This window comes from Halichoeres trimaculatus, unplaced genomic scaffold (genome assembly GCF_033239565.1).
Source record: "Halichoeres trimaculatus isolate MK-OKI-2021-1 unplaced genomic scaffold, fHalTri1.1 fHalTri1_scaffold_19, whole genome shotgun sequence".
Taxonomy (NCBI): Eukaryota; Metazoa; Chordata; class Actinopteri; order Labriformes; family Labridae; genus Halichoeres; species Halichoeres trimaculatus.
In genome coordinates, this window is record NW_027437197.1 from 14,439,999 (window position 1) to 14,579,035 (window position 139,037).

Consider the following 139,037-nt stretch of genomic DNA (forward strand, 5'->3'; position numbering starts at 1 on the left):
TTCCCAGTATGAGTGACTGGTTTATTCATACTGCTCTCAAAAGAGATTAATCTTTTGATTAGTGGAGACCCCCTGCGTGTATCTCGTATTTCTGTGTCTCTCTGCTGGAGTTTATTTCCATCATAATGAAGCTCCAGCTGTTTATTATTCTCCCTTTAATCCTGTTTTATGTGTTCTTTATTCTGAATTTGGCTGCCAAATTTAGAGGAAATCCCTCTCCTCCCTGCAGGAGGTCTTCCTGAAGCATCACAGGAGGAGAAAAGTTTCTCTTGTGCAGCTGCAGGAACTCCACATTCTTGTTTTATGCACTCAAGTTTTCATCTAGTTTTATCGCTGCAGTCTTTCTGCATCATTTTATCGTTTAATCTTCTCCAGCTGTACTTGTCCTCTCTGTCTTTGATGTTGACCTCACTGAACTGGATGAAGCAACGCATTAGAGAAGATTTTGAAGCCCGGTGGGGCCACACAAAGCCTCAGCCATTGTCTCGACCTGCGAGCGATTCAGCTTCAGTGATTTCAGAGAGCTTTGATCACCGAGGACCGAGACGGATCAGCAAAGGAGACACGACACATCCATATCCATCAGCATCTCCCCTTGCAGTCAGCAGGAAGTTCTCAGAGCTGATTCAGAACTAGAGCAGATTCTGCTGTTTGCAAAAGGTGACAAGAAAGTTTGGATGCACGCCAAACTTTCTTGCCAAAAACAGGAGATTCACGCAGAACTTTGGTTGTTTAAAACGCACAGGGATACGAAGAGGTAAAAACAAGGAGGGAAGAGAGCTGGAGCAAGACAAAGTCAAAACTACTTTTGTAACAGGCTGTAAACATGTTTATTTCTGCTGGGAAATTGAATGTTTTAATATGGGGTTCTATGGAGATGGACTCACATTAGGAAACAGCATCTAGTGGACACCGGAGGAACTACAGTGGCTTCATTAGAAAACCATGTGGTTTTTACTTCATATTTGTCATATTTTCAGGCATGTTTATGTATTTAGGATTTGTGTTTGTCAGAGCTTTATGCTAAAGTTTTTAAAGACACCTAATGAGGTTTAGAAGTAGTGATAAGCGCACACACGTTCTCAGTTTCTGCTAAAAAAAAAAAAATCACCTTGACAACTCCACAAGATATCCCCATCACAGGAAAGATGATGTATTGTGTCAATTTTACTCTGGAAAAGCATCTCTTTAGAGAGTACCCCCCCAAACACACACACACACACACACACACACAACACACACACACACACACACACACACACACACACACACACACACACACACACACACACACACACACACACACACACACACACACACACACACACACACACACAGCAGACCCAGGTGAGCCGTCATCATATCACCTGTCTGCTCTGTGCTCCTGCAGCTCTGATGGATATAAGCTCAGTCTGACCTGGATCCACATCACACCTCCCTCCTCCACACTCAGGGAGTGCGAGCGTGTCACGGCTCACATCCAGGCATCACAATCGCTTCAGATAATTGGATTATTTCTGTTTGAAGACAGATGAGTTCAAAGAGGAAGGTGGGCGTTCAAAGACGGCCGCCTGAAGGTGTTCAATATAAAAAAAAGCTGCAGAGAACTGAACTGTAAGACGTTAAATTCACAGAGTGAAAGAGTGTGAGCGGTCAGCAGGTCGCACACTTTTATCCCACTTGTTAACATGCTAACACCCCGACTCGAGCACAAATCTCCTTTGGAGACAACGTGCCGGTGAGGAAGAAGAAGAAGAAGAAGCTTCCTGGAACGAGAACAATTCCGTGTGGCTCACTTTGCTTTTTAGCGTTTGCAGCCGACCGACCAATCAGACGCGCTGCTCGCTGCGCAGTCACACAGACATCCATCCAGTCGCCTCTCTACTCGACCGCTTGTTGCCAGGGTTGTTTGTGCCCTGCAGGGTGGAGGTGGAAGTGGAGCAGAAAATGTTAGCGGTGAATAGACGGGGAGTAAATCTGCCACCTGAGAGCAAAAACATCTCACAGAGGCGCAGAGTTTGTTGTTGAGGAGACATGAGAGGGGGCGGGGTCAGAGGGGTTCAACAGGAACCAGCAGGTACATAAAACCACAGAAGAAGAAGTGATGCATGAAAGGGGACACTTTTACTACAGCTGGTTACATGTTTCCTGTGTTGTTTAAGACTAGACTCTAGTTTGAACTAAATCTAAACTTAATCTCCTTCCAAGTTTTAACAAGATCAGTGAAGTGAAATTAAAGCTCAATCTTTAAAGGTTTGAAAAAAGGAAAATATGTTTTATGAATCTTAATTTTTTACTCCATGAAGCTTTGGGGTCCATGGTGACCTTTGACCTTCACATATCTGATCCAGATTCTCTGAAGGGGATCCTGAGCTTCCTGTAAAGCAGCAGGAGAGCTTCCTAATTGGAGATTCCTGCTGGTTTTAATGTGCTGGTCATTTTTCAAACTCAGAGGATTAACCTGGTTTCAGAGCAGAGAGACGATGCTCGATCACAGAAAACACGATGTTTCCAGGAAAAGAAGAGGATTAGGTCTGACCTTTCAGTTTGAGACACTTCAGAGTTTGAGTTCTTAAATTCAACAGACTGAAAAAAAAATCAAAGAAACAAACAAAAAAAAAAAAACAGGAAACTCAAAGTGAAACTAAGACCCTGTCCCACAGCAGCCCTACAGCTCTTCAGTTTCCAGGTGTTCCCTCCCTCAGGTGGCAGCAGCCTTGTTTTTGTCTTTGGCCTTAAACTCATTCATCAGTTTGTGTTGACACATTCCTCTTTAAGCTATACTTACGTTCCCATTCCTGTTACATAAAATGTTATTTTTGCTCTCCAAGACGTGTTTCCACTTGTCCACTTTTGCTTCATCATCATAGAACTCAGGACACACAAACATCCACACATGGCAGGTTTTTATTTTTTTCTTCAACTGCTTCTCAGACTTTGTATTGGTTTTAACAGGATTCTCCGAATGTGTGACTTTCTCACTGAGTGGATTCTTGCTGTAATTCTTATCTTAGAGCAACAAGGCAAAAATAATCAAAGGATTCTTGATCTCAGCTTGGATTTGTTTTCAGACTGGACTCAGTCTTTGCCCAGGGAAGCTCAAGGTCAGAGATGGCTCCCCTCAGAGGAAATGTCAGCTCTCATTTGAGGGTGAGGAGCTGTGTGTGTGTGTGTGTGTGTGTGTGTGTGTGTGTGTGTGTGTGTGTGTGTGTGTGTGTGTGTGTGTGTGCGTGCGTGCGTGCGTGCGTGCGTGCGTGCGTGCGTGCGTGCGTGCGTGCGTGTGTGTGTGTGTGTGTGTGTGTATCCCTTTGGCATGAATAAAACAGGCTGATCTTTAGTTGAACCGTCAGTCTGACACGTTGTCCCTCCTCCCTCTTTGTGAGGTTCCAACATGTTGGGTCGTGTCAGGGAAAAAAAAGAGCACCGAGGACACCGAGGAGAGGACTGGGGTACAACACTGTGTGTGTGTGTTTATGTCAAATATTTGCTCAAATACAGACAATAAGAACATTATCAGCTCTCTTTTTTTAAGCTTTTAAATCCCTATTTTTTTAGCTTTGGGTAAAACTTCTATACTTTTTTGGTAGTGAGATTAACTTGTGGGGATACTTTCTGTTCTACTGTTATCATATATCTTTTGCAGAGAGAAGGAGATGAAGAATAATAACACTTGTATTTTCTACTTACCTAACCAAGAGGTGCAACTTTGGAGCAAAACTAGCACAGATTGAGAATAACTTCCATATTTATCTTTAGATCATCCATTTTCCTCCCATGACTCAAATGACTGCATGAAATATTTGAGCACCAGAGGTTGAATATGAAAACTATAAACTTGGTCTGTTCTTGGCCAGGTGTGTGTGTATAAAACTTGGTTTGTGTCTTGTTTTGGCACCAAAAACAAGTGCATGTGTGTAGCCCCTCTGCAGACCAAAATCAGACAAATTTTCAGCCTCGTCAAGTTTAAAGTAAAAATACAACTGTGTATCATCTGCAAATATGAATACTTAATTAGATCAGCACAGGAGGCTTTACAGTTTAACTGAGTCATTTAAAACTTCCTGAGGCACTGATCCATCATACCTTTGTTAAAATCCTGTGTTTAAAGTTAATCAGTGTTTTAATCCAGGCTGTGAGTGACTGCAGAGAGCCAGCGTTACACACCTGGAGGAATGCATGACACACAGGTGTGTAATTACTGAAGCACTGCTGCTTCCAGATGACAGCACGTGGCAATGACATAGACGACCCAGAAGTCTCTGTAGTGTGGCGCCTGTTTGTCTGTTGTGTTTCTTCACCTTCAGATGATAAAGACAGAAATTCCCCCCATGGTTCAGAAATCAAAGGAGGGAATTTTACATGGTGTTTATTTTTTATTTAATCCACTGTTTGTTTTTATATTTCCTGCTTTTTGTGTCTTTTTGTGTTTCTTAAACATTATCCCTCCTCACACAAACTCGTTGGTTTGCTGTATTTACCTCCTGAGACTAAAGTTTGCGTCTGCTGTGACTCCCCTTTGAAACTGTGGATGTGATGCTGTTGTCAGCAGGCGTCACGCCGGCAGATGGAGGAATGCGCGGCAGATCCAGACACGCCATACTGAACACACAAACACACTGCAGAGGGGTGTATGTGGGCGTGTGTGTATGTACAGTGTGTTTACACTCTGCTGTAGGTGTGCTGAGCCTCTGCCTGACTGAGGTGATTTTATTTAAACACAAAAACATGAATAAAAGCAGCAGCTCAAGCACAGAGCTATACAACACACTCATTTTAGACTCAGATTTAAAACTTTTTTTTTTTTAAAGAAGTCTCTGAATCAATGCAAACTTTTGATTTAAGAAGTACAAAAACAATCTTCAGCTTGTGAATAACTTTGATTTAAAGGTTTACATGAACTTTCTTCAGAGGACAAATTCATCACAGTGTGCAATCTGGGGAATCCAGTCTTCCAGGAGCAACCACAGACAAAATTGTTTAGCTGACTGGCTTCTATGTAAGTCTTTAAATGATTTTACCATCCCTTTCAAATAAGATTAAATAAAACTTCTTCACAAATATTATTCCACTTTTATTTCTCTGTGAACATGTTTCAATCCATCTGCAAACACAAAATCAGAGAGCTGCTGCTCTCTTCAACTTGTCCAGACTTGAGGTAATTGTGTGTGTGTGTGTGTGTGTGTGTGTGTGTGTGTGTGTGTGTGTGTGTGTGTGTGTGTGTGTGTGTGTGTGTGCGCGCGCGCGTGCGCACGCGCATGTATCCTCTCTTACAGAAAACGCTGGTCTCAGTAAAGGAATGAGTACACACACTGAGTGTAGTTTGCACGTGGAGCAGTGTTCTGTGTGGGAAACACAGGCCTCCAGTGGCGAGGGAGAGAACTTCAGCCATTCTGATGAGTGGATGGATGCAGAATTATTTTACCCCTGCTTTAAATTTCATCTCAGCTGCTTTCCCACCCAAAAAGTACATCAACAGCTCCATCTAGAGGCAGTCTGCCGCAGAGCACTACATGCAGACAGTATGAATCAAGCATGCAGAGAATGCAAACTTCTTCAAAGCATCCCTGCTTGTTCTGACCTACGTTAAAACGGGGAGGAGATGCTGTGCATGCTCAAAAGATACATGAAGCTGCAGATTATCTATGATGCAATCTACTCATTCACCAGCAGGTGTCACAGCACGGCTGAGTCTGCACGGAAGGATGGGGCCCATGAAGATGAAGACAAATAAAACACCTCTGTGAGTGGATACTTGGACACATGTTTAGGAAAAATAAAATAATAAATAAAAAATTTCCAATGATCGATTCACTGAAACAGTTCAGAAAAAGGGCTGCAGATATTTTTGACTCTTTAAAACTTGAAATGCATGCCTGAGCAAAGGTGAGGCTTTTGGTGAAGCAGGTTTAAAACTGATGATCAGTTTGTGCAACTATTGTGCAGCAATGCAAATATCAACAAAACAGACAAGCAATCAAATCTAAACATGCAAGATATTTCAATGCACAGGCTAATGTGTGAGAGGTTTGGGTATGCATGTGATGATTAAACTGTCATGGTTCTTTAATCAGAAGAAAACATCTGGAATTATTTCTTAAGTGTATAAAAGTATTGATCTTAGTTTGTAGAAAATGCTGCTGCAAGTGTATAAAGATATGTGAGAAACTTGTTATGCACACTGCACACACACACCTTCAACCACTTCATTCGGCAAAAAAGAGCAATCAGATTCATTCTTAAGTCTGATTTTCAGGTACACGTAAATGACTTCTTTTTTAAGTTCAAAGCTCTATTTTTCTTTCACTTGAAATAAAGATTCATTCCATTTTACACTTGCATGGATTAAGACAATTTCACTCATGATTGCTTTTACTTTTGAGACTTGAACCAAATTGAGTTAAAAAAAAAAATACAACATAATATAATAATATAATAAACTTGTGCATTTCTTTATACAGAGGAAAAATCTATCTTCGAGATTTTAAATCCTGTGAAAACCTCCTGAGCTGGTTCCTCTACAGCATGTTGGTCTCACAGGAGCCTGGCTGCAGGATCTGCAGAGTAACAATGACTTTTAGAGCTTTCCTGAACCATGGGTAAAACAAAGCATAGATCAGAGGGTTAATGCATGAGTTAAAGTAGAACAGGAAGATTACAAATGATGAAAAAGATTCACTGACATAGCTGTCTCCTGCAAGAGCCAAGCCGTAGTACGGGCAGAAACATATCAGAAACACAACGACAAGGATACCCAGAGTCCTTGCTGCTTTCAGCTCTGATTTCCTCATTGGGGGAGGGAGAGAGACCTGGAGTGTGAGTGATGTCACCTGAGAACGAACAGCACGAGCCTGAGAGACAGCAACGGTGAATACCCGCATGTACAGAATGATGATGGCACTGATTGGAGCAAAAAAGGTTAAAACAAGATCAACTGTCCCTGCTATGAAGTCTATGAAGATCACACACTCTCCAAAGCAGGAGTTGTGTCTGCCTGGCTGACTTAAATCATCCTTTAAGAAAACACTGGTGTAAAAAACAGAGCAGAGCCAGCAGAGACAGACACACACTTTAACTCTCCTCTCAGTGATCCTGCTGCTGTAACGCAGAGGGTCACAGATAGCAACGTAACGGTCCACTGAGATCAGAACCATATCCCCCACTGAGGCAGAGGTCAGGATGAAGGACACATAATTATACAGGCAACAAATGTAGTCACCAAAAAACCAGCAGGAGGTATTCACAAGGATCTCAGCCGGCATCAGCAAGAGGCCTACGAGAAAGTCTGAAGCAGCCAGAGAGAGGAGGAGGATGTTGGTGGGAGTGTGGAGCTGCCTGGAGAGAAAGACAAAGTGTCATTAAACAACAACAACAACATGCAATGAATGAATGAGCTGTTCACAGTTTACAGACTTTAAAATAAATCATTGTGAAGAGGATCAGATGTAGAGAAGTGTGTGCCTGAAGTGAGAGACGGAGATGATGACGAGCAGGTTGAGGGCCACAGTGAGCAGAGAGATGGAGGACAGCACGATGTGAAGAAACAGAGCTTCAGGCCAGGACGAGCTGGGCTTCCTGCAGGACAAGTTGAGGAGCTGTGGGAAGCAGAGCTCTGCTCCGTCCTGGGCCTCCATCTTTACAGAGCTGCAGCTTCTCTGGACAGAGCTGAGCCATCGAACAAATTCTCCTCTCTTTTTTATATTTTCAGTTCAACCCCTCCTCTTCTCCTCTGTGATTTCCAACTCTAAAGCTCCTCCTTCCTCGGGTGGTCTCATCATCAACAACAGCATCATCACTTTCTCTGCAGGGCTGCCTCTTTCATTTTGCCACTTTCAAAGTTTTCATCAAGCCCATGATTGCCTGTGTCCAAGAGGGCAGCAGCACAGTGAAGATAAATCGAGCAACTGACCTCTTTCTGTCCTTCATTCAGAGGGGACAGGAAAGTGGTCAGAGCTGGTAAGGTGAGAGTGAGGAATGGGAAAGCAGATCCAAACCCATACTATCGCCCCATAGCTCTGACTTTTTTTGACTGTGGTGGCCAAAAATGAACCACAGACTCCTACTGTTTGCCCAATCACACCTTTCACAATACAAAAAGACACAGTACACTGGAAACCCCAAAACCAGAAAAGCAGCTTCTCACTACCTCTAAATGTGAGATAATGGCTGTTTTCCAAACCGCCTACTACAAACTCTCATAGCCCCTCTGTTCAGAACGGTCTAATTTAGTGGGCGTGATCTTCATATGTAAATGAGTCACCGCTGATACCGCCCTACTCTTCCGCGTCACTGAGAATGGCCCCACGAGCTCCGCGTGCACAATGTTTAGAAAACAGAGAAGCCTGTTTACCGTAACATTACAGGCTAAAACAACAGGCTAACCGCAGCTAAAGTTAGAATCCTGAAGCTAACACAGAGACAGGGGGACACTGAGGAAAAGCTCTTACATCTGCTCCACAGCACACAGCATTTAAAATACCCACATTTCCAGGGTCCGAGGTTTGTTGGTGGATGGTTGGTAATGCGCCTGGATTCAGGACCAGTCTATTCGCTAGCCCTCTGTTGTACTGTCCAAAGTTGGAAAAGCAGTCGGCCTTGAAGTGACTAGCAGTAGTGACTAGTGACTTTACTGAGTGTAGCTGGCACATTTCCTTAATAAATGAACTCTAGCCACTTAGTCTTGTCTTCTTCTGAGATGGGAAGCTTGTGCATGGAACTATGTGGTTGTTTACAGCCAAAAACAGAGCAGTGATGGCTCTTCAACCTTGGCATTCTGACCAATCAGATCAGACCTGCTTCTTATTGGTCAAAAAAGAGAATCGCTGACGTCAGCAAATCCCCAAAATCCAAACAGCTAATTTTGGGTCAGGATTTTACATTCATAAACACCACCAAGTACAGGTTTTGTCATTAAATATCACATTTTGTGGGCTTGGAGGAAAGCCAAAGACCCACAAATTTTACTAAAAGACTTAATAAATTGATTTTTGCACAATATGGGACTCTTAAAAGTACTTTCATTCACATGCAGCTGGCAAATCCACCTAGTAGTGCAGCTCCAGGCATACCAAACCCATGTTTTGTAGTGTCCAGACTGGTGTCTACACAAAACCATGAAAAAATATTCACTTCGGTTGGAGTTGAAAACATTGTTTTTAGTGGCGCAAAGCTGCGGTTTCGTGTGAACGGCAAGCATAAACGTATAGAAAATATATGTGGATATGGCTTCGTGTGGACATGGCCTCAGAAAGAAGTCAAACTGAGTGACCCTGATAACTTCACATTAAAGAGAAGCAAAACGATAAGAGATGAGATCATTTAGCCTCAGACAAAAGCAGAGTCTGTGACAAAGGAAATTCTAGCAGTAAAAAGGAAAATGTCGTCATGATTCTATGGTCCACTTTTTCAATTTTTTGAGCTTGCACAACATGCAGACCTCATGATTGATCATCTTGACCCTGATTAAAACAATATAAAGTAAATTTCATGTGCTGAGTTAATAAAATTTGTTGTTGCACACAATCATATGAGCTGGGGCCTGTGCAAAATTTTCAATACTGTGTGTTTTCACATTTTATTTATTTGTTGTTTTGTTTTTAAATCTTTCATTACATTCTAAAAAGTGTGAATATGCTAAATTAATATTCACAAACCTTTACATAAAAATAACTATGTGCAGTTATATATATTTTAAAATGATTATTAAATCATATTTGAATTATTTATCAACTGAATTTTACTCATTTTAGTTCATATCATAACAGCTGATAATCATAGAGTAGAGTCTGTTTATATTTTATCAGTAAAGTCAACAATGTAGAAAAAATGACAAATGTTACTCAAAAGGAACTCTTTGGTTTTAATCTCTGTACAATTCCCCCAAATGCATTGCACAACATGGACAATGATGTCTGCCACATCTGTCGTTACCTACCATTTGCTCAATGTAAGATGTTTCCATAACAACACTTGGAATAATGCAGTTGCACATTGTTTTGCATATGTGTTACCTAATAACTTTACTGGCGTGATTCAGAGACAAACTTTCTTCTGAGAGGTGAGTAGAAGTTAGATGTACTGCACTTTGTTTCCTAGGTTTCCACACACCTCAGCCCCTCCCAGCTGTTTAGTAAAGCTACAGCTTTCAAGTTTTACCCAGAATGCCTCTGTGAATTGTAGCCTAACAGTTGCCACCATGAGTGAGAAGGGAACACAGTGGGTATGAGACCCTGCAGCACTGCATCACACCTAATCCTGAGTAGTTCTCCTGCAGTCTGAGTAGAGACTGAGTCTGATGAAGGTGAAAAAAAAATCTTGTGACTTGTTAAAAGTATTTAAAAAATGATTCTGAAAGACATATGCATGACCAAAGTTGCATGAAGTGTTGACCTGCAGTTATCTTGTGATTCACTTGCTGACTTTCAGTGAATATTTGCAACAGATGGCTGGTTATTCATAGAAATATTAAGGAAACAAGGTGACAATTCATATTACATAGACTTTAAGCCATGTGGTAACAACTATGAGTTGATACACCTTATTTGATTTATTGAATCCAAATCATTCTTATCCAGATATTTAAAAAGATAGCCTCAATTTCACCCATGAAATTAGTTAATATTAACCTGTATTATCAAAATATTTAATGAATAGAAATCAATTTCAGCTAGTAAATTTGTACAGTAAATTAATCCACCAAATTTATTGGTAACTCAAACTCAGTTTCATTAGATCAATAGTTTTTTAATCAAAGTCAAAGCAAATAAATTCTGTTTAAGTATATAAAATGTTCCTTTATTGCCTTAATTTTTTAAGGGAGACTTCGGTCAATGTTTTTCTAAGAGTATGCATCTTTTTTGCACTGATAAAGCAATGCATTCACAATTTCATTGTACAAACTTCACTGACAACAAAAATGAATTTTATTCTATCAAATAATGAAGCAAAAACATACATCCTCATCACTAATATTTAATCCCTTTTGTTTTGCACATCAACATGCTTTTCCAGTTTGCTCTCCCTGTCTGATTCCTCCTTTCCTTTCACACAAAGCCACATTTGTAGAGTTCATGGAGGAAAGTGGTGAAAAACAAAGCTCAACTTTCTGCACATGTAAATAAAGAAGAACATGATTCTGTTGAAGTTATATAAAATGTGCACATTTTGTCATTTTATTGAATCCAAAGCTCAAACACTTCTCAGCTTCATCTCAGGATTTTTGCATTAGAGGAGCCTGGCTGCAGGATCTGCAGAGTAACAATGAGTCTGAGTGCTTTTCTAAACCAGGGGTAAAACAGGGTGTAGATCAGTGGGTTCAGACAGGAGTTAAAAAAGAACAAAAATATCACAAAAGACACAAACCAAGTACGAAGGAGGCTGTGCCCTGAAAGAACCAGACTGAAAAATGGACAGAAACATATTAGATACACAACCACGAGGACACCCAAAGTTATGGCTGCTTTTAGCTCAGATTTCTTTGCTGTGACACTGACTGAAAGCTTGACTCTAATGGCTGTAACCCGAGAGCGCTGAGCACGAGCCTGAGTCACAGCCGCAGCAAACACTTGCACATACAGAACAATGATGGCACTGATTGGAGCAATAAAAGTCACAACAAGGTCAACAGTTCCTTCAATAAAGTTCAACACTACCACACACTCTCCGTAGCAGGAGCTGTGGATGCCTGGATGCCTGAAGTTGTTGTTTAAAATGAAAGTGTTGTAACAAACAGAGCAGAGCCAGCAGAGACAGACACACACTTTAACTCTCCTCTCAGTGATCCTGCTGCTGTAACGTAGAGGGTCACAGACAGCAACGTAACGGTCCACTGAGATCAGAACCATGTCTCCTATAGAAGCAGATGTTATGATGAAAGGTATGAAATTACAAAGAAAACAAATGTAGTCTCCAAAAAACCAGCAGGATGTCTTTCTAAAGATCTCCACTGGCATCTGGAGGAGGCCCACAAGGAAGTCTGAGACAGCCAGGGAGAGGAGGAGGATGTTGGTGGGAGTGTGGAGCTGCCTGGAGAGGAAGACAAAGTGTTAGACAGGCAAGAAGTCATGATGGCAAAACAGACTACACAACAACACAGATAGAGCACAAACTTCAGTTTCCACTTTACAGATACTGCACTGTAAAATCTTCAGCATCTGTTCACACTTTAAAAAAATAAGTCAGAAGTTAGTCTGTGCCTGAAATGAGAGATTGCGATGATAACAAGCAGGTTTAGAGCCACAGTGAGCAGAGCAATAGAAGACATCACAACACGAATGGTCATCACTTCTAAGCTGGAGGATGAAGGCTTTCTGCATGAGAGGTTAGAGAGCTGTGGGAAGCAGAGCTCCTCTTTTTCCTCCATCCTATGCAGACAGCTGCAGCTTTCTCAACATCACATCATTTATACACCTCCTCTCTAATGTGGGAATAATTACCCTCCCATGTTCTCTCGAGGTCATTGAACTCTGGTTTACCTATTCCATTGTTCTACATCAGGGGTGGGGAAACTTTTTGATCTGTGGGCTACAATGGGTTCTAACATTTGCATAGGGGCCGGACCAGGAGCAGATGGATGGAGTGCTTTGCTAACTATCAGCGTATCATTTGTTCATTCCATGTCCGTTTAAGAATCCGAAATAAGAAAACGGATAACGACCTGTTATTCAATTTTTCGTTTTCAAATCAAAAATCAGAAAACAAGGGTTTATTTTTCGCTGTTTTGTTTTTGTTTTAAAATTAAAATTAGAATATGAGAGAATGGAATTATAATGGGATTTTTAATCTGTGTATGGTTCATTCTTTCGTCATTCTGTCTAAAAACAAAATTAAAAAAAAAAAAAAAAAAAAAAAAAAAAAAACGGACTTGTTTTTTTTGTTTGTTTGTTTTAAAACCAAAACGGAAAAAGGGAATTGCAGAAAAACAGAAAAACGCAGTTTGTCTGTCCTGGTTTTAAAAATGAAAAAATAAAAAATAATAAAAGATTGTGTCAAAATTGTTTGTGTTATATTTTGATATTAATTGTGAACATCTCTGTATAAAAATCAGACAAATAACTCACATTGAAGGTTTATACAGACATGTTCCTGAGCTTTTTTTTTTTATATATAAGTAACAGATCGCTGACGATCCACTCCATCTTATCCACGCGCATATGCGCACTCCCATGTGTTTCAATGAGTTTTGTTTTGTCCACTTTCCTTTTCTTAGGTCCGTTCATCTTTACAGAATGGTTGATGGGTCAGAGGGTAAAGTGCAAACTTGGAGTAATAGGCCTACACTTCACCTCAACAAAGCCAATGTATCTACAGTGCGCCATCTAGTGGGAAAAAATCAGAATTGCAGGGAAAATAAAACATAAACAAGGTTTATTTATCAAATTTTTTCAAGTTCGTCAGGCCGGATTAAAATGTTTAACAGGCCGCATGTGGCCCCTGGGCCATAGTTTGCCCATGCCTGTTCTAAGCACTCAAACATCTACCTCACTTTCTGAACCCCAGCCTATCACACTGTCACATTGGCCACCCAAGCCATCCTGTTCTCAGGCACGATTGCCCCCCCAGCAGCGCCATTCCCCCACTGGAGAGTGTGGTCCCAGGTCACCCACACCATTGTTTAAACAGAGTGTCGACAGGTGCGGTTGCAGAGATCATACATCATGGATTATATGTCATGTCCGCACGCTTGTGCTTATGCATGAAGTGTGCCGTGCTAAAGCACATCTCTGCTAAGCGTGCCAGAGCAGAGAAGTGCCCACAGGTGAGCACCTGGTGGCCAGGCTTTTACCCACGGGACTAGCTTAAATGGATGACAAGGGTCCATCATTTTGTGGACCCACCATCTGCAACAGGAGTCATAAGGCTTGTTTTCATCAAGCAGCCCGGTACAGTTTGGTACTGGTTGGATCAGTAAAGCCTGATGCTGTTTATGTTTCCACAGCCAACCATGTTCCTTCTTGGTAAATGGCATGTAAGCCTCAAAGCATGTGAGTGGAATGGAGCTTTGAGATTTTCTCCTCCTCGCTACCAGAGGTGCCCTCCTCTGTGGCTCCCTGCTTAAAGTCCCATCATGCCACTTGGCCCATTACTGCTTAGCCTTCAATGAGATTGCAAGCCCATTCCACATTCACTCCAAAAATATGTGCATGCATATTTTACTTATCTTTAATTGAAGCCTTCAACCCTAAAAAGGTGGGAGGTAATAAAATATTTGTACTTAGATAGATTTTGGCCAAGATTTGGGCAAGTATCACGCTCCTGTTGTGAGCAGAAACAAGCAAAAATTGGGCAGGATGGCGCCCTGCTCTGCTTCCCCATTCACTGAAAAAAAATCCTGCTTTGCACTCCTTTCAAAGTGCGGCTGCTCCATTCCCTGCTCTGGTAAGCCTGATGCTGAAATCCGCATAAGCTAATAGCATGACGCCATTGAATCGTGACATGGTGTACCCTGCTAATAAACCCAACAAAGAAGAAAAATGAGACAAAGGGCAGGGTGACCCTGATAAGTTCAAACTCAAGCAAAGCATAACCATAAACAATATGACCATGTATAGTCTGTTTATGTACAATTCAACATCAGACTGAGGCAGAGTCTGTGACTCAGAAAATTCTAGCAGAAAAAAACAAAAACCTGATTCTTGAGTTCACTGGTAGTGCTTGGCCACATGAAAGTACAGGTGTAAAGTGAGATCAAAAACCTGACTTTTCTTGCCTTCTTTGATGCAAATTTGTTGTGCAACTGTGTGATTAATGCTGATGATGGCAAGTCCAGGAAGATGCTCCTGTTTCATAGTGGACCTCAAGTACGTTTTAATATGCTTTAGCGCAGAAAAACTCCTCTCTGCTTCAGCTACTGTCGCTCACTCACACACAACCTCAGCAGTTGCAAATTGATCCCCTGGCGGCCCAACCCCCCTCCCTCTTGCCGTTTCTCTCTGACAGTGTCAGTGTCAGTGTCAGTGACACACACACACACACACACACACACACACACACACACACACACACACACACACACACACACACACACACACACACACACACACACACACACACACACATCCAAGAAACCTATGTACCTGACTCTACTAAGGGATGCATACCTCACAGACACAGAGAGATGCCAAACTGATTGACACTAATAATTTCAAAAATTTAAGCAACTCCAAGCAATTTTATCTTTTACCAAATTCATCAGACTAAGACAGAGTCTGTGACTGAGCAACTTCTAGCAGAAAAATAATCATAATCCTGATTCTGTAGTCCACTGAAAGTGAACACAACATGTACGCTTCACAATTTATCATTTTGACCCTGATTAAAAAACAATTCCAATTCAGTGCACTTGGTTGCAATGATAAGTGTTATTAGAAATAGGTGTCAGATTGTGTTGGTTCTCATTTTCCATTTCCAGAAAAAAAATCATAATCCTGTTTTTTCAGTCCACTGACAGTGAGCACTTCAAATCCATGACATGTACGCTTCATAATTGATCATTACTACCCTGATTAAAGTATCATTATGCAAATCTAATTCACTGGGTTGCAATGATAAAGAGTTATTGGAGATAGATGTGAGATTATGTTAGTTCTCATTTTGCAGGTCAGTTTCTTGATCTAAAGTCTTTTATCCCAAAATGCACCCTACAATGTGTGACATGAAGGGTGCAATTTAATGAAACGAGGCCTAAGCAATAACTTCAATGCTGGGTTCGGTTAAATGATTTTTATTCAGCAAACAATGAAGCATCTTAGAAACATAAATCTTCATTTACCAAAAATTAAACTAATTTTGCACAACAATGCTTCTTCCATCCCCCGTTTTCTCTCTTTTCTGTTTGACCCTCGTTTTCTTTCACACATATTTAGTGAAAAGCCACATTTGTAGAGTTCACATTGGAAAGTTGTGAAAACATAAAGCTCAACTTTCTGCAAGTATCCAAAAAGAGTTTGAGTTATGTGAAATGTACCCATATTTCTTTTATTGATAGTGAATCTAAAGCTCAAACACTTCTCAGTCTTATCACAGGATTTTTGCATTACAGGAGCTTGGCTGCAGGATCTGCAGAGTCACAATGAGTCTAAGTGCTTTTCTAAACCAGGGGTAAAACAGGGTGTAGATCACTGGGTTCAGACAGGAGTTGAAATAAAGCAGAAAAATTACAAAAGACACAGATGGACTATAAATGAGGCTGTGTCCTGAAATAAGAAGACAATAATATGGACAGAAACATAAGAGAAACACAACCACAAGCACACCCAGAGTTGTGGCTGCTTTCAGCTCAGATTTCTTTGCTGTGACACCAGCAGCAACCCGAGAGCGCATTGCACGAGCCTGAGTCACAGCCGCCGCAAACACTCGCGTGTACAGAAAAACAATTGTAGTGATGGGAGCAATAAAGGTCACAACAAGGTCAACAGTTCCCTCAACAAAGTTCAACACTATCACACACTCTCCATAGCAGGAGTTGTAAATGCCTGGTTGCCTTAAGTTATTCTTTAAACAAAAACCAGTGTACAAAACAGAGCAGAGCCAGCAGAGACAGACACACACATTAACTCTCCTCTCAATAATCCTGCTGCTGTAACGCAGAGGGTCACAGATAGCAACAAAACGGTCCACTGAGATCAGAACCATGTCTCCTATAGAAGCAGATGTCACAGTGAAAGTTATATAATAACCCATCAAACAAATAAAGTCTCCAAAAAACCAGCAGGATGATATTTTAGATATCTCTATTGGCATTATGATGAGGCCCATGAGGAAGTCTGAGACAGCCAGGGAGAGGAGGAGGATGTTGGTGGGAGTGTGGAGCTGCCTGGAGAGGAAGATAAAGTGTCAGACAGGCAAGAAGTCATGATGCAAAAGCAGACCAAGACAACAACACAGATAGAGCACAAACATATAAATATAAAATATTTTTGCATCTGTTCACGCTTTAAAGAAATAAGTCAGAAGTTAGTCCGTGCCTGAAATGAGAGATTGTGATGATAACAAGCAGGTTTAGAGCCACAGTGAGCAGAGCAATGGAGGACATCACAACACGAACAGTCATCATTTCTGAGCTGGAGAATGAAGGCTTTCTGCATGAGAGGTTGGAGAGCTGTGGGAAGCAGAGCTCCTCGTTGTCCTCCATCCTCTGCAGACAGCTGCAGCTTTCTCAACGTCACATCATTTATACACCTCCTGTGTAATGTCTGAATAATTTCCCTCCCCCTTTTTGTCAGGGTCATTAAACTCAGGTGTCCCTCCTCCATTGTTCTTTACCAGTGGTTCCCAACCTTATTTCCGACCCCCTCATTCCCACTGGAGAGGCAGCATTCATGTTACAATCTTTTGCATCACAACATTACACAAATTGACCCTGATGTAAAGCTTGACAGTCATATTAAGGATTTGTCAAATCAAGCTTTTTCCAGCTGGCCAAAATAAAGCCAATCCTTTCAAGGCAGCACTTTGAGACAGTAACTCAGGCCTTTGTCACAACTCAGCTGGATTACTGTAATGCCTTGTATGTAGAGGTTAATGGGTTGTCCATTGCCTGTCTCCAGATGGTTCAGAATGCAGCTGCATGTCTTTTAACTTGCATTTATAAATATGATCACATTTCCCTCATTTTGGCTCACTCAACTGCCTGCTCAAACAGTTTAGGGTAAATATTTAAGATTCTTCTATCTGCTTTTAAATCTCTCCATGGACTTGCCCTGTCCTATCTCTCTGAGCTGCTGCAACTACACCCACCCACCCACTAACTCAGGGCAGATGATCAGCTGTCACTGAGGCCCCGTTGACGCAACAAAGTTTCATTTGAAAACACTAAAACGCAGCCAAAATGCAGTGACAAAAATCTGCATTTACGCAGAAACATGAGGGACTGAAAACGCTGTAGTTAGCATGCCAGGCCTATAGGTAGTGCTATAACTGTCTTATCCAGAAACAGCTTTTGGTAGATCTCCACCGAAGTAGAGTTAAGCCAATCATCTGGTGTATTGGGGAACATTAAGTACAAAAGTGAAGTGGAGCAACGGATGCACATTTTGTTGAAAGACAGTCAGCATATACAGCAGATTGAGCAGCACAAGCACAACACAGTAGTTTGCGACTATCATAACATCGGTACTGTTGTCCTGTTGTCCAAAGCGGAGTGCTACGTCAGTGTTTCCACTGAAAACGCCGGCTTACCGTTTACTCAGCAATGGTGTTGGCAACGTTTCAGAAAAATCCCACTCTAGAGGCCGTTTTCAAAAGTTTGCGTTTTAGGTCAGCTGAAACGCTGTTTCCATGTAAACGCGAGGCCAAAATGCATCAAAACTTTTGCGTTCCACCCTAGAACCGTTGTCATGTGAACAGCCCCAGAGGGTGCCAAAAACCAAGCAGAAGCTCAGAGGGGATCAAGCATTTGCTGTTCTGGCTCCAAAACTTTTGAACCATAAGCTGTAAAAAAAAATGCATGTCATCTTGCTATGCTCAAAGTTAGGTCACCACAAAAACTGCTCCCCCTGTTTGCTGGTTGCAGTATAGGTCAAAAATCTGGCTCTCCAGTCATTCCAGATGGGCTGTGGTCAAACTTAAAAAATAAATAAAAACAAGGTTTTACGATATGTTAAACAATGATTGACAGCTGCTGTTCTTGGGGGGGGGGGGGGGGGGGGTTTCGGGGATTGTAAAATTTATCAGGAGGTACAGTCAAGAAGTGATTAGACTCTTGAAAGAAAAAAAATATATATTTTTTTTTTTGTCACCTGGCTCCACTTAGTTTCTCCCAGAATCCCTCACAGTCTCTACTGCACGGACTCTGGCTGCACAACTGCTGCCAATGGCTGCGCCTGTGACCGGGGAATTTTGGCTATAAAACCGTACAATGATAAATGGCAGAGCCACGCTGTCCACTCCACATACGGTCAGTGTTTAAAACCAGTCACCACAACACGTTAGACGAGCTTCTTCTCCACTTTTTAAATCTCTTCTTAAAGCCATTCTCTTTTCCTGGACTTTTATCACACAGTAGTCATTGATTTTATTTATTTGTTCTAATGTTTAAATTGATTGTTCTTAAGCATGCCTATTAATTATTTTTTTATTTAATTTAAATTTTTTAGTTGTTTTCGCATTTTACTTTTAGTATTCTTTTATCTCATTTTAGCTGCTATGTATCCTTCTGTGTTTTATTTATTTTTCTGTACAGCACTTTGGTAAACAGTGTCTGTTTTGAATGTGCTTCACAAATAAATTTGAACTGGATTGGAAATATATATATATGTTGCCAAAGCTGCTCCAAATCAGGTGCGCGCGCACACACACACACACACACACACACACACACACACACACACACACACACACACACACACACACACACACACACACACACACTTGACTCTACTCAGGGATGCGTACCTCACAGACAGAGAGATGCCAAACTGATTGACCCTGATAAATTCATAATTAAAGCTACACTAAACGATCAGACCTTTGACCATCTACATCAGATTGAGACAGAGACTGTGACTGAGGAACTTTCAGTAGAATAATTATCATAATCCTGATTTTTCAGTCTGCTGACAGTGAACACGTCATGTCCATGACATGTATGCTTCACAATGTATCATTTTGAACGTGATTAAAAAGCCATAATAGAAATCTAATGCACTGAGTTGCAATGATCAAGTGTTATTGGAGTTAGATGTGAGATTATGTTGGTTCTTGTTTTCCAGGTCAGTTTCTTGATTTAAAGTCTTTTATCCAAAAATGCGCCTTATCAGGTGTGACATTAAGGGCACATTTTAATTAAAGGAGGCTGGTGCAATAACTTTAATACTGTGTGTTCCTGTTTTATTATTTACCTTTTCATCTTTTGCAGTGATATAGGGATGCATTTCAATTTCATTGTATAATCTACAACAACAAAAAAGATGAAATCTACTCATAACAGATTTTTACTGGTCTGTTTCATTTAAACTTCTTAGTTTGGCAAAAAAAAAAAAAATTGAACAATCTGATTTTGCATTACAATGTTTGTCCCATCTTCCTTCTTCCCTGTCTGATCCTCCTTTCCTCTCACACATATTTAGTGAAAAGCCACATTTGTAGAGGTTAATGGAGGTGAGTGGTGAAAACATAAAGCTCAGCTTTCTGTATGTGTTAATAAAGAAGATGTACATTATATGAAACATGCACATATTGTCATTTTATTGAATCCAAAGCACAAACACTCCTCAGCTTCATCTCAGGATTTTTGCATTACAAGAGCCTGGCTGCAGGATCTGCAGAGTTACAATGAGTCTGAGTGCTTTTCTAAACCAGGGGTAAAACAGGGTGTAGATCAGTGGGTTCAGACAGGAGTTCGAGACAAACAGAAGGGTCACAAACGACATCGACCAGCTTTGAAGGAGGCTGTGCCCTGAAAGAATCAAACAGTTATAAGGACAGAAACATATTAGAAACACAACTACGAGAACACCTAGAGTTGTTGCTGCTTTCAGCTCAGATTTCTTTGCTGTGACACCAGCAGCAACCCGAGAGCGCATTGCACGAGCCTGAGTCACAGCCGCAGCAAACACTCGCGTGTACAGAACAATGATGGCAGTGATTGGAGCAATAAAGGTCACAACAAGGTCAACAGTTCCTTCAATAAAGTCCAATGCTATCACACACTCTCCATAGCAGGAGTTGTAAATGCCTGGTTGCCTTAAGTTATTCTTTAAACAAAAACCAGTGTACAAAACAGAGCAGAGCCAGCAGAGACAGACACACACTTTAACTCTCCTCTCAGTGATCCTGCTGCTGTAACGCAGAGGGTCACAGATAGCAACATAACGGTCCACTGAGATCAGAACCATGTCTCCTATAGAAGCAGATGTTATAGTGAAAGATAAATAATAGCACATTAAACAAATGTATTCTCCAAAAATCCAGCAGGATGATATTCTAGATATCATTAATGGCATCATGATAAGGCCCATGAGGAAGTCTGAGACAGCCAGGGAGAGGAGGAGGATGTTGGTGGGAGTGTGGAGCTGCCTGGAGAGGAAGACAAAGTGTTAGACAGGCAAGAAGTCATGATGCAAAAACAGACAACAACAAAAACAGAGCACAAACTTTAGTTCACAGCAAGTTCTGCATGTGCAAAATGAGTGATACATGTGTCACAGCTCATATGATCTCCTCTATACTTAAGCATCTGTTCACACTTAAAAGAAATAAGTCAGAGGTTAATCTGTGCCTGAAATGAGAGATTGCGATGATAACAAGCAGGTTTAGAGCCACAGTGAGCAGAGCAATAGAAGACATCAAAACACGAATGGTCATCATTTTTGAGCTGGAGGATGAAGGCTTTCTGCATGAGAGGTTGGAGAGCTGTGGGAAGCAGAGCTCCTCTTTGTCCTCCATCCTCTGCAGACAGCTGCAGCTTTCTCAACGTCACATCATTTATACACCTCCTCTCTAATGTCTAAAAAAATTTCCCGCCTATTTTTTCCTCAGGGTCATTGAACTCAGGTGTCCCTCCTACATTGTTCTTAACAACACACAAACAACTTCCTCACTTCCTGAACCCTAGCCATACTAATGTTTTGTCTTTGCTCATTTTTGTTGTCTCCAACAACAATGTTTGGGTACAAACTCAGATTACTCATGTCCTGATTTCAAGCAATTCCCTTTGCCAAATATCAACTTTTAAGGTCCTGAAAAGTTTAGACTTTAGAGGGTTACTGAAACCTTAACCTGGAGCCAGCCTGCACTGTTAAAAAATGTAATTTTACAAGGAACAGTCTGTTATTTTTAAAAGATATTCCCTGAAATCTGATGACAACAAAATGCTAGAAGATTTACAGATATCTTCAGTAACTTTACACTGTGAAAAAAATTGAATTTTATGTTTATTTAGTCAAGTCTAAGTCTTAAGTTTAAGTTTAAGTTTTTTTTTCGAGGGTATCTGCTCCAGTGGACCAATCAGGTCAGACTTGCTCCTAAATGGTCAAAAAAAGGGCATTGCTGACGGCGGCAAATGCTTAAAATCCAAACAGCTGGTTTTAGGTCAGGATTTTACATTCACAAGCACTACTAAGCACAGGTTTTGTCATTAAATGTCACATTTTGTGGACTGGGAGGAAAGTCAAAGACCCACAAATTTTACAAAAAGACTTAATAAAGTGATTTTTGCATAATATGGGACCTTTAGGATTGTGGGCTCCCCCAATCAGAGGCACTGTTTAGGTCAGTTATTATACAGTCTATGGTATTATGCCAACATGAGCGTATAGCTGCACCCTGTTTGTTCCCTCCTCACTCATGGTTGCAATTTGCTGTTAAAAAAAAAAAAAAAAAGTAAAAGCACTAGTAAAGTTTACAGATAGGTCCCATGAAATTACAGGTAAACACTGTAAAAATGCAGAACTACCTTAGGACGAGGTCACACTGGCCAACCGTGCCTAAGCACGCTTCAGCCCTAAAGCACATTTGGAATGACCAGTGTGACTGCAACCATGCCATGCTTAAGCACTATTCACTTCCGTGCTTTGGCACGCTTCGGAGAGGTGGGCTTCGGCACGGTTTACTTCATGCACGAGCACCAGCATGCAGACAGCGCGTGCGATCCATGACGTATGATCGCCGCAAGCGCATCTCTCAACAATCATTTTAAACAAAGTGAGGATGCTAGAGGGCTGTGTCAGGCTAAAACGACTTACTATAAGTCCAAAAGTCTCTAAAGTTGTAGCAGTGCTCTCTGTGTCTCATTGTGCTGACTTTGATGAGATTGCGCTTCATGTAAACAGTCGCCTCATAGTGACGTAGGCGGGCCGTGTGTGTGTGTGGTACCTGCTAAAGTCTGGTTCACATAGGGGTAGTGTGACAGCCGGCCGTACTTTCCAGATGGGGAACAGCACTGTGGGGGGGGGCAATCGTGCTCAAGCATGGCACGGTTTGGATGGCCAGTGTGACAGGACTACATTGTAATAAACGAAAAGAGCTGTAAAAAGAACAGTAGAAGCACTGGCAGCAAATTTTTCTGATAGATACCGTAAAACTACAGTTACACAGTGTAAAAAACACAGAACTACATTGAATAACTTAAAAAAAAAACAGGACTTTACCGGAAAAAAAAAATAAAAATAAAATTAAAAGCACTGGCAGCAAATTTTCCAGATGGGTACCCTTAAAGGGCAACTCCGTTTTTTTGACACCTGGACCAGGTGGGTCAGCTGACCCAGAGCTGACCCAGAGCTGACCTGGTAGTGTTTGGTGGTTGTCCTTACTGGTTTGAGCCTGAGTACACGGATGGGGAGCTCCATGAAAGAAGGATGCAGAGGGAGAGAGATGAAGAGCCGGCTCGAGAACAACAAACAGGAGCACGTCCACAAAGTTTGTTTACTAGGTCGGCTCTGGGTCAGCTGACCTGCCTGAAGACGGTAGACAAGCTGACTTTATGATAACACTGGCGATGGATGAAAAAATATAGCCGAAATGAGCGATTTTGCAGAGATTATGTCCCGTGCTGAAGCTCCCTTGCCGTGGCCCCCGCTAAGTGCGGCTAAAATCGGTTGGATCTGAATAACTTCTGAAGGACTCCGAACTGCATGATGTTTGTCTGAGTGAGTATATGAGCATGCACACACCTATAAATAAGGTCCAGGTGTCAAAAAACCGGAGTTGCCCTTTAAATTACAATTTAATGCTGTTTCGCAGAACTACGTGAAATAACTGTTAAAATACAGAGATGAATTGTTCTTTGATCAGCGCCAGGTCTAAAAACAAAAAAAACCTCCAAACAGAACACACTCCTCTTCTCCAGGAAACACTTTCCTCTCGTGTGTCACTGGTCACTTTGTCCTCTATCAGTTTGTGTTCTAAATTTGACTATTTTCCTGTTATTTCACAGAAAATTCATTTTTCTTGTGACAAAGCTTGCGACCATGAGTGAGGAGGGCACAGTGTGGATATGAGCCCCTGCTGTACAAGGGGCACATTATTTCTATGCTCCACTGCGCAAACCTGATGTTTTTGCTCCCTGGTGCTGACCATGTATCCAGTGATATTTACAGTGTGTTTTATGTTGATAAACTAGTGTTGCTTTAATCAGCGAAAATTATGACTGAATATCAACGTCAATGAACCTTTATCAAGTGACAGAAACGGGAGGAGACGGGACGTGAATGGTGGTCATGTGACTAAAACTATAATTAAATATATCATGTAATATTGTTGACAAATAAAAATCGGACTAAATGTGGTTTACAAGATGAAAACTCTACTAATATACGTCTTCATTTTCGTTAACCAAAAGGAGATGGGACGTAATGTCATTGCGTTATTAAGTATCTTTTATCTTGTATTATTTCCATTTCTTGGGTCGCAGTTCAGTGGCTGCATCAGGTCGTACTGCTCACACGCAGGCAACGTCACTTCCTCTACCCCCCCCACTCGCACGGCATTATGTGGAAGACGGAGCTAGATAGTAAAGTATAACGACAACTGAAGAAACAAAGTCAAGTCTGACACAACGAAAGGGATTGATGGCCAGCAAGGCGGGGTTCGTTTTGGGGAGAAAAAGAAGAAACGACATTCGGACACACTTTCAGATGAGATTAAAGTACAATTTTCATTGACTAAAACTAGACTAAAATGTCATCAGTTTTCATTGACTAAAACTATACAAAAATAATCATGGATAATTCTGACAACAATAAGACTAAAATGCTCAGACTTTTAGTCAACTGAAACTTGACTTGACTAAAAGGAATATAAATGTGACTAAAACTAATAAAAACTAAAATAATAGTTTGACACAAAGACTAGACTAATACTGAAATTAAAACAGGTCGCCAAAAACAACACTATAATAAACAGGATGTGTTGATGGTCTTAGCTATGTTGGTAAATTTTTAACAGTGTAATGAAGATTACACAGCTGGCCCATGCAGTGTTGCACAGGCAGCCTGTTCCCCCAATGCAATACCTTAATGTACAGTAGGGTCTTGTATCCCCTGTGCTCCTTTCTCATTCACAGTTACAAAACACCATCACAGCAAAAGGTTGTGGCTGTAAAATAACGGTGTTTTTCTGCAGAGCTCTTTGCATTGTCACTACATTGTAGGTGCTTGACTGTAATTATTTAGGAAAAATCTGTTATAAATTTGTATTTTTCTCCAAAATTACATATCAGTACTGTAAATCTGCAGATTTTGATCTTTAGTTTTACATACAGAGATTGTTTTTGTGCATTACAAATTCATTATTGTACATAGGAAAAATAGTATTTTAACAGGAAATTACTATAGATTGATTTGACTGTTTCCTACAATAAAGAATTCAAACCATGAAATTACAGAGATTATTTTGAAAGGGATCTGATTTGAATTTGTTTTGACTGAATTTATGTTATTTTTCTGTATAACAGACATTTATAAACTATGAAATACTGTGTTTAGATTAATTTTGACAGTAAAATCTAGTCCTGCATTTATACAGTTATTTCACTTAGTTTTGTGTTACAGGGTTTGACTGTAATTTTACAGTTCCTTTACATTTTTTTTTTTTTTTTTTTACAGTGTGGGGTTTTGACCCACAGGCAAGCGTCTGGTGGCTGGGCCTTAACCCATGGGACCTGGTTGGGAAAAAACCGGAAAGGGTGACATGGGTGCATCATCCCAAGGACCTTGAGGTCCTGGCTGTTGTTTTTGCTTGCGCACCAAACAGCCGTTCAGGGTACTCGCCCTTTTTGGAGTCCTCAAGGTTGTCACTGGAAATTGCCCAAACTGGAGACTCCATTGTCTTACTTGGGGTCTTCAATGCTCACATGAGCACCGATATCGTGACCCGGAGGTGAGTGATTGGGAGAAACAGCCTGCCTGATCTAACCCCGAGCAGTGTTTAGTTGTTGTACATTTCTGCTTGTCACTGTTTGTCAATAAGGAACACCATGTTAGTTCAGCACCTCTGAGTCTGAGGCCATGAATTTTAGCTGGGAAAGGGTGGACTGACCTCTTGGGGTCTGAAGGATTCTTTGCCCCTGGTGGGGGAGTTTAAGGCCCCGTCTACACGACAATGTTTCATCTGAAAACGATAAAAAACATTGTGAAAAAAAATCTGCGTTTACACGGAAACAGGTTTCTTGGCTCAGCTTTAGAGATGGGGTTTGAATCTGGGACATCAGGGAGTGACTCAGAGTAGCTCCCCCTGCATTAAGAGGAGCCAGGTGAGATGGCTCAGAGATCTTCTGAGGATGCACCCTGGATACCTCCTTGGGGAGGTATTACGAGCATGCCCATCTGGGAGGAGACCCAAGGATAGCCACAAAATGTGCACCGTACTGAGATGAACCAAACCGGTCTGCATGGTGGAAACGCAGCTTATGTGGTGGATGATGGTAGATGGTAGCTGTTGACAGTGAATACGTCATGTCCATGACATGTATGCTTCACAATGTATCATTTTGACCCTTTTTAAAATATCATCATAGAAATATAATGAACTGGGTTGCAATGATAAAGTGTTATTGGCAATAGATGTGAGATTATGTTGGTTCTTGTTTTCCAGGTCAGTTTCTTGATTTAAAGTCCTTTATCCAAGAATGCACCTCACCATGTGTGACTTTAAGGGTGCATTATAATTAAAGGAGGCCGGTGCAATAACTTCAATACTGTGTGTTTCTGTTATCTTTATTGATCTTCTCATCTTTTGCAGTGATAAAGGGATGCATTTCAATTTCATTGTATAAACTACCACACCAAACACAAAGATAAAATCTACTCATAAAATATTTCTATGGATCTTTTTTCTGTCATATGATTTCTATGGATCTGTTTTCTGTCATATGATCACAAACAATGAAGCATCTTGGAAACAAACATCTTCATTTAATAAAAATAAATAATTTGATCATGTATAACAATGCTTTTCCTATTTTCTCTCTTCCATGTCCGACCCTTCATGCCTCCCACACCTTTAGTGAAAAGCCACATTTGTAGAGTTCATGGAGGAGAGTGGTGAAAACATAAAGCTCAGCTTTCTGTATGTGTTCATAAAGAAGAACAGGATTCTGTTTAGTTGCATGCACATTTTGTCATTTTATTAAAACCAAAGCTCAAACAGTCTTCAGCTTCATCTCAGGATTTTTGCATTACAAGAGCCTGGCTTCAGGATCTGCAGCGTCACAATGAGTCTCAGTGCTTTTCTAAACCAGGGGTAAAACAGGGTGTAGATCAGTGGGTTCAGACAGGAGTTGAAGTAAAGCAGAAAAATTACAAAAGACAGAAACGGAGTGCGAAGAAGGCCTTTTCCTGAAAGAAGAAGACCGTAGAAAGGACAGAAACATAATAGAAACACAACCACAAGAACACCCAGAGTTGTGGCTGCTTTCAGCTCAGATTTCTTTGCTGTGACACCAGCTGTAACCTTAGAGCGCATTGCACGAGCCTGAATCACAGCCACAGCAAACACTTGTGTGTACAAAAAAACAATGGCAGTGATGGGAGCAATAAAGGTCACAACAAGGTCAACAGTTCCTTGAATAAAGTTCAACTTTATCACACACTTTCCGTAGCAGGAGTTGTATGTGCCCAAATGTGAGAAATTATTCTTTAAATAGATTCCAGTGTACAAAACAGAGCAGAGCCAGCAGAGACAGACACACACTTTAACTCTCCTCTCAGTGATCCTGCTGCTGTAACGCAGAGGGTCACAGATAGCAACATAACGGTCCACTGAGATCAGAACCATGTCTCCTATAGAAGCAGATGTTATGGTGAAAGTTAAATAATAGCACATTAAACAAACGTATTCTCCAAAAAACCAGCAGGATGATTTCCTTAAGATCTCATTTGGCATTATAAAGATGCCCACAAGGAAGTCAGAGACAGCCAGGGAGAGGAGGAGGATGTTGGTGGGAGTGTGGAGCTGCCTGGAGAGGAAGACAAGGCAAGAAGTCGTGATGCAAAAACAGACAACAACAAAAACAGAGCACAAACTTTAGTTCACAGCAAGTTCTGCATGTGCAAAATGAGTTATACATGTGTCACAGCTCATACGATCTCCTGTAAACTTTAGCATCTGTTCACACATTTCAAGAAAGGTTAGAGGTTTGTCTGTGCCTGAAATGAGAGATTGCGATGATAACAAGCAGGTTTAGAGCCACAGTGAGCAGAGCAATGGAGGACATCACAACACGAACAGTCATCATTTCTGAGCTGGAGGATGAAGGCTTTCTGCATGAGAGGTTGGAGAGCTGTGGGAAGCAGAGCTCCTCTTTGTCCTCCATCCTCTGCAGACAGCTGCAGCTTTCTCAACATCACATCATTTATACACCTCCTCTCTAATGTCTGAAAAATTTCCCTCCTATTTTTTCCTCAGGGTCATTGAACTCAGGTGTCCCTCCTACATTGTTCTAAACAACACACAAACAACTTCCTCACTTCCTGAACCCTAGCCATACTAATGTTTTCCTCGTTGCTATTTGTTGACTATGTCCTGTCTCCAACAACAATTTCTGGGTGCAAATCAGGAGAAATCTGTTTAGATGATTTATTTTCTGATTTTAAGCAATTTCCTTTGCGAAACATCAACTTTAAGGCCCTGAAAGGTTTATTTGGTCTGACACTAATTGTTTAATTTTAAAGGCTTTTGAATCATAAGAAATACTCCAGGAACTCCAAACCATATTTTCCAGCATCAACTGGCACCAGCTCAAAGACCCAAAGTATCAAAGCTGAATAAATGACCGTGTTTACTGAGTGCTCCTAAATTTCATCATATGTTTTTGTATGATGATAATTAAGACCTTCTATGGCTACTTTTTTGTGGGATTTGATTGCCTTAATGACTCTAGGAGCTATATTTTTACAGGCAATTGCCCCTTATATTGTCTCCGGTACTAGGTAAGGGGTCAGACGCAGTGCAGTTGTAGAATCCCTCTAAAGAATAAAAGAGGGGGCCAGTTCACCCTGGCCAGGGTTTGTCGCAAACTTGCCCTGGAGCCCAGCTTTGGGTTGGGACCCACAGGCAAGCATCTGGTGGCTGAACCTTAACCCATAGGGCCTAGTAAAAACTCTTATCTCATCTCAGTTGTGCCCAAGCCTGGTGGAACCTGGAGCAATGTGAGTGCAGGCCAAGAAATGATATGAGAGGGGGAACAATCATACTTTGGCTGGTAACAGTTCAGCTCGCCCTTGAGTTAGAGAGGCCCAAACTGATGGTCCAGTCTACAAATACAGACAAGAGCTCATCATATCCTCTCTTGTTTGTGAAGAGTGACCATGCTAACTGGTGACTCTTAACAGAACATGCCTGTGATTGTCGCATAGGCTGTATGATTAGTAATACATAATATATATGTATGTGGGGTCATCAGTCTATCAGTGTTTAAGATTTTTTTTTTTCATTTACATTACTGCGTGTCCTCTGTTCACTGAGACAGTCTTAAAAAAGGCCCCTTTTTTGTCTGCAGCAGAATTTGGGGGACAGAAAGAGCAAAATGCGGTGCGCAATACAAGCCTGGCTGCAGGTCCTGAAATCTGAAGTCAGGTGAAGAAAAAGAGAGTGGGTGGTTGTTTTTTTAACAGGAGAAGAAGGAGAAGAAGAAGAAGAGTTTATTTTTGTTTCTTTGCACAAAAAATATATTGAGAATCACATGAGTCCTAATCCATCACATTTTGGTCAAGAAAGACCACAAAGAAATGAAGTGAAACCAGGCCAAAAAAATGACTAAAAATAGAGTAAACATTATTATCCAAGCACAATCAGAGAGATTCAGGCCTGCTAAAGTTTTTTTTTCTTTTGGGGTTTTATCTGACATAATTTTGATTTGAAAAATGATGTTTATTTTATGGATTTTTCAAGTTAAATGTATTCCAAAAATGTGAATTTAAATTATAGTCTCTATTTCAAATTTCCCTTTTAAAGGATCTGTTTTTAACTTAACAGAGGAATACTGCTTTTACAAATACATTCTAATCAGGATTAAAACACACAAATTTATATTGTCCTACTTAAAGTAGGCACTGCAAATTTTTATTTTTATTTTTTAAATGCTCTCTCTCTCTCTCTCTCTCTCTCTCTCTCTCTCTCTCTCTCTATATATATATATATATATATATATATATATATATATATATATATATATATATATATATATATAAAGGTATATATATTAGTGCTGGGCAAGTTAATGTGTTATTTTCGCGTTAACCCGTCAATCTATTAACGCCGTTGAATATTTTATCACACATTAGTGCATGTTGCTCTCATGCTTTTATTTTGTAAACGTCTGTTGCTGACCGCGGTGGAACCGGAAGTGAAATTGGCGGAAAAACATGATGAGTAACCGAAACAAGCATGGAGAAGAGGGGCAACGCCACGGAACTTAAAGGCACGCCGCTTAGTGTATCAGTCTGCGCGCACGGCGTGCCAGATATAAACAAACGCAGGTAGTCTGCCAGGATGAAGAGACACGATGAGAACTAGAGCCTTATTTAGCGGTGTTTTTGTGTGAAGTAACGCGCTGAAAATTCTCTAAATAAAGCATGAATGCAGACCGATATCAGAGTTTTTTGGTGGGAGTCCGTTTATTTGTGTTTTTGGTCAAGTAAAATATGGCCCCGTTTGAATGCAGAGGAAACCAGCAGAGGAGCAGGGAGGGGGTGTTTGGTGCGAGCGCCCTGGGCTTCTGCTGCACAAAAACACTGCTGTATGGGTAATTTCTGCCCCAAACCTTGTGATAGGACCCAACCTGTTCCATCCTGGAGTATCACTTCAATGCCCTGACAGTGGCAATAAGCTTTAATTTTGTATTTACATTTTGTAAATTTGATTTGCACTAAATATGTGATTTAACTATTACTGTATAACAAGTACTGATTTAGTGTTTGCATGACAGATGTTATGGCACTTTCACAGTGCGATTAATTATGATTAATCAGGGAAATCATGCGATTAATTACAAGTAAAAGTTTTAATCGTTGCCCAGCCCTAGTTTAAACCAAATTAACTTATAACATACACTGACATGCCATGGTGCAATAATGTTCTTCCACTGCAAAAATACACATGATGGTTTGTGATGAAACTCTTTCACTAATCAAATAATGTGAACAAATACTATTAGGAGTGTATTCTTAGATTGTCAAATACAGCTAAATAAATCAATTAATTAATACACTTGCGCCTTTGACAACATTTTTGTGTTTGTGCTGAATTTTGCACCCCAACACATTGCGCTTCTGTAAAAGCTACAGCAGTAAAGTAGTTTAAATTTAACTTTCAACACCAAAGAGTGTTTCTCGCTGATGCTAACTCTAAGTACAGCTTGAAATTTATTGTTCTTTTTTTTGTTTGTTTGTTTGTTTTTCTTAATAGTTCAAGGCACTAACATCATCTTGCACTGAGCCTGTTTGTAGCATTAAAAAACACCAACATCCATTAACATGTTCAAATCCAGACGGATTGCATACCCTACAGTCATTTTTTCCCCCTGTTGTTGCTTCAGATTTTCTAACTTTAGTGACAGACAAAGGTAACAGCAAATTGAAATCAATTACCTGATAACCTTTAAAATAACTGATGAAACCACAAATAAGACCAAAAGCTTCAATTTATTATGTTCAAAACTACTGCTTAGAGGTCCATCTGATGTTTTTCCATCAAATTATGAGTGTTACAGATCTACCAGTGTATTGGAGTTAAGAGTGACTCTCAACCTAATGTGCCTGTGGCTGTCATATAGCCTGTATCACAAGTAGCACATTATATATGTATGTGAAGTATTTAAAAATCATTTTCCTTTTTATTCAGTTAGAAAAAAAAATTATAGTTACATTACTGCACGTCCTGTTCATTGAGACAGTCCTAAGCCATTTATGTGGGTTCTTAAAATGTGCATGCTGTGATCTTTCAAATCCCAATATGACACAAACATATTCAAGTTCCTATACTGATTGAACCTAATAATTTCACATTGAAGAGAAGCTAAACACTAAGAGCTTTGACCATCTACACCAGACTGAGGCAGAGTATGTGACTGAAGAAGTTCTAACATATACGCTTCACAATTTATCACCTTGATTGAAATATCATAATATAAATCTAATAAACTGAGTTGCAGTGATGAAGTGTTATTGGAGATAGGTGTGAGATTATGTTGGTTCTTGTTTTCCAGGTCAGTTTCTTGATTTAAAGTCCTTTATCCAAAACTGCACCTTACAATGTGTGACTTTAAGGGCGCAATTTAACTAAATGAGGCCTGTGCAATAACTTCAATACTGTGTGTTTCTGTTTTAATATTCATCTTCTTTTCACCTTTTCCACGGACAAGGTATGCATTTCAATTTCATTATATAATTTACACCAAAAACAAAGATAAAATCTCCTCACAAAATTTTCCTATTGGTCTGTTTGTCTGATCCTTGTTTTACAAATAATGAAGCATCTTTAAAACAAACATCCTTAACATACACAATTAAACAATGCTTTTCCATTTCCTCGCTTTCCTGTATGACCCTTCCATCTTTTCACACATATTTGATGAAAAGCCACATTTGCAAAGTTGAGGAACAGGAACAGGATTCTGTCTGAGTTTTATGAAATGTGCACATTTTGTCAATTTAGTGAATCCAAAGCTCAAACACTCCTCAGCTTCATCACAGGATCTTTGCATTACAAGAGCCTGGCTGCAGGATCTGCAGAGTAACAATGAGTTTGATTGCTTTTCTAAACCAGGGGTAAAACAGGGTGTAGATCACTGGGTTCAGACAGGAGTTCGAGAAGAACAGAAGGGTCACAAATGACATCAACCAAGTTTGAAGAAGGCTGTGTCCTGAAAGAATCAAACTGTAATACGGACAGAAACATATTAGAAACACAACTATGAGAACACCCAGAGTTGTGGCTGCTTTCAGCTCAGATTTCTTTGCTGTGACACCAGCAGCAACCCGAGAGCGCATTGCACGAGCCTGAGTCACAGCCGCAGCAAACACTTGTGTGTACAGAAAGACAATGGCAGTGATGGGAGCAATAAAGGTCACAACAAGGTCAACAGTTCCCTCAATAAAGTTCAACACTATCACACACTCTCCATAGCAGGAGTTGTAAATGCCTGGTTGTCTTAAGTTATTCTTTAAACAAAAACCAGTGTACAAAACAGAGCAGAGCCAGCAGAGACAGACACACACTTTAACTCTCCTCTCAGTAATCTTGCTGCTGTAACGCAGAGGGTCACAGATAGCAACAAAACGGTCCACTGAGATCAGAACCATGTCTCCTATAGAAGCAGATGTTATAGTGAAAGATAAATAATGACACATTAAACAAATGTATTCTCCAAAAAACCAGCAGGATGATATTCTAGATATCTCTATTGGCATTATGATGAGACCCATGAGGAAGTCTGAGACAGCCAGGGAGAGGAGGAGGATGTTGGTGGGAGTGTGGAGCTGCCTGGAGAGGAAGACAAAGTGTTAGACAGGCAAGAAGTCATGATGGAAAAACAGACTACACAACAACACAGATAGAGCAAAAACTTCAGTTTACAGCAGATACTGAACTTTAAAATCTTTAGCATCTGTTCACATTTAAAGAAAGGTTAGAGGTTAGTCTGTGCCTGAAATGAGAGATTGCGATGATAACAAGCAGGTTTAGAGCCACAGTGAGCAGAGGGATAGAAGACATCACAACACGAATGGTCATCATTTCTGAGCTGGAGGATGAAGGCTTTCTGCATGAGAGGTTGGAGAGCTGTGGGAAGCAGAGCTCCTCTTTGTCCTCCATCCTCTGCAGACAGCTGCAGCTTCCTCAACATCACATCATTTATACACCTCCTCCTTAATGTTGCAGTAATTTACCCTCCCATCTTTCTGTCAGGGTCATTGAACTCAGGTGTCCCACCTCCAGTGCTCTTTACAACCTAAAAACATCTTTCCAACTTCCCAAACTCCAGCCTATTTTTACTGTTTTCCTCTTTGTGTATATTTTGATGGTTTCCTGTCAAACAACAATTTCCGGGTCCAAATCAGGAGAAATCTGTTCAGATTTTTCATGTGCTGATTTTCATCAATTCTATGGCCACTTTTAAGGTCCTGAAAGTAGGGATGAGTACACTTCACATTTGAAATGATATGGTTCTGATGCCTAGTACTGGGCAATCAGTGTCGGTACGAAACAGTGCCAATTTTTTGGTACTTTTTTGTGTTCATGTGGTTGAAAATATCAATTTGTTTAATATCTTTTTTTTTTTTTCAATTTAACATATTTTTCTTCAATATATAACCTTGTAATGCTTTGTTCATGTTCAGCAGTGAAAACCACCTACTCTTCAACTCCCTCACAGTCACAAGGATGTATTTAGGTACCTAAAAGTGATACTTTTTGATTTTATGTGAATTAGTACCCGGTACTTTTGACAGAATTCTGTTGGGACCTATAAAAACACATAATTCTGTACCCATTCCTACCCGAAAAGTTCATTTGCTCTGACACTGAATATTATAGTTAAGGAGCTCCTGATCTACAGGAACTCAGAACATTTTGAGACACGTAAACTCATTTTCCTGCTCACAAGACCAAAGTATCAGAAGCTGGTGCAATGGCCATTGCATTACAGAGTGTTTCCAAATAGATTTTTTTTCTCACTAAAATGACAATAAAGACTCTTTTATTAGCTTAATTTTGCTCAGGCCTGGTTGGGCCTGGAGCCATGTGAATGCAGACAAGGAGATGACATAAGAGGGAGGACAATCATGCTTTTTTTTTTCTTGATCTCAAACTATGCCCCCTGTTGGGGAATAGTCTGGAATTGACTTTTTTACCCCCTCTCTTCTCCCAATGTTGTTGGGTAACTAGCAGCTCCTAGATTTATCCCATTTCTGTGTTTCCCCATGTCTCCATTTGTTTTCTCATATGTCTTGGAAGGGATGTAACTGAAATGATATTTCTCCTCCGGGATCAATAAAGTATTCTGATTCTGATTTCTGATTCTTTATGGGGCAGCTCATCCTTGTGCATCTTACCCCTCAATTACACCTGATACATCAGCAGTCTGGTCTCACCACACAGCAGCTTGCCAGAGTTTTGCAGCCGGTGTATTGGCGTGAGGCCGATGAGTCAGTCTGCAAATACAAACAAAGCATCTCTCTTTTGTTTATTGAGCCACTTATTTGAGTTATTAAACTGTACATGCTGTGATCTTTCACACTACAGCATGACCTCTCTTTTGTTTTTACACTAACAGAGAGACACATAAACTGTCAATATCTCAGTTTCATTATTGATCAGTTAAGTTCAAACCTGATTTATTCTCAGTTACAGTAAAAGTTGCTCTGTTTAGCAATTATTGCATCACCTGTTGATGAGAGCTGGCATCATCCTGTGTGTTTTCTGACGCTTGTTTTTCTTCACACCTCTGACTGATGAAACCTCTGCGGTGAAGACACTCTCATTACCTGATGCTGATCCATGCAGGTGTGAACAACCATGCAGTCTGCAGGGGTTCAACGGGTGAGCTGACAATCTCTGGCTGCCCACACCTGAGGATTTATGACATTTAGATGATGTTTCAGACATTTCCCCAAGTATTTGCATAAGTTATTGGAAAAAGTTAGGAGTTTACTGAGGAATAAGACGATAAAAATATCCTTGAATGCAAACACACATTTTAAAATGAAAACTAGAAGAACACAGGTTGAGTTTATATGTTTATTTCACAGCCTAAAGGTCACACGTTTCACAACAATTGCTGCAAAAATCAACATGACATTCATTAACATTTCTCTTTAAGAAAAGCATACTCCCTGAATTTAACCTTTGCACTTCCTGGTTATTTCATCATCCCTTTTTGTCTTATTTTGTGCCATGTTGGGCAAAACACTCAGTCATTGTAGTTTAGACTCAGTCTCACATCACACATTCACAAAGTCTCTTTTGCCCTGATTACTTTTATTCTTTTACTCTCCAGGAGCAAAAAAACTTTGGTTTACAGAGTCTGGGTTGGAAGGATAGGTTGGCTCATTCGAACCAAAGTATGAGGAAAAATGTTGTGAAAGTTGTTTTTTTATGAAATGTGCTCTTTTAGAAATATTTTCTGAGTCTAATTATGAAAAGTTTGGCTTTTCATGGTAATGAAGGCCACTGGATTGCAGACAAATTGGATTCATGACTGAAAACATAAAAGTGGCACTCATAAACGACTCTCATAGAGAGGAAAGAACCCTCTGGATAATCCAGATTTGTGTTTAGGGTCATCAGGCGTCACTAAAGGTCAGAGGAGGGTCCACCTCAGCTGACTCCAGCCCCCGGCTACGTTTGGCTCTGTGCCGTTGGCTCTCCCAGCCTCTGCGGATCTTTGTCAGTCTGGAGGCCAGACACGGTAGAGCCAAGAGGACTCGTGCCACCAGGACTGTGCAGGGCAGGATGAGGGTCAGCAGGAACACCGGAGGGAGGAAGTACTGGTAAGACGAAGGGAAGAAGGCAAAGTTCCAGCCAAAGAACAGAGTGTGTGTGACGGAGAGAGTTAAAGCAGCATAACCGAGACCCGACTAGGAACACAGAAACAGAAACGCAGTAATCATAAATGATCTTATCATGCAGCTGTTAGATTATCCTTCCCAGAGAAAGACCCTCTTTAAACCCTCTCACCTGGACAAAGGTGAACTCCCTCCAGTTGAGGGTATTTCCAACAGAAGGCAACGAGGTGATTGCCAGCAAAGTGAGGACTCCAAATCCCAGAATCCCACTGGACAAGTAGAGGTCAGACCTCCACATCTGGTGTGCTGCCAAGGTGTTTCCAACCTCAGCACTTACCTGCAGGTGATGGGAAATGTTAAAGCATGAGATAAACACACATCTTCATGTGGTCCACCTGTGTTTTGCTCACCTGTGGGTACATGGGGTTGGACAGCGTGAATCCTGAGCCCCTCCGCAGAGAGAGACACATGCTGTAGATGGCATGAAGCACTGCACACAGGAAGCTGAGGAGACCCAGTTGCTTCCTGCAGCACAACCAGCGGTCCAACCAAATAGGAAACCTGCAATATTTAGTTCCCCTGATGAGTTGGAGCACCGCTGCGAGAATACCTGAGGACGCACAGAAGAGAGATCAAGAAACTTTTAGAGGACACACTTTGATCCATTGTGGTTTCTGCTGCATTACAGCATTTTAAATTGAAGCTTATTGGTTTGAGAGATTTTTGTACCTGGTAGATAAACAAGAGCAAGTGTAACTAGTGCAACAGATGGCACTGACTCATTCACTGTCACCAGCGGGAGCTGGTGAAAGTTGTTCTCTCCTTTATCTAGGTAAGGCAGCAGGATGTGTCTGAAGAAGTTGTATGCATAGAAGAAGAGGAAGAGGAGGAAGGTGGTGAGGACAGGTCCCCCCCATGAGGGGAAGAGCATCAGAGGGGCTTCCTCAATGTTTCTGGATGCACTCAGACCTCCCATATCCACGGGGGTGAAGCCCAGTCTACAGGCCAGCCGGAGGACTGAGGCCTTGGAGGAGGTGCAATCACTGCAGATCAGAACCTGAGGCAAGATGAAAGACAAAGTTTTAAGTCCGTGTAAGAAACTTCAGCCCTCCTCTCAGGTAGAAACTATGTTTATGATTATATTGATTTTGTGCAGAAGTGTTAATAGCAGTTCCAGGGGTGCAAATGGCGTAGTGGTCTGGGTCACATTCCATGAGGTTCACCCTCCCACTTGTGGTCCATGTTCAAATCTAGCCTGTGGCCTCTCCCCCACATTTCACTCCCAGCTTTTACCCTATTTCCTGCTCTATTCAGTGTCCTCTATCTTATCCAATTAAAGCTGTGAACTCAAAACACAACTGGAAAAGAAAAAAACGCAGTTATACAGGCGTCCACTAGGGGGTGACCCCAGAAGCACCAGGAACCACATACAAATCCATTTAAAAAGCTGATCTTTACCACAGAAATTAAACATTTTTACAGCCTTTGTATCTTGTCCTCCTTACCTGTTTGCTTCCATCGTGAGCTCCGACCTGCAGCGCCCATGCTGACACCACGTTGAACCCCTTCACCACGCTGCTCTTCGGAAACATCTCAGCCAGCCTCTCAGCATTCGACCGGCCCTCGGCCCCCAGCCTCTCAGCATTACTGACGTCCACCAGCACCTTCCCATCCAGCTCCTCCCTTAGACCCAGCAGGGTGTAGTAGTGCTCTGGGAAGACCGCAACAAACACCAGCCTGTCTGCTGCCCGCACCGCCTCCCTCTGAGACTTCAACTCTACCCCTTCAGGAAAGAGATCCACATCAACATGACCCGGGTTCCTGCTCCCGACCACCACCCTGAAGCCGCAGGACACCAGCCGGATGGAGAGGGAGCGGGAGAAGTCTCCGGAGCCGATGATGCTGATCACAGGGCTGCTCAGGGAGGGAGGTAGGGCTTCAGTGTCGGAGGACGTGTCAGACAACAGAGGGGTTTTCATGTTGGCCTGCATCATGGCCTGTTAAGGAGGCTGTTAAAGGCTCAATATGGGACAAAAATATTAAAATACAGGTCGTTAAAAATTTGAGGTGCTTCATTAAAAAACCTCAGGTGCAGCAGTCAGTGTAGGTAGATTAGAGTAGGGTTCACCCACCAAGTGTCTGACACCTGCGTTTTATAACACTTTACAGATGTGTTAATGGTGCTTATAGCCTTAACCTTGAGACCACAGATGTAAGATGTACAATAATTATCTACTTAAAGGTCTGAGACAGTAAAGCATCCATTGAAAAAAAACAAAAAAAACAAAAAAAAAAACAGGTTATTATAATTACTATTGTGTTGTTGTTGTTTTTGTTGTTGGTGGAGGTGGCAGTGTTTAAATTTATTGTATAATCTTTATACAAAAAAGAGAGATTTATTCCTTTATTTCAAACTCCTCGCCTGATACTGAGGATCTTTCTCATCTTATTTCCTTGCATATTTCATCATATAGTGTCAACGTATGAAAACAACACACAAAGCATTGGACAAAGCACTGTGACACTAAACACGCTGCACCACAGTTATAGAAACACAGAACTAAAATAATATATAACCTACAGCAGAAACCCAGAGCAAATGTCTGAATGTCACCCCAATACAATAAATGAACTTGTAGTGTTTTTCTGTTTGTTACAATCACGTTATACTGCAGAAAAAAAGAGAAAATATGAAATGTGAAATATCAAAAACGTTTCAAAACATAAAACTATGAAAGGAGGAGCTACTACTCACCGATTTTACTCTGGTTCAGTCTACTGTCAAAGTGTTTCGTATTTTGAAACCATGTTTTGTCCTCCTGTACATGAACACTTATTTAACATGAAGACTGTCTGTCACGTGATCAAGAGGCCCTGCCTTTTGCTGCTTTCAAGAACTCTTGGCGAGCTCATAATTTTAAGTGTTTATACATCCGGCTTGTAGGTTTCCTTTGGCATCGCTGCAAACACTTTTGATTAGTAGTATATGATGGTGAAATATTTATTGATTTGTATTTAAATACAACACTTTGTTAATATGTTTGTTTAAACTGGTTTAAATTAGCTTTAATATCGAGCACTTGTGTGGTTTTGATGTTTTCCACGCTCAGTGAAGGCAACACAGCTGACAGCAGCCGATAAGCCCTCTGCGTGAGTTTGAACCTGGTGATACTGAAGTTTTATTACAGGAACAGACTCGGCTCATTCACAGGAAACAGGGAAGAGATAAAAATGTAACTTCTGATAAAAGACTGAACAAACTGTGAAAGATGGGAAACGATAAGTAAAAGTGATGCAGTTATTAACATGTCCAGTGAGCGTCGCTGTTTGGCGGTACACTTTGTGTTTGTTGTTTCTTTTTCTTTTGTGCAGTATTTTCTTAATTCATAAAATCAATATAGATAGATAGATAGATAGATAGATAGATAGATAGATAGATAGATAGATAGATAGATAGATAGATAGATAGATAGATAGATAGATAGATAGATAGATAGATAGATAGATAGATAGATACTTTATTTTTTTCCACATTGTGCAGATAAATCGAAATTAGAAAAATTGTAAGAAAGTTTATCATTACATGTCTTTATTTTACTCTGCCATGTTCCTGAAAGGCTACTACATGGGATGAAACCTTTCACACATTACACAATTAACTCATATCCATAAAATAATCTAAATACTTTATGGAGAAGTTGTGTAAGAATGCTGACCTTAGCCAAGGAAGTGTTTATCTTTTTTCATCCTCTGTAAAAGAGCCACATCCGCCTGATTGAATCTCGAGATTTATGACAAACCTGGATGAATATTATTACAGGAGAGTGAGGATGGAGCAGATGCCAGGAAGCTTAAAGGTCACATTATCACCAGGCAAAAGAGTTCATAAACCATAAAAATCTTGTTGGAACCATGTGGTCAGGACACTACTGTCCTCACCTGACTGTTAACCTGGCCTTGCTAAAGCCTGAGGTTTGTGTGTGTGTTTGTTAAGATTCTGTTGGTGTTGTGGAATAAAAAGACCTACTTTTTATTTTAACAGTTGAGCTTTTACTGATAAAGTGATGAGAAATACAGTGCAATATTTACACTATTCACAGCAGTTAAGGCGACATTAAAGGGACATTTCATGCATTTCAATTGAAGCTGCTGTACAACAGATAACATAAAAAAGGTTCACAAAGAGTTACAAAAAGGTTTCCAAACCTGAAAAGAAGTCACATAAAAAATAAATCTTGCTGTCAGAAAAAAGTACAAAAACGTGAGAACAGGAAGTTTCTTTACAAGATAAGACATTGAAAAACAACAACAACCACACTGCTTCAGCAGGAAAGTCTCTGTTCACCACATGTACACATTTACACAAGCGTCACATTTTAAAATTCTCAGATTCTCTCAGTTGCCAAAACAAAGATATAAATACTCAAGTTTAAAGTGCATATTCTGTCAGGGAGCAGACTTTCTCGTTTTTTATTGCTTTTCCCAAAACACACGACACTGTGACGAGGAAACACCCGAGTGGAAAGAAGACGATTGAAAAACTTTAGAATCCTTTTATTCCACCCATAGCCTCAAGATCCAATCTATTATTTAAAATCAGAACTATAAAACCTTATTTTTACTTTGTTTAAGCAGAGGAAAAAATACTTCACACACACGTGAAGTGTGCGTTTTATCCTCCTATTGTGTGTGTTTTTTATCAGGAGCTGCTGCGAGTGTTTTAATGTATAGAACACAAAGACACAGTCAAACACAAATGCATCACTACTTTTTAAACATGATTTTAACCCTGTGAGAAATAATTTGAGCACAGAGTGAAGATCGTTTAAATCAAAGAGGAAATGTTTGTTTTGGCAACTTTCAAATCGATCCAGTGGAAATTTAAAATCAGTTTTTTTTTCTGCTGAATGTGTGACGAGATCAGGCTTTGGGTCATTATTTACACACACTCACACACTCACTCACTCACTCACACACACACACACAGTGCTGACATAGCAGGTTGTGGAATGAAGCTTCAACAGTGTAGTAAATCCACCCTGAGTCACACAGTTTCACACAGCTGCAGCTCTGACTGACACACACACACACACACACACACACACACACACTGAGCAAGCTGCCAGATACTTTAATTTCATCATCATCTTCTGATTTTAATTTCTTCAAGCTCATTTTAATATTGAGCTGAAGCTGTGTGAGACCCCCTTCACCCCCTCATCCTCATATCTTAAAATCTGAAGCACAACTCCCACATTAAAAGTGTTACAGTACAGAGCTGGCAGGGATCAATGATTACATGTAAATCAACATGAAAGCAGCTGTGCAGGAGACATGGAGTGTGAAGGTGTAGGTACTGATCACATGTTTGTGACTGTTGTCAGTTGAAGGAGGATTACGACAGTTTTAAACCTGAGAGCAGAAACAACTGAACGGTATAAGTAGTTTATCAACATCTGCAGCAGATCAACAGGCTGTAATGTCTGCAGAATAATCCTTTAATAGGACACTACTGTGTGTGTTTATCAGTTTACCTGCTCCCTGTGTTTACAGTAATGTGTAAAAAGACACCCTCAGGTTTGACATTTCTGAATCCTCCTTAAACATCTTGTGTGTTTTGGCACATTAGCAAACTTGAATCTCATAAAAACATTATCCAAAGTGAAAAACAAACTGCTGAAGTAGAGACAAGATGGAGAAAGACTCCTTCAGATACAAACACAGAATCAGACCTATTCACGTGCAGAGAGCTCAGATTTAGCCAGACTTTAAAAAACAGACACAATTATAGCTAAAATATATTAGAGAAAATATTTTTGGGATATTTCTTTTTTTTATGTTTACAACAGCTCAAACAGCGTCTCTTTATATTATAAATATCTTTGAGTTTAAATAGAAATCAGGGTTCAATCTCCCTCCATGGATGCATATTTTGGTTTAGGATTCTCACACAGTGCAGGAAGTTTTCACCTGAAGCCTCAGGTGGGATGACACCTGATGGTTTAAGACTGCGTGATAGAAATAGGTGACTTAAACAACTGTCTTCTCTACATCTAATTTAGAGCTAAATATCCAATTTTTAAACGTCCCTGCTTCTTTGTGTGTCAGAGAATCAGGGCCACAGATTTGAGCACTAACCTTCAGTTTTTAGAATAAAAGGGTCATATTTAGTCTGAAAGACTAGGTTTTTTTTGGCTTGGTTGTCTTTAAATCACTTAAGAAATACTAAATTTTTTCCTGTAAACTTTTGTTCTTCATTGTTTACTCGAGAATTTAAGATTTTGTTGAAGGACAAAAAAACCTAAATCATCTTAAGTTTTTCTTCCAGTTTTGTCAATTTCACTTGGCTCTCCTTTTGGCCCTTCTACTCCTGACTCCTTGTAGATTTCGGTGCAAATACGTGCAATAATTCCTCAAAAGGAAAAGAAATTAAAAAAAAAGGTGTTGATGCCCTTTAGTCGACAGTACGTGTCTTTTGTGTAAAGTTGAAGAAATGAGGTGCAGTCAGAGTTAATTTCACTCACATGCCTTAAAGTAAAACCTCCACTCTGATGGTGATCCACTCTGCATCATCCTGCCTCAGTTATTAGTTCATGAATTAGTAAATAAATCCTCTCCTGGCTCCTTTTCTGCCACCATAAATCAAACACTGCTGTGTTACTGAGGTGGATGCAGAGTGAGCACAGAGGTGGTCCAGGTGTGTGTCTTTGTTTCTTGTGTCAGTGTGTCCCAGAGGCTCATGTCAGCAAGCTGTGCTGCGGGGAGCCCTCATCCACCAGAGCCTGCACCGTGATACCCACTTTCACCAGACCTTTCTCCTCCAGGATGTGGTGAGGAAGACATAGTTTGTCCTTAAAGAGAGAGAAAACAGACACACTGGTGAGGGAGGAAATGCTGCAGGTGTTTCTGCAGCTGAAAAACAAGAAATCAGGCTGTATCGAACTCCAATAACGAGAGTTAGCTCCCTTTGTTTTATGAATCTTACTTATATTCTGTGACCTCTAAATCTGAAGACTTACTCTCCCTCAAACTACAGAAAAATTTAATTTAATCTCTAAATTCAAGTCTTAGTTCTTCAAAACTCAGAATAAAACTCTAGTGTCATCATTTTTTCTTCAGCAAAAGTCTGAAATTAATAAAAAATTATCCTCATTTCTACCATCATCAAAATCTGAGACACTTCAAAATTAAGTTCTGTAATATTGTGACCGAAATTTTCATAAACTCAGAACGAAATCTTAGTAATTTGAATTTTCCGAATGATTAATGACTTTTTCTTTGGATTCTTTTCTCAACCAACTTCATGACTTCAAACTTCAGCAAGAACATCATAGAGTAGACATTATCCCTAAATGTCATTTATTACCTCAGCCTTAAACATAGTCAGAGATCGTACACAAGTCATAAAAATAACATCCTCACGCATCAAATCCATTCACATCAGCACAAAGTTTGAAAAAGAACATCTGTGCAGGGAATAAAGCAACAAGGAGCAAAAATTCACTGATTATAAATAAGTTAATAATTCAAATATTCACATTCATCGTAACGTGAAGTTTAAAGGCAGGATGTCTGTTCATTCAGTCTCTAACAGTTCATCCAGCTGCCAATCAGCTGCTCACAAAGCAAAGGCAAAACAACATTTTTAAAGATGGAGTGGGAACAGAACAAAGCGATCTCAGTTCTTAGTTTGTCTAAACATTAAAGAAAGAAATATTTAATCCTTTAAGTATCAAACCTTCCAAGATAAACACCTTTAGAAGACTAATTCATAAACTCATCTATATCATCTATAGCCCTTCAGATGCTCACATTGCATATCAGCATACAGTACAGGCATTGATGTAAATAAATAAATAAATAAATAAATGACAGAAAAACATAAATAGGATTCACATTTTTCTGGATTTTTAAATCATTGTACTCAAATCCTTTTTGATAATTCATATTCAAATAATTGATAACTTTTGAATTATGGCTTCATCTTCTTTTCATCAAGCATCTTTTAACAATAAAATGTTAGTGCATCTCTGTCACGGTTAGCTTAGCGCCTCCACTCAGGAGTCATGTGCTTATAAAACAGCCATAGAAATAAAACCTTAGCTTGATTAGTCATTGGCTGTTTGTAATCTGAAACTATCTCATAGTCACCGTAAACATTTTGTGGCTCAAGTACTGAACCTCCAATTATCAAGGTTACTTCTTTAGCTTGACTGATACACATCTCTTCCACAGGTGCCATGCTACAACGCCCTGTTTTTATATTTAAAATGACAACTCATAAAACAATAGTCACATGTTTTGGACCCCAAATCTGAAAGCTGAAAAAGGACAAAAAAGCAGCAAAAACTAGAGCAGGAAGTTTCTGATCCGTTCCTTCAAGGAGATTCACCAATCAGAGATGTCCCAAGCATGACCTCACAGTTTGAAGCTTTGCCCTCGTGTAGGATTGACATCCGTTAACTTAATATTGGGAAAATAAAAAAGCACAACACCACCTCTTATAAAAAAAAAACAAAAAAACTTGGGATTCCTTTAGTCTTGCTCGTCACATTCCAGTTTATTGTAAAAACACCAAAATGTTTGAGAGCTAATATTTTCCAGATCTGGTGACAGAGAGTCATAGAGAGGACAGAGGCTCAGGCTGATGCTGCATTCAAGTCACATGGGAGGAAGAGAAGGCTCCATTTATAATTTAGCTTACAAGATTGCATTTAATTTGTTGTGGTATTAAAGCACAAAACTGCCCTCGGAGTTCTGCAGCTCGGTGTAGATTACTCCAGTTTTCACCTGATGGTGACTGACATAATCTGTTGACATCTCCACTCTGTGCTGCACAGTGCTGAGATGTGAACTCTCATCCTGATCCAAAACATACACATGACCTGGATACCGAGGGGAAGGGCTTTGAGTTGACCCTCGGACCGCTCCAGACTGATTTTTTTGTTGGTTTACTGTCTCAAGAATGAGACTCTGTAGTTAATCTTTTTTTATTAAGTTTACTTTAAGCATGTTTTTTCCCATGTGACCTGAATGCAGCAAGAAAAATAGGGGAGTGGCTTGTGCAAGAAGAGCTGGGGGCCAGGGAGGTGACTGACAGGAAACTGTTTCGTGGTTACGTTAATTCGCTCCAACTATAGGCCAAGAAGAGAAGAACGAGGCAGAGGATGTGCAGCAGGCTCGAGCCAATAAGGTCCCAGATTTGCCATGCAGGGGGCGGGGTTTGAGTGGTGACAGAAACCAATGAGGGAGTCTTTAACGCAGCAGAGGGGTTTGAGGGTGGGATCGACTCTTCCTGTTTCCTGTGCAGAGTTGTTGGATCCCGTGCAACCAGCGCCCGAACTGTGACGTAGACTGGCTGCAGACGGCACTGGGTGATGTCATAGGGTGAACACAGGGATGACTGGTGCCCCCATGAGGAAGAGAGGAGGAATCAATGAAGGAAGGGAGAGAGGGATAAGGAAGGGGAGTGGAATGGATGAAAGAAGGGGAGAAAGAAAACGACCCCCCATGTTACGGGTAAAAAAAAAATACCAAGAAAATAAAAGGATGTGAAGAGAAATTAACAACCAAAAAAAGGAAGGGGATGAAAAATGCAGGAGGGATGTTTCAAAGTTCTCCAAGAATTAAATAAAAAGATGAAGAAAAAAACAACAGGGAGGAGGAGGAAGTAAAACAGGAAGCAAAGGGTTGGAGAAGGAGATGAAGGATGAATGCAACCCATAAAAAATGGAGGGAGAGGAGGAGGAAGACGTGGTGTGATCCAGCCGGAAAGTGAAGAGAGAAAGAAAAGGCAGGAGGTTAAACATGGACACAGAGTTCATAGGTCACAGAGGAGGGTGTGAGCAGGTGAGATGAGGGCGGGTGAAGCAGGCGAGGGGTGGATATCGTGGCAGCGGATCTGTTTCTTGACAGGGCGGAGCCACAGGTGAGCTTCACCTCTCAGGAAGCAGATCAAGAGAAGCAATGTGCCGGTGCAGTCAGCCAACAGCACAGCATGTCAGCCAAGAGATCCTGTTAGCATATTAGCTTGCAGAAGCGTAGTCAGTAAAGCATTCAGGCTGCAGATTGTTAGCGTGTCTCGCACAGAGGACGGAGACAGTCAGCAAGCAGCAGCAGAGATGGACGTCAACCAGACACTTCAGATCAACAGGGACTGACTTCAACATTTGTGTCTTTAACCTCCGGCCATTCCAAAACCTTCCCTTTAAAGCTTACTTTATGTCTCTCCCTCTGGACTGCATTTCCAAGAATGCATCAGTCAGAAGTGAGAAACAATAACTGGACAGATTGAGGACAGACACACTGAGACATCCAGTCTAAAGCTTTGGCATGTCTGTTTTCTAAAAGTGAAGGCAAAAACTTTACACACACACACACACACACACACACACACACACACACACACACACACACACACATACAGAGTAAACCCAGAGCAGCTCTGTTTGATCAGCTCTGTCAGAATGGAGGCAGGAAGCTGCAGGAAGCAGTGATGATGACGCAGCATAAAATGTCAACAAAAACGTTTAAAATTAACGTTTAAAGGCAATGAGAACAAAAATAGGCAGGTAGGATCATTAAACCACACCTGGGAGACACCTGAGAGTTCAAGTTCAAGGATTTTAAACCAGATTAGAGAGTTTGGTGTGAAGATATCCAAAACCTTGAATCATTTCTCAGGGTTCATCCCAGATCGGGTTCACAGTTTAGTTTCTTTATCAGTGTCCTACAAAAAAAGTATCCAACAGAGAAAAATTAGCAACTCATGTGCAATAAACTTTTTTTTTTTCTGGGCAAAACAAAACATGTTTTTTTGAAGGACACTGTCATTTTTAATAAAACTTGAACGTCATAAACTGCAGCCAAAACAAACATGACACATTTCAGCAGCTGAAATTTGGGGCGTTCCTCTGATGAACTGGGGGTGTTTTCAGGCATGAAATGCTGGTTTAATTCCCTGGTTTGTTTGGATGGTTGAGAGCAAGGCCTTTGAATTAATGTACTGGGTTGAAGACCTGAAAACAGCCTTAGTTCAGAGAGGGCCTGTCTGATGTCAGAGCAGTGACAGGGAAGAAGGAAACTGTCTTACCTCTGGCACGCCGATCTTTCTGCAGGCGTCCAGAAAGTTCTCCACATTCCTCCGACACTTGGCCATGCTGAGTTTGGGCTGAAAATGGCACAAACACACACATGCATGTGAGAGATGCTCGTCTACACATAAAAATGCTTCACAAACTTCTCCAAAGAGTGAGATATATATGGAAACATTATAAAGAAGTGTATCTGAGACAAACCACTGCAGGTGAGGGGACGTGGATGCTGCCCACAGAGCGAGGGCGAATGTGATTGGCCAGATGGCAGAGCACGACGCCATCCATCAGGGATGACCCGAGGTCTTCAGGGAGGTTGACCTTCAGTCTGCTCTCGATGCTCTGAGGACAGAAACAGGAACAGGATCAAGTTTTAGTCATGAGATTAACCTCTTACTGCCTGAATTGATTAATAATTATAAAAGTAGATTGTTTTTATGTGTTTTTGAATTCTTACAGATGTTAAATTAAGTGGAGATTGATAATTTGAGTATAGTGTAAACAACAGTCATAACTAAGTTATATAATTCATATAGACATGAGAAGTTCATCCCCTGACCAATATATTGTGACATAGTGGATCTGATATGATCTTTGGTATGTGCAGAATATGAATCAATAGGTAATATTGAGATACAATGGTCATTTTAGCTGCATCAAGACCTGACAGGGTATGTTGCAAATTTGCGACAACAGGCATCAAGGGGTTAATTCAATAACAAAAATACAATTTTATATTTTTCAGGCCTTTGATCAAGTGTACTTATATTTATTACTATTGGACTGAAACAACTGGAGTCCTCTGCTGACCCCACAACAGACGGGAGCAGCACCATCTAGTGGACAGAAAGCAATGTTTTTTTTTAGTGTTCCTGTACTGATGTCTCATCTGTTTTTAATAATCCATAAAACAAAAATGATACCTAGCATTAGAGGTTCAAACAAAATGTAAAAGCACCCTTGTACCCAGCTGAGCAGCTTTGTGCTTTGCATGGTGGTTCAGCATCCATTTATAGCGCTTTGATCTCTATTCTGGTCTGAATCCTGACATTAAGTGAACCTTGTTGACAGACTGATGCTAAATTAGTAAGCAGCAGAAACTAGGACACAACATGTTTGTTTCTGCCTTCATGGCGTCCACATTGCTCACCAAGACACACAAGGACAATGTTTTAAAACCCGGCAGAGAGAGCAGCTGAACTCAGACCCAGTTTTTGCTCCTTTGAACAAACACATGAATGATTATTAAACCGTGTTGGCTCACATCTCTCAGCTGCTCCATGAGCTCTAGCTCCTCCCGCAGCTGCTCCATCTTTCTCCTCATGGTGAACTGAGGATCCACCGACTCCAGGCTTTTGTGGCTCCGCAGGAACACTGAATTTAGGAGGAGGAGGAGGAGGAGAATATGAAGAAGAGGGAGACAAAGAATGGTGAGATTGGACTGAGCAGCCTTAAAGATGAGACGTCATCCCACATTCAAACCAAATCTGTATGTCCTGCTGGTGAAGTAGGAGGTTTGGATAACATCCTAAAATCTGATGTCAGGGGACTGTCCACAAAGCACAAACCAAAATAAAAGACAAAACAAGACATCCAATAACAAAATCTCTTCTCACATTTAGGCCTCCTGTTAGTTGGACTCCAACAGTCAGGAAGCTCATTAAAATGACACTACTTTTATTTAAAGTAGAAAACTTCAGTTCCTAGTCTATCATTCGCCCTCATATGCAAGAAGTGGAAGGAACTTTCGTTGCAGAAAAACATCCAAAAAATCCAAAACTTTGGTCCAAATCTTCACTCATATTCAGTGAGAAAGAAAAACTGCCATAAAAGATGTAGAAAGCTTATGTAAGCCAAACGCTCACTCACGCCTCAGAGAGATTTTAGCTCTGTCTCTGTCAGAGAGATTCATCACTGCAGAGGAAGTCACTGAAAAATGAACGTAAGTCATTTAATGCTAACAGACCCACAGAGAAGAGCAGGTCTCAGTGTGTGGGAAGACACAGAGATTCACACACAACCACACTCAGCTGAAGGGTGAATCATTCACCGCCTCAGTGTCCTAGTTTCCTGCACATATAAATCTGCCTTTTAAAGCTAAATAAAGCAGAACACTCTATTTGTAGTTCTGTGAGTGACCACAAGGGGGAGCTGCAAGTCTCTGTAGGGGAAAAGGGGGGACATGTATTTTCAGAATGTTGTGTTTTTACATCTCTAAAAGAAACTAGCTAAGACAGCAGGCGGGGAAATGTTGAGTTTAATCAAAGACAGAGTGGAGAGTTTGTTAAAAAATTAAAAAAAGAAAACTGGTGCCCACAAATCCTAATAGATGTTCCTCTAAACACTAAAGTTTTAATGAGAATATTTGGAGGAGAGGAGAAAAGCACAGATGTTTCAGGGGGCACAATCTTTTCAGAGCATATGCACCTCGAATTTGAGGGGTTTTTTTCACCGTCAGAGTTTTTTTCAAAGGTTTAAGAGAACTAGGTCTTTAAATGAAATGAGGAAGAGATCAGATGAAGCTGCAGGTGTTTCATCATGCTGCTATCAGGCTCAGGTTCAGGTGGTTTTGAGGCATGTTCAGGGTCATGTCCCAGTTTCTGGAAAACTACAGATCCAGTTCTGCTGTAATGACTTTGTTAGGCTCAGATAACCCTGTTGTCTCTATGGGAAGAAGCTGAAGGGCATCTTCAGGGTTGAGTCTCTTCAACGCCCCCTCCTCCTCTTTAGTGTTTCTCACTCCTCTTTCTCTGTCTGTCATCTGCAACTCCTCTCAGCGTCTTCTCCCTTGATGGCTGATTAAAATGTCCCTTTTTTCTTTTCCCCCCTCCCTAAAGAACACATTATCTGGACTTTTGCGTTGATTAGCTACTTCAGCATGCTGTCATATGAAAACAGGTGAGTGTGAAACCCTAAACCTACCAAACTCTCTCTAGTTTTCACATCACAGCTCCTAATCACCCCTTCACTCTACATTTATACACTGATAGAAGGAGTGATGTAAAGCCCCTTGTAATTCAAAAAAACAACATTTTGAACCAATAAACACTAAAAACATCAACGAGAAGCAGAGGTGCTTCTAATTTGTCCTGAAATAGCTCTCATATGCAGCGTGAATCCCCCTCCAGCTCTCACCGCCCCTCACTTGTAGTTATAATTAAGTTTGTTCACGTCTCAAACACTTTTCATCTGTAGTTTGGTGAAATAACAGCTTCATAATTGTTTGGATTGTTTAATTAAAACTTTGCCTCTGGTGTCGTCTGACTGACGCCTCTTTGAGCTGCACTATTAAAAAACAAATCCCCTCCATGAATCTGTAAACATCGGAGTTAGTGTAGCTCTGGGATGTTTACTGTCGCTGTTAAAAACAGTGTGAGTGTTGAACACACACGTGTTTCCACACGACTGCGTGTGTGTGTCAGTGTGATAACATTATGACTAATGCTTCATAATGGGTCCAGGCCTCAGGGAGAGTGACATCACCAGAAGCTGACATGCTCACATCATTGGCAGCATCGCTCCCGACCTCATTAACAGCCAATCATCACCCTGTGTGTGTGTGTGTGTGTGTGTGTGTGTGTGTGTGTGTGTGTGTGTGTGTGTCGGTGTGTGTGTGTGTGTCGGTGTGTGTGTGTGTCGGTGTGTCGGTGTCAGTGTGTGTGTGTGTGTGTGTGTATGTGTGTGTGTGTGTGTGTGTGTGTGTGTGTGTGTGTGTGTGTGTGTGTGTGTGTGTGTGTGTGTGTGCGTGGGTGCGTGTGTGTGTGCCACAGATACAGAAAGTCACCATTAACTTGATGTTAAACTGGATCCTCTGAAGGGTCGTCATCTGTTACCGTTTTCACTGAGTGTGTGTGAACACTTTAACTGCTCCACGTTACTGCAACATATCGGAGTCTTTTATAGACCAACGCACTGAAACACAGCTGGCCTCGGGGCATGCACACACACACACACACACACACACACACACATGCCGGTGATCCATCTGAAATGTTGGACTCTGCTCGTGTGGAAGTGGGATACTCCTTTAGGGACCATAATCTAACACTTAAAATACAAGAGCTAAAAATACACACTGATGTGCATGGATTCATTCATATTACAAATGCAGCACGCACACACACACACACACACACACACACACACACACACACACACACACACACACACACACACACACACACACTCACACACACACACACACACACACACACACACACACACACACACACACACACACACACACACACGTACATGTACATACTCCGGCACAGAGCTAGAGAGGCAGACAGTCCTAACATGGCCTCTGTTTCAGGTTATCGTGTAGTAGGTCACACACGCAGCACAGTGCGGGCAGGAAGACGTCATTCCATGATTTAAAACAACTCTTGTGAAAAAATAAGTTATTTTATCCCTAAACTAAAGGTTCTGTATGATAAAAAATGCCTTTACCGGTGTGTGCATGAATACTTCAGTCATCCTCAAGCACAGCAAGCCTTGCACCTGCAGAGTTGGTTTGACTACTAGTACAGCGACTCCTTACTGCATGTCTTCCTCTGCTTTCTACTCCTAACATTTCCTGTCTTCAGCTACACTATTCAAAACTGTCCTCCTACAAATAACTTTAAAAGAAGAAACAAACCCTCTGCATCATTTGAAGCCCACCTGCTTGATACGCAAAGCCTCTCTGAGAGGATTTGCTCCTACAGGAGGGATTGGCAAAACTCAAGCATTCCCCCTTCCTCTTACACTACAGTTAGAGTCGAGTTGCACCCTCACAAAGACATGCTTCATGCAGCTGTGGACCCTCATCAAACACACAAACATTTTCAACTGAACCACAAAACAGCCAAAGATAATAACTTCAGTGTTTTGGTGCTGACATTCTGAAAAATGGCTTCGCGTCGTTTACGTCCTTGTGAATTATCCTGAATGTACGTTCTTTTTTTTCTTTTTTTTCTGTACTGCGTTGATTACAGAGGATGGAGATGTGCACACACCCTGTACTTACTCCTTTTAAGTATGTTAAACTGACAGATTTTGGGTGAGTGCTGTAGCAATTAAGACACACACATAGACACACTAACACACACATATATTGACAACTTAAACCACATCACACACTGTAGAGCAGCTGGAGATGAAAGCAGAGTGTGGTTTAGCTTCTCTCTGATGACTGTCTGCTACACACACACACACACACACACACACACACACACACACACACACACACACACACTGTTTTTAGGTATGAGAGGACTCTCTGTTACATGAACCCCGTCACAGCTGAGCCAACTGACTCAACGATGCTTTTCAAACATGAGATGAAAACTTTCTACAAAAAAGCAACAAAAACAGAAACGCAGAATGAGGTGTGACAGCAATGAAGAAACTTACAGTAGCTTTTAAAACCCTCAATGAAAAAATGTTTGAGGACACTTTGACACAGATTCAGTCCCAGGTGTGTATCCTGACCCTGCAGCATCCTGGTTAGTTCAAAGAAGCAACCTACCGCCACTGTGCATGCCTCCGTCATCACGGCTACGAGCTGTATCTCTATGGAGGGGCGAGGCCTGTGAGAGGAGGAAGGGGGCGAGACAGGAAGGAGGGGGCGAGCAGGGCAGCGAGGGCGGGGCTACAACCAGGAGGTGGGTGCGGTCAAAGACGCAGGAAGTGGGCGTGGCGTGTGTGTAGTGCAGGAAAGTGTGGGCACCATGGTGGATTAATACAGCAAGGCAAAGGTCATTTCACGAGAAACACACCCCGAAAAACACCAATATCACCGGAACAAAGGCCCGGGAGGATTGGTCGGTAGAAAACAGGGAGATCAACGAGAGGCAGGTATCATCACAAGAGACACATGCAGGTTAGAAAACACATGATTAAACATGAAAATCATGCAGCAGGTCAGAGAGAGGAGAGATCAGAAAAATAAAAACCAGGAGCGTCAGAGGAGGAACATGTGAAGATGGGGGAAACAAAGACAACATGAAAAAGCAAAAACAAAATAAAGGTTAGTGGCAGTTCACATTACAGATCACCTCCACATGCTGTTAGCATCATGTTAGCTTGAATAGCAGCTAGCAACAGTTCACAGACTCATAACAGTTAGCAAACAAAGGCTGGATGGCTGCTGGCTAAAAAAAAAAAAAATAAAGCATGGGACAAAAACCAGCTGAGACTCTACGAATAAAGCCGACGAGCAGGGATCATGGGGCTGGATTTGACTCTCAAGTCTGGATTTTTTTAACACCTTATCCTGCTACATTAGTTTCATCCTTTTTGATTTAAAAAAATGTTTTTTATCTGTTAAATTTTTAAGAGTCATTTTTCATTGATGTATTTTCTATTAATCTCCTGCAGCTACAACTTTAAAAAAAAGCTGTGTTTGAGTAAAGTTAGACGGCCTGTGTGTCCACCCTTCCCCCGGTTTAACTCAGGTTTAACTCACCTGATCGAGGCTTCAGTCCAAACACGGGGCTGTGGTAGGAGGGATGTCCGCTGAGCGGAGACCGATCATCTCGCTGAGGTAGAGAAAGTTGTTCAGTAAACAGCTCAGTGAACAAACAAAATAATATAACACACCAGAGAAGCGTGTCAAAACAAAATGCTCACGTCAGAGCCAGTTATCAACACATTACTCTACCTCAGTCTCTTCTTTTTAAAATTCTAACTTTCTATTGTCTCAGTTGTTGGCTTTTTTATGAAATAATGTCCAAAATCAGCAACATTCTTTGGAGTACTTTTCACAATTCAGCATTAAAAAATTTAATATAATTTTATCAGTGCAACAGTACGATGAATAGTTCCCGAAATGCTCCAGAGGATAACACGAAAACCACAACACACAGTAAAATACATCCAACAGGAAATCACAACCAGCATTAAGCACATGTATAATGTAAACAAACAGTGAACAGTACTGATCGACGTCTGAGCTTTGAGTCTTAACATGACGACAGACGCTCAGATTATAAGCTTGTTAACACGAAACTGACGTAGAGCCACAGACTCACAAACTCTCACACTGTTCACATGTGAAAACCTGCAGCCAGACGAGATGTGACGCGTGAAAGCTTTTGTACAAACCTCACAGCAAACGGACACAGGAATGAAAGTGTGTGTCAGTTTACTGTGAGACAGGACACCCTGAGGGGCGGGACAAAGCCTCGGCTTCCTGTCAGGTTTACCTTGATTGACATATGCCACTCATACTCCCGACATGCAAGCTGGGCCTCAAACCTGGCCTTCTCTAGAATCATCTGTCTCTTCTTCTGGAACTCATATCCACCCTCCTCCGTTTGCTGCTAGGGTGCATCAAACGTTTAAAACCTTGGTTACCTTAAATATCCCTCTATGACTTCAAAACTTATAGATTCTGCATTTCAGGGGACAAAGACAAGATCCTAACAAAGAAACTCTACCTTCAACCCTGTGCAGACCTGGTTTATAAATGCTGTTTGGTGCAACCAAAACATCCCTGTTTTCAATCAACCTGTGCCCTGAGAGCAGATAGTTCTTTTTGCACACTTTACCTTCGGTGTGGTGATGCCATCGTCACTGTCCTGCCCGCTGGAGGCAGAGAAAGAGAGAAAGAGAAAGGAAAGAAAGTCAGGACGACATGATAAAATGTGCATGATTATTAAACTGTGTAAATGACAGGCGGGAAATACTTACTTGAGGGATTCTTCCACGTTGACCATCTCCACGGGGTAGAGCTGAACTCCTGACAGATCGTCCTGCTCTGCATTCACTCTGACACACATGAAACATTTCAGAAAACATATAAAAAAACAGATGAAACCAGCAGATTTAAAATGCACACTGAGCAAACAAGCTGTTTTTAAGAATGCAAAACAAAAATGGTGCAAAAACTAATTTAAAAAAAAGTTACCTGCTGGGGTCCTGCAGCAGCTCCACGGCCTCCTTCAGCTGGTTGATCATGTCAATGTGGAGCTCTGTGCCCCCTGTGACCTTTGACCTGTCAGCCCAAAGATGCAAAACATGAGTTTAAGTTACAACCCTACAATCACAGTGAAAATAACCCTATTTTTTTGTTGAATTGATCAGTTAATGTTCAAATGGATTCAAAACAAAAACAATAGTTTTAACACGTTTACTTGCTGCAGACACGCTTCTATAATTCTGTTCATTTGCAAGTCTCTTTTTGCTGTTTTATGAATAAAAAATAAAGCAAAGATATAAAAAAAAATCACTCATGATGATTAAGAAAAAGTAGAACCAAAAAAAAATCGGGCAGACTGACGATCTTACATTTGATCTGAATGCCAGTGTGAGTCCTCGTCTATCCTGAGCGGCTCGTCGAAGTCTGCTGCTGTCCGACCCTACACAAAAACACAACCAACCTACATTAACACACATTCTCGACCTCCCTCACACACACACATCAGCAGCAGCTGCAGAGGTCACATGACCCCAGACTTACTCAGCTATTGGCTGGGACTCAGAGACATTACTGCTTTACTCCAGTACACAAACAATAAGTTTACTGTGATTAACTGTCTCCTCGTCCCACACTGGTTTTAATGGGTTAACTAGGAAGAAAACTGATCAACAATCAATATATTTACTAATGTTTCATATTCACTCACTGATTTTAATGTTGCTCTCCGAGAGTCAACATTTCAGAGATTATCTGGGCCTTTATTCAAAGGATAAAATGAGACTAAGTGAATGAGAAAAATGGACGTTTCTACTCTCAATCTCCAGTTTAAAGTCTTCTTCAGGCCAGCATGATGCTCATTCAGAAAGCAGGAGATGCTGTGATGGAGGATAATGTAAGAAGACAGGACATGAATGAAGTCTCAGGATGAGTTTCAAACAGTTCAGGATCCAGTAAATGAAGGTACAGAACTCCAGCTGTGACCTGAACACAAAAACATCCACATCCAGTGTGTGTGTGTTTCCTATTCACTCCTTATTTGGTCACAGCTGAGTCTATGTGTGTGTGTGTGTGTGTGTGACTCACACACCCACTGTGACGTTAGAGTCTATAACCGGACCAGCTCTCTAACTGCTCGGCCTGTAAGGACAAATCATCCAACAGGAACTCTGTGAACACTTAAAGTGATTCAAAGAGTTTTAAAGAGACGCAGAGCGACAGTTTAAACCCCATCAGAGCCGATCAGGAGGAGAGTGGAGAGACAGACTAAAAGAGGAAGAGTTTTTTATAACTCAGACTAACTGAGAGAAGAAATTATTCATGACGACGACCATTAATGTATCAATGATTAACAAGTGACCCAATCACACAGTGTAGGAGGAGAGAGAAGGAGGAGGAGGAGGAGAACAGGGAGAGAACAGAGAGGGAGGAGTAGGAACAGAAGGAGAGATGAGGAAAGGAGGAAAAAGATGAGTCAGAGGGGGAATTGAGGCAGAAAGATGAGAAAGATAAGGAAGCAGTAAAAGAGGAGGATAGGGGAGGTCTCACCTTGATGTAGTTGACAAAGCGCGTGCTGAGAGCTGAGTCTCTGTAGCCAAATTGGTCCCTCAAGGCTTCCGTAGGACTCTCCTCTATGAGCCGCACAGAGTCTGAGTTTGTATCCGCTGAAAGACGAAAAGAAGGAATAAAGAATATGTCTGCGATCAGGTCCTGTTCACACGTAGTAACTTTGTTTTAAAAGATGCAAGATTCAAAGATCTCTGAATGTGTGTGTGCTGATAAAGCGTTAATATTCTGTGTATTTCTTCATGTTTTGGTTCACAGTCGACACACCCTTCATACTGTTACAGAGACAGATAATAAGATCAAATATCTGAGATGCTCTGTCTCTCCTTAGCTCATGAGTCTCTCCATCAGCTGTGACCTGATTCAGGCTGATTGAAGTCTATTTAAACCAGGAGTCTGGGGAGCTGCTGCTCTGCTCTAATAGAGTTTAACAGACCAGAAACACACACACTTACACTCATGCAGCAGACACACACACACACTGACTGGATCTGGATGCTGGATTCTCCAACAGTTGGATTTTTGATGGTTCTCTGTGCCACATTTATAAGATTTAGTCTTTATTCATGAAGATCCACAGTTATTTTTTTCTTCTCACCTCGTCAGTACAAGGGTGATTAACCAGGTGTGTAACACATAGTTTTGACAAGCTAATGTTGACAGCTAGTACAAAATGTTACCAAATCAAAGCATAAACCAACTTCTTAAGACTTTTTTTTACCTCTATTTTTGTCTTTGATAGACTTCTTTAAAAATTAATTCTGGTTCAGGTAGAGCTGTATTTTAAATTATAAGGTATTTTTCATTCTTCGGTGTGTGTGTGTGTGTGTGTGTGTGTGTTTACCTGTGAGTGAGCTTATGTGTTCACTGGAGTCGTCTTTACTGATCCCCTCCTCCTCTGTGATGTGGCTCATCGGCACGTTCAGACTCAGACTGTCCTCATCTGATGGCTAAACACACACACACACACACACACACACACACACACACACACACACACACACACACACACACACACACAAACAAACATTAACCAATAATAGGAATATTGACTCTTGTTTAGAATTCCATTAATCAAACTTTACAGATGAAAATGCTGTCAGTGTGTTAACAAGCAGACACACTCCAACACTGTAGATGGCAGTAGGTGGGGTGCAAAAACTACACGCTATGAACGTTTTCCCCAAGTACAGAATTGTGAGAAAATAATTAAGAGCAGGTAGTGCTCTATTTTCGATTTCAAGTAATCATATCATGCATTACTGATTTGAATTTATTCTGCAAAGAGCAGCCCTGAAAGAAAATAAACCTAGTTCACCGTCTTGCAGAACAAAGTCATCAAATCAGAGTAACACTACTTAAACTGAACCAGCAGCTTTACAGACTTATACACTGACTGGTACAGAAGTCAACTGGAAGATTAAACAATTTAAGGGTCAGTAACTTTTACTCTGAGGGTATTCAGCCTTGTATCAAAGTCAAAAATTAAGAATCATGTTCAAAATAATCCAGACTAAAAATCGCTGCACTGACTTCTGGGAATGACATTATTAACTACAGACACAGAACACGCTGAAGTTAAGAGACTAGACACTGAACTTCTAGAGATTACAAAGTTCAAATACTTTCTACAGGTGAAAAAAATACACACCTGCATGAGCATAACGCACACACAAACACACACACACTTAGTACCTCAGTGGCAGACAGCCTCTTGTCTCCGTTGTCACTCCCAACTCCTGAGTCGCTGTCCTGCTTCTTCTGCTGCTCCATGTCCTCCACACTGCGCACACACACACAGATACACACAGGTTACACACCTGAGGAGGGGTGTGTGTGTAGGCGAGCTACAGAGAGCATGAACAGGAGAAAGACTCCTCCTCCTTCTCCTTCTCCTCCTCCCTCTCTGACACCCTCGTCATTATGGTGTCAGGAACCACAGAATGATGAAACTTACATCGATCTTAAACCTTTCAGTTTTATCTCCAGCCTGGATAACCATTAACTCCTCATTGCGCTTTATTTTGGCGGGGTGTCTGCAGAGAAACGCTCTTTCTGCATCATCTTAAAGGAGAAACTGTTCCTCTCTGTGTTCCACTCCTTTTTTAAGGTCTTTGTTTTAATAGAGTTTTAAAAATAGCATCAATCTGTTCGCAGCTTCCTCCAGGGCAGGCAAGAGCAAGAGGAGGGAAGCTAGAGAGAACGTAAAGAATGAGCGGTATGACTGACAGAAAACAGGAGAGAAATAACTATGATCTCATTTAAAGAAAAAAAAATAATAGGAGGAGGAAACAGAGGAGAAGAAAAGTAGGGGCTGTTAAAGGAAGAAATAGGAGAGAGTAAACAATCAAAGCAAAACCATGAAACCACAGAGAAAGAGAAGATAATGGAGAGACAAAGGGTTGCGAAATCTGAGAAAAAATGAGACACTCAGTTCAAAAAAAGGATGAAGGATGCGTGTTTGTGCTCTAGGAACCATTCTTCCTGCCCACGTGTTGGGAGCGTTTCATGTGGGTGGACATTTTTGAGCTCCTAATCCTCGGAGAGCAAACAAGCAGACCAAGTTTCTGCTCCCTCTGTCTTTCTCTCAGTCAGCGCTCCAATCTTTGTGTCCCCCTGGCTTAAACCCTGTGTTCTCAAATATCCCCACTTCCTGCTTTAATTTTAACTTATCCAAGCATCTGTGGGTTTGACGAGCCCAAAATTGCTCCCAAGAATGCATGTGAGCACCACTGTCAGTGAGTCTGCTGGTATGACAGCAGATGTATGAAGGATGCGCACTGACACAGGTGATGTTGATGAAGATAGCATGTCAACTGACCTGCCGGTTGTCGGTCTGTGGAGGCTGAGTCTTTCAATGACGGGCAGGTACAGAGAGTCAGGCATCTTATCACTGCGACATGCCTCGATGCTCAGGTACTTAAAGATGTGGACTTTACCTTTTATACAAATCTGAAAAAAAAGGACAGAGATCTGCAACTGTGCAACATGCTGCTTGACCCTAATTACTGTACATCAATTAATAAAGAGTAGACAATTCAAAATCCTTAAAGTCCTGTGTTTTTCAATTAAAGTGTATTCACACAGAAAGCTTGTTGAGTTGGCTGATCTTTGCAGTCGTATCCTGATGGTAACCTTTGATAGGATGAAATTTTGCACATGCTTAGTTCTCCTCCCCTCAGGAAACCACTGTATCGACACTAAAGCTTTGTGTTTGAGGTTAAGAGAAGTTCATGGTTTGTGATGTGTGCATTCACCTTTTCCCTCTCACATTTATCTTAATGACTGATACCTGTGGTTAATGTTGTGAAACAGTAGTTAAAGGCAGCTGTTGGGCGGCAATGAGGAGGCCAAACATGAGCTTAATAAAGAGCTGAGCTGTTGGTTTGAGGTGAGCATGCTGTGCGAACCTGTGCGGGTGGACTCTGCAGAGGGTTGTTCTCTAACTGAAGGGACTGCAGCTGCTTCATCTTCCTGTAGCACACGGGGATGGTCGACACCTTGTTACAGGAGAAGTCGAACTTCACCAGAGGAAGATCTGCCAGGTCTGAAGGAAAGAGATGTCATAGATAGAAGTTAAAATCAAAGAGTTTGAGGAATTAAAACAAAACAGCACATCCAGAAAGAGTTAAACACACACACACACATATTCAAAGTCATGCTCACACACCAACGTTCACATGGCTCAACACGCCAACATGTTTCCCAGCAGACTGAACAATGCAGGGACTGTTGCTGTTTTCAGAGGAGGTTGTAATTGTTAGCAGACGAGACTCACAGTTTCTCTGTGAACTTTTAGCACAAATGAAATGTCTGCAAATAAACGCTGATACACAGAATAAAAAAATAAATGGGTGAAAATCATCACAAGATGTTAAATCTTCTGTTGAAGATTGATTAATTCATCTGTTTCGCCCATTATTTTTTTTTATTTCTGTGCAGTATTCCTTTAAAATGAAAACAAACTTGGTTGTGTTCTTATTTCTGATTAATCAAACTGTACTGACTGGAGAAACACTGTACTGCAAAAGGAGGAGTGTGTGAGTATGAACCCACAAAGACAGTAAGCAGCTTCTTATTATTCAACACTGTGTATTTTTAACTCTCTTTCTGTCTCAGGGAGTATCCTTGATTGGTCCTCCTGCTGCCCTGAGCTCCCCGACCTTCACAAACACTCCAACACGGTGGTCTGCGTGGGGAGCTCTGTGCAGTAGAAACAAAGTTCAGCAGACGTTAAATCAAAACACAACAACCCTCCCTCCATCAGGCTGCAGCTGAGCTGAGCCACTGAGGCTGTTCAGACCTAATCAATCAATCCAAGAGAGGATCGTAATGTGACAGACAGGCGTGTGTCACGTCAGGATAATACGACAATAAATCCGAACAGACAGGACAAATCTGCTGCATGAAGAGTCGTAATCCTCCAGAAAAATTCACTGACATTTCTCCAATCTGTTTCCAAGAGGAGTTGAAATAATTTTAAAAGGGTTTTTTTTTTTTATGGGGTTTGGGTTGATGTGTACTGATGCGACCTCAGGGCATGAAAGTGAATAAGAAGTCAGCAGCTTTAGTGTATCAGCAGACAGACTGGAGGAAAAGATAACTGCGTAAATTATGATAACAGTTCACTGGGGAGTCTCTGCTGAGCACTGTGGTCTGTGTCAGAGACTCATTCAGACTCTGGAGGTCGATCTCCGGTCAGACTGAGGGCTGAGTTTATTTTAGTGGACTGAGACGGGTGTGACAGCTCATACGGAGGAATCTGTGGTCTCAGACACACCTCCTAGTCTTGTTTCTGAAGAAAGATTTACATTTCTGCGTATATTTTACGCAAACTTACCTTCCGGCAGGACACAGAGGAGGTTTCGCCGGACGTTTAGCTCCCTCAGAGCTTTGAGTCGGCCGATGTGACGAGGAAGAGCGGTGATCTCATTACAGCTGATGTCCTGCAGATGAAAAAAACTAGATTTTACAACATGATTCAAGCTCAGGGGGCTTTATTCAAAAAAACTCTATCAAACCTCTTTTCATATCTTTATTTCACTGAGAACAGCAGCTTTAGCTCTCCTGAGTGTTAAATTACTGAAACTTGCAGCTTTGAGCGCTTCCTGCTGATTTCTTGAATTTGATCTGCTGCTGACACTGAGTGAAACAGGAGAAGTCAGATTTCCTGAAGTTTAACCTTGTTGTTCTTTGTGCTTTTGATCCAGTTTCCTCTTTTTTACTTTTATTTTTTCTGGATGCATATAGTGGAAATGCTTACAGTAGCGTAACTGCACATCAGATATTTAATCTTCACATGGATTTTAAAGACTTTCCATAAACGCCACTGCAGGGATAGCAGCTTATAAGCTTCTCGGAGTTCATTGGATTGGTCTATCAAGGATCTACTTTGCAGGAAAAAAATATTTTCCTCTAAAACTGACAGTAAACGTATCTGAATCTGAATCAAACAAAGGTATGTGGAAGTTAATAAACATAACTTTCTTGTTGTCACCCCTCTCTGTTTGTGGAAACACACTAACAGACCTCACACACTCACACACACTCTTACCAGCTCCATGAGGCCGTGCAGCTGTCCGATGCTCTCTGGCAGGCTCACCAGCTTGTTGTTGCTGGCGTTGAGGACTCTCAGAGGTAAACCACACAGGCAGGCAGGCAGAGCACACAACTGGTTACGACTGAAACACACAAACATGACGAAAAAGAGGAGTCAGTGTCATCATGTGACTTATATTTGGACATAAAAAACTGTCTGTTTGGACTGTATTAAAGACGGTGAGAAAGAATCAAGCCAGGATTAACAGAATCTACAGCAGAGATGAATATTTAAACACCCTGCCTTCCTCTGAACATTAAAATTACATGACCAGGAGTGAAAACACGACAATAAAAGTGTTTTATAACATGATTTCATATTCACTCTCAGTGTTTATACCACTGTTACACATAAAGCAGAGACACGGGGGGAAATATTGCTCTCAAGCATGTCCTACTTCCCGTGTGAGAGATCAAACGGGCGTAATTTGTGCTGCGACAAACACGCACCTATCAAACTGAAGCCTTGCCACGATGACAGGAGTATGAAATGCAAACATACACATTACTGTGGAGTATTAATTAGGGGTGCACCGATCACAATTTTCTGGCCGATCACCAATCTTTAAAAAGCCTGACCTGCTGATGCCAATTTTTATTTCTTAATTTTTTATAACTGACAGCATATACCTTCAATGTTCCAATCTTTTTTTTATTGAAAATCATTGAACAATACCTGTGAAACAATAAAATCTTTATGTTTTAACTTAAACAGCCAGTAAAGTGTCCTGAGTTTTAGGTCTCAGTGCAAAAAGCAACAATGGCTGGCTGTCAGACCTTTCCAGAGGTAAATAAGATCAGTTTCATATGTAAGGATGGGCCAATCACTGATCCCCCAAAATTTAAGAAATCGGCACTGACTGATTGGCCAACTGATCGATTGGTGCATGTCTACTGTTTATTTGCTTTAGTCAGTCCATAAAGACGATCTGTTTGGCTTTTTAAACACAGATATCCAAGCTATACCTCACAAACTTCCCTTGTAACCACCTGACAGTCAAGTCAACACGCCTCTGCCAACACAAAACTCTTAAGTTTAATAACTTTTGAACTACTGGTTTGTAAATAATAATGAGATGACGGGAAGTAAGGTTCACTACCACGCCTTGGCCTTACTCTACCCGGCCCTAATCGAGTTGCAGTGTGTTTCCACTGGCCTGGTACCTCCTACAACAAGCTAGTTTTAGCGCGTACTCCACTCTTTTTCCAAGCGAGCTGAGTCGATACTAAAAGATGACATCACAAACTGCAGGCTACTGATTGGTCCAACAAAGTCGTCATTGATGAGTCATGAGCACGCAAAACAAGAAGGGACATAAAAGGACAAGAGCCACCCGCCATTTTCAAACAACAGCTTCAACTTCTGCTTCCCTCTTTCATTCAGTTTGTGACAAAAAGCCACAGACCAAGCAGCATGTGTACTATTTCCTCCAAGTCCTCCATTCTTTGCGATTGTTGTGTCGGGCTCATGACCTGGACGCTATGTCACCCAGCTGTTTTATGGCAACCCCGCCCCTTGGTGGTCAAAGAACCGGGCTAGTGGAAAACCATCACAAAATGAGTAGGGTCGAGTCAGGCCAAGTAGAGTAGGGCCAAGGCGTGCTAGTGAAAAAGGCCATATTTGAGCTGGATTCAGACAAACTCAAAGATGCTGAGTGAAACCACCAGCTTCTTTCCCCATCTGGGCTCAAAAATCACTTCAATGACACTTTGGGTTGTTCTGGAGAAATGAGTCTGCAAACAAAGCATCTAACCTTTGACCAACCCGCACACACACACACACATATGAAGGGTACAAACTCATCTGAGTCAGCTCTGAAAATAACCTTCCAGGAAGTGTTTAAAATGAGTCTATCCAGCTGTTCTCACACACACAAACACACACACACACACACACAGGCACACAGTGAGAAGTTTATATCTGAAGAAACAGACCCATGAACAGAGGAGATGTTTGTTTTTCGTCTCTTTTCTTCAGCTGTTTAAAATTCAGCTTAATGTAGGAGAAAGAGAAGGAAACTGCATCTTCCGAACACAGAAACACAGCAATATATTTATGATTTAATTACACCGAGGCAATGAGTCCAGACAAACGTTTCAGAGGATTGAACTTCTCCATCTGAGACGTCGCGATGACTGTCTGACTGTGAAGACTAAAAATAACTCACAGGAGAGGAAGACAGAGAGCACTTCCTCAAAGCACTGTGTGTTTGTGCATGTGTGTGTGTGTTACCAAATTATTATTTTATATATTTATTACTGTTGTAAAGAGAAGCACAGTGCTGTGATTTTATTCTTTCATATTCCTCATACTCCTCTTTATGTATGTGAACAGCAGGGAGAATCTGAGAGCAAGCGGTTTGAGAGGCGACGGTTAATCAGAAACTGTTTTAATGTAAAAGAATCTAGAGACAGTACATTTTTGCATGTATTAAACTATCAGATGTAGATGAAAATGTTTGTAAAACTACATAAAATGATGGGATAGAATCCAGAAATGAAATCTGAAAAGAGATCTGAGATTTAAGCCTCAGAGCAGAAAATATTCACCTGCAGAGAGAGGAGGGAAGAAACTGACCTTTACACACAACAAGACAGAACAGGAGAGAGAAAGAGTGTGTGTGTGTGTGTGTGTGTGTGTGTGTGTGTGTGTGTGTGTGTGTGTGTGTGTGTGTGTGTGTGTGTGTGTGTGTGTGTGTGTGTGTGTGAAGGTCAGCACCAGGTGTGACTCTGAGTGTGTGTGTGCATCTTGTACCAACGATGCTGTGGTGTGAGCTGCATAGTGTCAACGCACACACAGCCAGCATGCAGGCAACTTTAGTTTACCACAGAAACCTGAGGTATGCATACACACACATTCTCACACACAATGACTCAGAAAGTTGTGGGACAGCACAGTCAAAAAATAGAAAAAGTGCTGCGACCATGTATGTGTGTGTTTGTGTACCTGAGGTTTAAAGAGGTGAGTGACTGCAGGCCGATCAGGCTGTCCGGGATGGTCCTGATGCAGTTGTGATACAGGTTCAGTGATTCCAAAGCAACCAGGTGTGTGACCTCTGAGGGGACGTCTGTGAGTCTGTTTTTGGAGAGGTCTGCAGAGAGAAGAGAGAGACACACACACACTTATTGAAGTTTCAGTCTGCGACATAGAGTCATCTTCAGAAACAGACAGCAGGATGAAAACAAGCAGATCAAAGGTAAGATGAGAGAGTCTGCTGATGGAAACATGTTTTTAAATAACTTGTGTTTATTACAGGAAAATGGGAGATAACAGGCGATCCCTCCTGAGAAATACTCAAGCAGATGACTGAATTCATTCCTCAGGGTTAATATTTTTTCACAGAGAAATGATGACTTCCAGCTACAAAACAAAACCACACAATCTCAAAGACATGGATGTATGCCTTTGGCGTGGTCACTTTGCGTTTTTCTGTCACAAAGGAGTCTCAGATTCCTGAAGGTACCAGCATTATTTCAGCATACTGATGAATGCCCTGCAGCTCGTCTGCATGCAGGAAGGTATTTGCATGAAGAAAACACAAATAAACAAAGAAAGACAGAGGACAAGGTGACTCCACCTGCAGAGACAAAACCAGGCGATAATCACACGATAACTCCGACACTGCACAAGAAGTCTGACATTAACCAGATCTGAGCTCTTCTTTACAGCCACGGGGTTGAGTATGTACTCAAATGTTGGTTGCGGGAGCAAAAGGTGAGCCACTTAAGGTCAGGATTGATGATATCACTTCCTGCCAACACTCAGCAACAACGTCAGTTCAGCTCTCAGCGGCCAAATAAGGTTGAGAAATGTCGGAGTAATCACAGCGCATTGTTCCAGAGAGACCAAGCTCCTAAACACACTTTAGTGTAGAGACGAGGGTTTATTTCCTCTGAACAGAGAAGGAGGAAAACACTCTGCTGTGTTTTTGTAAAACCTGAGAGCTGGCGTTGAATGAATCTGTCACAAAGTCTACCTTAAAATAAATTTACTTCTGAAGGTTTCCTTCAGCTGACACACACCTACAGATCAGAATCTGCAGCATGATTTCTTTAGTAAATGCACGTTTCAAAGTGTCTTCTGCACATGCTCAGATAGAACATCTCCAGACGTAACGTCGGGATTAAAGTTTAATCTGTGAGCTGTTTACATCCCACACTAAATGAGTTCACAGAGAGCTCTGACTTCAGAAGAACACAGAGAGGCTTTCAATCACCGCTGCATGTGAGCATCAGCAGCGCACGCAGCATTGCATCATGGGATGCTGAGTCACAGGAAGTGCTGTAAAAACTGAGAGACTGAGAGACAAAGAGTCAGTCTGATAACTGTCTGATCCACTCAGACAGTGAACACACACACTGGTTGATTGAGTGTAAAATCACACACACACTTTCAACAGTGTCAGCTCAAAGAGACCTGCAGAGGAATTGCAGAATAAAAGAGGACACAAACGGCAGAGGTGAGATGTTTTTAGGACACGTTGTCCTCTCAGACACACTTCTGTCAATGTAATTACATGTTAAGAACACGCCTCAGGTCATCTAAACACACATAGACAGACACACACACAGGGTCACTGCTAACACTGACCTAGCCTGTGATGAATCAAACATCACGTTTCAAACCACAGACGGGTTTCTGATCACACTGACACAACTTGGTCACTCGTCTGCTCAGATTATCCCACGTCAGATCTCTCCCTCCCTCTGTCCGTCCTGGATTCAAACCAGTAACCGTCTCGTTCATCTGACCTCTGACCTCTAACCTGAGGGCACTCTTACAGTAAATCATCTCCAAACCCCTGACACATTTCAGAGGATCTGATCTGAGTTCCTGTGAGCGTTTCAGGGCAGATTCTCTCCACTTCACTTGTCCCAACTTGCAGCAGAAAAATAAAAAAAACAAGACGAGTCCCAGAAAGAGGCGTTCAAGATCGTCAGCTGCGCATAAAATACACCATGGAGGAGATTTTATCCTTAAGTTCTGCTGCAAACAGAGCAGGTAGTGTTTGTCAAATTTTATGTTTTAGATGAAGTGATGGTAGCTCTGAGTTTTACACACACTGAAGCTTCTTTCTTTAAAGGATGCCGTTACACTCCAGTCTGAAGGTGTGGATGGGTGTTTTACATCAGCTGTTAACAAAAACAAAGATGGTTTGATTTCATTTCTGGAGCAAGTAGAAAAGAAAGGCTGCATGAAGTTGGGTGAAGACTGACGTTGACCTAAGTTATTTTTCTGTGTGCATACACACACATGAAAACAGACCTGAAAACACGTGGGGCGTGGGGCTTCCTGTGTTAATAACAACGTTCTCCCCTTCTTAAGGAACAGGAAGTGACCTCACCAAGGTCAGAGCATTGTTCTGAACACATAACCTTTGACTTTCAGAAAAAGAAGAGGAGTTTCCTGCAGGGGGGGTCAGGACTCTGCAGGAGACTGAACTTCATGTTTTATTCTTGCAGCAGACGGAGCAGAGAGGTGAGGTTAATCTGCAGGAGAGAGAACAGGTGCATGCTGGGAGTCCAGGAGCAACAGATCTAGCAGCAGCATTTCTGAATCCTTTGAGTTCACTTTCAGAGAACAAAGTGTATCTCAAACCTTAATGCATAAAAAAATAATGGATTCAGGAACAGGAATAAGAAGTTCCTGTCCAGATGTTTCAAATTAAAAGCCTTCCAGTAATTCAATTGTCATCATTTTAAAACATCTGGAGGCAGATTCAAGAGTTGTGTTCAGTTTATTTAGATGTGCAGCGACTTGGAAACATGCAACTCTTGAGTTCTCAGCTGTTCATTCACAGACGGACTCAGAGCAGGAATGTGGAGGCCGAGCAGCAGAGACACAAAAATGTTTTCTGCCCACTCATTAACACATTAACACACAGCTCTGTCATCACACACACACACACACACACACACACACACACAGGGGGGAGGAGGAGAAAAGAAGGAGGAGGGAAGCGGAAACAAAAGAGTGATTTGTTAAAACAATCTCTTGAGTCACTTTTTTTCCCCAAGGCTGGAAATGATAAAAAATGAGGCTTATCTGTGAAAATTTTGAGCAAATTTAAAAACCCGAAAAGCTTCTTTTCTTGCTTAAACTAGGGCTGGGCATTGAAAAGATTTTATTGATATCAATGCCCCTGTCGATTCTGCTTATCGATTAAATTTTCCATTGATTCCCTTATCAATTCCTTCTTTTTCAAGTTAATAAATTTGTAATTGGTCACTGGACCTGGATATCTCCCGGCGTAAATATGAAGGAATGAGTGAAAATTGCACGTCATGTGACATTAATGTACAGTTTTGAAATATGTTATTGACTCAAGTAGGCCATCTAGTGTCTTGAAGTGGTTATAGCATTATTCCAAGTTGTTTGGAACCTTGTCGTAGTTATGAAGCCAACCATGAGCCTAACTTTTCTTTCATTTGCCTGAAAGAATTTTGACATTAAGAGTTCTCAGTATTTTTTAAAAAGAAAAACTGTGATATGCCTCTGTGATTAAAGTTGAAATTCTACTCTGAAGCCAAAGTTATACCTATGTACGCTAACCGCAAGCGTGTCATTTCAATTTCCCACATACATTAGCATCAAGCTAGCACCATCTTATTTTGAATGTTTTGAATAGAAATCTCCTGTGAGAGAGTAATGTAGATTTCTCTGAGTCTTCAGTTTGTCAGTAAAATTTCTGCGGCAGACTAGTCACAGAAGGTCCTGCAGCTCTGGCATAGTGTAAAAAATCAATAAGAGAATTGTTAAGCGTAAAGGGTAACGATATCAATGGATTGAAACATGTCTTCTCAATTCTCAACAGGAACCAGTTTTCAATTTCCAACCCTACTTAAAACGGACTAAAGAACACTTCTTGTAATACTGGAATATTTTTAACCTCTTGGCATAAATTTATCACCAAAAAGGTGATTAAATGTATACATTTTTTACATTTAAATGCTTTGCCCTTCATTAAAACAAGAAATCACACCAACACAGGAGGTTATCATCAAGTTTCTGACACTGAACTGAGTGTGTTTCCTCAAGTTTTCAGATTTCCAGTAAGTGTGTGTGTGTTGCAGCTGCATCCTTTGGCGGTGCAGGAAAAGGCAGGCCTCCTCCCTGCAGTACAGTAATGACAGGCTTGACACCACACACACACATACACACACACACACGCACACACTCACACACCTATACACACAGCATGAGCAGCATATAACTGCTGTGTAGCTCTAGTCCTGTGCACTGTATCCAGACTTTTCTAGCCTCCTATAAAAAGTTTCCCAGAGAAATCGTAGTTGGCAGCAGGTAAAAGTTAGGACAAGCTGCTTTATCATTTTCCTGCTCCCTGCACGCTCCTCTAGTGATGCTTTGATATATAAAATAACACACAGCATCCAGAGACAGAGTCAATTCTATCATTAAAGACAGGGTGTAGGGATGCTTCAACTAAAAACACACTGCTCTGAATTCAAAATATGTTTTTTTGCTTTAACAGCATCAAAAATTAACTCACAGGAGAAAAGTCACAAATATTCCTGATGAAATATTCATATTTCTGACTGAGTTAACCTTTAAATGTGCCAGCAGCAGCAGAAGATGAAGAAGAGTAGGATGTGAAAGGCGACTGTGTGACACTTTCTGCATGGATGCAGAGTCATGGATGCAAACACGCGTACCCATGAAGCTGTATGCATCAACGAAAACACAATGTGTGTGTGCGCATGAGTGTGTTTCATCTTTATCCTGCGGCGAAAAAATGCATATTTGCAGATTGTGAAAGTGTTCCCAGATCTAAACTTAGAAGCTGAGTGTGTGTGTGTGTGTGTGTGTGTGTGTGTGTGTGTGTGTGTGTGCACGTGCGTGTAAGTGTAAGTGTATGTGTGTGGTTGTGCCAGATGGACGTGGGTTGTGAAATGGGTCATGTAGGATTCCTGTGGGAGGACGAGCTAGTTGGGCACACACTCACACACACATTCCCAAAAAGCCATTAAAACACAAGATTTGCTTTATAAGGTCTGTTTGTAGGAGGCGAAACACACACACACACACTGACACACATGCGCACACACACACTAAATTGTTTTCCGGTGCTACTGGAACATTCCTCGTGCTGCAGTAGATTTATTTGAGCTCGGAGAACGATCACTGCTCCTCTGTGCGTTTCTCTCCTGCAGACTGATTTTCACTCAGGATCTATTTTTACACACACACATAAACACACTTCTGTCCACAATGACTCACCCTCACAGAGTTTTTAATAAGTGCAGACAGAAAAATGTTTATAACAGGTCATATATTGCAGAAAACAATGTGTGACGTGATTTCAAAAGGTTTCACTGTGTAGTTTGTCCAGCAGAGAGCACACTGGTCATGAACAGCCCTCTCAGCATCGTCTGTAGCACGTTGATCAAATCATCACAGTGAAGTTGTATTCACAAAGCCATAAGACTCCTGAAAAGCTCCAAAAAATATATTTTCTGGAGAAGAAGACATCTTTGGTGTTGTGGCAAGAACCTTAAGGCAGAGTTTTGACGCTGAACTCGCCCATTTTTCTTTGTCCAATTCTGCTCCAGAAGGTTTTTTTCTGCCCGCCATCCTCAACATTACTGCTGCACTGCCTCCTGATTCCCCGCTGGGCTCACTGAGAGCCACAATCACAGAATGTCTGAGCTTTAATAGTGTCAGAAAAATTAGCAGCATTAAGACAAATTTGCATAAAAGCATTATAATCGTGTTAACAGTGACATCCCTTAAAATCTGAGAGTGGAAATCTCTGTTTGCTGACAGTATGCATCAGCTTCTTCCTCCCTCCTCTAGAAAGCAGCTTTTTTGGCAGCAATGAGATATAATATTAAGAGAAGAAGTGACATGTTGTAAGAGAAATGGAAGAAACACTCAGATGCTTGAGAGATAATCAGTTGGTCCCTTCTCTTCTCCTTCTCCTCGTCCTCGCTCCATTACTCTCTGACTCTGTGTTTTGTTCTCCAGCTTGAACTCACAGTTACATAACTCAGCGAGTACTTCAGCTGAACATCCTCCCACACACCCACCAACATCCACCAACATCCCCATCCACCCACGGAGAGAGCAGAGCACCGAGACAACCGCAGCCGGGGGGCTCAGTCTGCTGCAGGACAAATAACAAAACAAAGAAAGCAAAGAAAGCAATCAGTGTGTTTGTTTTCTAAATAATTATTTACTCCATACACTCAGAGGACGACCACGATGCTCCCTCACTGCCTCCATTCCTCCCTCAATCGTCCCACTTTCTGTCTGCACGGAGGGGAAACTAGGACGAGAACACCCAGAGAGATAGGTCTGCTCCTTCATCTCTCTCTCTCACACACACACACACACACACACACACACAGACACACACACACACACAGAACTGGGCTAATTAGCAGTAACATGATAGTGTTCATGTTGTTTCAGAGTCTGAGAAGCACAATCAGTGTGATCAAAGAATAAAACAACAATGACAGATCTGTAGCCTAAAAATACACACACGCACACTTACAGACACACACATACACTTACACACATGTATGTACTCCGTATGTAGGTTAGCAGAGCTGGGCTGACCTCAGAAAGCACAGTATGTTAGAAAAAACTGCATGTTACATCTGCAGGAGTTTATCTGTAAAGCTCCTCTGAGAAACTTCCGGATCATTTTCTTGTATGTTTCATAAAAAGAGAGAAAAAATTTCAACATCTCTTGATTTTGCATGAATGCATCAGATATTTGCATGGCGTCATGTCTGCCTGCGTCCATCCTCCTGGTGAACTCAGTTTCTGTGCAGACAGACTGAATGAATCAGACTCTTTACGACCCAGCATCCTGCTGTACTTATTTCATCATCCTTTCAGTCTGTTTATTCTCACTAAATCAGCAAAATCTGTTTATTTTTGGCTCATACCGCTGTATTTAAACAGACAGACTGATCTGAACTTCAACTGAACTCTCCTCCTGATGTTGTGGATTATCTAATAGCTCATTCCTTGCTTAGGTATTTTTTCCATTTGCTCTGCTCAACGATTCAGAGTTTACTTAACAAAACTATCTCCTGTTAACTCTGAAAACATCAACACAGCAGGCTCCAGCAGAAAAAGTTACATTTAAAAAAAAATCTTCATACAAACAGCAAAGAGAAACAACAGGAAGCAAAGTTGCCAGGATTATAAGCTCTGGTTTTTTATGGTTTTATGGTGTCTGACCTTTGACCTTTGCTGCTGCTGGTGCTGTTTACTGTACTGTTAGTAATAATGGAAACTGAAAATAATGAAACTGAAACTATTGTTCTTCTGTTTGAGTAGTTTTACTGCAGGTTTCCTTCATGAGAGGACGATTTAAACACCAGTAATAAAAACACAAAGAGGTTTGTTTGTCCTGAACTGTTTCTGTCTAATCAGCCAGAAGCAGATGACTGTAACGCTCAGTAAAAAGCTTTTAAAGAGATCATTACATGCTTTAAATTTTTTGCTAAATGTGCACATCTCTTTTGTTTTGTTTTCTTTTTTTTTACAGACAATTTTATCTTATCTTGTTCCTCTTCTGGCTCAAACACAGCTGCCTTGTTCACCATTCTTATAAAAAAGCAAAAAGATCAACGCCATGTGGCGAAGAGGCAGAGTTAGCAACAGGCTGTGTGTGAGAGGAAAGGTCAGACATGTCGATCAGGGTAACAGAAACAGCAGGTTAGAACTTCACCTTCACACATGTGTGTGTCTTCTGTGTTTGTGTGTGTGTGTGTGTTGTGATTTAATGAACACTGAAAGGTCATCAGCTGCCTCAGATGGCTGAGGAATACTAAATCCACACGTCAACACCAGCCCATAAGAGCATCTCTGTTTCAGTCTCTTTCTTTTATTTGGGCGCCTGGTCAACGTAGTAGTAAGTAAAAAACAGGCATTAAACTGTCTGTATCAGCTGTTTTTTTCTGGACACACATTGTACAGACAAAGCCTTAGAGTGTGTGTGTCTGTGTGAGTGTGTGTGTGTGTGTGTGTGTGTGATCCACTGACTGCAGTCAGCCACGGATTACAGCAGGTTTAGAGAGTTGTGTGATTATTAAGCAGACAGCTGAGAGGTTTATGAATATACAAATGTAATTTCTTAAAAAAAATCAGTTTTAATATCAGACAGATGGTGATTTACTTTGTCAGAGCAGATTTTTTTTTTTACTTAAAATGAATACATGTTATTTTCTAATTCATGTTTTTAACCATTTAGATAATTTGTGCAGATTTAATCTTCAAAAGCAGGCGAATGTAATCCATCAGGAGGATCTGATCGGTGATGGTTTTAGTGTTGGAATCCAACCAAAGATGGAGATCATAAAATTACTGTTAGGAACAATCTAAAGGTATTTTTTTTTACCTCTTTTTAGATTTTTTCTTCAATAAGATCAAAGCAACAGCTTAGAATATTTCACAAACATTTTTTATCATTTAATTCCTGCAAAAAGCCCAAATCAAATGTTTTGTCTGTTTTATTGCTGAATTTAAATTTGTACAAGTACAGCTAAAAGCATGAGTCAGTAAATCAATAAGTGACTGCATTTTTCTGATAATGCTCACACACTTAGCATTTTTAATAGGACTATGAGAAACAGCTTGTAAGGGGTAATTTAGCAGACTATGGTTGTGCTTTTATTTTGGTAAAGCTTATGAATACTTCCTCAATTCAGGAATAAAGATGAAGCCATTTTTCTTAAAACTGCAACAAAAGCAAAAATAAGCAGGCTAAATAACTAGAATCATCTAGAAAACATGAGTTAAAACACCATGGAAGAAAATGATGATGATAAAGAGTCAAAGTCAGAGCGACTTTTTTTAAAAGGCTCCAAACATAAAGAGCTGTAATAACAGAAAAGTGTCAACCTTGCTTTAAAAACAGCAGAATAGAAATAAAAACACAGATGTTTAACAGGATGTTGGACAGACGTAGAGACTGAGGATGAGGAAAAAACAGCGTGAGAGACAGACGAGAAAAAAATTAGATTAAAAATAGAGAGATAAAAAAAACGAGGAAAGGAGAGCTGGCAGGCAGGGACAGTAACAGGATTAAAGAGGGGGAGTTTCCTCAAACCGGCAACCCACCAGCGCTCTCACACACACACACACACACACCACACGCTAACACACACTACACACACTGGGGGATATGCTGACAGCAGAGAAAGATGTGGGTCAGTGGTGGGGGTCTTGTTGTTGAATTTGGTGATGATGTGGTGTTAGTGTGTGTGTGTGTGTGTGTGTGGCCGCTGGCAGAGCTGCAGGGGACGACACCCATTTCCAAAAAACACTCTAAGCTCACACCGACACCAGCCGACTGAACACAAACAGGATTTGTTTCTGTGTTAAACTGATTCCAAAAAGTAAAGTTGTTCACAAAATCAAAACAAAAGGGGCGGGGCTGTATGAGGATGGAGGAATCTGATTGGCTCTTACATGAAAACAAGAAATCTCGAAAGCAAGGAGTACACAGATCTAGAGGATCTACTAAGATTTACATAAAGTTTGATCTCCCACACATTTACTTGATTTATCAGCGAGAACAGAATTCAACACCTACGCAGGAACAAATCAAACACACACAAATACTCACACACCCTCGCGGTGTAATTTAATGTCACACCTGAGCAGGTGAGGCTGGATCCTTGAATTACATTTTGACAGATTTAGTTATGAGGCATTAATCCTCTGCTTCCATCTACACAGGTTTTCAATCACAATCTCTTGTGTGTGTACTGGATTTGATGTATGGATGTTTGTGTGTGTGTGTGTGTGTGTGTGTGTGTGTGTGTGTGTGTGTGTGTGTGTGTGTGTGTGTGTGTGTGTGTGTGTGTTTATGAGCATATGGGTCTTAATGTATGCAGGCGTCTGCTTCATGGTGTGTTAGGATAAGCCTGCAGGAGGATAGAGCTATGGAAAAGTGTGTGTGTAAGTGTGTGTGTGTTTGTGTGTGTGTGTGTGTGTGAGGGAGAGAGAAAGAGAGAGATGTTTGGATGCCAGGATGATGCCAGGAGGGGGGTTTAAGTGGGTGATAGAGGTGTGTGTGTGTGTGTGTGTGTGTGTGTGTGTGTGTGTGTGTGTGTGTGTGTGTGTGTGTGTGTGTGTGTGTGTGTGTTGGCCTACATTTGGAGGATGAGAGAGTGCTCCTGTTTATTTATTCAGAGGGATTTTTGGCGTCTGTCAGGACACTCAAACTGTACGTCTTCATATTTTCTAAAAATCTACAGCGATGTAACCAAGAGGAGGAAAATATCTTTATTTATACTTCATTGTGTTTAAAATCAGAGCTGTATCTTCAACAGCAGCAGAAGCACAACTTGAGTTTTTTTCGTAGCTGATGTTTTTATAATGCAACTGACATCCTTCAAAGATTTTTCGTGTGCAATTTTCACCATACGACGGCTCAATTGTCCTCTGAAAATACAATATACAGTAAGGTTAACATCGTCATCTGATCCCACTAAAGACTAACACAAATTAAAGGGGATTACTGGTGAATGAAGACAGACATAAATCCATAAATCCACGTCTTTAACTCCACAGGAGGAAAATAACAGCAGGGACTCTGAGCAGTGTGTAATTGTGAGGTTTAAGGAAACTCACTTAAATAAACAAGAGGGTTGTGAGTCAGGTGGACGGTCTGCAATCAGATGAACCTTTACTTACCAAATATAACAAACAAAGAGAACACATACTTTTGTACTTTACAGTTTGACCACTGGATTAACCAGCTGCTGCGTAACTAAACATCATCTCATCAGTGTTTCTATCTTTGAGGAAACAAGGAAGTTTTGTTTTTAAAATCTGTTGCATTTGATGAAAAATGTCTTTAAAGAGGGGTTCTGTGCTTCTTTTAAGCTTTATTCTATCTCTCTGGTGCCACCTTGGTATCTTGATATGATTTAAATAAATATGTCAATAAAATCCCTATGTTTCTCTCACTGGTGTGGTAGAAAACATTTATTTCAGCCTCTGTCTGCCTCTGAAAGCTGCTGTGTCTTTAAGGCTCCACACTCCACAAACCCTGTTCTCTCTGATTGACCAGTCCTCTGAAGGGCTGATGGGAGCAAAGCAATGGATTGAAATTTGTTTACAATGTGGAAACAAACCGAAAGCTGATGAAAATACTGAGGGAGTCCAATGACTTGGTGTTAAACAACTCAAACTTCATCAGAATAAGTTAAGAATGAGTGAAGGAATGAAAACAGCCCAATTAAAAATCATTAACCATTTTAAATACTGTATATGAGACAGTTGGAGTTATTTTGTGTCAGACAGGAAGCATTCATTACGAAGCCTGTTTCTCTTTTTGCCCTTGTTTTGTTTTGTCTTCCTTGATGCCATCTAATGAGCATGTGTGTATGAATGTAGGTTAACAACATAGTCTCTACTCCCTGTGTGTGTTTCTATTTTCTGTTCTGCATCACAGCCTCACAGACGCTCTGATCTCAGCAGCTGATAAACACTGAGAGAGAAAAATAAGTTCCTGATTTAGGCACAAACAAGAGATATGACTTCACACACTATCAAACTCACACACAGATTAAATCTGTGAAATTTTGTGTTTTAGGAAGTGCAGATTGTAACGTGATGATGTAATGTGTGACATCATTACACGTGTTAGGTATCAAAGAAGAAGAAGAAGGAGCTATATCTGGTGTGATCAGGTGACCTGCAGTGAGGTCATGACATCCTCTGATGTACAAAGATCCTCTTGTATAAAGACACATAGTTTCACTCTCATCAAAGAAAGACTGACTGGAAAATGTGAGAATGCAAACAAATACATTCTTCATCTTTTCTTTATCCAGACTTTTTCCTGATAGTAAAATCCCCACAAGAAGTTGAGTTAGTGAGGTGATTGCAGCAAGGAATATTTGGGAAGGTGTTTACATCATGCCCTGACTCCTAAGCTCTGTCAGGGAAAGAGACTCTCACGCTGTTAGAGGGACGTCTAAATGGGGGCTTGTAAATTTCAGGGGAAGACTGTCCTGCAATTTTCTAGAAATTTTCACAAGGACTGAGAGAAAAACACGCGACTACATTCTGTTTGTTTGTGTTTTGGTCCATCAGCTGGTAATCAAGTTCGAAAGACAGTTACGCTGACTTCTAGACATATTTCTGTTCATTGTGTCACTGAAGTTTGGGAAAAATACCTGTTAGTTAGTCAATACTCTATTAATATCTGCAGATGGAGAAAATGGCACATTTTCTGACCCTGTGTGAATGCTTACATTAGAGACGTGTGATGTTTGGTTAAAGTTTGGAGCAGAAACAACACCAGCTGTTGGTCACTGTGGCTGAACTCGGCTGTTTTTCACAGGGCAGGCAGGCAGGGGGGGTTCCTGGTTTCCCCAACAGGAAACGATCAGAGCTGCTGCCTCCTGGAAACAATGAGGAGGGGAGCGGTCACTTCCTGTCTCTGCATCTCAGCCGTCACTGCTCCACCTCATGGTGTCTTTGTGGTCACACCCTGAGTCTCCTTCAGGTCCTACAGCAAGTCTCTGCTGGCTGTGGTTTCCCAAACCTGACCCTGAATGTTTTCCGCAGAATTAGACGCCATATTGAACTTAGATGCTGTTGTTTGTAGTTGAGTATTGTGTATTTCTTTCACGTTATTTCAGACTGAAGCAGCTTTTTCCAGACTGGAATTGACCTTCACCTTGTCCTGTCTGGTCATATTGATTCTTTTGTTTCTCCTCTATTCTGGTCCTTTACACTGCTCACTCTTCTGAGAGAAACCATTAACTTCTCCATTAACTGCTTCATTTACTGCCGTATTCACTATGCATGAAGCAGAGCCCCTCCCCCACCATGGCCCTCTGTGGACATTGACTCAATCTATGAAGTCAACATGAGGGGTGAGGGTGCATGTTTAAGGATGTATTTATGAGGCTAAAGGTCAGTGTCGGGGTTACTTTTTGTCAATAATAGAGGTTTTATAGCTCTTTGATTACAATAGTTATGTCGCCCAGAGCCCTGTAAAATGAGTGTGTTCCTTATGTCTTGCCCCTCCACCTGTCTCGTCTCACACCTTGCACCTTTCCACAATTGAGAAGTCATTTTTTAACTATGTGGTTAATTTAAGCGTCCTCACATGTGAAGATAAGTGTGTCCCTGTGCGCCAAAGTGTGTGTGTGTGTCCCAGCTGTCATGATGTGCAGGTGTGGTGGGAAACACAGAGCGGATAAACCCTCCTCTGACCAACGCCACATAGCATTCCTGAGAATCCACAGCTTCCTGTGTGAGTGTATGAGTGTGTGTGTTTGAGGAAGTAAGGGCGGTTAAACTGGGAGGAGTGTCACACCTCAGACACACTATTAATCCATCCACACAATAAAAATAAAAACCGTTAGCACATCATTTCAGCATTCTCTACACAGTGAATCAGATATGCAAGACACTATCAACAAATGTAAATATGTTGTCATATATAAAGAAAATGATCTTTGTAACTAAAACAGCACTACAGTATATAAAAAATAGGAGCAGTGATGAACTTGAATTGGATTCTTAAAAAAAATTACACAAATATCATAAAAAGTTGAATTAAAATCATGTATGATGAGCACGAGGATAAAACCTGATGTCATATTCTGATCAGAAATCTATTCACCAGGATTTATCAGAGCTGAAAAACCCAACAGATGGTTATAAAGTGAATCAAAAATCATGTAATCTTACATAATCTCTCGTTCTACTTAAACACACACACAAGGCTGCAGCTGCTGGCTCTTACAAACGAGCAGCATGAAAATCTGCAGAAATGTGTCTGTAGCACAAACGTGGGCAGGTGATGAACACTCTCATGAACACGTTTTCACTTTATTTAACCCACAGAGCTCTCTAAGCTTAGAGCTGTAGAGTGGAGCGCAGGTTAGAGGTGTTTCTGTGTCTCTCACAGTGAGGGAGCAGAAAGTGAAACAAAGCTGTGGCATTCTGTGGCTCAGAATAAAACTAATGAATCACACAAGCAGAAATACTGAATCATTTTAAAACAGTATACCCAATAGTTCCTCATTTTCCAGTTAACGATGCTCTGAACTTTGTCTCGAGGAAACTTTGCATTAATTTCCCTCCCACAATGAATCCTACGATAGCATAAAGAAACTGCAGATTTATTCATGCTGATATCTGTTGTCCTCATACCAGCATGCATCCTACAGATTATTAATTTGAATTAATTTACAGTCTGGGGGAGATCAGATAAGGATGAACAGCTGGTCTTGTTTGGAAAGAACCTTCCTGAATCTTTCTGTTTCAAAATCTTTTAAAAACCCCCCAAAACTCCAGTGTCATCACGCACAAGTTTAGCCACGTCTGACAGTGGTTGAAGAGTTTATGGTAAGTCTGAGTGTTACACACACTCACAGACATTTGCTTATGTTGCAGTTGATACCAGCATCAGAGCAGAGATAGCAGACTGACTGGTTGGGTTGGTTTGATTTACTCCTCTACCCAGTCCTTATCCTGGACTCAGCTGATATCAGCCATTTTTGAAATCACCTCTGACTCAAAATAAATTAGAACTTTACCACTAATTTGACTAAATAAGTGGGTGTAGCAAAATCAAAATGTATGACCTTAGTTGGTTTTTAGTAAGTGGTATAACTGTGCGAAACCTCCTCTAAACAAAAATCCATCTTCAAACTTCCTCAGGTGCTCTAACATGAAACCATCACAGTCCAGATGGCCCCAAAGTGTGCTTCTTTAAAACATGACTCAATGCAGGTTTCTCTCTCCATCTTTGTGTGTGTATGGATATAAAAACAGTCTGTGTTTGATCTCAATGTTGCAACACTTCAATAAAGTCAGATCTTTCCCAGCTTAACGCGTCCATCAGTTGAAGGGAGAAACAGGAACAGTTTCTTTACCACAGGTTCAGACTCGTTCAGGCTGCTGATATGAAACTATGCTCAACCAGAGTGTGTGTGTGTGTGTGTGTGTGTGTGTGTGTGTGTGTGTGTGTGTGTGTGTGTGTGTGTGTGTGTGTGTGTGTGTGTGTGTGTGTGTGTGTGTGCGTGTGTGTGTGTGTGTGTGTGTGTGTCACAGTGAGTCACTGTTCTATGTGATCTAACATCATGGGGGCAGATCAGATCTTAACAGAGAGAGAGGACAGTTTGAACACTCGAGCAGCATGTTCACACTCTGACACACACTATGATGATATCTGATCATTCAGGACATAAACCCTTGACAAAGCTCTCTCTCTCTCTCTCTCTCTCTCTCTCTCTCTCTCTCTCTCACACTCACACTCACACACACACACACATACACACACACACACACACACACACACACACACACACACACACACACACACACACACACACACACACACACACACACACACATACACACTGTTGCTGAGTTTGAAAATCTGCCCATCCCTGTTGTGCACAACATTTTAGCAAGCCAGTTCCCACTGTAACATGCTTAAAACTTAAAACACAACACAGATATCATGGTATAATATAAGATAACATGTTGTTTATCTCTGCCTGATTAAAAAAATTGAACAAAAATGTGTGTTTTGGAAAATTTAAACAATCTATTACTAGATATCTGATTAACTGTTGAAACCCTTTAGATGTGTGGTTGGCTGTTGTTGGTAAATAGGATGATGTATCCGTCTGCTAACTCTCATGGATGATAAACTGAAGCTCATTTCGGATCTCAGTGTCGTACTGTGGCTACTGCAGCTTTGTGCACAATGATGCAGCTAAAAAACTCAGGCTCAGAGACTCGACTGACAAACTGTACGCTGACTCAGGTCCTCCCATGTAATGATTAAAATCACTGAACTTTCACAGGCCAAGACGAAGACGCAGGTGTCTCTGCTCACATGCTTTTCTCTCATTTACATAATAAATGATATTTTATCTTCTTTACATCTGCAAACATGTCTTTCCTTTTTTATCAGCTCCAGATATATCAACAGTTCCTAGAAATCTGGACACCAAACCCTGCATCAGTTAATAAAAAAGGTCAATCATCTAAATCCACCAAATCCTGCTCCGGATAATACGACCATAAAATACTGCAGGTACCAATACTGAGTCCACTGAACATGTGAGTCAGATTTACAACAGTGGCACCCACAGAGCTGCAGGATTCTGCATCACTGCATGTTTCTATTCAGAGAGCTGCTTCACAAAGAGTGTCACTTCAATATGCAGGGCTGCAGAGGAGTTAATGTCACAGCTTCTGCGTCTCATCAGTCTGCGGCTGGGCTGGACAACGTTCAAACTGTGACACAATTACAGGAGAATACACCTGTAACAGAGCTGCAGTCATAATTATCATTTCATATCTCAGTAGGGGTGGTTTCAGGAAAACAATACGATGCAGCTCAAACACCAAAAGCTGACATACTGTGATTACAAAAAAACAACATATTTAGAGTAAGGAGGTGAAACCCAAGCTCAGGTAGCCCTGCTGCAGTGCTCTGTCTCTGCTGTGAGTCCTGTAACAGTGAGCCTCTTTGCTGCTTATGTAAGCCACATTTTTTTTACGGAGTATAAACAACGTGAAGTTCAGCAAAACATCATCACTGAGACTTGACAGTCCAACAACAGCCTAGCCTCAAACTCGAGGACCGACTGTCGCCATAAAAGAAGCTGAAGGCTTGATTTTTGTAGGCAGAGGTTTGCAGATCAATCTTACCATCAGATGGAAATAGGGAATATTTTAACTTAGTTAGATGCTCAGCTTCTTCTCTGTGTGATGAGTTTATATGCTGATGATGCACTCATGTCCAGTTTGGGCCAAAGTTGGCCCTCCAGCGATTTTTTTTGGCCCGCTACCCATGTTTGAATTTTTATTACATATACATATATATATATATATATATATATATATATATATATATATATATATATATATATATATATATATATATATATATATATATATATAATTATTACCATTATCATTATTATTTTTCCAGTGCCAGCACTGCCAACAGCCTGACACTGTTTGCACTGGAATACATTGGGAGTAGGGTGGCGCTAGTCCAGTAACCTCTAATCTGGAAGTCCATGACTAGAGAGTGAGGGGCTGCAGGGTCATGGCTGAGATGGAGTGCATGGGGCAGTGGCACTCTGACAAAAATAGTTGGGACCCAACCTGAGTATTTTTTTTTACAGAAATTAGTTCTAGAGCAGAATGCCCAATATGTAGGCAGAAATCACTGTTTTAAGAGAGCATAATCTCTAGCCGCGTTTTCACCAAGCAAATCAGTTTGGTTTGACTTGGTACGGCATTTTGTGGCGTACCACTGACTCTTACCGGGACAGATCCCCAAATAACCCAGACGAGCCGTCCCACTTTTTGGGACCCTTTCATAGGGGTGCCAGACTGAACCGAACTGCTCTCGGAAGGTGGAGCGACAATATTGCAGTCCCTTGATTGGATGAAAGAATCATCACTTACCGTGCGACAGTGGTTGCATTTCTCCTGCCGGTGCACAGTCTTCTCTGAAACAAAGCTTGATTGCACTTTGTATCAAAGAGCTACATGTCAATCACAGAGAGGAGGAAATGCTGCATGTCTTCCATCTTTGCTTTTTGTTTACGGTGTCGCATTTTTCTTCTTTGTTGGATTTATTAGCAGGGTACACTGTGTCGTGCTTCTACGGTGTCACGCTATTATTTAACAGCTCCGGCTTTCAGCATCTGGCTTACACGCCGCCTACCACAAGAGAGCACAGTTTGCTGTTGAAACGCAAATGTGATCAGGCTTAACTGTACCAAACCATGCCAAACCGTACTGAACTGAACCGGACTGCTTGGTGGAAACGCAGCTTTTGTTAATTAATGTGAACACAGTAGTTATTTATAGGGACAGAAAAAAATCTAAAGCGGGTTTCCAGTTTTATTACTATTTCTTATTCTAAAAGGATAGAAAATGCTCTATTTTGGTTTGAAAAGAGCATGCTGTGCCCCATGTTGTTTAGGTTATACTGCACTAAATGTCTTTGAAGACATAAGCCTAGTATTTGTGCCATATGGATGTTCAGTAATTACATGCTGTGAAATATAGTAAAGAAACGTGTTTTCATTTGAAAAATCACTATTTTGCACAATTATGCTATAGGTGTATCTAATATCATGCACTGCAACATGAATGTTTAGTTTTGGCCCCCAGCCATCCACCCTGATTCGTTTTAGGCCCTTCACTGAAAAGAATTTGGGCACCCCTGATCTATAGAATATATGTAAACAGTTTATAAAGCTGCAATCAAACGATTAGTGTCCTCACCAATGGCAGTATATATGCTACCATTAGTGAGCTTTAAGAGAGATGCAGTTGCCAGTATTATGTAAGCAGCCGATTTGCTTTAGTGTGTGAAACTCAGTTTATCTGGATCTGTGATAACAGCTGCCCATCCTGCTGCAGCTCTATCTGATGATAGCATGTAACCTGAGATACCAGGGATCAAAACCATCACAGAAAACAATAACAACCTGAGGTCCTCCTGAGTCCACCAGCCTGTGTACATTTCTAAACCGATTAAAGGGAAGTGATGGGGAATTCCACCGCAGGCCCTCTCTACAGAAACATCCCGATAATTCTCACCGGAAATACTCCTTCCAGCTGAGTAGGACCCAAATGCAGACGGCATGGACAGACAGGAGACCCCTATCAGTGGGGGGTACATTAATGCGCATCCGGGCCATGAGATTCCAGTGCATACATAGCAACAAAAGAAACCAAAGGACCAACCAAAACCTGCAAAGATCGGGGTCTGTGTCCGTTTACATCAATAAAAAAACACGCGCTGTTTATGACGGAGATGCCTTCACTGTCGTAAAGTGTCGGATAGTGTGCCCACGCGCCCGTGTCCTCAGGTGCAAAGACCTACCTGCTTCCACGGTGTCTGTTAGGTCGTGGTTGGCTGCAGTCCGCGGAAACTCCTTCAGTTTTCGGGAGCTGAGGTTGAGCACCCCGCTGGCCGCCGCCTCCTCCAGAGCGCGTTCCAAGCCCCGGTTGGGAGGCAGGTTGGCGCCGCCGAGTTGAGTCTGAATCGACGGAGAGGAGCCGAGCTGGGAAAGAGGAGGACGAGCGGACTCCGGTCCCAACGTCGCCATCGTTATCCCCCTCCCGGTGAGAGCGCGTGTCTAGTAGTATCCAAAGCAGGGAGCACGCGGGGTGAGCTAGCGGGCAGGTGATATGCGGGACACCGATTCTCCAGGTGTGCCGTCTCGTGCCGCGTTCAGTATCCTCTTCTCCTCTCTCCACCGCGTCGCTCCTCAGTCTGCGCGGTGCGTGGAGCGGCGAGGCAACACCAGGATTATGACATCCGATTTGTACCTTTCAAAATAAATCTTATTTATCATTTATTGTTTAACTGTCAACATTTTAATGGTTTTCATCACAAATTCTTTTGAATAAAAGCTTTAAACTTTATTAATTTTCTCTTTAATTGTAGGAATTTTAAAGTTCCTTAGGCTAGAGAATAACAGATGAACATCTGGCTTTTATTTATTTATTTTCATTTTTTAATTTTTAGGAACATACATTTTCATATAAAGTAATACCTCTAGTACTACTACCACTTATATATATATATATACATTTTTAAATAACATCATTAACAACAACAACAACAATAATAATGGTAATAATAGTAATAATAATGATGATAATCATAATAATAATAATCATCATCATCATCATCATTAAAAAATTGCAGACATGTAGGGATATTACTTTTATTGGGAAAAGTATTAGTAAATAGTTTGTTTTTCTATTCACCTATTTAAAAAATACATAGGCCTACATATATATATATATATAAATATATATATATATATATATATATATATATATATATATGTATATATATAAATATATATATATATATATATATATATATATATATATACATATATATATATATATATATATATATATATATATATATATATATACATATATATATATATATATATATATATATATATATATATATATATATATATATATATATATATATAAAAGCAAATGAAATACAAAAAAAACTGGTGAACATAGGTTATACATTAGGTGTATTAGTAGTGACTGAGCTGATCTTTGGGTTCACCTGTGGGTTGTTTTAGGGATTTGATTCCAAAGAGAACCTGAGGTTACCACCTGCTGCGTACAGGATTAACAAGTCACTGAGGTAACCTGGTTTAGATCATTATGAGGTCCACAAATTGACTTTAAAGGACTGAAAGGTAAACTACTGATGTGCTCTGTTAGTTGTATTCAGCTACATCCCATGTGATCAGTGCTTCTATCTATGTGTGAGTCATGACTTTATAGTTTGGGCACTGTTTTTATTACTGCTCAACAGGATAAAAAGATGTTGGATAAACAAGTAAATACGACCACAGCAGCTGATGTGAGAACCTAACTTCAGCTCAACAATGAACTGACTAGAAATAAAAGCCATGACAAAATAAATGTCTTCAAAATAGTTTCCATCATTCAGAAAAAAAACTCTTTTCACACCTCCAGTATTACTATTATTTTTCTTATGTATTGAATTTATTTTATTAGATTATTTTATTCATTTATTGGCATATTTTATTTTGAAGGCAACCCCACTGTGTGTAGGTCCACGGTCTTTTAAATTGACACAGCTTCCACCACCACCACCCCCACTCCCTGCGCCTGCGCCCGGATCGAGTAGATCTAATGGGGGGGTAACAGCGTTTTAAAACGTGTATGTCAGCGATATCTGCTGGTCAGGATTGGTAACTGCAGCACACACTGATATACACTGAAAAGTACCTAAGTATGCCCTGGAGTTACAAAATATATCAAATTAAGACAATTACAGTCAATGAAAACAAAACTACTTTTTTTTTCTGGTTATTGTTTCTGAATTCAAACATAATAAAAATTGTATTCAATTTTTACCAAATCTGTTCTGTTTATGCTGCTTAATATTACATACTGCACCTTTAAATTAGGAGTACCTATAAAAGTTAGTTTTAACTGAATTTGAGATGTGGTCTTGCTTGTTTTTTGGGCCTCTAATGACGCAAAACTTTGTCAGCTATCCTCATAGAAGTTAGGTGGACTTTATGTAAACTTGAAAACAGAAGAACTCCAAACAAAAGCTGAAAGACATTTTCAATAAAGTTTAAACTTTGAATTACAGCAGGTCTGAACCTCACTTAGTCAGCAGACAAAAGCTGCTCCATGCTGCAGGTAGAAACCCTTATTTACTACCATCTGCTGTGTGTGTATGCCTGTGTGAGTGTGTATGTGTGTTGAGTCAGCAGTTTATAGAAGCAGCCTGCCTCAGCGATCTCTGATTACAGCCTCTGTGCCAACAGGCTTGTTTTTCTGTACTCGTGAGACCTCCTGGTGCAAATGTATACCGAACACAGAGACTGCATTAAATCATTATATAGACTTTAAAACTCTGCCCTTAGAGTGTCTTATGGCCCAAAAGGTAACTCTCAAATTGCCCATAAGCATTATGAAATCTGACAAATAGTTTATAAGAAATGCCCAACTTTGTGCCAAAAATATTGTTTTATTTTAAGACTGACACTTCACTGTAGCAGTACATCTAAACAGAAGGGTTTAAGCCTCTAAACTAGGGGTCACCAACCTTTTTGAGACTGAGGGCTATAGCTTACGGGAAATGAGTGGCACAAAGGGCTATCGTCTGATAAAAATTTCGGAACAAAACTGCACATATCACTTTTAAAAAATATTTATCATAGCAGAAGTGGTAATACTATGTGAAGAGGCTGCTCACAGCTTAATGTTTATTATTTCACAATTGATGTTATTAATGATTTACGGAACATGATGGTAGGAGGGAGCTCCATTGTGACCAGTGCTTTTTGGAACATGCCTTGCAGGCACCTTAGGTGGTTCTTGCGGGCGCCCAGGTGCCCACGAGCACCACGTTGGTGACCCATGCTCTAAACTCTCAATTAGATTAAAAACACATTTAACAAGTAAGATTATGTTCATATGTTATATGCTTCAAATGTAAAGCTCACTTCATTGTCTCTGCATGAGTCAGACTGCTATTCATGTTAACACTTACTCAGCCAAACCTTTTTCTCTGCACAGGAAGGAGAAACACATTAGTTATGTAAAAAAATATTTAAAAACTGAGCTAAAAATAAAAACAAAGTTGAAGCGTAATGGAAGAAAACTTCCCTTCTGTTGAAGAGTTTCAGAAAAAAGAGGAACAGAGACGAAAGATTTAACATACTCGACCCTCAGGTCAGCTTCACAGTGTTTCTGATCAGGTTTGGTGAGGATTACTTCTTTAAAACTCTTCTGTTTTGTAGCATAATGATATTTTTTCTGCAGATATCCAGCTGACAGCTCTACCTCAAAAAAAAAAAGTCTGTTAAATTCAGGAAGTGATGGGTTTCACACACTGCTCTTCCTCTCTCTCTCTCTCTCTCTCTCTCTGTGGCTGGTTTCTGACTGGTTTCAGTCCCATCAGTCAGCTTCAAACGGACTCAAAATAACACTTCACGGTGAGTACATTTGATTTATATTTCTTTCTCTTTGTGTTTGAATCCTGCTCCTGTTAGCTTCTTCAGTGTGTGTGAATTTTGCTTTGACTGAAACAGGAAAAGCTTCAGAGTTTATTGTCCACAATCAGAGCTCATCTCTGTGCCCACACATGAAGCTGCTGAGCGTCAGTCGGTCAGCATCTCAACCACATTTACTGAAGACTTGACACAGCAAACCAACTCTATTCTCAGACTATAAACTTGGAGTTTTAGTTTAGTTTAGAATTATTTAATTCTATTACTTCTGTGTTCTGGATAAATCTTAATGTGTTTTAGCTCAGTTCATTTTTTGCTCCATGAGCAGACATAAAGTAATCAAACTTTGATCAAATGATGGCATTAATGGGATGACTAATTTGTTCCAGCCCTATCAACAGTTTGAGCTCCTCTCTTAAAACACATTTTGCATCACTTCTGCTCAGAGTACAGTTATTTCACACTGCATGATGATGTGAAACTAATCAACGTGAGTGAAGCTGTGTGGCTTTTGTTTTACAGTCTGATCAGTAAAGGTTTAAAATCTATGATAACCAACACTTCTACAAGCTGGTGACTCAATCTCAATGATTTTTTTTAAGGTTATGTCATCAACACATCTCTCCTGAAATACTTTGAAACAACAAACTCAAGAATAGAAATGCAACCTCATATCCGCTCATTGGAACTTATCTGATTGTGCTAAATGAGGTCAGAGCTCTTTAGACTTTAGACTTTTAACAATCATAAAGTTTTACTATGATCCTGGTCTGTCTCCAAAACAGTAAGCCTGACAGCTTGTCAGACTGAAGCTGAGCCTTGTAAAAGTATAAATCTCAGCTGGACAACGATGACTCTTGGTCCTGATCCTGAAATGTTGGGTCATTTTGTACTTGTGATTTCTCGTCACCCAGGAAGAGCTGTTGCAGCAGGAAGTTTGCACCCAACCTGCAGTCATTGAGAAACTTTATCTCAATCAGATGGACGACTGCAGCAGAGACTCGTCTGTATCCCTCAGGAGACAGAGATATGTCAGCTGGTGTGTGGACTCTGCAGATGCACCAACAGGTAAAATCTCTGCAGGTGAGTAGAGCTTTGAGGCAGCTCCGTAAAAAACATCAAACCTGCTATGAAACCTTGATCCTTTGTCTCATTTCCTCTCGACCTCTTTATGGTGCGAGAAAGAGGTCAGTCTGATTAGTCTGGGTCAAAACGAAACAAACAGCTAAAATAATTCTGTCTGGACTGCTTGCATTAGGATTAATCATTTTTTCATGCGAGTTATATTTGTGCAATATTGTGCAAGATAGAGGCAGAAGGAGCATATCTCCTCTCTCTTTCATGTGCAAACATGAAGAGCCATGACGGGGAGAGTATAAGCAAAGAGATGGAAGAGGGAATTAACACTATGCTCTTTTATTAAAATACCAATCTGTCTCCTCATGCTCTTTAAAAGGAACGACAGGAGAACTTTCTCAGCAACCTGGTCCAGGATCAGTCCCTCGTATCCTCCTGACTCCACCAGAAACCAGAGGAAGAGCTCCCCATCACCACCCACAGACCGTGCTCACAAAGAGTACTCATGAGAAGGCCTTTATGCTCTCCTATCACTCAGACTTAGAGTCTGAGGTTCACTCTGATGATAGAGGAAGAAAAGGAGACAGAAACTGTCAGACTCCCCAGGAGGAGAGCCCCCTCATCCTGCATAGGAGTAGCCCAGTCATCAGACGGCACAGACCTGTCTCCTGGCACGAAGGAGGTGCTGACAGCTCAGATTCATCAAGGTAAACCCACAAAAACAGCTGTTTCTGCTTTTTAGATCACAGTTTAGTCAAAATCTGGAATAAAACAAGCAAAAATGGATCTGGATACAAAAGAAAAACTTTGATTTTAAATAATCATATGCAATAACTCATTATGTGTTTGATCGTTTATCTCCTGCAGCACGGGCTCTTCCTCTCCTTTTCCTGTCTCCCTGTCCCTGAAACAGCATAAGCTCCTGAAGGGCAGCAGCTTGGAAGACATGGGGTCCAGCACAAGCCACACAGGATGCAGTAAGATCTTTGCAGATACAGACAATTCTAAGATCAAGTGATGAGTTCACTCATGACAAGCTGAACCTTTATGTGTGTTCTGTAAGGGCCCCGTACTCCAGGAGATGCCCGCAGAGAGAAAAGGAGCAGCTTTATCCCAGAATACTCTGCAGACATCTTTAGGACTAGATGTGAGCTGGAGCAAGTGAGTTGCACTGAGAGAATATCAAGGGTTACATATGATCTGTTGCTACTTTCACATTATTTTGACTTCTGCATGTGGAAATCTGAGCTAGAACATTTTACAAGAGTAGCTTAAAATATGAAACTGTTCTTTTTACATGCAATGATTTATTTCTACTTGCAGGAAAACGCTCATTTCATCGTGGTGGACATGGTGCTGGAGGTCCTGGAAGGAGTGAAGTGGACCCTGATGATGGACGCATACAAACACAATAGCACCGCAGGAGGAGGAGCATCACAACAACATAAGCACAGAAATGCTTCACTGGAGCATCACAAGGAGAGAAACTCTAATGGAGATGTGCAGACATCACTGTCAAACACACACTCTTGCTGCACACCAGACGAAGACAATGGGGAGGAAGTGAGAGATGACGACCATCAAAAAAAGACTTTCTCTGTCCTCTCATGTGACAGCGGGTTTGAAGGTAAAATGATGATAGTTAAGATCTTATTTTTAAATTAATTTCAGTTTCATCAGCATGATTGGTGAGGTGAATCACCTATGATAAGTTGCTCTGTTTACTTTAGAGTGTGTCATGGACCTGACGCAGACACCAAAAGAGGCGCTCAGAAAGTAAGAGCAACACTAACACACACTTTGTTCAGTATATGTGAAAAAAAACACATTTTTTTTCATGCAACTCTGTGTTTTTCCCATGATGCAGTGCAGAGGACCTGGCTCAGCAGCTGGTCCTAGAGTTCAGGAGGGGCTGGCTTCCATCAGACGAACCTCGACGTGGGAGGCTGAGTCTCCGGAGCTCCCTGCGGGAGGTCAGATCAACAACAGCCACTACAGCTACACTTGCTTCCTGTAAAACCTCCTAAATCTGTGACCTTTGACCTCCTCTCTGTGTTTAGTTACCTGGAACAGCTGGTGTGTCAGTGAGCAGCAGGGGCAGCCTGAAGGAGGAGATCAGACTGAGGACCAGGATGAGAGGAACACTGAGCTGGACTCCACCTCAAGTCGAGCTCATCTTTGACGTCCAGCCAAACCACAGGTCCACATCAGACAGAGGGAAGGTGAGAAAGAGTGTGAGAAGGAGTGGGTTTTGACAGTTTGGGTTTTATTTTCAGACGCTGTGATGTCATCGCTCTGCAGAACTTTCTGTGTGCAGGATGTGGGACAGAATTTGACCACAGTGAGTTATCTAATCCATACGATTTATCCTACAAATAACAGAGCTGTGATTAAAATATATATATATATATATATATATATATATATATATATATATATATATATATATATTATATATACAATCTGTAGTTGCAACCCCTAGTCCTACCACTAGAGGGCACTGTTAGTTTTATAAGCTGCACTTTGAGGCCTCTAAACTCAACTGAATCAGACAAAAAAAATTCTGTCTTAACATATTTTTGTCCGATACTTCTGAAAAGAAACTCACCTTTTCCTCTTTCTCTTTTTCGTCAGAACACATCAAGAAACTGCGTTACTGTGAATACCTGGGCAGGTTTGTCTGAACTGATGTTTAGTGCCATGCAACTGATCCAATGATTAATTTTTTACAGTGACTGAGAAGAATGTTGGGATGAAATTTTGTGACATTTATCTAAAAGTTTTCAGAGATCTGAAGCTAAAATCTGGAGGATTATCTTTTATCAGAGGGCTCAGTGTGACACTAAGTGCTGAAGTGAGAGTGCTCAGCTCAAATTAGACATCCCTAATGTGTTGATTGGTTTTTATTTTCAGGTATTTCTGCGACTGCTGCCACAGCGGCTCTGAGGCTGTGATTCCTGCTCGAGTTCTCAACTGTTGGGACTTTAACAAGTGAGATCAAACTATTAACTGTGAATCTATTCACTAGCTGCAGATCATTATGTTGTGTATTGTTTATTGTTTTTAATAAAGCCCTGGGCATATACCTGGATTTTACTAGGGCCTTTTTCAGAGTAGGTTTTCAGAAATTTTAAAAACCCAAGGGTTTACCCTGGAGCTTTTTTTGGGGGGATGTTTCAAAGGGCCCCAGGGGTATACCCTTGGTCCTTTTTAGGGGGGTAGAGTCAAAATTAATAACATCTAATATTAAATGGCAGGTTTCCTGTGAGTCATTTCTCCAAACAGCTGCTGGACTCGGTTTGGTTCCAGCCCCTGTTTGATCTCAGCTATGTGGGTAAAACACTTAACACCCGAGTGAAGGAGCTCCACAGGTTCAGAGTGAGTTAAATCATAAACTTTTACTCTTATATATGATTAACTTCCTCCTCTTTACCCCGTGTTCATGCAAATGACTGGGGTCTGAGTGCAAAAGAGGCAGAAAAAAACAGACTAGAAACCAGAGAGCAGCTGCAGAGAGCTGGAACTGAAATAATCAAGCCCAGATGCGCGATAAAGACAGAAAACCACTGTACCAGAAATTAGTTTTATGTTTGTATGCTTGAAAGCATTTTTGTATTTAAATGTTTAAAGCTGGAGGGAAAAAAAGAGAGATAAAAGGAAAATACTCTTAAATTTACTTTGCGTGAGTAAGGTCATTAAAAAACCATCTCCTTCCTTCTTTCTTCTATCCTCAGGAGCTCCAGGATCAGCTGCTAGGCATCAAGAGGCTCCTGAAGGCCTGCAGATTATCTGCACAGTAAGCTTTTACTGAATTCAGAGTTCAGATCGACTGTTTTTAAGTAATATTTTTATTTCTGCACAGTAAGAGTTCTGAAGCCAAAAGAGGTCTTCATGGTTGCAGTAATATCCCCCCAGGGCAAGAAATGTGTTTGGATGAGACTCTGTGTGTGTGTGTGTGTGTGTGTGTGTGTGTGTGTGTGTGTGTGTGTGTGTGTGTGTGTGTGTGTGTGTGTGTGTGTGTGTGTGTGTGTGTGTTTGTCTCAGGGTGATGTCAGAGTTTGAACAGCTTCCTGCTCACCTGACCGAGCAGCCTCACCTGTTCTCCATGGACGACCTCCTGAGGGTGAAGAAGGGTCGGCTCGTCGCTCAGGCTCGGGCGGTGCTCAACTCGACTGTCAGTCATGTAGAAAACTGTGAGGTCAGTCTGAGCAGCTTTGTTTTTCCTTCAAATATAAGGCCATGTCCACACTTAGCATGGTATCCAGAAAACCGCATATCATTTTATACGTTTACGCCTGTCATCCGCACGAAAACGCAGTATTACGTCACTTAAAACGATGTTTTGTGAAAACTCCAACCAAAGTGAGGATTTTGAAAACTTCGGTTTCATGGTTCCACGTGGACGCCATAAAACAGAGTTTTCGGTTCTCAAACGTCATAGCCGAATGTCAGGGGCTCATTCTGATTGGCTGGCACGGTTTTTATATCTTAAAAGCACTGCCACATATGGGTCTGAAAAGCCTTGAGCCACACACACCTGTGCTGGCTGAGGAGAATCTACACAGGTGGAATCAACGACTCTCCAGGAACCCCGACAAACAGGAGAGCTCAGTGCTTCAAAGTGTAAAATAAAACCTGTAAAATGGGTCTAGCCGTCTCCCCATCATTTCTTATTTTAGCTTGTTGGACTCGGCTGATTAACAATAAGTGCAGAAAGACACCTGATAATATTTATAATCACCTTCCTCTGATTAAATTCACCAAACTCAGACACACAGAAACAGTTTTAATCAGGCACAGACTTCTGGATGTTTTCACTTTATTCACAGTAAAGTCAAACTACTCTCATGTTGACCACATGTCCTCCTCTTCCTCACTCAGCTGTGTCTGGCCCGAGGTTTCATCTGTGAGTTCTGCAGAGAGAAAGACGTCATCTTTCCTTTCCAGACAGACATTTGTAAGCGTTGTCCAGGTGAGCAACAAGATTGAAGTTGAAATGAGGTTGCAATGTGTTGTTTTGAAATGACAAACATTCTTTTTTTATCACAGATTGCAGGACGTGCTTTCACAAACAGTGTTTTGTGGAGAAAGAGTGTCCGAAATGTGCTCGAATCAGATCATGGAGGAAATGACTGGACAGATTGACAAAGGGGGACAACTGTGGTGTTGAAGTCCTCTCAAATATTTTATATTTCCCATGGAAATAAAGAGACTTTACTTTCACTCACACATTACTTCTGTGACATTATTTTGGTCTTTCTGTCTGTCTCTTGCTTCTCCATCAGAGCCTCTGTGTCCAACAAACATGAGCCCTTGGTGTGGACAGACAGAGCTTGTTGAACCCCTGCAGACTGCATGGTGGTTCACACCTGTTTGGATCAGCATCAGGTGATGGGACTGTCTCAGAGGTTTCATCAGTCAGAGGTGTGAAGAAAAACAAGCCTCACAAGGGATGCTGCCAGCACATGTGATGCAACTATTGCTAAAGAGAGCAACTTTACTGTCACTTACTGTCAAAACTTTGAGTCCCTTTGAATGTTCAGTTGTCCACTTTCAAAAGTTGTAAAAATTTCTTGGGGTGCATCCTCAAAGCTTCCAGATAAACTCAAGCAAAGCTGGTTAAATCACACACTTGGTAGAAACGGAGATGCATTCCTGTAACATATTTATGTAAAATTACGGCTTTTCATTATAAAGTAAACCAAGAAACTTCCTTAAACCCTGTCACGGAAAAATGTCTCTCTCGTGAGGACATGAAGCTGAAAGCTCTTCCTCTTTGTGAATTTGTCCCAAAACATGATAACAAACACACAGAAATGCTAATGCTAAACGATGAAAACTCACTGAGTGTCAAGTTCAGCCCCTGAAGTACAGTCATTTTCTGAAAAGAGCAAACGATCTGTAACAGCCCCTCCGGCCTAAAGCACTCCTGGTTTGTTTTTTGTAAATGATTTATGACTTCCTGTGTTTTCTGTTCTACATCTTTTGTGTGTTTTGAGCTTGTCTGATGTTGTTACAGTTACACCGCTGCACATTTTTGCATGTGTTTTTGCATTTGCAGCTGATGAAGAATCCTTGTTGACCTCTGTACTCTCTCTAACTCCAACGTGGTCCCAGCAGATGTCTGTCTAACATCAGTCTGGTTCTGCTTGAGGTTTCTTGCTGTTAAAGAAAGTTTGTTTTCACCACTGAGACTTGTAAATGCTGGACTGACCCTGTGGGCACCTGTGAAACATATGCAGACATTTGAACCGGAAGTTAGTAAAGACATAAACAACTTTATTTCAACATAAATCTTCTGTTATTTTTACAGTGCAGTCTGGACCAGGCTCTCTTTGAGTTTTCTGAAAAGAAAGCAGAGTGATGGGTTGTTTTGTAACTTTAATGTGCGAGTCCGTCTCAAGATCACAGGCTAAAGATCTCCTGGCTCTCCACCAGGATGTACTCTATGATCTGGTTTTGGTAGACCATGTTTACAGCCATGTTTCCCGCATCCAACTCAGGCCACATGAGGGTGGGGCCGAACACGATGCCGATGCCCTGAGTGGACATCAGGTTCTTCTTGGAAAAGGCCAAAACCCTTTAAAAAAGCAGAGGAATCATAGTAGTGATGAATCAGGCTGGGAGTGCTTGTTCTCTCTTTTTCTTTGTTCGGGTGTGTCTCAGGTGAATGCTGGTTTACCTGTGCAGGTGGCTGAAAAGCAGTTTCATAGTGTCCCTGTTAGGTTTTGGAAGCCCGAGGATCAGTTTCTTCACAGCCTGAACTTTGGGTTTGGGTTCTTTGATCTCTGAAATAAAGAGCAGTGAAGCAGCAGCAGAGGTTTCATTTTAATGTGTGAAGCACGTAAAACTCAGGAGAACATGGTAACACAAGTTTCTGTGCAAACTCACTGATGGCCTCCACAAGCGGCTGAAACAACCTGAAGGGGAACAACGGTTCAGGGAGCTCACGGAAAAACATCTTCAGGGCCCCGGTGACCACATGGATGTCCTCCCACTGACTGTGGTCTAGGTTCAGGTCCTCTTCTGCAGGGACAGACCGGAGACATATTTACAAGTACATATTTTCACTCTCAGGGCGACCACATAAAGGAGGATATTTTTAATGTCACAAGGAGGTGTTTGGCTGACCCTGATCAACGATGAAGCGAAGTTTCTGGATAGTAGCGAGATTCCCACTGACCCTGTAGATTCCATCCACCCCAAGACCTGAAAACGCAAACCACCCAAGTACATAATAATAATTAACTCACTCACTCATTTAATTCATCTAAATAAAAATATAGACTAATTTAGATTTCATTAATTGATTAGTAGGTTGATCGATGGAGTCTGAATTTACCTCTTTTGTCTACAGCGTCCACACAGATCTGTACAAACTTGGGCACACTGCTTCCTTCACGCTGGCAGAGCGTCAACAGATGACAGCCAAAAACTCTATCTGGCATTTTGAGAGTAGTGATAGTGGTCAGGTCAAAATAGATTATTGATTGTTAATGGTTAGAACATTTGCTGTAAAAAGCTAACTTTTGGTCAGGTTTTGGGGTTTTATTTTGAAAAGAACAAACAGGAACCTTTGATGAGGCCTTTTTCCTGCAGAGTCTTCATGGATGGACGTCGGATGATGAACTTCTTCAGCCTGTTCTTCACTCCATTTTTGTCTGCGCTGTCAGACGTGCTATGTTTTAGTTTTGAGCTGCCAAACATGTCTGCAGGAAATAAAACGAGAGAGATGTTTTAGGGCAGTGTGTAGCAGCTTGGCATTTGCTTGAAACTATCAAGCTGGTTCCAGTGTTTGCTCCAAAGCAGTAAAGAGATCTCCAAAGATCTCCTTTAAAGATTCTATGAGGAGGAATTGTTTTAATTGGACTGCCCTGCCACCTCCTGGCCCAGAGACACAATGTTTTAAATTACTTTTAGCGAGGTGTGTGTTTGTTTTAGACTTGAATGAAGATCTGATTGAAACAAATTTTCTTTCATCAAGACAACTTTTTACTGGATACAACATGCGAAGGTAAGGTATTTATCAGTACAGTCATGTAGCAATACGATTTGAAACATGACAACAAGCAAACATAGCGCAATCATCAGTCGGTGCTCGGACGTATCTGTAGGCTAACGTGACAACAAACTCCCAGTTTGTAAGTAGTTTAGTAGCTGTCTACATGTGGCGCAGCCATGTGCTCTAAGACATGTCTGTAATTTGTAACGTTAGTAAATCCTGGTTAGCTATGTCCTGTCAGTCATCTACCAAGCAGAGCTAACGTAGCCTCACTCTTCATTTTATTGATAGACTCTCAAGTTTGAACAGACCACTGCAGAATAACTGCTGCATGTGGTCTGGAGTGAATGTTAGCATTAACAGTTTAGCCCCTGCGTTAGCTTTTAGCTTGGGCTCTATCACTGTCCTGTTTAGCTTTTTTCTGCTCTTCTGTCCTTTTTCTGTCTGACAGTTAGGCTCCAGTGTCCACCATCACTACAAAATTAATCACAGAAATTGTTTTTAGCAGAGAAAAACACAGCTCTCTGTGTTTTGTCTCAGCCAGCGTGGTGTTGTCACACAGAACTAGACGTGCCGTAAATCAATCCGGTCCAGCTCAACACGTTTGGGAGGCTGAGAAGTAGCAATTCAAAATAACTTTTAATCTAATATTGGTGCTGATAATCTAATTTTAGAGTGTGGATTACAAACAGGCATATATCTAGAAGATCACTTTCAAACTCCTCACAGCCTGCGTGCTAGAAGCTGCAGCTAAGCCAATAAAGAATACACTCATTGTCTGCCTGTGTCACTCACTAATGGAGCGTCTGTGAGCTGAATTGGGCTGCTTGCTGCTGGGGGAGGCCGAACCGTATCCAGGTAAGGAGCTGTGTCTGGGCAGATAATCTGAACTGTTTGACCTCCGCAGAGAAAACCCTCCATCTTCCTTTGTCTGGACAAAAAGAACAGAGATTAGTTTTATGTCCAGTATTAAATCCAGTTGGATCAGAAGGTTTCTGTGCAGTGCTGAAATGATCTAAAAGACTTACTAAAGAGTCAATGCTCCCTCTGATGGCGTCGAACCATTTCACGGCGATGGTGTAACTGTCTGCCTGGAGGAGGTACTCACTTCCTGTGTTTGTTGTGATCTGTCGAAAATTAAAATGATGAGTGCAATGAAAGCAATTAAGGTGGTGGAAGCAGTCTTAGATCTATCACTGAGGATCTGTGGAGCTTGGCTTGGAGGTGGGGCTACAAAGTTCTTATGGGTGCTCACCAAATGAGGTTGTCTTTTACATTTTACAAATGACATACTGATAAAAAGAAGGGATTAAAAGATCATTTACGTATTCATAATATTAAATTAACTAATAATCAGGAGGTTTCATCCTTTTTTACCTGAAAAACATTTTTCCTACTTGACTTTTCTGTCGTCCACTGAATCACAGCTCCACACAGCTGAACCGCGTCCACCTTACCCCCTGTTTTCTGAGCGCAAAGAGGTTGGAGCAATAAAAAGAGACATAAATTAGACATGCAGTGCAGATGGAATACATAGAAAGAAGCACAATGATCCAACATCAAGACAGGTTAAGATCTAGGGCTGCACGATTATCGCAATCGCAATGTCAGCACACGCAATTATGTAATCGCAAAAGAGGATATCGCAATCGCAATCGCAATGTCAGCACATGCAATTCAGATTTTTCTCCATGATAACCAACCAAGCGTGTAGACTCATCATGACACAACTTTTTTTATTAAATCGCAAGCACAATCGCAATCGCAATATTGTCCACCTAATCGCAAATCGCACCTTTTCCCCAAATCGTGCAGCTCTATTAAGATCCAGTCCCATCTCACACCAAAACGTTCATGACTGTAGGTTTCGTTGGGTAAAAAGTAGTGGTAGTTGTTTTTGTCTATTAAGTCTTTGTTTAATCTTTACATCATCTTTCATTAAGTCTGTGTAATTTTTTTGTAGATCAAAGAAGAGATAAAGTAGAAAATGAATAGCAGGTCAAATATTTTTGTACCTGGCTAGTCTCTGGTTGTCTTTCTTTATAAAACAGCAGCTGGTCTGAAGTCAGCACGCTCCACATTTGAGTCCAGTTCTTCCTCTGCTTCTTACCACTCTCTGAGATTTTAGCCATGTTCAGGTGTTCACCTTTCAGCTCCACCTACACACACACACACACACACACACACACACACACACACACACACACACACACACACACACACACACACACACACACACGCACACACACACACACACACACACACTCAGGAGCTCGACTCTAACCTTCACATATATCACATATATTTACACAGTGGCATGTCCTTATACCTGCTGAGACATGTGAAATAGTTATAGAACAAAAAACAACCATTTTTCTCTAACTGATTGTTGTGTGTCTGGAGTTCATTAATGTTTGTAACCAGTCATGAAAGAATGCAGTAATATAACTGCAGAAACTTACCAGTGGTTTAAAAATATTAGCCCCGCCTCCTTGCACAGCCACATTGTGTTGCGACTGATTTCTGCGATGCCGAGAGATCTAAAGACAGAAAATGAAGTTTGAAACTAAATTGAAGAGAGAGACAGAACGAGACAAAGTGAAGTGTCTACATACTGGTTTCTGAGGCAGGTCAGATTCCTGCAGGACCATAGACTTAGACTGACTGAGTCTGTCTCCAGAGCTCTTTGAGCTCTTAATTCGTATCTGCACTGAGTCTTGAGTGGCTGTTTGCTGCAGAGGCTGAATCATAGGCAGCTGCTTCTTAGCGGTCTGGATGTTTGTGATTCTGAGGACGAACAAACAGAACAGCAATTCATGATCAGTTTGAAAACTTTGAATCCTAAACCTTTGTGTGTTTCTTTCTTAATTTGTCATGCTTTGACCACAAATTTCCTGCAGTCTCCCTCAGGAGAGTCTCGTGATGTTGTCTAACTGTCAGCAGGATGTTCGTGCCCCCCTTACATCAGAGATAAAACACAACACTTCCACAAAACAAAGACAAAGCAACCCATGAGCACTCCTGCAAGAGCCACACATTTCACTGTGACATTTACTGCTTCATAAAAAGAAAGAGCCAGAAAGTGCCTTTACAACAACAAAACAAACATCCATGAAACTAGAAAGATGTTTGGCACAATGAAAAACATCTAGAGCATGCACATGTGCAATAAAGTAAGAAGAAAATCTGCGATCTTAGACCACTGCTGCTGAGAAAATCCCTTCATGGACTGGGAAAAGGTTGAGGCCAACCACTCAGAGAGAGTCAGATACCAGCATTGGTTATCATGACATCTTGTGACAGTTCTGCAGAAAGTTTGAAGTTAAAGTCTCATTAAACACACATGCTAAATATCATCAAATTAACAGTTAAGGAGTTCAATAGATTCATCGCTTAAACACAAACTTCACGTGTTCTTCTCATTCTGTCCTTGGCATGTTATGAAGCTTCAGCTTTTTTTAAGGTTCCTGTTTTCATCTCCGATTGCTTCACTGTGGTTACCCAACCTCAGTCCGTCTGTCAGTTAATGACCAGAAACAGTGAAGAAGAAAAGTGAAGATATAAAACACCTCAGCTGATTGGATGAGGAAAAACAAAAATAGCATTGTTTCAAGATGGATGCTTCACGTGCAAACCTCAAACCAGGCCTCTAGACTCACTCAGGCAGACATGCTACAGTAGCTCAGGCTCTGTTTCTTTGCAAATATTTCACTTTTATTAAAAAAAGCTCAGAGAGGTCAGGAGGGAGCTGATTTATTCAAGTCAAAAAGGTTAAAACATCTTCAGAACCAGGGATCCTCAGCAAGAACTTTCATGTCATGTAGGCCCAAACTCTCACACGTATGCATGTGTTCATTTTGAATTAAAAATCTTTAATGTCCCATAGGGCAATTCGATTTGCAACAGGAGTTAAAACATACATTCGTACAACTCAAACACAACAAAAAAGCATTAAAAGATTCAAAAGAAGAAACAAGTGTAAATAAATAAATAGATAAATGAATAAATACAGATTCATCATCCATCACTGGTGCGTCAAATTTAACCCCGTTCACCAACAACCTGTTCAAAAAACCAATGGCCACAAAGACGAATAATTTCAGGTATCTTTTTGATTTGGCCTTGGAGATAAAAGTAAACCTTCTCCTACACGGGCTTTGGAGAACTTGAATGTCCTCCCGCAGTCAAAAAGCATGCTTGTCAGGTGGACGCATGCTTGTCTAAACTGCCTAAAGCTGTGAGTGTGTCCATAAACAGCCTAAAGCTGTGAGTGTGTTCATAAACGGATGTTTGTCTTTTGTTATTTTTCCATATGATGGACCTCAACAAGGCTGCAGCCCTCTTTCACCTCAAACGGGGAGTGGATGGGTGGCGATTAAAACTGATAACAAACTGCTTTGATTGAACGGAGCGTATCAATAAAATTAGTCACTGCAAACACAGGAAACATTTTTAGATGTTCAGAGAGCGTGTAAAACCGTAGATATGAAAGTACAGATCGCCACATTGCATGTTGAATTTATACTGAGGAGAAGATGCTCCTCACTCATGGTTCAAACCAAAGTGAAGTCGTCTGAAGCTTCACAGCATTTGGACATTTTTAGACTCTTAGGCTGACAGACAACCACATTTCTCAACTGAAGAGCTGCTGCTGTCACGTATCTAAGACCCTCCTGACTTTTTGCTTACAGGAAACACGCCTCCACACGGAAGCTGAGCTTCAGTCTTGCTTAAATTCATTTAACCTCCTTACACTATGAGAATAAAAGCAGTGTAACATGAAGGAAGAGGGTCATTTCAGGGTCTTAGACCTGCAGAGTTAAGGTGATGCTGAGCAGAAACCTGCAGACATACAATCACAACAGACACAAAACAGATCATTGAATGTGAGCTTACCTCGCACCCGCCATCTCTGTGCCACTGGTGACAGAAAGCAAGAGACGAGGCCAAACTGTAAGAGGAAGTAAGACTCATCACGTGGTTTCTTCAAACCAGCCATCTCTAACTGCTGCAACCATTTCCTGAGAGAAAACAACTCAAGAGAGAAAATGTATCTGCACACAGGGTTTAGAGAGAGCTGGAAGATTTCTAATGTTACCCAGATACTAAAAGGTGGTGATCCCTCTTCCCCAATCACCTGTTGACCTATTTCTAAACTGGAAGGACTAGTAGGTTATCAGCTAAAAGAGTTTTTATTGTAGCATGTAATTCTTGATGACCTTCAGTCTGGGTTTGGGAAAAACCACAGTACTGTTACTGCTACAATGAAGGTCTAAGATGGCATAAAAACCACAGACTCCAAAAACACTGGGTCGCTCTTTTTGTAGATTTTACTGAGGCCTTTGACACAGCGTACCGCAGTTCTTCAGCAGAGGCTCACCAGCATTGTTGTGGTGTAAAAGCTACCTGAGCAGTCACTGTGTCTTGTATGATGAAATCTGTATTCCCTACATACCAGAAGAATGGAGCATTGGTTCGTCTTTCTTCATTAGGCCATATTAAAAGATCTGCCATCTTATTTCTGCTCGTTACTGACTCCTTGTCACTGGCTGTAACCTTCGGTCAAATGGTTAGATTCTGTTTGTGGTTCCTATGACTAGCTCTTTTAGTGTTTTTGCTCCTTTATCTTGGTCTAAGCTGCAAGAGTTTCTAAAACTGGGCATTCATGTTAGCCTGGGCTATTTTAAAACCGGGATTAAGGATCATTTGATGAGCCTGTGCACTTGTTTTATTGCCAAATGCTGCAAATTTATAAACTGATGCACTGTTTATTTGCAGTTGTTGTTTACTGTTTCTGTCTTGGCCTTTGTGTGGAGCTTTTTTGTGCTGCTGTTTTGGCTACGACACCTTTGTAAAAGAGATCTTGCAACTCATCAAAAATATTTCTGGTAAAATAAAGGCTAAATAAAAATAAAAACAAATCTGAATGGATTTAATGATCGAATCAAACATCTAAATAAAGTTGAGAAATATGAAGCCTATGCAGAAGTGTTAAATCTGCAATTCCTCAAGTGTCCACCAGAGGCTGGCTGCAGAACCACCAGAAAGCACATTTGAACCAATTTAAAAAGCTAATCTTTACAGCAGAAATAAACATGGTTATAACCTGGTTTACTGAATGATTTTGTTTGGCAAGATCATTTTTCCATCAACACAAACCGTACAGGTGTTAATTTCCTTATAACTTAGTATTAAAGTTATTAAACATATGCAGGCAGCCAAGCAAGCTGTGACGGATGTAAGAACTGTTTATTATGCACTGAAAGTGCATAATAAAAATAAAGGTAAGACAAAAATGGTAAGCAGCATAAAACTAAACACACTGTAGGACTCAAGAATCTCTTCTGATATTAATCAGAGTTCAAGTTCAAGTCAAAAAAGTCCTTTCTTTAAAATCTTCCTCAAGTCCTGAGATCAGATTTTTAAACCAGGGATTTCATAGAAGTCTGTAAGATACTCTCTTAACATTTCCTCCTGTGCGAATAGTTGAAGTCTAAGTATGCAGCCTGTTACAGATGGATTTTTTCTCTGCAGGTTTCTGTGAGATGTGTCCTTTTTAGAAGTGCTGTTAGAAAGAGTTTGGGACTGTTTTTAACTCTGGAATGCAAAATTTTAACTTTGAAGCACTGAATATTAGAGAAGAGTGATGGTGCAAGGTGACAGAGACTTTTGGAGAAGGAATTTAGCCACGTCTCTCCCTACTTAATGCAGGCAATGTGAGGTCTCTGCTAAATAAGACAGAGGAGCTGAAAGGATGAGCCAGGGTGGTGGGCCGTATGAAGACGTGGCTGAATCAAGATATTTCAGAACACACCATTCAGAATAAAGAAATTTAGTTTTTGACTGCTCTTAAACCCCAGAGGGCAACACATTGTTTAAATTGTGCAAACAAACACTCAAACATTGACCTCTGATGGACAGAAAGGTTTCAGGGCAGCACCGCTGAAAGGTTGACCAGCAGGTGACAGGGGCTTGCTGCTTTTACATTATGCTGTTTAAAGGCTCCTCACCCTCTGCACTTGAAACACATCCTCACCTGTCAGTGTGGACACAGGTAGTTTGTTTATAATAATAGGAGCCCCAGGGGCGTACTGTCATGTTTTAAGAGGAGGAACAGTAAATAAGCTTACAAAGTCTGTTTAACCATCAAGACACGCCATAAACAGCTGATGTAGTCTCAAAAAGCTGCATGGTGGTGCAGTGGTTGGCACCAAAGAGGTGCAAACACTGATCTGATGATCCTTAATCCTAGAGGACCCTAAAAGTCACTTTTGCCAAACACTGACATGAGAAGAAGTGTGAACTCCACAGCCAGCATGCCTCCACACAGACATGAAAACAGGTGAAAGTTTGACACTGTTTGTCTATGTAAATGGGACAAACAGTCTGTTAAGACAAATTGACTTAAGTGAGACACCTCAGTTCGACAGTTTTTAAGGGATCACTCTCGTTCAGAAAGTCTTCAAGTTCAAGTAAAGAGATCTCACAGCTGAACAACAAACCTGAAAGAGAAATGCTAAACATCTGCAGCAGACGTCTGGTAAGCAAGAAACTTTACTAAAGGGTAGGGTTAGGGTAAGTGAGTGTTTAAGTCTTATTTTAGGTAAAAAAAAAAAGTTATTCGATTCAAAGAAACTCTGAAGAAAGTCAAAAATGCTAATTTTCAAGCTATCTAGGCGTCATTTAAATATTTAACATCTTGAAATAAGACATTTTCTGAAGACTTGTCAGGCAAGCGTTGCTCATGTTTGGTCTAATTAGACATCTTTTGTCTGAAATAAGAGAAACACTTGCTTAGATTTCAGCTTCTTAGCGCAAGATATAAAAAGCTGTTTTAGTCATTCTTTACTGTAAAGACAGAGCTTTTAGACTAATAAGAAGAAGAATAAAGGGGTAAACTTGTTGAGCAGTTTTAAAAACAAGCTCAAAACGAGGGCTGAAATTTAAAAAAAAAAAAAAAAAAAAAAGAAAAAAAATAACATGCTTAAAACAAGGAAAAAGTTAAAGGAAAGAACATCATCACAAAGATTTTAGCAATGTGGAGTCTTGAAGGTCACTCATTAAATACATATGTTTCCCACCAGGTGAAAGCGGGGCTGCTGACACCCCGTCAATTGCTCCGACCCGCCGCTCTGCACTCTTGCAAAAACATGAGTCAGAAGCAGAATCTGCCCAAACTGCCCGTCCCCCCTCTGAAGCAGACTTGCGGGCGGTACGTGGACCTCCTGCAGCTCGTGCTGGAGCCCGATGAGCTGCGCAGGTGCAAACAGATGGTGGAGGAGTTTCAGAAACCAGGAGGAGTGGGAGAGAGGCTGCAAAAGGGTCTGGAGATGAGAGCGGAGAAGATGGACAACTGGGTGAGTGTGAAAGAGGCATGGTTCTGATACTCCGCGTTTTAACATGGGCCTCTATGAGGACCTGCTCACTGCAGGGGGCAGTAGACACTCTGAGAACTGTGGGTTTCAGCTTCTTTTGACTGATGACTTTTGAAAACTGAGTACATGTGCATGTGTGCGTGTTGACAGCTAACGGATGATTATGTGAAGTACGAGTACCTGAGCAAACGGAAGCCTCTACCAATTTTTTCGAACGTCTCTGGGGTCTGTCCTAAGAGAAACGTCACAGATAAAAAGAGCCAAATCAGGTAAACACACACACGCACACACGCACACACACACACACACACACACACACACACACACACACACACACAAACTCACTTGTCTTATAAATAACTTTGTCGTCGTTTATCGTTGGAACAGAACTTATACAGGTTTTAAAAACTAACAAAAAATAATTGAATAATACTTTCTGTGTTAAGGGTTGCTGCTGGTTTAATCCAGGCTGTGTTGGACTTTAAGGTCATTCTGGAAACGTAAGTTCAAATCTTTCTCCTTAAATATATATATATATATATATATATATATATATATATATATATATATATATATATATATATATATATATATATATGTATATATATATATATATATATATATATATATATATATATATATATATATATATATATATATATATATATATATATATATATATATATATATATATATATGCTGTAGTATTCCCTGTTTTAATTTGAAATTTGAGACTTGAAAATCTGGATTTTCATTGGTTGTTTTACAGTGACACACTTCCTGTAGATTACGTCCAAGGGATACCACTATGTATGTCGCAGCATGAGCAGCTCTACTCCTCCTGCAGAATCCCCCACCCAGAGATTGATTCTTTGGCTTTTTATGCTAAAACTTCAAACCCCCCTAAACACATCAGCGTGGTTCGCAACAACCAGGTAAGACACACTTTTCTCCTTCAAGTGGAGGGACCCTTATCGTCATTATTTATTATTTTTAGAATTTTATTTTATTTAACCTTTATCCAACTAGTCGCCTGTTAATCAGAGGGCCCGTTGGTCAGTAAAATCAGAACGCCTGTTAGTTAGAGGGCCCCTGAATCAGTCAATTCAGAAGGTATGTTGGTCAGAAGGCTCGATAGAGAATCAGGATGCCCATAAGGTCAGAAGGCATGTTGGTCAGAAAATCAGAAGGCCCTTTAGTCACAGGTCTTCTGAGAATATGGAAGATCCCCTTTCAGAGAATTTCAAAGGCCCTGTAAGATTTCACACTTCTCATGTGTGTGTGTGTGTGTGTGTGTGTGTGTGTGTGTGTGTGCATGTGTGGTTCCAGTTCTTTGTGATGGATGTGTACCACAGTGATGGGACTCAGCTGAGCATGGACGAGCTCTGCGTTCAGTTGGAGAGAATTTACGACTCATCGACGCAGATCGACCCTAACCCCATCGGCATCCTAACAACTCAACGCCGAGACGTCTGGGGCAGAGTTCATGAGGACCTCATCAAGGGTGAGGAATAAAGACCACCCGCAACATGACGTGAAATTCAATGTCAAACAGTGGGATGATAAACTCGTTGTGTTTTCAGATGAAACTAACAAACAGTCAGTGCACTCCATCCAGAGCAGCATCTACCTGGTCTGCTTAGACGGGCCAATGCCCCCTATTACCAACGAGGATCCTCACATGAGTGAGATTCATCAGCTGCTGTTTGGGGGAGGAAGCAGTGGAAACAGCGCCAATCGCTGGTTTGACAAAGGAATGCAGGTCAATACCGCACTCTTAGTCTCCAACACATGAAAAAAGCTGTAACTATGTGCTTGTACAAGTAGACAGAGAAAGCAGTGAACACACACTTTGCCCTTAAAATGCTGAGTTTCAGTGATGATGACTGAAGTTTTAGATGTTGACTTTTTACAACAGTTTATCATCGGAGAAGATGGGACGTGTGGAGGTCACAGCCTTCATACTGTAGCTGATGGAATCATCTCTTTGGACATTTTAGATTACATCAATATAAACATGTAAGTAAACCAAAGCTGAAGCGTTTGTTGGTATCGGTTATTTGTTCTTCCTTTAATTTGAGGTTTTCTTTGGTTTGTAGGAGCAAAGAGAGGCCGCAGATCACAAAGCCATTGGTAGATTTACCAACTCCCCAGAAACTTCAGTTCAACCTCACACCTGAGATCAAGAAAGACATCGATGAGGCCAAGCAGCACATGGACATGTGAGCAAATCTGCGCTGATGTTTCTTTGAGCAAAGTGAGACTAAGTTTTGCCAGATAAAGAAAGGTCTAACCGCAGTCCTTGTTTCATCTTTTCAGGCTCACCAAAAGTCTCGATATAAAGAGGAAAATCTTTGGACAGTTTGGGAAAAACACCCTGAAGTCTTTAAAAATAAGTCCTGACGCTTTCGTGCAGATGGCGATGCAGCTGGCATACTACAGGTAAGACTTTGAGGAAGAACAAGATGACAGGTGTCTGCATTTAAATTTAAAACCCTAGGCTTGGTTCCGGCTTAGCACTGGTGTCCTTGGTCAACCCCTTCATACCAAACACATGGAGTAATGGCAGAAATTTCTCTCCTCCTCCTCAGGATGCACAAGTGTGTCGCTCTCACACTGGAGCCCATCACTCTGAGACTCTTTAAACGGGGACGTTTAGGGTTTGTCAACTCTTCCTCCAGTGCTTCTGCAGCCTTCATCAAAGCCTTTGATGACCCTGAAACTCCGGTCAGATGGAAGCAACCAATCTTAGTTTTGATTTAAAACAGTTTTTATAACACTTCTTATCAGAGTTATATCATGTGATGTAATGTCTCTCCTTCCTGCTGTTTTAACAGAATGCTGAGAAAATTAATCTGCTGGAGAAAGCTATAAAAGCTCACAGATGGACCATTGGGATGGTGAGTGACGATGATAGCAGCACTGCAGCTTTTCAACCTGTTACATATTCAAATGTTATAGAAATCCCTGAATCTCTCTTCAAACTGATCAAAAAGGCTGGTTCTAAAAGTAGTGTGAGATATTTGTGAAATTTCATAAGATTTTCACAAGATTTGCTGAAGTGATGAGGTCATCTCATAAGGGGCTCCTTACTTGTTAATGACACATTGAGGGGAAATGCCTCAAACACCAAGGTCTGCCCATAGCCCCACTTCCTGAGTGCTGGCCAATCAGAGGGAAGGAGGAGCCTTAAAGAGACAGTAGCTGAATCAGTGTTTAATTCATAGGGGTATTGGTGCTTCTTTCCTTCTACCTGTCTTTCAGGGGGTCCGTGGGCAGGCTATAGATGGACACCTGTTTGGTCTGTGGATGCAGGCTGATGAGGAAAATATCCCAACCCCTGAAATCTTCACAGACATTTCCTTCGATAAAGCCTTCACACAATTCCAACTCTTAACCAGCCAGGTAAGAAATAACATGTTTAATTTCCTCTGCGCCCCTCCATATTCACACAAACCAACAAATTACTCACTGGTGACCTTTGTTGCACCCCATCTTGACTTCCATCTTTGTGGTCATCTGCATTTTTTTTTTCTGTTTTGCAAAACGACCACAAAGATGGAGTTTGAATTTTACAACATCTCCATGCATCAGAAAGGAAAGCACAGAGATCATCCTTTCATAAACTGAAACCATAACACCTGCAGTTTCCTGAGGTCTAATCTTTTTTTCTTGTTCACAAGGCGACGGCAAGGACTGGAATTATCCCGTGTTTCGGGCCTGAAGAACCAGGAAAGTACAGCATCTCTTATGGCGTTATGGATGATCACATTGAGTTTATCGTGTACTTCTTTGATTACTCTGAGGCCGGCAGAGAAAAGTCTTCAGGAGAGATGCTGCGTGCTGTGGAGGAAGCAGTGTTGGACATGAAAGCAGTGTTGGAACAAACTCGGACAGCCAAAGCCAAACTGGGACTCTGATCCAGAAATGTCCTTTCTGAGAGTCAGGTTTTCGGACTTAAACAAGCAGTGGTCCTTTTAGTCAGTTATTGCACTGTTAACTGTGATTATTGGGGTTATTGTTATCAGCTTATTCCTGTAACCAGTCAGCTACTTTGAGATTAAAAGTTTGATTCATGTGTCAAAAGATTATCGTCCTAGCTTAAGGGGTTTTTTGAGTCGAAGCTGAGAATCTGAGCTGTGTTTATGCACTATTATAAATAAATAAATAAATAATTGCTTTAAGAGGTGTTGTGTCATTATGTTAGGTCAAAAATAAATCTACACACACATCCCACACACATTTGTTAATGTTTAAGCTGTGTGTATCTCATATAATGTTAATTTATGGTGTAATTCAGGGGTACTACAGCTGTGTCCCATTTAGCTTGCTCAAGTGGTACAAGAACCTTTTGAGTGGGACATTAAAGAATTCTTAAGAAATGAGACTAAGACCGACAAAATAGAAGTGGTCCATAATCTGCACATTGGCACCACCTGGTGGATTAGATGGTGTTTCTCCCTCCTTGGTGTCCTGTGACTTTGACGTGTAGGGTTTTGTTTACCCCATCCCTTAGGTTTTTCAGGTCACGCTGGTGAGACATGATCATGAAGAGGAGTCCATTAGTCGTTGCTGATAAGATGTCATTTGTATATTTTAAATCAAAATTAAAGAAGTCATGTAATTATTTTGAATTTTAATTATTTTTTTATTTGATCATTTTCCTTGTATTTATTTATTTATTATTTAAAAAAGAACATTTGTTTCATAATGCTTCCAGCTAAAATACGTCAATGCTACGTTTTTTTCTTTTTCAAAGGGTTTTTTATTCTTACACTAATTAATGTTTCACATTTCTTTTATTTTTCATTTTATTTTTTGTTGAATTTATTTCTACTCATGGAGCCTTATCAGCATTTGTCCTGCAGGGACTACAGATGAAAACTAGCCTTTTAAGCAAGGACAGTACAATTAATGGATGGTGGTCTTCCCAACGTCACTTGTTTCTGAAACTGATTTTTGAAGCAAATTTGGCTGCTGTGGCCATAATGGTGTAATAGTAGATTCTAGCACTTCCACGTTGCCTCAGATTTTTGGACCAGAGGTTGCGTGCCTTTGAGCCATCTCTGGTATCTTTACAGTATTTATGGGTGACTCTTTAAATTCGGTGCACTTTGTGTCCCATAGGTTTACCTCAAAGATTGTGATATAAAATAAATCACAACATCTCAAAAAAAAAACATATATCTTTGCATTATGAAACAGAAAATTATTTCGAAAATTATGTTTTGAAAAATTTTATGAGTTGCTGAGGCGTAGAGGTCAGTCAATTGAACATGTCCCCGCTGACCAAAGTTACTTTTCATTGAATATTAAACAAATAAAAATAGTCAGTAACCACACTTTTTTTTTTGCTGATATCATAATTTGCTGTTCTACTTTAACTTAAATAAAAATATTAGTGATTGGTAGCATACTTTTTAACTATATTTCAATTATTTTATCATTAGATTGACATTGTAAAGCTCAACCTTTCAACACTGTTAGATGCATTACTATTGTTTGGCACTGGTGTCATGGAAAAATATTCAAACTTCTTGTTTTCCTCATGTCATGTAATGTGGACTTATGGCTACTTTTAAACTGTATCTGTGAACTTCTTTCACCAAACACTGTCTCATTAACATCTTTATTATGAGTTTGGATCTTTTTTACTTCTAGACAAATGGCCCTGTTAACATACATCTTCTCTAAAAAAAAAAAAGAGTGCACTTTCCAGAAATGACAGTGAAGTTGGAGCACAGAAGGTTTTACAGATAAAACTATCTGGTCCCAGAATTGAACTTCATCGACAAAGAGCAGTTGTTTCTGGAAAAATGTCACTAAGGTAATCTCAACAGGATGGTTCAAATTAGCCACTTCTAACAATATCTCTGTTTGATCTTCAGACTAACTGCCTCACTTGAGAGAAAAAAGAAAAAAGTCCCCTTGAATGAATTTTCTGATAGAGGAATCATGTAGGTGTTTTTGTTTTTCTAATATCTTTTGTTATTTCTCTGTTTTTGCTTCTAAAACCTCCATCTCCTCAGGATTTAAGAACCACTCTTTTTCCCAAAGACTTGAAAAAAACACAGGAATGAAAAGTCTTCTTTTTATTAATTTGCTCACTGAGTTCATAAAAGATAACTGGCACTTTGTTTATCTCAGCATCAGTCAGAAACATAACCATTGATTATAAAGTAGAAATGACCTGCATAGTAGTTCCCTCACAGCAGAGAGCAGTTTATATAGAATAATACTGTAAAATAGTGTTTTCATCCTGTGGTTGATGGTTGAACCAAGTCGGGACTATCACTACAGCCTCAATGTAAACTCAGAAACTACCAGCTGATGATGATATCCAAACTAAAGCTAAGCTTTTATTTAACTTTATATTACAGAGGTTTAGCTGCACAGCTTTTAAATCTAAGAAAACTAAACTATCATCTCTAACAGAGGCTGCATGACAAGTCCAGATAAGAGTGAAATTACCGATTACCGATCAAAAATAGAAATAAAAAATGTTCTAATTATTGCTGATAAACTATGAATATTGCAGTCATGCTATGTATTAAAATAGCACTAGTAAAGATAGACTTCTGGGCTCTGCAGCTACATCTGTAACAGTTTGAGACTTATCTTACTCTAAGCTAAAAGGTGCTTTTCAACCACAAGAACTAAAGGCTCCATGAGGAACTATGTGTCTATCCACCAGAGGAACTAGGGTTTAAATTTAGTCCATTCAAGAAGGCTGCATCCTGCTTAAAGATGTCAATGAGCTCGTTGTTTTAAGTCAAAACACCAAGCGATCTCTGCCAACTTAAGGCTTTAGACAGCAGTGGACAAACAGTGTTTCACAGGATGAAGCCCTCTAGACCTTTTGAAACAGTTTTGATCAGCGCAAGCTTTCCAACAACTGCTTGTCTTTGTACGAGAGTCAAAAAATCCATCTGCAGTGCAATAAAGCACCATCAAAATCAGCATTCATATTTTTTGCTGAGTAGCTAATGTCTTATTGCCCTCTACTGGTCTAGCGGTGTGTTGAAATTATGTTTATTTTTTCTCTGTATGTCACTTTCCCCATGGTGCAAACGCACCACACAATTATGTAGTTCCAGGGAATGTTTCATGAAGAGAAAGGGAAAGTTCCTGAACCTTCTGACAGAAAAGCACCTTGACCTGTAACTTAAGTTCTCTTCTTTAGGTCACTTTCTAATCCACAATCCCTTAGCAAAGCCAGCGCTAACGATCGCTCTCTACAGTTTTTTGACCTAAACAAATTCTATTAAGGCTTCAGTTTATTTTCCTGGTATTCTAAAAGTACTTCCTGTTTTTCTCAAAGTGCAAACTGAACACGGTGATTCCAGATGGCACATTAAGCTGGGATCCAGTCCAAATCATCAATCACACGAGTGCAAAAAACTAAAAGAGTAACTTGGTCAGTTCAACCAAATAATAGAAAAGTAAAGTGATATCAGGCAACTGGCAAAAAGTTTTCAAGTGAATGAAGAAGAACCGCTCATGGCACAAGAGTTTGTCTGAGCCGGTTGGGCACTGTGGCGAATAAATCCACTCTCACTGCTTTGTAGCCCGTAAGCGCCACCTCCTGATTTCAGCATGTGGTCTGGAATGACATGAGAAGTGGATATGACCTTGATGGTGAGCAGGACTGATGGAAAATCACCTCCTGAGTCCAAGTCTTGAATCTTTAGGGTTGGGGTCAGTTTTTGAAGGCTCCACAGCGGCTGGCTCGACATATGAAATCTTTGAGCAGGTTGCCATCGATTTGCCAGAAAGCAGCCGTCTGGGTGACTTCAGTTAGGTGGTTTACGCAGAATTTAAAGCAGAAGTCCTCCAGATCCTGAAGGAGGAGGAGAAAAAGGAGGAAGAGAAGGAGGAGGGAAGTACAGATTAAGACACGAAAGGAAAGTTGTCTTATTGTGAGCCTCTCTGATGTCGAGTGCATACCTCTGCGTCATATCGCACGGCAGCCGACAGCAGCGAGAAGGCGTTGTCCACCGTGATCCCTCTCTTTATGATGTGCTGACACAGACGTTTCAGGCGGTTCTCGCAGTATGACGTGGCCAGATCCAGCAGCCCTGACACAACAGAGGCACATAATCAGTATCCACACAACACACAAACACTCAGGCAGAGTCAAGCTGTGACATGTGTGTGTCTAACCAATGGCATCCTCAGGAGGCAGCTCCACATTGTCAGTGTAAAGGAACTCCAGGAAGGAGCGGTACACTGGGTACGAGAACTGATCGATCTCTATGACCTCCTTCATGTCTTCATTCCAGTGAGACTGGAACATGGACCTGAAGTGTTCACACCTGCAGGACACAAATGATTCACACTCTTTAAATTATATTCTACAGGACACTACATGATGTGACAGCTGAGGGTTCAAATCCCTTACCTGATTTTGAGAATAGCTTTGTGGACACAGATATATTTGCCGTCCACGCAGAACTTGAGGTCGGCTGTCTCGGGGTTGTCAAACTCTTTCTTCAGTGACTGAGCCACAGTCAAGAAGTCATCGTGCTCTGGAGGGACCACACACAAGCACACACAAACACACACACACACACACTCTGGCATTAGCAAGATAAGAAACTCTAACAGATATCTGAATTAACTGAATCTAAAACAGACAATTTCTCAGATGACTTGTTGATTGATTTTTAACCTGACACGAGCACGTTGTGTCCTTTTATTTCTACATCATCCTTGTACCTTGTCTTACCCATGGAAAGAAGCCTCCACATCACTGAGGGTGTAGCAAAGCACGCAAAGACGTCGTCCGTGCAGGTGAAGTGTGTGAGGTGGGGCAGGACGATGGACTGACCCCTGCACTGGCCCCACATGTACACCTGCCCACTCTGAGTCTTAGCCGCTGATGTGTGTGTGGAGTGACAAGCTGCGACCTCAACAATCCTGAAAGAGGTAGAAGAAGAGGAGAGGAGTAAGCAGAGAGTTCAATAGCTCAAGAGTTCAATAGTCAGTGGTAATGATCTCTTTTTGGTGTTTCTTGCCTCTCTTTCTCTGCCATGATCTGAATCGGGCTCAGCTGGTTGCTCTTGTTGCCAGTGCCCAGCTGTCCGTATGTGTTGGCGCCCCAGGCATAGAGTAAACCCTCGTCGGTTAGTGCAAGTGAGTGAGCATAACCTGAGACGATCTGCGAGATGAGGACAAACAAACCAATTATTTTCATCATTTAAAGTTTATCATCCAAGTATTTCTTTACGTTAAACATCTCAAACCTGTTGCACACATAAACCGTGCAGAGCAACAATTCGACAGGGAGTGAGCTGGTTCCCATTGTTTCCAAGTCCAAGTTGTCCGTTCCCGTTGTAGCCCCAACCATACACCTGCAGCGACATGAAGACAAAACATCAGTGCAGTGCAGACCGTACATGAAGAAGTGTAAAGGTGCATTACGAGTCAAATCATCACCTCTCCGTTGTCCACAACCGCCACAGACGAGGTCTGACCGCACACGATGCTGACGGCCACTTTGTTCTGCAGGCAGCTGGATACTCTGCGAGGCGTCGGCTGGTTCGCAGTGGAGCCAGAGCCGACCTGACCACAGTTGTTGTAGCCCCACGCGTACACCTGGCAGGAAACAGGGAGAGGATATCTAAGGGTTTTTTTTTTAATTCAGTTCAACCAGATTAAAACCTTATTCAAGGGAGAATGAATAAAAATAAATGGGACAAAAATGTTCCATGTAACCCTACGCCCCAAATCCAAGCTTCTGAATCTCCTTAGAGGAACATTCCTCCATGTTTACAGCAGTGTCTTAAGGCTGACATTTTAAATGAGTTAGAAAGTGAAGGTATTCAGCGAAAAAATTAAAGTTTGTCATGGATAAAAGTGTTTGCATTACCTGTTTCACAGCTTAAAAAAAGAAAGCAGAGAAGTGTTTATGTTTCTACTCTATGAACTCATTTATTTCTTACAGACACTCACTTCTCCCGAGTCAGTCAGAGCCATGGAGTGGTGGGATCCACACGCCACTTCTGTAATCTTTTTATTAAGCAGGTTGGCTGACACAAGCACCGGAGATACTCCTTGGTTAGTTGTCCCATTCCCCAGTTGGCTGTAACCGTTATGACCCCAGGCAAACAGCTCTCCATCTGAAACACAGAACGATAAGAGTTCCTGCAGCGCTTTAAAATCCCAAAGTGAGGCGCTGGCGATGAAAGGCTTCTGAGCACTTACCCTCTGTGGCCAGCAGGACGTGAGGCCCGCTGCCGTAGCTCAGGCTGACCACCTTCCTCCCACTCAGGAAGTCCAGCTTTTTGGGGACAACGGTGCTCAGGCTGTCCCCTGTTCCCAGACAGTTACTGCAGTTCAGACCAAACACGTAGACCTGGGAAAGAGAGAAGAGAGACAGAGGGAGGAGAGAGGGAGGACGATGTGGATCAGCAGGTAAAAGGTCACATTTCAGACAAAAACATCAACACAGGATGAAGCTGATAAGTCCTCATGTGACACCAACTGATCCTGCTTTCACTTGAAACAGTTACAGAGAACAAAACGAACAATAACATTCAAGAGCTTTAAATTCAACATATAAGAAAGCCATTAAATAACATCTTAATAATTCTCCAGTTAACAGGGTCACCCTCTAATTAAAACATCTGTCTGACATTATCTAAAAAAACGCCAGCAGTTTTCCTATCAGCATGTTGAACCTAACCTCGTCGTCGTTGGTGATGTAGATGGCCTCATTCGCTGACGATCCAAACACACATGCTTTTCGTATATTGGAGAGCTCCTGAGGCCCCATGAGGCTGAAAATGGGCCATTTTGTGACATCCACCATGATGAGCTGCTTGTGAGTGAGCGGCTAAGGCACCAGGGTGGAGGGATGAGCCTCAGTTCAAAGGCAGGGCAGGGGACAGGGGCAGGGGATGGTGGGTAAGGGACTCTGCTGGAGCTGCTGTCACTGTTGGGGTAAGATGGGGAAATAAACGAAATAGTTCAACACATTTACAACCAATTCAGACAAGAATTATAAAAATTAAACAATAAATTGTGTTTGATCATCTACAGTACAACCCAGAAAGAAACAAAAAGCTTATTACAAATACATTTATGTACAGATTTATTAGAAATGATGTTAATCCCAAGCATGACTTCTCTAAGAAGATTACAGAAAAGTTGGGTAATGTGGAGTAAAAGTGGCTCAAACAAATCCGGGCTGGTATGTACAAAGCTCCTTGGAGCAAAACTGTGTCATACCTGGAGAAGTAATGCCACCAATTATAAAATATTTGTGCCATGCATAAACGTTTTTGCTCTCTAGCAGACTCGGGACTTAATCCTGTATGGACTCTAGAGAAGAATCTCTCGTGTTCTCTGAAAAACAGCACTTTCAGCTACCTTCTGCCCACACAGCCAAAAGATCCAAAACCTGGTTCAATGATGTTGGTATACACCCATGCTGGATTGGCCAGAAAGCTCTTCTGACCTGAACGCCAGAGAGAAGTAGTTGATGCAAAAATAGCCTGAGTGACTACCAATGAACATACTCATTTAAATTTCTAATTTTACATGGTACTGAATATGTGTTTTTCATTAACCATGAGCCATTATCATCACAATTAGAGGGATTTATTTTGTTTAATTAATGAGTTTCACATTTTAAAATGAAATAAAATAAACACTTCCATTATATTCTTATTTATTGAGATGTTGCTGAGGGTTGTGTTTGTATTCCTTCCAAATTACAAGTAAAATATATATATATATATATATTTGGGAGTTTTGTGCATTAGGAGTTAAATGATTAATTTGTTTATGTCTTCCAGTATTTATATCCTGTTGAGGTCTTGGTGGTGTGTTTTCTATCTTGTTCTGTCATCACTCCTTGTAGACTGTAAGTCAGCTGTGGGGGGGATGATTTGTTTAATTCCTGCAGACCTGTTTTTGGTGAAAACAGCTTTGGACTTTCTCAGTAAAGAGACGTAATGTGTTGAAAATCTAGGTCACAGAGGCTTTAAGTGTTGTAACAACGTTGCTAAACCAACAAAGACACATATCAGCTCCTACACCTGCGTTATCTCAAACTCACAGCACACACTGATAACATTGACTGTGGGATAAAAACACCCAGCTGGCTGTCTAATGTCTTTGTCTGAAACGCATTATTCAGCAAACTGTCACAACAGAATAAAGCGAGCGGAGCTGCTGCTAGACTAATCTGAGCGAGCATGCAGTTAGCATATTAGCCCGGAAGGAGGCAACTTCCGAAGCAACGTCAACAATTCCCGCCAACTCACGTGCTAGGAAAACTCCTCTCCGGTGCCGTTGACGGGTCCAGGTAACCATGACACGCGAGTCCGGTGTCAGGGTGCTTTGTTTTCACTTTCCGCTCCGGCTAACGCAGCCTGCTGATCTGACGCTTTGTTTACGGAAATGAGGCGGAGTAATGGAGTCACGTGATCAGATGTAGCCCAACTATTGACTTCTTATTGGAGGCTGGAAAAAAATATATTGGCGCGTTTCCGCCACCTACTGGTACGGAGTGTAGATAAGAAAATCTAAGGTGTCCGACTCTTCAAATAAATATAGATAGATATAAACAAATAAACGAATAAATAGCAAACAAACAGTAATGAATAAAATCCAAAACTACCTAAATAAAATATTTGTATAACAATAAACTAGATTATCTCAATGAGCTTACACTGTCTGAGTTACTGAAACAAAAATTTAGCTCTGCTGTATTATTTCTATAACACCCAAGCGAGCTTTCAGTCCTTTCAGGTTTTCTCAGACAGGAGTTGATGCAGAGAGCAACTGTATGTGTGAATCACAACACTTGCAAGCACGGAGGATCCAACGGCTAAACAGCAAGTTTATTTTGGTTAGGATCAGAAACACAGATCATGTCCTGAGGGTGAGATGAGGGGAGATGAGATCAGAAATCCCCTTGACTGAAATATGGCGATGATGAATGGATGGTAGTGTTGCAGGGGGAGAGGAGGGCAGGTAATGATTAGGAGAGGAATGGTGTGTTACAATGTTCAGTGAATAAAATCGGAGAGGAGCAGTTACACTCTCAACAGCAGAGAGCAGCAGTGACCAAACCCCAACAACAGGGAGAGCACATTTAATCCTGAAGCCACATCTCCTGTTTCTAAATCCTCCAGTGTTAAAGAATCTTTACTTTGTTCAATAGTTTTAGTTGAAATGAAAAACAAAAGGCACAATGATTTTCAACTCATTCTTGTCTTTAATATGCACAAGAGTTGAAAGCATCAATGAGCCACCTTAAAGAGAGGAATTCAATCTAAAATTTATAAAAAGATATAAACAATCAGAGGCCAAAACGCTGTCTGTTGCTTTTCTCCTATTATTTTTATTTAAAACAACTTTTCATTAGCAAGTAAAAATCTTGCAACAAACATAAGCTTGTATCCAATGCAGATACAAGGCAACGAAATTGTAAATCTTTAAAGTGGCTCGGTCTAGTCTGCTAGTTCATGACTGTACACCCTCTCTATAGTTTTGTTCAGTAATAAACAGCTAGTCCCAAAAACAAACCTGGGCAGCTCAAACAACCCTACCCAACATGTAGAACCCCCGAGTGTGACCCCCCCATTCCAACCCCACCCCCACCCGTTGCCGCTCTGACCCCCTCTCAGTAGTTAGCAGCCAACCAGAGGATCATAAAGTCTTCGCAACCAGGGCTGGGGTCAGGTTCAGGGATTTTTTTTGATGCCCTGAACCGGCGCCCACACCCACTGGGACATGGGACGGCACATTTCGAAACAGCCTGTCACCACCACGAAGAGCAAAGAGAGAGAGAGAAAACAGCCGCTTCCAAATCATCTGCATGTCATCACAATACATATGCACGTCAAAAATAAAAACAATGAAACAAAGAAATATTGCTTCATAAAGGAAAAAAAAAACTCCCCAGCCATCTGTGACAGTAAGGTTAATCGTCCATCCAATGACTGTCAGCTGCAGCAGCTTTGTACAGGCTTTATGTAAATATATTCATATATTCATTAGACGGCAAAGGAGAGATACACATCACATTGTTTTTTACAACTATTCAAATCGAGTGATGACATGTGACCTCTTCATCAAAAGTAGTTAAGTACTGTAAAGGTCTGGACCTGTACTCTTATATAAGTCTAGTCTTCGAGGAGTATAGGTCCCTTTCTGCAGGCAGACATCGATATGCCTCTCAGACGTGTGCATAAGACTGAAGAATAAAAATAAAGTAAAACAGACAAATGGAAGCTCCACAGACTCAACCAGGAACAGCTGAAACACAAACCTAAAATATTCTTTAAAGAGAGAATTTAAAAGAATTGAAACAAGGTCTGATAAACCATTAGGTTGACTTTAGCTCCACTTATTTTTCTTTTTTTAATCTCACTTAACCCCCCTTCTTCCAAGTTTCACATTACAGGGGAGTCCAGAGCAGACAGGTCACTGGATCACATGATGTGACCGAGCTCATGCTGCAAAAATGGATGTCCTGTTAGGGGATAAAACGCTACGGCCGACATCTTCCTCCTCTAGTTAGTCTCTGCGCTTTCACTCAAAGGTGCCTCCTCCCATACAGGTAACACATCCAGAAAAAAAAACTTTAGTCGCTCTGCTCAGTCAGGAGCAGGTAAGCAGGTCTAACAGTTGCATGGATTGAAAAAAAAAAAAGGATTATGGCATTTTCTTCACATTTGATTTTTTTTTTCTTTTCAACAAGTTTGATAATTCAACAGAGGTCACGTTAAAAAAAAGTGACGCCATCGAGTCAGAAGTCCCGTCAGTCAGTTCACCACGGAGTCCTCTATTCGCTCGGAGCCCTTTCACCCTCCCACCCGCCTCAGGATGCTCCTCAGGAGGCAGCAGGGGTCCGTGGTTAATCATGGCTTAGCTCTGGGATTAACTCTTTAAACTGGGTGGGAGAGGGTTAATGGGAGTTCTGTGTGACGTGAGAGTGTCGATGCGTGTGCGGTTGTTCGTCAGTGTATGTGCGTGCGTGAAGATTACACCAGAGAACGATCCAGGGGAGGGAAAGCACAAAAATAAACCACAAACAAACAGCAGTATTTCTTCCCCATAAGTGATATGATGACTTCTAACAGAAGTATGCACACAAATTCTAAGTGTCAAAACGTGTGTGTGTGTGTGTGTGTGTGTGTGTGTGTGTGTGTTTGTGTGTGTGTGTGTGTGTGTGTGTGTGTGTGTGTGTGTGTGTGTGTGTGTGTGTGTGTGTGTGTGTGTGTGTGTGTGTGTGTGTGTGTGTGTGTAAATGTGCTTGTGTTTTAGTCTCTATGAAGATTTGACATTTGGCAAAAACCTCTTGCCATGAAGGCTTTTTCTTCCTTCAGGTTTTTATTTTCCGTGATATTTGAAGCTCTGGCAGACGTGCCGACAACCCCTCGGATGCAGGTTGCCAGATGTTGACGGTGCCCGCCGCATGACCAGGACTCTGATGAAGGTTTTGTTGTGTTCAGTGAAGGATGGAGAACAAAAAAACAAACAAAATAAAAACCCCGCAGTGCAGAGGTGGGGGCAGTAAATCCTTCAGTGATGAGTTTCTTTGTTGAAGTGATGCTTTTTAAATCCTTCTGTACCAGGTTGCCAGGTTGGAGAAGAGATGGATGAATGTCTGGGTGATTACAGAGTACCCGTGCAGCTGGTTGAAGCAAACCTCCTGGCTTTTTAGAAATTAAACTCTTTTGTTTGCATGTTGGAAGCTGGATCAAAGTTGAACGTTCCTCCTTGAGTGGTGTCGGGGATCAAGCTGGGATCTTCATCGATCTGAAAAAGAAAGGCATTAGAATTTAAATGAGACAGATAAAGAATGACATGTAAAGATGTATACAACGTGTGAGAAACTCACATCATCTCCTGAAAAGTACTGATCAATAATCTCAAAGGCTAGTTTGTAGATGTCCTCATTCTCATGCTGCTGTAGGATTTCTATCTTCTCCAAACCTGTAAAGCAAAGAATGATGCCAAAAGTTAAACAAACATAAGCTTGATTTCCAAAGTGATTCAAAATATACGAGGCTAATCAGAATGAGCATACAAACCTCCACCCTCCTCTATGATCTCAGCGATAGTGCTGGCCTCGTCTCCTGCCATGATGAGGATGTTCTTCAGGCCGTCCAGGACAACCTGAACCACCTGTGAGTCCTTCACCGACAGCAGGTTACAGAACGGAGGGATGACATTCTGCTCCACCAGGAACTCCACCTACACAAACCCACACATACACACCACATCCATACTTGATTACAACATAAGTACAAGGTTACAAGTGTGGAACGCATCCTTCATCATGTTTATGTCAAGAAAAATGTGACATTTCCTGGTTTCATCCAAAAACTGGAACAGATCTCAGAAAGATTCAGAGGGAGAAACTCAACTTATGCAACATTATATGACTGACCCACATGCTACAAAGGGGCTCTGCAGCTAAATCACAACAAAACATGGCATAAATGAAAGCTCCAGATCTCCATCCTCAGCTCACCTGGTCTTTCCTCCCACTGATGGTGAGGTTGCTGATGGCCCATGCTGCCTCCTTCTGAGTGCCGAAGTCGCCCTGCAGAGACACAGGCTGTCACTAATGTGGACGTAGCAGGATTTTTTTGCACCACAAACACAAAAGAGCCAAGACTCACAGACAGCTCAGATATGTTTGCATTAGTGTTAATTCATGCGTGAAGAGTTGTTGAAATGCTGAATGTGTCAATGCATCTGGACGCATAAATCAACACCAATAATAATAATCCTCCGTCTTCCTTCGTGCACAAACCTTAGCCAGTTGGTGAATAATCATTGGAATGAGGCCAGCGTCGATCACAGCTTGGACCTGCTGCTGATTCCCAGCTGTGATGTTGGACAGGAACCAGACTGCTTCCTGGAAACAGACCAATCACAAATGGTCAAATCTAGACCAAGCATCTTTCACATAACAGACATTCTCCCAAACCATCGAGGATCATCTTATTGTTCACTGCACATTTTTTTCCTTTAAATTCAGCTCAACATAATAAGTAAGAAAATATCTATGAAATCTCCTTGTGCAGAGTTAGACATCATGCTCTCAAAAACCCTAGACTCACTAAATGTGGCACAAACCTTGTTGATCTTTTCTTTTGGGTGTGTTAGCAGGTTGGGGAAGTGTGAGAGGACGTCACAGTTAAGCACAACCTGCGTCTGCTCGTCTGTCCCTGTCACGATGTTACCCACTGCCCTCAGAGCTGCTGTCTGCAGGTTCAAGACAAAATAAAGATGAAATTGAAGATTCATTCAAAGAGAATGAAGATTTCTTTCAAAGTGGAAGCAAAATTTAAAAACAAGACCAAAAGCTTCACCTGAACTTTGACCTCCTGATGGCTGAGGAGAGGCACAAGAAATGGAACGACTCCAGAATCAATGACCATTTGAATCTGCTCATTGCCGCCGTCTGTCAGATAGGACAGAGCCCACACTGTGTCTACGAGGATCTAAACACAGAGAAACAACACTGAGTAAAAATAAAGCTTCAACATTTAGGGAAACACTTTCCAGAAGCTCAAAACACGTTTTTTTCTTGAGATTTTCTTCAAAGCTCTGATACTCACATTTATATCGGTGTGATATATTAGCACGCAGAGGGCTGGCAGTATCTGTGGGGGAAAGAAGAGTGGGTTGTGAGTGGGTTGGGTGTTGGCAGAGGAACAGTTGATCAGATGAAGGCAGAAACAGGGCGCAGAGAAGAGACAAAAAATATTACAAAGTGGAAAAGCTGTCAAACTCAGACTTCAAATGTCACCAAAAGTGCTTTGTAGTTTGTAAATCCCCAGGGTGAGGCGGCTGAGTCGACAACGCTCTGCAAAAACTGAGTGACTCAGCCTGCAGTGACACAGCCGACTGCAGAGCAACACATCCATCTGTCTGCCACATGAAAGCAGGTGCAAAAACCCACCTCCTGCACCGTCTCCATGGGTGGCGGTGGATCCTTGTTGCGGCAGAGGTTAACAATGACCCAGGTGACGTTACGGAGAAAGGTGATGGGGATCGAGGGGTTTATGAAAGACAGCAGGGGCTTTACCACACCCAGGGAGATGACATAGTCCCTGCACTGTGGCCCATCACCTAGGAAAGAGGTCAGAGGTCAGCGTGGGCCTGATCAGCTGATTCCAAGACAGGTGTGCATGATAAAACATTACTCACCTATAATGTTCCCCAAAGCCCAGACAGCCTGTTCACAGACGTTCTGATGGGGAGAGTGCAGCAGTCGCAGGAACAGCGGCACTGCATCTAAACACACAAACACCACCGCATCAAAGATTTGAACAGACTGTGCAGGAAAACAGCTCTCTGGTCATTTTGGCGTGTGTGCTATCTAATAAAAACATCATCCAAAAAATAACCAACTGCCTCATTGAGTGAAATTATTTCAAAAATAAATAAATATACTCCCTCTGCAGACAGCAGACAATGTACAAACACAGACTGAGGGGTCAACTTACTGGATTTAACCACAGCCTGAGTCTGTTGTGACGTCCCAGAGGCGATGTTGGTAAGAGCCCAAGCAGCCTCGAACTGGAGAGAGGGGCTGGAGGGCAAAGAAAACAAAACCAGTTAAAAAAACTCAACAGGATCATTTCCTTTCAGTTAATCAAGCATGTTGAATTGAGGGTGAAATCTCTGCATTAAGCTTTTCAGAACAACCAGTCTTTATGTCAGATATGCTCTGTGTTGAAAGTAGCTAAAAAACTATCCCTCGCCTTGTTACTCAGAAAAGAGACCAAAATTCTGATGCTGTAAGGTGAATCTGGTGTGTCCGGCCTAATTTTTGAAGGCTCAGTTGTGTTAGATTCTTTAAAGAGGTTAATTATCAGTTTCACAGGCATAGTGAAGCCCCAGTGAGAACAGAGTGTTCAGCAACTAACTCCTCTGACATTGGATCAGTCGCTTAGGTACAATGCCGTTTGGTGAATTGAAGCTCAAAAGTAGGAAACGATGCATCGCAAAATAATGGAAATCACACAATTCCAAGTTATCCTCACACCACCCACCAGCCAAATGCTAGCGTATTATGTGGATGTGTGGAGAGTCTGTCTACCCTGCTAAATATTTCATCAGGTGACCAAGCATGATCCACAGCTCCTCTTGGTTTTCTCACGGTTTATCTGGGATTTAAAGGGTGTGGTGTTACCAGCCTTTCTCTGGATGCTGTAGTTTAATTTTCTCATCTTTCACAGATTCATTTGAAGTCCTCAAAAAAAAAAAAGACTTTTGGTCATTTTCCGACGGTACATTGTGATGCTGTGTCTCATTATGTTCACAGGCTGGTCTGGCCCTCTGCCATCGTGCTATGGCAACATACAGAAGAGGACAATTAATTTCTCCTCATGGATGCACATGAGCGGTTAGAAATGCCTTGAATCCTACAGAAGAATAACAAAAAGGTCCTGTGTCACATATTTGCATGATGCAGATATGCTCCAAGTTGCTCCACCCTCACCCTTCTTCCCCCCCTTTAGTGAACACAAGGTCCTGGGAATTTGGGAACTCCAAGAGGCAGGAATGCTGTTACATTTGGCTTGGCCTGCTCTAAGAGGACCAGCCAAATGCCCTGTCTGCCTCCACACACTCTCACGTGTGGACACAGTGGCACACACACACACACTTTTGCACACAAAGCCTCTGTTGCAGTAGAGACTTCATGTAGCAGCGTTTGTAATCCATCACAGCAGTCTGCAGTCTTAGCAAGCGGAACACTCAGCTCATCGCGTCACAGAAGAAAACAACACAGACGGTAAACACAAACTGTTGTGGCGGCTGACTTACTTGTCGTCCCTTTCCAGGCATTTGACTAAAATAGGCAGGATGCCAGACTTTATTAAGTCGTCAATCGGAGGGTTTCTGTCACTCGAAAGCAGTTTTCTGACAGGAGAGAAAAAAACATCTTGAGAACGTCATGCAGACAAAAATGTTGTTTTCTTGAGGTGTGCATTCTGTCAGTGACTCACCTGGCTGCCTGAACAGCACTTAACTGGATAACCGCGTTATCACTGGTAGCATTCTGTAAAGAAGCAAAAGCACAAGATGATTAGCTAACAGCTAAAGAGCTGTTTACAAATGATGCACATACCAGTCCCAAAGTCTCACCTGTAGGATGGCATCAAGCGTAACATTTTGCTGTAGGAGAGATATGAAGGAGGGTACAGTCAGCTTAGCATCAAGTGAAAACATATGTAAACATTCGTGTTCCACAACAGAGCAGCAACATAAACTTTATGTCTGTTTGATTTGATAACAGTATCTGTCTCGACCCTTTGGTTTGTTTGATTCAGTTTTCAACTTTGCCAACAAATATTACAAGTGCCAACAGCCAGTCAAGTATTTTAGATTTCACATAAACATTTCTACGATTTCAGCTGTTTTGTTTTTAAGGACTTTATCAAACTAAGATTGATAATTTCCACTTTTTTTCCAAAAGTTAAAGTTCTTAAAGTTTGTTTTCATCTCTGTGGGGAGCATGGATAAGAGTTTGTTTAACCCTTACCCAGATCATGGTGAGATTATGGAAGATGTTGCAGCAGCTGATATGACGTAACTAAGTTCTGCAGTATGAGCTACAACACGATGAGGAAAATGACGAAATAAGCTCAGAGAAGCAGCCACTTGAGCTGCTGTAGTCTCCAAATTTCCTGAACACCCAGGTGAAGCTCACCCAGTTTAATACTGGAGCTTGAGAATGTTGGAAAATTTGAACAGCAACAACGTCACTGGGGTGACTGGGAAAATAGCATCTGCTGAGGGAGAATGTGTGATATGACAGCAGATAAACTCTGTGGTGAAATGTCTGTCAGCAGCTCTCAAGCCTCTGATATCTGTTGAGATTTGGGTGTACTGGTCCTTTGGGGGATCATAATAATAACAGAAACATGATTTTATCTTCTTCATTCATGCTTTATTTGGGATTTTCAATGAAGTTTTCCTACTACTCTTTCTTCACAGTTTAGATTCATCTGAACCACATTAACACACTGCCCACTTCACTTTAAACCCCTCTGACCTATTATCCAGACAGTCCAGTCTCATTTTATCACTCCCACTCATGCTCACACCCACACTTACTCCTTTGAAGTCTGAGTCGACATCAGAGTCCTCCAGACTCTCCTCCTGCGGGACATTTCTCTTCTTCAGTAGATGTTCGTCTCGTTTGTTCTGACAAGAGGAGGAAAAAAAGACAGAAAAGCAATGAAGGGCGGAGATGAAAGAGTTCATTAATGTATTCATGAATTCTTAAAGAAACAGTGAATCTAGGCCTGACTCAGAACAAGTCCTCCCTAAACTTTTACTTTCTGGAATCCAGACAACGTGGGAGAAATCCTGCTCAGTCAGAGAGAGACTGATGAAGGCTTGTGGGAAGCAAATAAACATGCAGCTCTAAATGACTGAACTTTTACCCTCAACATATTCTTAGGCCCCCAGCAGGCTTACATTAATGCAGCATGGCAGTAGAAGCACGCATGTACACATAGACACTGATATACCCACACATCCCATCCATTGACAGGGCCTGTGAGTCAGTGTAGGAGGAGATTCCCCTGCCCTACATTCCTGTGCGTCGTGCTGATGTGCGTCACTGATGACTAATCAGCCAGTGCAGTGCTTCTTGCTGCTCTGGTCCCGATAAATGGAATGTGCTAGACTTGAGGACACTTCAGGACTACACAGCAATGATTCTTTGTTTTTCAACTCTCTGTTACTCTTAATTCAGGCTTTCCAGAATGCTCAAGACTTTCTCCCACAGTGGGGTACTTATATCACACCTTTAGTTGTCCATTTTTTTCCCATGGAATGAGTTAGATCTCTGTTTGAAGAAGGGGTATTCTGCTCCTAAACAGGGATATACAGCAACAATGCTGGATGTTCAGAGTAAACGTGCAGATTTTTAACCTTCACAGATTGATATGTCGTGGAAATCCCTGATTCTGTCTGGAAAGTACTCAAAACGCTCTTTTCCAAAAGCATAAGAACTTTAACAAATTTGATAAGCTCATTGCATACAGATCTCCTGACTCGAGCCCCATTTCCACCAAGTGGTTTAGTTCGGTTCGTCTCGGCATGGCACGCACTTAACGCTGTTTCCGCTGACTAATCCCAGGACAGACCCCCAACTGAGACGAGCCGTCCCACTTTTTGGGACCCTTCCGTAGGGTGCCAGACTAAACCGATCTGATCTTGGAAGGTGGAACTACAACATTGCAGACCGTTGATTTGTCAAAAGAATCGCCACTTACCGCGCAACAGCAGCTGCATACAGCCTTCTCTGAAACAAAGCTTGATTGTACTTTGTAACAGTGAGCCACATGCCAATCACAAAAAAGACAAAATGCTGGATGTCTTCTATCGTTGCTCTTTATCTACTGTGCCACGCTTTTCTTCTTTGTTGGATTTATTAGCAGGGCACACTATATCGTGCTGCTATTCACACTATTATGTTACAGATGCGGCTGTCGGCATCCAGCTTACACGCCGCCTACCACAAGGGGGCACGGTTGGCTGGGGAAACACAAACAGGACCAAGCTTAACCAAGCCAACCCCTACCAAACCCTACTGATCTGAACCGGACTGCTTGGTGGAAATAGGGCTTAGGAGCAGGCCCCAAACATCAAGGTCCAGCCATAGTTCACCTCTGAAAAGCCCCCAGAAAACTGGCCAATAAGAGGGAAGGGGGTCTCCAGAGCGGAAAGCCTTAAAAAGACAGCAGCTAAAATAAGGCTGAAGAAAGGTTTTCTAAAACAAAGAGAAAATGAGGGATTTTTATGAGCTGAAAATCATGTACTGGGGCACCAAAGGGACAGAATAAAGACAAAAAAAGGCAATGAGCCCCAAAACACACCTGCAACTATTACCCATCATCATAAATGTATCAACAAGAGGAGGAAAAATGTAGTGTAAAGAAGTGAGAGTGAGATGTTTGAGACACAAAATTATGGCAGTGGTTCTATAATATCAGCACAAGAAAAAAGCAAAAGAGGCAACGTCTATGTTTGAACTAGGTATAGCTGAGTAACTGAAGATGACACATTTGGAAACAAAATGGATTAAATGAGCTGTAGGACTCTGATGGTTTAAGTATTGTTGAAAGATGCAGCAGGAGTCCGTCACCCCAGAGGATCAGAGGAATTATGTGTGGGCTTAATTGTATTCCTGCATCGCCTATAAAACAGGGTGACGGTGTTAACGCATCAGTATTTATGTCTGATAGTAAAACCAGTTTACTTATGTTCACAGATGAAGTCACTGCTGACGGCAGCAGCAGGATGAAATTAATGCATACATGGTGTTCTTTCAGATCACATTAATTTAAGCTAATCTTTTTGGCAAAAGCATGGCAAAGGAGTAGCAGCATCCAGAGTGAGCATCAACTGCTGGTACAAAGCATGCGTACTGTAAACGCACCCTTTTTGGACAGTTCTTCAAAAAAAAAAAAAAAACAGCAGCTCATCTTTCTTTCAATTCAAAGAAGGTCTTGGAAAAGTTCAGGAGCAGGAAATTTAAAAAAGACAAGCACAGTTGTGACAAAGAGCAGCATTGCTTTGGAAAGGAGCGTGTAGCCAAACTGGAAACATGCTGAGAGCTCATTACGTATTATTAGACAATTACTCTTGGACAAAGAGTTCCAAAAACCACTCCAGTGTATTCATCAAAATATTTGCAAATTGCATAAATAAGCTGACAGCTGCAGCTGATTCAGTAATTTCCTGGTCTGCAACACATCAACACAGTACAGATGACCGTGTGTTAACATGATCAGATGTGGCTTGTTCTCAGGGACATGTAAGTACTCTGAGCCTGACATTGTTTATGCAACAGTACAGTAATTTAATTTGAGCTTGAAAAGAGTTTGTGCCTCTTGCACAATCAAAAAGGGCTGCATACATTCACCAGCCTAATATTTGGTAGAGATTTGGGTAGCAAGAACCAGAACAAAACTTTTCAATTTTTTGATTGGATAAGGCACAAACATTTTAGCTATTAACAACACAAATATTTCTGGGGTAAACCTCGCTGAGAATTTTGTGATACACAAAAACTTCGGACCTGCTGTGTTGGCATAACATTTCTTCACTTGTGATGTGAAACATCAACAAAATTTGGAGAAAAAATCGTAGCAGAATACAGCAAAGCATACCAACACAGGAGAGAAGAAGCACATTCAGTTTGTGTTTGGTGTCAAAAAATAATTTTCAATATAAGGGGTAAATTAAAAGGAAAGATTCTCAAAGTGTTCAATCTTTCAAGTACTTAAAAGTTATCACAGGCCATCTTATATTCACTGCATGGATGCTTCCTAATGAAGCTCAACATCTGCCTGATTTGTATTAATCTCTCTGTAGTCTGCTGATCTTAAATCTGAGACACATTTTTAACCTGGACTGAAGCTTGGTGTGTGTGCAGATGGCGCATCTTTCCTTACCTTTCTCAACTCGACTGTCACCTCATTTCGATGTCTTCTCATAGTCTGTTAATAAAAAAAGAAAAGAATATCAAAGATGGTTAACGAGGGGGTATCTGTTTTAAGTGTCAAAACACATTTCAGCCCTTTACATGGATATCAAAACAAACTAATCAATCAAAGAACACCATTAGCAGAAGATGTGAAGCTGTATGATTTCTACTGCATGCCTCATTAATAAAGGATTCCATTTCAGGATCTCATTATTATAAAATGAAAAATCTATCATATCATGTGGCTGGAAGATAACTATTTTCAGGTCCACATCCTTCCACTAATTGATCCTTCCTGCAAACTCTGAAGAAGGACAAACTGTTTGAGTAATTCATGTGTTGGTGTGTCCAGTTGGGTTTTCAGTTCATCCTGAACGGTTTGAGATGGTCCAACATCTTGTGACTGTTTGAAGAGGTTCAGGTTGCCTTCCTAAATAGCCCCTTACGTAATCTGGGACAGTCATAACTCAGGAGGCTGCTGGGCATAGAGGTATCTCCCAAGTACTGCTAAACAACAATATGGCTTGATATCAGTGACAGCAGAATATGTCAAAAAAAGGCAGAAGTAATAGCAATCTGTCAAGCTTTACTTTTATTTGTTGTACTTCCCAAAAAATGACCACATCTTAAGAGGGAAAATGTTTTGGCAAGCTTTAAGCCTTAAAGACACTACAGATAATAATTCTGAAACACAGACATGACAATTTCTATATCTGTGTGATATCAGGGAAAACAAAAACTTTTGACCAGCAGCATGCAAGTCTGAACAGCCTGGTGATTCAAAGCTGCTCCTAATGATGTCAGACATGAAGAGCAATCTGTTCTGCCTGACCTACATTAATAAAAACCAAACTGGCATTTCCCCCCCGGCTTGTGGTCGGTCTGAGTCATCTATTTAGAAAAACTCAAATTCATCCTTGGGCTTTAAAGAGGACCTAGGCCAGACACAAGATGCTTGAAATAGCATCAGGAATGCACTTGGCAAAGTCTGTCTGTCAGGGTAGCCATGTGCTTGTCACACCAACTCTAAGTTTCAAAACAACAACCTATGGGGGCTCAAAGTGTACTGTGGTCAAATGTGAAAGAGCCATGTCAGAGATTTGTTTGTACCTGTTGGTTGAATAAAGGCGTGATACCGGCAGATTGAACAGATATTTGGTTACTCCAGACCAATTTGTAGGGGGAGCTCAAGGCCAGGGTTGCTAGCTCAAATTCATTACCAGTCAAGTCTGTAGATGAGTGGCTGGAAATACAGTGCAGATGCCCTTGAGAAAACTTCCAACTTCACCCCCAGAGTCCTGTTTGTTAATTTGTGTGTGTGTTGCATGTGTAACAATGGAGTGAAAAATTCAATCTTTCTCTTATTAACTCATACAAAGTTAACTTGCCTTCTCTGGTCCAATCTTGACAGACTCTGCCAAATGGTTTTAACATCATGTCAATGAGCATTACAGACTAATGCTGTCGCAGAGATTTATAATTAGACTTGTTAGTTGAATGATGCTGCAATACTAACCCGGCTTTTTACACGGTCTGTTTGCCACTTGGGCAGAATGCCGGTGGGGGGTTCGTGAATACCGTACTTTTCCAGAAAGGAAACCAGACAAAAAAAAATCAAAAGATATAGGTTGTCTATGTGTAAGGATTGTTATTTTATGTGATGTATCACATTATACTTAGTATGACAGCTAGTTCAATGTGATGTAGATCTAGCATGCCTATTTATACTGGTAGCCTCTAACAATACGCATAATAAAACACAGCTTATACAAAGAAACATCTGTGCTCGGTAAAACAAAGCTCAACATATGATTATCGGTCAGTGAACTGTTTAAAAGCTTATCTAACAGCTCAGGTTGGCTGCCTCACCTGACTTTACATGCTAACCCTTAGCCTGACAGCGTTAGCATGCTAACAAGGAGGGGCAGTGTTTGGTTTGGGTGTGTATGGACCAACCTTTTCATTCCACTTAACCTGACATGTTAGTAACATAACTAATTCCTAATAATGTCACTATATTAGACAAGTTTGAGTTCAGGTTCAGGTGAAGTTAACTGAATGTCAAAATTAAGGTGCCGGGCAGGCCCAGCCTCGCTAGCTTTAGCCGGCAGTGACAGCTATAACGCCTGCCCTTAATTCCAACGGCCCTACTTGTGATGTTACTCACTCTACATACACTATATAATAAATATTAACATCTTACAGCTAGAAACTTGATAAATTCTGTAAGAATCGTTCGTCAAAGAGCGGAAATGGACGTTACCAGAGTAGGCCTATGAGCACTTTGATGGCTTCATATTAGCTCATATTTGCTAACTGGTTAGCAGCAGCAGCCGGGGCCAGGCTCCCCATCAAGGCCCAAACACTTCACATTTTATAATAAAGTATTTCGATTTATGTTGTATATGATCACATTTACACGTTCCCTCACCTCAACATCGCGTCCCTTGTTTTTAAAGCTCTTGATGCGGTGGTTTTCCAAGCCGGCGTTTTCTGCCATGGCTGTGTGGTGCTGAGCTATTACTCCGGCTTTCGGGATCTCCTCCGTGAAAGATGAGGCACGGCAGCTCCTGTGCTGCTGCTGGCTCCGGAGAGGGGGAGGAGGAGGAGGACGTAACAGATCGCAGATTGAGGGGAGGAGTTAATGCATGCCTCCTGCATGGGCTGTCCTGGTTTCCCCGTTTCCTCGACGCAGTCAGAATAATTCACCTTAGTCATACTGGCCCCTGAAGCGGTCTTACTAATACACAAGGGCCGGAAATTTCCTTGGGGAGCCCTATTAAACATCTCATAAACTTATGATTAAGATTTTTTTATTTCTGCTCATCATTCATTAATCATGCAATTCAAAAAATCTATAACCTAAATATTGCCCACCATTAGCCCTCTCTTCTTGTGTGCTATTTTCTTACTAGAGCAAAACAAGAAGTCAGATTTTCCACGTGAATGGGCAATTAATCGTTTAATTGTTTTTATGAAAATTGGATTTTACAGTGGGGGCATTCATTAAACAGTAGATATTTTTTAATTTTTGCAGGTTTAGAGATTTTGACATCAATAAGTCAAAAGTAGAACTGTCATAGATTTGCAAGACCAGATCTCCAGATATGCCACTCATTGGCTCCAACAGAAATCCTCCAAAGTATACATGTGTTACCATTTCCGCAGGGATCAGAGTACTTCTTATGCAAGCTGTAACACATAGCACAACTCTCGAGAAGTATGCTTCCAGACACAAAACTTTAATGAATCAACAATATTTGGATTTGCTTGTACAATTTTATAATTAGTGCAAAAACAAAGACAAGCTTCTGTAATATCACATCAGCAGCAGTAATGCAATGCCAATACAAGACAACAGATTGACATTTCAACAATCTCCTATCAGAGACAACCAGCACCAGCTGTGATCATATTCTGATACTTAGAATAAATATATTAGATAACACTTTAAGAGGAGGAAAGAGTGTAAAAATCAAAAGGCTACCAAATCAATTATTATACTTTTTCTATTAGTAAAACATTTATCAGTACAGCACCTCAGGAACTCCCTCAATCACTGTTTGTCCACGGAAATCTGCACTGCTTTTATTGGAGAGCATGTGCCAGCTCATTTGCAATTAAATTGTATTTTTGGATTAATTGATCGATTTATGAAGGCAGCATAAAAGGATCAGAAATGGCAGCTGTCCACTGTAACTCCCAAACACTGGCTGACCCAGAATTAAATGATTCGTTGCACAAGATTGACAATAGTTCTGGCTCAAATAAATACATATGAATATAAAGGTGGATACTAAAATGTCAGTCAAATACAAATAAAAAACAAAATTACAAAGTGTTGACAACCATGGCTTCTCATCTCTCAATCACACCCACTGACTGACATTAACACACATGGGGAAGTAAGCAACGAAGTAAGCCACAACTAAAAGTGTTTGGTTAATATAAGGTGAACTGCTGACAGAAGGTAATGATTTTATAGTTTTACATCAGCACAGACAGGAATCGTTAATGTACACTGACCAATGATTGGACATCCCTGCTCCCTCCTCAAGAATACTCCAGCATCAGTCCCAAGCAGCGGCACAGAGACAGAGTAATGAGGGGAAAACAAAAGAGAGGCAATCAAGCCACACATAATAATCTTATCCAATCAGGGTCAAACTGTAGTGTCACAGAGGTGGTGAGTAGATACAGAGGAGGACGGCAGCGGAGAGAGGGGCTGAGGCTGGAGTGCTCCTTTAGAAGATTTGTTGTTCAAAGAGGATCTTCTCAAATCCTTGCGGAGCTGTGTGGTAGAAGTCACTAAACTGGCAGTCTAAAATGGCACTGTCATCCACTGAAACAAAAGAAATACATTAACATCCCCCATTAAGTGCTATCAAGCATAATAAAGATACAGCACTAACAGAAAATAGGAAGTCATGAGAGGTGCCATATTTGTGAGGAAAAAAAATGTCTAACTCCGAGAGTGTTTGCACGATAAATAATAAATGTTCCAACCTGTTTGCTGTTTCTACTGCAGAGTTATTTGCTCAGCAGAATTAGGCTGAATGCCTCATTACAACTGTTTAAACATAATCTCTGAGTACACAACGTAACATTTTGTATGTGCTTGTTAATACGCAAAACTTTGAATACAGGAATGTTATTGTTGTATAGTTAGCACTGAGCTTGACTGAGCTTACAAACCGGTTCTCAGTTAGAGAAGTAGCATAATCTAAGCATTGTCAAAAGCAGAGCTGCAATGAGTAACCAACGTAATCACCAACTGTTTAATAATGTATTTGTCAATTTGAATGATTCAAAACAATTTCAAATCTGATTAAAGCCGCATATAACTGACATAAAACTATATGTGTGACATTTTTCCCTCACACACTGACTCATTACCCAACAATATTTATTCCTCTTTATTTCTATATAGTTCTTTTTAAACCCTTAAATTGTTTTCTTACATGTGCTCTGAAGTACCTGTTTGAAAACTTGTTTAAACAAGACAACAAAGAGATTTTTGTAGCTTACCCTGGCAGGCACCCACCATAAGTTTAAAAACACAAATATGTGGGTAATGTTGCTCTTCCCTTTCCAGCTTCTTTTTTAGCAGTACTTATGGGCTTTTATGCTCTCAATTAGAGGGGAACGGACAGCGGACAGAGCACGGTGCAGGCCAAGAGTCAGGGCCGCCGACAGCATAACAAGAGACTACAGGGCAGTGTTGACTCTATTAGTCAACTAACAAAACCTTTTAAGACTCAATAAATTTGCCAGTGTTTGGTAAAAATGTATAAAGGCCGCCCTCTGGGGGAGCAAAACTGTAACTGCAAGCTGTGCTCAACAATACTTGTACTTTCTATGTCTGCATAAATAACTTCAAAAGAAAGTTGATGGAAGTATTCTGAAGAAAGCAAACCTTGTAGTAAACTCACCGTAAACAACAGGGAAGACAGTTCCTCGGATCCCTGAGGCAGGACAATGCATGTTCTTTCCATTCAGATACAAATTCAGCTCCACGTGGTCATATGTGATGCCCTATGGGATGCAAACAGGGGTCATCACCAGTATCTGTATGCATCACCAAATAATCCAGATTGCCCAAAGCGTGTGATTTAAAACTCTACACATATAACTGAGATAATGTGTTTTTGTTCACAACAAGCACGAAAGGGTTGGAGAAATTAGACTCTCTGTGAGCTCTGATGGATTATCTCACTCCCACAATACGTTTAATTCCAGTTTCTATTTGTAAGTGTCATGATGATACATGTGACTGTATTACCAGCCATCACCAACTGTTGCAGCGTGACTATCGATGCCAGCTGCTGTGGAGGAAACCCACAAAAACAAAATCCACTGAGGGTCTCCAGGGAGACAGGACAGCTTGCTCCAATAAGCCTCGCCCATACCACTAGGCCATACTGGTGCCCAAATATGTGCTACTCATGTATAATTTCAGTGTCTGTCAGTTTACTAATATGCATTTTGGCTTTCAAGATTTATATTCAGAGAGGAAAGTTCTTAAGTTGGGTTTTGGAATCTATGGTAAACACTCAAATTATTTAAAGTATACATCAACTAACTTAAACTAAACATTCCTTTAATAAATTCTGCACTTACCACAATATCACCTTCCTGAGGAAGGCTGTTTGCAGGCAGACGATTCTTCTCCTCATTATTATGATACACAGAGCCATCGTGCCTCAAGACGAGGCTGTTAGTGTCCCTGCCCAAAGGCACTTGATTAAGATTCACCTTCTGCGTGGCTACACCAACCCCCCATACACCTACACACAAGGAGTAAAAAACTCATCATCACACAGTGCTTGAAATACCGACCACCCCCATTTGAAATAAAATTAACACAAAATGACTGAAACGCTGGTAAAATATTCTTTGTAAATGAGGGGCTGCATGTGGAAAGCGTTGCTACAGGGCACATCTCTCAGAAAGCAAACGCTGTATGCTTCCCAATACTGCCTTTGTTAGAGAGAGAAATTCTTCATCTCAGCAAGAAGTCACAAGGCCCAGTTAGTACACATCAACAAAACAAATACAATTTCTCAAGAAAAGAAGGCAGAAGAAGTCTTACCACTTGACTGGATCTTAAACTCAAAATAACTTTTGTTCTGGTGGAGAGGAGCGTTGGCCAGACAGCCTCCAGTGCCGCATATTCTCCTGCCGCTCTTCACAATGACGACATCTGTGCCTGCAGTGCCAAAGGTATGAATACAGCTTCAGGAAACACTTAAGCCTTTTCCAACTCCTTACTTATCAGTTTTATTGATTACAAAACTATTCACATTGGCCAGGGATGTCAATGAAAAGTCTAAAACAGCACATAGGCCTGTGATGACAAACTCTAAGGTTTGATTCATCCAGTATACTAAAAATACAGCCATTCGTGCTTGTGATGTTGTTTGTTATTGTGCTTGTGTTGTTCTCGTTTACATAGTATAATTTTGATAAATTTCTAATTTTAAGTTCTCATTATCACTATTTCTATTTTATTTTTGTATTTATCCCTTTGTTTGATGTACTGCTGCCGTTGTGAAAAAAAACGTCATGGGAGTTCAATAAAGATTGTTGTATTCTAGTTCAATAAGGACCTATGAGTGTGAAACATTTGAAAAGTCAACGCAGACACCCTGTGGATGATTCAAAAAGTGGGAGTGTTTGCTTTAGGGATTTGAACAAATGGAAATGAACTCGAGGAGCATTTCAAACGTTTTACTCTTAAAACCAGAATGAGGGGATCTTGAGGGCAAGATGGAAAGAATGAAAATCTTAATCCTATTTGTAATCCACTGTTTAATGAGGTTAAACCTTGTATTTACCTGCCCATTAACTATGTGTTTGTATGATTCTTAACCCTTTGGAAAATGTTTAAGAATACACATCTCAAATAAGTCGTAGCTATGACAAAACGTTTTCAATTTCAAAGGATGAAACTAGTGGAAGCGCTATCGGGGAGCTAACTAATGCTAATAGTGGTAGTAGCATGTCAAACACAACCATATCGACCTGTATTTGGCGAGGAATCAAACACAAACTTACGTACCCATGTGATGAGTGTCTAACTGGACCGTGGGCATTTCTTTGAGCGGAATATGCCCTGTTCCGCCGTCCCCACAGCAGCCTAAACAACACGTAAACATCGCAGCCATTCTCCTCCTGGTGCTAGCTAAGCATCCGGAAACAAACTCCATCAAACCAAAGAGCGTCCTGCCTTCGAACCGCGCCACCCTCCGGCGCAACAGCGGCACCCCGAGGCAAAGTTTGGTACTGCATAAACCCCTAGAAGCCGACTGTATCCAATCACAGCGGCTAAGATAGGCAGTTGCTCCTGATGGCATGGAAACAAGGGAAGAAAATCAAGGTCAAAATTTCCACACGTGACTTAGTAACTATTGGGTATCGATGTTACATAACAAGTAGTGAGGAGAAAGTTAGTTTTGGATGTTATTTCAAATCTTGATGACGCATGAGTGAGGCATCCTCAGCAGTTTAGACCACTTGACTCAAAAGTAAGCCAGCAGAATTCAAGTGTTTTTCAACACTGCACTTGTTTTTCATAAGTCTGGTTGCTCGTGTTGGTAATATAATGCATCTTCTCTGCACAGAGCAGCATAGTTTTGACGTTTAATCTCTCATCAGTGCGTGAATCTATACGCATTCTTTCACATTAACTGTTTACAGATGTTGACAAGTACCCACACGAGCTGAAGTGGAAGTGGGGCAGTAGAAAAACCTGCGATGCCAAGCTGGGACAAAAACCTAGTTGACAGTTTTTCACGCTGTAATGTTTTGCATAGCAACAGCCCCTCCCCCATCTGTGAAGCAGAGACCCTCTGCCAATTACCCATGAGGGACAAAAACGAAAAGCATCGAAATGATCTAAACTGGCCTTTTAAAAAGCCTTAAAAACGAGCCAAGTTCTTTTTAACGAAAGCCCATTGCATTTTCTGATTCACCTGTGCAAAAGCGGAATTAAACTGGTGCGTTTCACGATTCTATCCGCGCATGAAAGTGTTAACTCTGCACCCGGAAAAGGGCGAAGTCTGCACAGCAACAAGCGCCATGATTGCGTTGCACTGTGCGTCTCAGCAGCTGGTGAGTGATTCTTTTGGTCCAGTAGTTGCATGTTACTATGCGCTTGCAAAATCTGTCACAGCTCTTCTTCAGTACCTTGCCAACAGGAGCAACGTTAACGCGCGCCCTGTTTGTCGATAAATTGTCGCATTGGACTGGTTAGACGACAGGAATTCACGGCTTCAGACAGCTTACCAGTATTCTGCTTTATGTAATTCAAAGCCTAGAGACGTTTGGTCTTTGCTTTGCTGTTTTAAATTTAATACAGAGTGGGGTTTTGCAGCGCAGTCTGAAGTTTCTGTCATCGCCAGCTGGTCTCAGAAAGACATGAAAAGCAGGATGTTACTTAACATTAGACTGGCAAACGGAGCCTTTGA

At 41.1% G+C, this 139,037-nt stretch overlaps 15 protein-coding genes across 22 annotated transcripts in view; 3 read left to right on the plus strand and 12 right to left on the minus strand.

Annotated features, from left to right (window-relative positions):
- Window positions 1–6,515: 6,515 nt before the first annotated feature.
- Window positions 6,516–7,631, minus strand: LOC141808438 (trace amine-associated receptor 13c-like). Its single transcript, XM_074695050.1, has 2 exons — window positions 7,459–7,631; window positions 6,516–7,332 (listed from the first exon to the last, which is right to left on the minus strand). The coding sequence occupies exons 1-2, from the start codon at window positions 7,629–7,631 to the stop codon at window positions 6,516–6,518; spliced, it is 990 nt and encodes a 329-aa protein (XP_074551151.1).
- A 3,570-nt stretch (window positions 7,632–11,201) lies between these two features.
- Window positions 11,202–12,358, minus strand: LOC141808657 (trace amine-associated receptor 13c-like). Its single transcript, XM_074695330.1, has 2 exons — window positions 12,192–12,358; window positions 11,202–12,021 (listed from the first exon to the last, which is right to left on the minus strand). The coding sequence occupies exons 1-2, from the start codon at window positions 12,356–12,358 to the stop codon at window positions 11,202–11,204; spliced, it is 987 nt and encodes a 328-aa protein (XP_074551431.1).
- A 3,656-nt stretch (window positions 12,359–16,014) lies between these two features.
- LOC141808482 (trace amine-associated receptor 13c-like) lies at window positions 16,015–17,128 on the minus strand. The gene is made up of 2 exons (XM_074695108.1): window positions 16,962–17,128; window positions 16,015–16,810 (listed from the first exon to the last, which is right to left on the minus strand). Exons 1-2 carry the CDS (start codon window positions 17,126–17,128, stop codon window positions 16,015–16,017), a joined length of 963 nt encoding a protein of 320 aa, XP_074551209.1.
- A 3,085-nt stretch (window positions 17,129–20,213) lies between these two features.
- LOC141808658 (trace amine-associated receptor 13c-like) lies at window positions 20,214–21,381 on the minus strand. Its single transcript, XM_074695331.1, has 2 exons — window positions 21,215–21,381; window positions 20,214–21,012 (listed from the first exon to the last, which is right to left on the minus strand). Exons 1-2 carry the CDS (start codon window positions 21,379–21,381, stop codon window positions 20,214–20,216), a joined length of 966 nt encoding a protein of 321 aa, XP_074551432.1.
- Window positions 21,382–27,090: 5,709 nt separating this feature from the next.
- LOC141808659 (trace amine-associated receptor 13c-like) lies at window positions 27,091–28,246 on the minus strand. The gene is made up of 2 exons (XM_074695332.1): window positions 28,080–28,246; window positions 27,091–27,889 (listed from the first exon to the last, which is right to left on the minus strand). The coding sequence occupies exons 1-2, from the start codon at window positions 28,244–28,246 to the stop codon at window positions 27,091–27,093; spliced, it is 966 nt and encodes a 321-aa protein (XP_074551433.1).
- Window positions 28,247–32,618: 4,372 nt separating this feature from the next.
- On the minus strand, window positions 32,619–33,744 carry LOC141808467 (trace amine-associated receptor 13c-like). The gene is made up of 2 exons (XM_074695083.1): window positions 33,578–33,744; window positions 32,619–33,414 (listed from the first exon to the last, which is right to left on the minus strand). The coding sequence occupies exons 1-2, from the start codon at window positions 33,742–33,744 to the stop codon at window positions 32,619–32,621; spliced, it is 963 nt and encodes a 320-aa protein (XP_074551184.1).
- Window positions 33,745–35,682: 1,938 nt separating this feature from the next.
- Window positions 35,683–39,306, minus strand: steap3 (STEAP family member 3, metalloreductase). 2 transcript variants are annotated; one of them, XM_074694909.1, is made up of 6 exons: window positions 39,190–39,306; window positions 37,940–38,453; window positions 37,164–37,491; window positions 36,845–37,044; window positions 36,607–36,771; window positions 35,683–36,506 (listed from the first exon to the last, which is right to left on the minus strand). In XM_074694909.1, exons 2-6 carry the CDS (start codon window positions 38,426–38,428, stop codon window positions 36,213–36,215), a joined length of 1,476 nt encoding a protein of 491 aa, XP_074551010.1. In that variant the 5' UTR covers window positions 38,429–38,453; window positions 39,190–39,306; the 3' UTR covers window positions 35,683–36,212. The 2 variants fall into 2 exon arrangements, with proteins under 2 accessions (XP_074551010.1, XP_074551011.1); XM_074694910.1 differs by having other exon boundaries at window positions 37,940–38,443; window positions 39,190–39,287.
- A 1,067-nt stretch (window positions 39,307–40,373) lies between these two features.
- On the minus strand, window positions 40,374–84,882 carry lrch1 (leucine-rich repeats and calponin homology (CH) domain containing 1). Of its 6 annotated transcripts, none has more exons than XM_074694421.1 (20): window positions 84,476–84,882; window positions 65,542–65,686; window positions 62,551–62,677; window positions 61,837–61,942; window positions 60,407–60,543; window positions 59,818–59,948; window positions 58,692–58,779; window positions 57,841–57,946; window positions 56,979–57,094; window positions 55,802–55,872; window positions 55,422–55,508; window positions 55,205–55,282; window positions 55,063–55,099; window positions 54,718–54,831; window positions 53,979–54,051; window positions 53,040–53,162; window positions 48,792–48,901; window positions 47,732–47,869; window positions 47,527–47,604; window positions 40,374–43,285 (listed from the first exon to the last, which is right to left on the minus strand). In XM_074694421.1, exons 1-20 carry the CDS (start codon window positions 84,699–84,701, stop codon window positions 43,172–43,174), a joined length of 2,205 nt encoding a protein of 734 aa, XP_074550522.1. In that variant the 5' UTR covers window positions 84,702–84,882; the 3' UTR covers window positions 40,374–43,171. The 6 variants fall into 6 exon arrangements, with proteins under 6 accessions (XP_074550522.1, XP_074550524.1, XP_074550519.1 ...); XM_074694418.1 differs by lacking the exon at window positions 40,374–43,285 and adding an exon at window positions 43,292–45,837 and having other exon boundaries at window positions 84,476–84,881; XM_074694423.1 differs by lacking the exon at window positions 53,040–53,162 and having other exon boundaries at window positions 40,378–43,285.
- Window positions 84,883–88,001: 3,119 nt separating this feature from the next.
- rubcnl (rubicon like autophagy enhancer) lies at window positions 88,002–95,565 on the plus strand. Its single transcript, XM_074694142.1, has 17 exons — window positions 88,002–88,115; window positions 89,045–89,213; window positions 89,587–89,914; window positions 90,075–90,184; window positions 90,271–90,368; window positions 90,531–90,834; window positions 90,938–90,983; window positions 91,075–91,180; window positions 91,268–91,407; window positions 91,484–91,548; window positions 91,842–91,881; window positions 92,121–92,198; window positions 92,465–92,585; window positions 92,942–93,003; window positions 93,252–93,405; window positions 94,089–94,179; window positions 94,257–95,565. Exons 2-17 carry the CDS (start codon window positions 89,111–89,113, stop codon window positions 94,337–94,339), a joined length of 1,929 nt encoding a protein of 642 aa, XP_074550243.1. The 5' UTR covers window positions 88,002–88,115; window positions 89,045–89,110; the 3' UTR covers window positions 94,340–95,565.
- arhgap15 (Rho GTPase activating protein 15) lies at window positions 95,502–102,149 on the minus strand. The gene is made up of 13 exons (XM_074694143.1): window positions 102,106–102,149; window positions 99,825–99,996; window positions 99,672–99,749; window positions 99,225–99,368; window positions 98,587–98,676; window positions 98,238–98,336; window positions 98,005–98,140; window positions 96,782–96,916; window positions 96,550–96,648; window positions 96,339–96,416; window positions 96,099–96,233; window positions 95,890–95,995; window positions 95,502–95,787 (listed from the first exon to the last, which is right to left on the minus strand). Exons 1-13 carry the CDS (start codon window positions 102,117–102,119, stop codon window positions 95,613–95,615), a joined length of 1,461 nt encoding a protein of 486 aa, XP_074550244.1. The 5' UTR covers window positions 102,120–102,149; the 3' UTR covers window positions 95,502–95,612.
- Window positions 102,150–105,359: 3,210 nt separating this feature from the next.
- LOC141808551 (carnitine O-acetyltransferase-like) lies at window positions 105,360–109,857 on the plus strand. The gene is made up of 13 exons (XM_074695201.1): window positions 105,360–105,566; window positions 105,735–105,853; window positions 106,031–106,084; window positions 106,354–106,519; window positions 106,914–107,088; window positions 107,168–107,346; window positions 107,503–107,603; window positions 107,684–107,806; window positions 107,904–108,026; window positions 108,176–108,311; window positions 108,422–108,484; window positions 108,849–108,989; window positions 109,268–109,857. The coding sequence occupies exons 1-13, from the start codon at window positions 105,360–105,362 to the stop codon at window positions 109,502–109,504; spliced, it is 1,824 nt and encodes a 607-aa protein (XP_074551302.1). The 3' UTR covers window positions 109,505–109,857.
- A 1,378-nt stretch (window positions 109,858–111,235) lies between these two features.
- On the minus strand, window positions 111,236–118,021 carry LOC141808780 (RCC1 and BTB domain-containing protein 1-like). The gene is made up of 12 exons (XM_074695490.1): window positions 117,857–118,021; window positions 116,272–116,520; window positions 115,791–115,941; window positions 115,539–115,705; window positions 115,023–115,181; window positions 114,830–114,937; window positions 114,602–114,744; window positions 114,313–114,503; window positions 113,986–114,112; window positions 113,748–113,899; window positions 113,532–113,662; window positions 111,236–113,424 (listed from the first exon to the last, which is right to left on the minus strand). Exons 2-12 carry the CDS (start codon window positions 116,395–116,397, stop codon window positions 113,284–113,286), a joined length of 1,596 nt encoding a protein of 531 aa, XP_074551591.1. The 5' UTR covers window positions 116,398–116,520; window positions 117,857–118,021; the 3' UTR covers window positions 111,236–113,283.
- A 2,310-nt stretch (window positions 118,022–120,331) lies between these two features.
- kpna3 (karyopherin alpha 3 (importin alpha 4)) lies at window positions 120,332–132,765 on the minus strand. The gene is made up of 17 exons (XM_074694607.1): window positions 132,500–132,765; window positions 130,037–130,081; window positions 126,684–126,773; window positions 125,712–125,741; window positions 125,573–125,625; window positions 125,391–125,486; window positions 124,067–124,152; window positions 123,768–123,854; window positions 123,520–123,689; window positions 123,176–123,220; window positions 122,927–123,058; window positions 122,691–122,819; window positions 122,365–122,469; window positions 122,080–122,151; window positions 121,637–121,799; window positions 121,444–121,538; window positions 120,332–121,361 (listed from the first exon to the last, which is right to left on the minus strand). Exons 1-17 carry the CDS (start codon window positions 132,566–132,568, stop codon window positions 121,263–121,265), a joined length of 1,566 nt encoding a protein of 521 aa, XP_074550708.1. The 5' UTR covers window positions 132,569–132,765; the 3' UTR covers window positions 120,332–121,262.
- Window positions 132,766–133,171: 406 nt separating this feature from the next.
- Window positions 133,172–137,837, minus strand: spryd7b (SPRY domain containing 7b). The gene is made up of 5 exons (XM_074694139.1): window positions 137,630–137,837; window positions 136,661–136,777; window positions 136,189–136,355; window positions 135,501–135,603; window positions 133,172–134,410 (listed from the first exon to the last, which is right to left on the minus strand). The coding sequence occupies exons 1-5, from the start codon at window positions 137,775–137,777 to the stop codon at window positions 134,313–134,315; spliced, it is 633 nt and encodes a 210-aa protein (XP_074550240.1). The 5' UTR covers window positions 137,778–137,837; the 3' UTR covers window positions 133,172–134,312.
- Window positions 137,838–138,533: 696 nt separating this feature from the next.
- The window catches only part of trim13 (tripartite motif containing 13), a 2,321-nt gene continuing 1,817 nt past the window's right edge, over window positions 138,534–139,037 (plus strand). Inside the window, exon 1 of one of the 2 annotated variants that reach the window (XM_074694136.1) lies at window positions 138,534–138,681. In XM_074694136.1, the coding sequence (XP_074550237.1) occupies window positions 138,592–138,681 (90 nt within the window). In that variant the 5' untranslated portion in view covers window positions 138,534–138,591. The other variant, XM_074694138.1, reaches the window with a different exon arrangement.

What these genes read in the sequence shown, in the direction of transcription:
- LOC141808438 (XM_074695050.1), bottom strand. Translation starts at nt 7,631, where the DNA reads ATGGAGGCCCAGGACGGAGCAGAGCTCTGCTTCCCACAGCTCCTCAAC. An exon ending in ATCTCCGTCTCTCACTTCAG is followed by an intron (nt 7,333 to 7,458) that starts GCACACACTTCT and finishes CTTTCTCTCCAG; the next exon opens with GCAGCTCCACACTCCCACCA.
- LOC141808657 (XM_074695330.1), bottom strand. Translation starts at nt 12,358, where the DNA reads ATGGAGGAAAAAGAGGAGCTCTGCTTCCCACAGCTCTCTAACCTCTCA. An exon ending in ATCGCAATCTCTCATTTCAG is followed by an intron (nt 12,022 to 12,191) that starts GCACAGACTAAC and finishes CTTCCTCTCCAG; the next exon opens with GCAGCTCCACACTCCCACCA.
- LOC141808482 (XM_074695108.1), bottom strand. Translation starts at nt 17,128, where the DNA reads ATGGAGGACAACGAGGAGCTCTGCTTCCCACAGCTCTCCAACCTCTCA. An exon ending in ATCACAATCTCTCATTTCAG is followed by an intron (nt 16,811 to 16,961) that starts GCACGGACTAAC and finishes CTTCCTCTCCAG; the next exon opens with GCAGCTCCACACTCCCACCA.
- LOC141808658 (XM_074695331.1), bottom strand. Translation starts at nt 21,381, where the DNA reads ATGGAGGACAAAGAGGAGCTCTGCTTCCCACAGCTCTCCAACCTCTCA. An exon ending in ATCGCAATCTCTCATTTCAG is followed by an intron (nt 21,013 to 21,214) that starts GCACAGATTAAC and finishes CTTCCTCTCCAG; the next exon opens with GCAGCTCCACACTCCCACCA.
- LOC141808659 (XM_074695332.1), bottom strand. Translation starts at nt 28,246, where the DNA reads ATGGAGGACAAAGAGGAGCTCTGCTTCCCACAGCTCTCCAACCTCTCA. An exon ending in ATCGCAATCTCTCATTTCAG is followed by an intron (nt 27,890 to 28,079) that starts GCACAGACAAAC and finishes CTTCCTCTCCAG; the next exon opens with GCAGCTCCACACTCCCACCA.
- LOC141808467 (XM_074695083.1), bottom strand. Translation starts at nt 33,744, where the DNA reads ATGGAGGACAAAGAGGAGCTCTGCTTCCCACAGCTCTCCAACCTCTCA. An exon ending in ATCGCAATCTCTCATTTCAG is followed by an intron (nt 33,415 to 33,577) that starts GCACAGACTAAC and finishes CTTCCTCTCCAG; the next exon opens with GCAGCTCCACACTCCCACCA.
- steap3 (XM_074694909.1), bottom strand. Translation starts at nt 38,428, where the DNA reads ATGATGCAGGCCAACATGAAAACCCCTCTGTTGTCTGACACGTCCTCC. An exon ending in TGCTCTTGTTTATCTACCAG is followed by an intron (nt 37,045 to 37,163) that starts GTACAAAAATCT and finishes GTGCGTCCTCAG; the next exon opens with GTATTCTCGCAGCGGTGCTC. An exon ending in CCAACCCCATGTACCCACAG is followed by an intron (nt 36,772 to 36,844) that starts GTGAGCAAAACA and finishes CATCACCTGCAG; the next exon opens with GTAAGTGCTGAGGTTGGAAA.
- lrch1 (XM_074694418.1), bottom strand. Translation starts at nt 84,701, where the DNA reads ATGGCGACGTTGGGACCGGAGTCCGCTCGTCCTCCTCTTTCCCAGCTC. An exon ending in CTCACCTCTTTAAACCTCAG is followed by an intron (nt 62,678 to 65,541) that starts GTACACAAACAC and finishes TGTGTGTTTCAG; the next exon opens with TCGTAACCAGTTGTGTGCTC. An exon ending in ACGTCCCCTCACCTGCAGTG is followed by an intron (nt 47,605 to 47,731) that starts GTTTGTCTCAGA and finishes TGCCATTTTCAG; the next exon opens with CCCAAACTCAGCATGGCCAA.
- rubcnl (XM_074694142.1), top strand. Translation starts at nt 89,111, where the DNA reads ATGGACGACTGCAGCAGAGACTCGTCTGTATCCCTCAGGAGACAGAGA. An exon ending in CACAAGCCACACAGGATGCA is followed by an intron (nt 90,185 to 90,270) that starts GTAAGATCTTTG and finishes GTGTTCTGTAAG; the next exon opens with GGCCCCGTACTCCAGGAGAT. An exon ending in AACTGTTGGGACTTTAACAA is followed by an intron (nt 92,199 to 92,464) that starts GTGAGATCAAAC and finishes ATTAAATGGCAG; the next exon opens with GTTTCCTGTGAGTCATTTCT.
- arhgap15 (XM_074694143.1), bottom strand. An exon ending in CTGACCTGCCTCAGAAACCA is followed by an intron (nt 99,750 to 99,824) that starts GTATGTAGACAC and finishes TTCTGTCTTTAG; the next exon opens with ATCTCTCGGCATCGCAGAAA. An exon ending in AGCTCACAGACGCTCCATTA is followed by an intron (nt 96,917 to 98,004) that starts GTGAGTGACACA and finishes TATTTCCTGCAG; the next exon opens with ACATGTTTGGCAGCTCAAAA.
- LOC141808551 (XM_074695201.1), top strand. Translation starts at nt 105,360, where the DNA reads ATGAGTCAGAAGCAGAATCTGCCCAAACTGCCCGTCCCCCCTCTGAAG. An exon ending in CGGAGAAGATGGACAACTGG is followed by an intron (nt 105,567 to 105,734) that starts GTGAGTGTGAAA and finishes GCGTGTTGACAG; the next exon opens with CTAACGGATGATTATGTGAA. An exon ending in GCCAAGCAGCACATGGACAT is followed by an intron (nt 107,807 to 107,903) that starts GTGAGCAAATCT and finishes TCATCTTTTCAG; the next exon opens with GCTCACCAAAAGTCTCGATA.
- LOC141808780 (XM_074695490.1), bottom strand. Translation starts at nt 116,397, where the DNA reads ATGGTGGATGTCACAAAATGGCCCATTTTCAGCCTCATGGGGCCTCAG. An exon ending in CGGTTGTGGACAACGGAGAG is followed by an intron (nt 114,938 to 115,022) that starts GTGATGATTTGA and finishes ATGTCGCTGCAG; the next exon opens with GTGTATGGTTGGGGCTACAA. An exon ending in ACGGTTTATGTGTGCAACAG is followed by an intron (nt 114,745 to 114,829) that starts GTTTGAGATGTT and finishes CTCATCTCGCAG; the next exon opens with ATCGTCTCAGGTTATGCTCA.
- kpna3 (XM_074694607.1), bottom strand. Translation starts at nt 132,568, where the DNA reads ATGGCAGAAAACGCCGGCTTGGAAAACCACCGCATCAAGAGCTTTAAA. An exon ending in CCATGGAGACGGTGCAGGAG is followed by an intron (nt 123,221 to 123,519) that starts GTGGGTTTTTGC and finishes TTTCCCCCACAG; the next exon opens with ATACTGCCAGCCCTCTGCGT. An exon ending in AGTACTTTTCAGGAGATGAT is followed by an intron (nt 121,362 to 121,443) that starts GTGAGTTTCTCA and finishes TTTCTTTTTCAG; the next exon opens with ATCGATGAAGATCCCAGCTT.
- spryd7b (XM_074694139.1), bottom strand. Translation starts at nt 137,777, where the DNA reads ATGGAGTTTGTTTCCGGATGCTTAGCTAGCACCAGGAGGAGAATGGCT. An exon ending in GTTTAAGATCCAGTCAAGTG is followed by an intron (nt 136,356 to 136,660) that starts GTAAGACTTCTT and finishes CCTTGTGTGTAG; the next exon opens with GTGTATGGGGGGTTGGTGTA. An exon ending in CTCAGGAAGGTGATATTGTG is followed by an intron (nt 135,604 to 136,188) that starts GTAAGTGCAGAA and finishes TGCATCCCATAG; the next exon opens with GGCATCACATATGACCACGT.